General features: G+C 43.8%; 1 protein-coding gene and 1 pseudogene across 2 annotated transcripts; one reads left to right on the forward strand and one right to left on the reverse strand.

Annotated features, from left to right (window-relative positions):
* The first annotated feature begins 22323 nt into the window (after nt 1-22323).
* LOC124796295 (constitutive coactivator of peroxisome proliferator-activated receptor gamma-like) lies at nt 22324-83062 on the forward strand. Of its 2 annotated transcripts, none has more exons than XM_047260414.1 (2): nt 22324-22506; nt 81653-83062. In XM_047260414.1, exon 2 carries the CDS (start codon nt 81708-81710, stop codon nt 83040-83042), a length of 1335 nt encoding a protein of 444 aa, XP_047116370.1. In that variant the 5' UTR covers nt 22324-22506; nt 81653-81707; the 3' UTR covers nt 83043-83062. The 2 variants fall into 2 exon arrangements, with proteins under 2 accessions (XP_047116370.1, XP_047116371.1); XM_047260415.1 differs by lacking the exon at nt 22324-22506 and adding an exon at nt 68600-68708.
* A 30810-nt stretch (nt 83063-113872) lies between these two features.
* Nucleotides 113873-113990, reverse strand: LOC124797090 (annotated as a pseudogene).
* Nucleotides 113991-144179: the final 30189 nt, after the last annotated feature.

The following is a 144179-nucleotide window of genomic DNA, read 5'->3' on the forward strand; positions in this document are numbered from 1 at the left end:
CTAGTACCCTTTGCACTAACCCAGATGTCCAGTTGTGCAGCGAGGTGTCCGATTGTGATCTGCCGATCACCTCGAATGAGAGAGTCTGCACGTTCCAACATTGCAGGAGTCACAGCTGTGTACGGCCGGCAAGCATGCAGGACATCGGACAGGTGTGCTCGATATTGTTGCGATGATGACCGAAGCATCGCCCAGCGACTCGCCGTGCTTTCGTTCACTGCCAGGTCCTGTAGACGTTCTGCAAGCACCTTTGAATATCTTCGATGCTTTAGTTTTCCGCCAAAACAAACTCAGTGACAGCTCTCTGGTTGGAACGCACTTCCATTACAGGTGCCAGTCTGAAGACGACTAATAGTGCCGCAACTTATGGAAACTTCAGGAAACTATAGGGACTGAAGCGGAACCATACCACGTATCCCACAACAAATTCCTCATTTTTTCAACCAGAACTGACCGAGAAAAAAAGTGTTGCATTATTTACTAAACTCCATTCGTATGATTACATTCCACATATTTTAAAGCCTAGGTTTATTACATTCTGTTCTGCCGATTTTATGGTATCCTGTCTATATATGTCATTGATAGTGGCCGCACGTTATCACATCACCTTGTTCTGTTATCTTCGACCACAACGTGTACCCATGGTGCTAGAAAAAATATGGCTATTGCTCCCAGATTAGCAGCAGGGTTGTGCTAGTAATGAAACATCCTGATATGGAATAATATCGATCGAGCATCGTAGCAACTCCAATACCTAATAGTTCCGCTGACAGCTGGATCGCAGATGATAGCAGTGTATCACCCATTTATGACTCACTCTCGCCACAATGATTTGGCAGAATACTCGCATGGGTAATGGTCGAGAGACTAACTGCTTGCACCCACACCCGGTGCCTTCTGTATCTTAATCTTAAGGCCCACCTAAGCGTATTTCGCTTCCTGCCATTTTTGATAGTGATATTTTCGCTAATAATTTTTCGCTTTCTTCTGAGAGCATGTGAAGGACGTGCTGAGGCATTCTGTTGGCACAAGTTGCCGCCAGCAGAAACAATTTATTTAAATAAACGGTGCCGCTGTTAGCTCACTCTTGTTTGTGTCAGTCACGTAGAGGACTGGCCTCTACCATCACTACCTGCGGTCGTCGAACTCTGTTGTTCCATTTGGGTTCCGTTTCCTGATGCATTGGCATCAGTCAACTGACAATTAGGTTTCAGAGGCCTCTACTCTCACGCTTTCCAAAGCTTATATAATGATGATGGAGTTATATGTACACTAATGCTCATAAATTAAGGATAATGCTGGTACATGATGAACGACCGCTCTGGTGGGCGGTTTGCGGGTTTAAATCACCACGGGGTATGACCATGTGGTGCATTTGACCTGCCGTCGTCGCACGGTGGCGCTGGCAGCAGTCCACATACGCAGAGATGTGTTGGTGCATGTCGGAGTACGGTGCAGCGAGTAAGTATGCAGACGTTTTCAGACGTGCTAATGGTGACTGAGGGTTGAAAATGGCTCAAAGAACACATATTGATGACGTAATGAGGGGTAGAATACTAGGGCGACTGGAGGCTGGTCAAACACAGCAGGTCGTAGCACGGGCCCACCGGGTGCCACAAAGTGCGATCTCAAGATTATGGCAACGATTCCAGCAGACAGGAAACGTGTCCAGTCGCTACAGTGTACAACACCACAGTGTACAACACCACAAGAAGACCGATATCTCACCATCAGTGCCCGCAGACGGCCACGGAGTACTGCAGGTAGCCTCGCTCGGGACCATACCGCAGCCACAGGAACAGTTGTCTCTAGACACACGGTCTGCAGACGACTAAACAGACGTGGTTTATTCACCCAGAGACCTGCAAGGTGCATTCCACTGACCCCCGGTCTCAGGAGCGCCCGTAAAGCCCGGTGTCAAGAACACAGTACATGGTCATTGGAACAGTGGTCCCAGGTTAAGTTCACGGTTGAGTCGAGGTTTAGTCTGAACAGTGATTCTCGCCGGGTCTTCATCTGGCGTGAACCAGGAACCAGATACCAACCTCTTAACGTCCTTGAAAGGGAACCTGTATGGGGGTCGTGGTTTGATGGTGTGAGGTGGGATTATGATTGGTGCACGTACACTCCTGCATGTCTTTCACAGAGGAACTATAACATGTCAGGTGTAACGGGAAGTCATTATGCACCCGTATATCCGCCTTTTCAGCGGTGCAGTGGGTCCCTTCGTTCCTCCTGATGGATGATAAGGCACGGCCCCACCGAGCTGCCATCGTGGAGGAGTATCTTGAAAGAGAAGATATCAGGCGAATGGAGTGGCCTGCCTGTTCTCCAGACCTAAACCCCATCGATCACGCCTGGGATGCTCTCGGTCGACATATCGCTGCAAGTCTTCAAACCCCTACGACACTTCAGAAGCTACGACAGGCACTGGTGCAAGAATGGGAGGCTATACGCCAGCAGCTGCTCGACCACCTGATCCAGACTATGCAAATCAGTTGTGTGGCCTGTTTACGTGTGCGTGGTGATCATATCCCGTATTGCTGGCGGGGTACACGCGAGGAAACAGTAGCGTTTTGTAGCACAAGTGTTCCTGGACGATTTTCTCAACTTATCACCAATACCGTGGACTACAGATCTGTGTCGTATGTTTTACCTATATGCCTATGCTATTAGCGCCAGTTTTGTGTAGTACCACGGTGTGTGGCACCACATTCTGCAATTATGCTCAGTTTATGAGCATGAGTGTAGTTGCCTTAGACTAGGTGGTCATTAGCTAGCAGATGTGCTGATAGTCCTACCCTGTCTTTAATTTTGTATCGCTTTTATTTGTTTATGCCTTGATGTTTCATTATTATGATGTTTGGTAGCGTGTTATATGATAAGTCTGCTGTACCATAATGTACTGCTATGCAGTCACCTCTCTCCTAAGCGCCGGCCGCGGTGGTCTAACGGTTCTAGGCGCTCAGTCCGGGACCGCGCGACTGCTACGGTCGCAGGTTCGAATCCTGCCTCGGGCATGGATGTGTGTGATGTCGTTAGGTTGGTTAGGTTTAAGTAGTTCTAAGTTCTAGGGGACTGATGACCACAGATATTAAGTCACATAGTGCTCAGAGCCAATTGAACCATTTGAACTCTCCTAAGCACAGAAAAGGTTTCCTGCCAATGGGTTGATAGGTACTTCTGGCTGTTTTGCACTACAGTTGCTGGCCGGTGTGGCCGTGCGGTTCTAGGCGCTTCAGTCTGGAACCGCGTGACCGCTACGGTCGCAGGTTCGAATCCTGACTCGGGCATAGATGTGTGTGATGTCGTTAGGTTAGTTAGGTTTAAGTAGTTCTATGTTCTAGGGGACTGATGACCACAGATACTAAGTCACATAGTGCTCAGAGCCATTTGAACCATTTGAAGTCTCCTAAGCACTGAAAAGGTTTCCTGCCGATGGGTTGATAGGTACTTCTATGCTGGGTGATGCCAATCTTACCTGGCTGTTTTGCACTACAGTTTCTGGCCGGTGTGGCCGTGCGGTTCTAGGCGCTTCAGTCTGGAACCACGTAACCGCTACGGTCGCAGGTTCGAATCCTGCTTCGGGCATGGATGTGTGTGATGTCCTTAGGATAGTTAGGTTTAAGTAGTTCTAAGTTCTAGGGGACTGATGACCACAGATATTAAGTCCCATAGTGCTCAGAGCCATTTGAACCATTTGCACTCCCATGTTTAAGTGAACACACATGGTTTAACATATGAGGCATTAACACCACATTCTGACCTGGTCCACACACACACACACACACACACACACACACACACACACACACACACACACACACAAAACCAACCTCTGTTTATCTGTTTGCGACCGCTCATCTATTATGCTAATGTTATAACGTTGCGTAGAATCCCATCATATGTCACATCCAATGTATACCCTTGAAAGACGTGCTTCTTTCTCACTCGTTTCATATTTTTTATTCATTGGCGTCTTCATCATTTTTAATCTGCCTGTGTCATACGCTGTTGGTCCTTCATTTCCTACTCCTAACATACACTGATACTTGGAAGAGGCTGGGAGCAAAGTACTTACGTTTTATTGTCTTAAGACCTGCTGTCTCTCTCAAGTAACCATAATAGAGTCCCTTTTCCTCCTAGACCTTCTAACTTGCATGCATAGACTATTCGTCTGAATTCCGTGTGTGGGCAAAAGAAGCACCATTACTTATTCCCACCGCTGGTACTGCCAACCTTTTAAACACTGCCCATCATGCATGTCTGGTGACGCAAAGAGGTTCCTCTGCCTAAATTATGGCGAATCACGAGCCACGAGCTGCATTAGGGGTGCTTTCCAGAACAGCATGCAGTTCACACCGCAATTTTGCGTGGCCTCATTGGCCATAATGGCGAGCGCCACTTCCCGCACTCACAAAGTCGGGTCTCCACTTTGAGCAAGGGACAGAGGCAGACTTCGGTAGAGGAACTGTGTTCCTGCCGTCGATGGGTAAGCAAGTGATCCTAGTGGACACAGATTTAAACTGTTGACATTTTCGTTTCGGCTGGATGTTATTTTTGGAGCGTATCTCCAAACCAGACCATTGAAACTTTAGTTCACATTTTGAGTAGAACAGCCCAAACAACGCCACACCAAATCATGTTTACTCAAATCCGTATAAACAGAGAGCGTGAGCGAGGAACCTGTTCTCTAACGACGAGGAGTGACGTGCATGCTCGGCTTCAAACGCTCACACAATCGTTACCTTTTGGGATTCGCGCTTAATATTTGGGAAATAATTCTACAATGTATATACATTCGAACTCCATAATAAAAGAATTTCGAATTTTTTCGACCGTCACCCTGTCGTTCCCCTTAAAAGGGCTGCTTTCAGGTTCCCCACGGTCAGTCTGTCCGCAGCCTTATGGGTGCGGGGTCGGACACGATCGTTTTAAGCGGTATGTATGTATGTATGTATGTATTGAACTGGGGAACTAGAAACGACGGAGAGGCTTCGTCCCTTCCGTAGCCCTCAGTGGTACAGAACCACACAATAGGCAGCAGCAGTCCACTCACCTCACCACCGCTCGACACCGAACCCAGCGTTATTGTGCGGTTCGGCCCCAGTGCACACACCCCCGCGGAATTTCTCATTCCAGACGAGTGTAACCCCAATGTTTGCGTGGTAGAGTAATTATGGTGTACGCGCACGTGGAGAAAGTGTTTGCGCAGCAATCACCTACGTAGTGTAACTGAGGCGGAATAAGGGGAACCAGCCCGCATTCGCCGAGGCAGATCGAAAATCGCCTTAAAAACGTCCACAGGCCGGCCAGCACACCGAACCTCGACATTAATCCGCCGGGCGGATTCGTGCCAGGGACCGGCACGCCGTCTCGCTCTGGAAGCAGTGGGTTAGACCGCACGGCTAGCCGGGCGGGCGTTTTATGCAGTAGTCTAGCGGCGACTTAAGCTTCTGAAAATATTTTGCGTTCCGAGTGGAATCTGATGAATTTTGGACACTGTTCAACACACTTTCTGGCGCAATCGCAGCACTTTGAATTATTCGCGCTTAGTTTGGACTCTGATAATTATGCAGTGTGCCACAGCGTATAGCGTTATTTGAATTCGGCATCTAATCGACCTTCGGTACAATAAATCGGGTTGTTGGTTAGCTAGCCTTGAGCGAGGTATTTTATCGCAATTTGTAGCTGTGAACACAGTCTGATGTTTCCGGCTAGTTCATTAATTTAATTAATTTATGGTGTGTTGCTGTCGACCATTGGTGGCTCGAGTCGTATCATGTACCATAGCCCAATAGCCTGTGTTGATCACCAGAAAACTATAACATGTGTTAAGTGGATTTGATTTGTGAAAACTTTGATTACTCGTAGTTCCGTTAGTGATTTAAAAACATGCACGTGCATTTCAATCTGGCAGTTAGTGGAATTCCGACCGGTTGTCAGTAACCTCTCTAGAATTTTATTTTATATTAAAGTGGCGCATTTTAGAAAATAAAATCTGCTCCTAGATGAAGAGAATCGAAGCCCAGCTTCAGCAATAAATTATAATTTCATAACACACACTCTCTCTGTCGCCACGCAAACTCCACTTTTTGGCGCTTGATAAATTTATGACAACTGATGGACAGTTTCATTCAATTAGAACATTGAGCAGAGGTACAGTCAAGTTTCGATTTGTGTTTTCTGTAATGACAGTAACTACATACATCTGTTTGATTCAGCGACATTTGTTGGTAACGTATTCCTTCATGAACGAATTTGCGTTATTCATTAATCCGGGGGTTCGGCATAACAAACTACATAGAGGTGAAAAAAGCCATGGGATACCTCCTAATGCAGCGTCGGACTTCTTTGGCGCAGCATAGTACAGCAACTCAACGTGGAATAGACTGAACAATTCGTTGGAAATCCCTTGCAGGAATATTGATCCACGCTGCCTCTATAGCCGTCCGTAATAGCGAAAGTGGTGCCAGTGAGCCAGTGAAGGCACGAACTGACCTCTCCATTATTTTCTATAAATGTTCGATGGAAAGCAAAATCATTCGCTCGAACTGTCCAGAATGTTCTTCAAACCCCTCACACACAATTGTGACCCGATGACGTTACTCATTGTCATCCACAAAAATACCATCGTTGCTTGGGAATATGAAGCCCATGAATGGCTGCAAATGGTCTCCAATTAGCCGAACATAACCATTTCCATTCAATGACCAGTTCACGTGGACCAGAGGAGCCAGTGCATTCCGTGCAAACACAACGCACACTATTATGGAGTCGCTACCAGCTTGCACAGTGCTTTGTTGACAACTTTAGTTCATGTCTCCGTGGAATCTGCACTACCCTCGAAACCTACCATCCGCCGGCCGAAGTGGCCGTGCGGTTAAAGGCGCTGCAGTCTGGAACCGCAAGACCGCTACGGTCGCAGGTTCGAATCCTGCCTCGGGCATGGATGTTTGTGATGTCCTTAGGTTAGTTAGGTTTAACTAGTTCTAAGTTCTAGGGGACTAATGACCTCAGCAGTTGAGTCCCATAGTGCTCAGAGCCATTTGAACCATTTGAAACCTACCATCAGCTCTTACAAACTGAAACCGGGACTCATCTGAGCAGGCGACGGCTTTCCAGTCGTCTAGTGTCCAACCGATATTGTCACGAGCCCAGCAGAGGCGGTGTAGGCGATGTTGGTATTCTCGGCATACTCTTGACACTGTGGATCTCGGGATATCGAGTTCCCTATCGACTTCCGAAATGTCCCATGTGTATAGTCTGTTAACTGCCGTCGTACTGCCGTTGTCACGTCAGAAACCTTTTCACACGAATCCCCTGAGTGCAAATGACAGCTGCGCTAATGCACTTCCCTTTTATACCTTGTGCACGCGGTACTACCGACACCTGTGTGTGTGCATCTCGATATCTCATGACTTTCGTCACCTCAGTGTACAAATGTTACGTAATAGATGAGGCTTTTATTATTATTTCTATTTTTCTCAGACCTTAGGTCTGGTTAAAAATGGAAAATGACGCGGACCTTCATCAAGCGTGACTTCCTTTTAACTGTACGGTATATGTTACATTGTATTTAGGAACTTTCAGGTTATTGAACACGTATCAATAATTACGGATTTCTGTAGTTGTATATATACGTTTGGATGTAGCTGTATTGCGTTGATGTACTGTTGGATATTGTGTGGTATGACTCCTGTAGTTGATAGTATAATCGGTATAATGTTAACTTTATCCTGATGCCACATGTCCTTGACTTCCTCAGCCAGTTGGATGTATTTTTCAATTTTTTATCCTGTTTTCTTCTGTATATTTGTTGTATTGGGTATGGATATTTCGATTTGTTGTGTTAATTTCTTCTTTTTATTGGTGAGTATTATGTCAGGTTTGTTATGTGGTGTTGTTTTATCTGTTATAATGGTTCTGTTCCAGTATAATTTGTATTCATCATTCTCCAGTACATTTTGTGGTGCATACTTGTATGTGGGAACGTGTTGTTTTATTAGTTTATGTTTTATGGCAAGTTGTTGATGTATTATTTTTGCTACATTGTCATGTCTTCTGGGGTATTCTGTACTTGCTAGTATTGTACATCCACTTGTGATGTGATCTACTGTTTCTATTTGTTGTTTGCAAAGTCTGCATTTATCTGTTGTGGTATTGGGATCTTTAATAATATGCTTGCTGTAATATCTGGTGTTTATTGTTTGATCCTGTATTGCAATCATGAATCCTTCCGTCTCACTGTATATATTGCCTTTTCTTAGCCATGTGATGGATGCCCTTGATCGATGTGTGGCTGTGTTAGATGATACGGGTGCTTGCCATGTAGTGTTTTCTTTTTCCAATTTACTTTCTTCGTATCTGTTGATGTTGTAGAAGTGGTTATGAAATTGCAGTAGTGTAGCCGATGTATTTATATGAGTGATTGCTTTGTGTATTTTGCTACTTTCTGCTCGTTCTAGAAAGAATTTTCTTAAATTGTCTACCTGTCCATAATGTAGGCTTTTATGTCGATGAATCCCCTTCCTCCTTCATTTCTGCTTAACGTGAATCTTTCTGTTGCTGACTGTATGTGATGTATTCTATATTTGTGGCATTGTGAACGTGTAAGTGTGTTGAGTGCTTCTAGGTCTGTGTTACTCCATTTCACTACTCCAAATGAGTAGGTCAATATTGGTATAGCATAAGTATTTATAGCTTTTGTCTTGTTTCTTGCTGTCAATTCTGTTTTCAGTATTTTTGTTAGTCTTTGTCTATATTTTTCTTTTAGTTCTTCTTTAATATTTGTATTATCTATTCCTATTTTTGTCTGTATCCTAGATATTTATAGGCATCTGTTTTTTCCATCGCTTCTATGGAGTCACTGTGGTTATCCAATATGTAATCTTCTTGTTTAGTGTGTTTTCCCTTGACTATGCTATTTTTCTCACATTTGTCTGTTCCAAAAGCCATATTTATATCATTGCTGAATACTTCTGTTATCTTTAGTAATTAGTTGAGTTGTTGATTGGTTGCTGCCAGTAGTTTTAGATCATCCATGTATAGCAAATGAGTCATTTTGTGTGGGTATGTTCCAGTAATATTATATCCATAATTTGTATTATTTAGCATGTTGGATAGTGGGTTCAGAGCAAGACAGAACCAGAGAGGACATAATGAGTCTCCTTGGTATATTCCACGCTTAATCTGTATTGGCTGTGATGTGATATTATATGAATTTGTTTGGATATTAAGTGTGGTTTTCCAATTTTTCATTACTATGTTTAGGAACTGTATCAATTTAGGATCTACTTTGTATATTTCCAATATCTGTAGTAACCATGAGTGGGGTACACTATCAAAAGCTTTTTGGTAATCAATGTCTGCATAGTGTAGCGACCTTTGTTTATTTTTAGCTTGATATGTCATCTCTGTATCTATTATCAGTTGCTCTTTACAACCTCGTGCTCCTTTGCAGCAGCCTTTTTGTTCTTCATTTATAATTTCGATCTGTGTTGTATGTGTCATTAATTTTTGTGTAATGACTGAAGTTAATATTTTGTAGATTGTTGGTAGGAATGTTATGGGGTGATATTTAGCTGGGTTTGCTGTGTCTGCTTGATCTTTAGGTTTCAGATAAGTTATTCCATGTGTAAGTGTATCAGAGAATGTGTATGGGTCTGCAATGTAACTGTTAAATAATTTAGTTAGATGTGAATGTGTTGAGGTGAACTTCTTTAGCCAGAAATTTGCTATTTTATCATTTCCAGGGGCTTTCCAATTGTGCGTAGAATTAATTGCTCGGGTGACTTCATGTTGCAAAATTATCACTTCAGGCATTTGTGGTATCATCTTGTATGAGTCTGTTTCTGCTTGTATCCACCATGCATGCCTGTTATGTTGTACCGGGTTTGACCATATGTTGCTCCAGAAGTGTTCCATGTCTGTTATGTTTGGCGGATTGTCTATTTTATTGTGTGTGTTATCTATTGTTTGGTAAAATTTCTTTTGGTTTGTATTGAATGTTTGGTTTTGTTTCCTTCTATTTTCACTTTTTATGTATCTTCTAAGTCGTTTGGCCAATGCTTGTAATTTCTGCTTCTTTTCATCTAATTGCTCTATTGCTTCTTGTTGTGAGATTTTACCTAACCTTTTTCGTTTTTTGTCTGACATTTCATTTCTTATAAATTGTGTTAGCTGTCTGATGTCTTTGCTCAGTTTTTCTATTCTGATCTGTAGCCTGTGTTGCCATGCTGGTTTTGTGGGTTTCTTCTGTGTGTTGGTTGGTTCTGATCTCTGCCTAGTGTGTATATTTAGTGTAGTGAGTGCTCCTACATAAACCAGTACTTGTAACTCTTCCATAGTTGTGTTTTCATTTATTTTGTTGTGTATGATTGTGTTGATAGTTGTTATTGTTGTTTCGACTTGTGGGTTATTTGGTGGTCTATCCAAAAATGGCTTAAGTCTGTATTTGTGTCTTTGTATTCTACACTCCTGGAAATTGAAATAAGAACACCGTGAATTCATTGTCCCAGGAAGGGGAAACTTTATTGACACATTCCTGGGGTCAGATACATCACATGATCACACTGACAGAACCACAGGCACATAGACACAGGCAACAGAGCATGCACAATGTCGGCACTTGTACAGTGTATATCCACCTTTCGCAGCAATGCAGGCTGCTATTCTCCCATGGAGACGATCGTAGAGATGCTGGATGTAGTCCTGTGGAACGGCTTGCCATGCCATTTCCACCTGGCGCCTCAGTTGGACCAGCGTTCGTGCTGGACGTGCAGACCGCGTGAGACGACGCTTCATCCAGTCCCAAACATGCTCAATGGGGGGACAGATCCGGAGATCTTGCTGGCCAGGGTAGTTGACGTACACCTTCTAGAGCACGTTGGGTGGCACGGGATACATGCGGACGTGCATTGTCCTGTTGGAACAGCAAGTTCCCTTGCCGGTCTAGGAATGGTAGAACGATGGGTTCGATGACGGTTTCGATGTACCGTGCACTATTCAGTGTCCCCTCGACGATCACCAGTGGTGTACGGCCAGTGTAGGAGATCGCTCCCCACACCATGATGCCGGGTGTTGGCCCTGTGTGCCTCGGTCGTATGCAGTCCTGATTGTGGCGCTCACCTGCACGGCGCCAAACACGCATACGACCATCATTGGCACCAAGGCAGAAGCGACTCTCATCGCTGAAGACGACACGTCTCCATTCGTCCCTCCATTCACGCCTATCGCGACACCACTGGAGGCGGGCTGCACGATGTTGGGGCGTGAGCGGAAGACAGCCTAACGGTGTGCGGGACCGTAGCCCAGATTCATGGAGACGGTTGCGAATGGTCCTCGCCGATACCCCAGGAGCAACAGTGTCCCTAATTTGCTGGGAAGTGGCGGTGCGGTCCCCTACGGCACTGCGTAGGATCCTACGGTCTTGGCGTGCATCTGTGCGTCGCTGCGGTCCGGTCCCAGGTCGACGGGCACGTGCACCTTCCGCCGACCACTGGCGACAACATCGATGTACTGTGGAGACCTCACGCCCCACGTGTTGAGCAATTCGGCGGTACGTCCACCCGGCCTCCCGCATGCCCACTATACGCCCTCGCTCAAAGTCCGTCGACTGCACATACGGTTCACGTCCACGCTGTCGCGGCATGCTACCAGTGTTAAAGACTGCGATGGAGCTCCGTATTCCACGGCAAACTGGCTGACACTGACGGCGGCGGTGCACAAATGCTGCGCAGCTAGCGCCATTCGACGGCCAACACCGCGGTTCCTGGTGTGTCCGCTGTGCCGTGCGTGTGATCATTGCTTGTACAGCCCTCTCGCAGTGTCCGGAGCAAGTATGGTGGGTCTGACACACCGGTGTCAATGTGTTCTTTTTTCCATTTCCAGGAGTGTATATACGTCAACTGAAATTTTTCTTCTATATCTAACATGTGTGTCACTTCATGTTCTATTTCTGCTTGTTCTGGTGGCTGTCTTAAGATTTCGTTTTCCTCTGATTGTTTAATTGACGCGTTTTGTTCTTTGTTTGTTTTCTCTGGGACGTTTGAGTCAATTACTGTATTTCTTCTTCTTCTTCTAATTGCACATTATTTTGTTCCAGTATTTGTTGTACTTGTTGTTTGATGTTTTCTAATTCTGAATGGGGTATCCTGTTATTTTCGATTATTACACGGATCTGATCGGCTAGTCGTTGTTCTGTTAAAAATTTTAATTCCGGGTATCTGGTAATAAATGTTGTGTATACTTGTGATCTGTATCCAGTTGTGTTGGTTCCTAGGTTTGTTGTTTGGTAATAACAGAACATGAGGTGTCGATTAACTTCATCTGACCATCTCATCCTCTGTCTTTGTTTTCCTTCTAGGGTGGTTGCAGGAAGCATATCCTGCAAAACACCTCTATTTGGATTTAAATCATTTTCCAGTTGGCTAGCAGTGTCGTTACCATTGTGGGCGGGCATAGGGTTCAAGCGTCGTCCCTGACCATGACGGCGCTTGTCCGAGGCTTCTTTAGTTCTGTCCTGAACCAAGTAATCACACTAAAAGGGGGATTAGCCCTATTAGTGGTTTGTTCTTTTCGTCGCCTTTTACGACTGGCAGAACATACTAGAGGTCTATTCTTTTCCCGGGCCTCCACGGGAGTTATTATTATTATTATTATTATTATTTGACAGAGAGCAGCAACTGCTGAACTTACTTTGAAAGTAGTTACAGTGTTGTATGAAACTGTTTTCCTCAACAAATATTCAAGCAACCTATTTGGATTACTGTGAATATTCTGCGGGGTAATTTTGTAAAAAGGGAAATAGTGGAACTATTGTACAATATCTTCAGAGCTTTGAAAAAGTAATCGTTCAGAAACTTTGACACTATTTAAAAAAATGTCGGTTCACCGTTAAAACTGCATTCCTTATTACATTTAATTGAAATGAAATGGGCCTATGGCTTTATTGGTCGAAGAACCCATCTGAGATGTTCGACCGCCGGGGTTGTAACACCTCCGATTTATGTATCCCGCTCGATCGGGATCAGATAGCAGTCCAAATAAATATTAATTAATGTGACCGTGTACCTAATGGGGCTGGCAATCGGAATGGACTGCTACGGAGTTGTTACATTCCATTTTGTCCTTCTCAAATGCTGTAATAATGAAATGTCCGGTGACAAGAAGGAACGCCAACACAGCTTCACTAATCAAGAACCTATATTCGTCTCAAAAACACAAGAAAAAGGAGACAGCCACTGCCTTCGTCATACATATTTAATAACGGCTAATCTCAGCACAGGCCTCCTTGCTAATCATTATCGTCACACGCAAATTCAATCACTGTAATCCAACACTGCAATCCAACACTGCAATCCAAATGATGCCGGCGCGGTAGACGCGAAACCAAAAATATCGGCACAGAAATATCACTGATCACTCTCGTAATTGTACTTCTTCACTTTCCCGTATTATTCTAACACAAAGGGGTTAAACCGCGGCGATGGCCACTCCCTTTGTCGGTCAGCCTTGTGTTACAGCAACTCGGCCCGCAACCTGGAACTGACTGACTCAACTCTCACTCGCTCTCGCAACCCGACACTATCGATTGTTTGCCCTTTCGACCTGTGCCGAGTGCAAACTTATAGTAAGGGCCTACGGACCCCTTACAGGGTGAATCATTTTATATGACCCCACTTCGGCCACTAGCTCATAAATTGATGATGATTATAATGATGATGATGATGACGATGATAATATCACACAAATCTAGTCCCAGGCGAGGACAAACCGCAACCTCACTGGGAATCGAACCTAGAGCCTCGAGTTCGAGAATCAGTAACCCTAACAACAAGAAGACGAGCTGCTGACGCCAAATTGAAGGTGCCTCCATATTGCTTCAAAAGAAAATTAATTTATTCTCGAATGTCACGTTACCAAGAGCAGCAAGGAAGCCCTACAGTGCGAGGTCGCAAGTTCAATATTCAGTAAGGCCCATTTGAAAGTGCTGCGTTAACAATTAGGACAGGAGAAAATGTGATAATTACTCACCATGTGCATCACGAGGCCGACAGAAAATGAGTGTCCGGGAGGTGCAGACATCAACGTCCTGTGGGATGTTATGTGTTACACTTCACAAATTGGACATCGCCGACACTCAAGAAATGTTCAAAACAAACCATTAACTTGTACGATGAACATCAATCGAAAAATTTCTTGGCACGGTGATCACAAAGGGTCGCATCATTAATCATTAAGACCGAAGGCGAATTCTTTAGGAGTGAAAAACCGTGCAGGACGTTCAGTTTGGTATCCACTCTCAAAGAATGCACATAGAATCACATTGGTGTAACGAGGTAGTGAGACCGATGGGATGTGACGGCATGTAACCGAATGCGAAACACAGTCGTGGAGCTTATCGTGAAACTCGCTATTCTTTAAGATGTAGCTGCAGGTAGTGCGATAATATGGTTTATAGCCACGGAAAATACAAACAGCCAGACGCTGAATTTCCCCAGTGGTTCTAGATGGTATGAATTGTAATATCATACCTTTTTCAGAAGGGATAGTTTGCTGCAAAGGAGTACAGTTTTTATGCTGAGATCAGAATCAAGCAAAAGCAAGCTGTTTTGACTAACTTTATACCAAAAGGTGAGCTCATACCATGGTTGTAGTGCTCTTATGCCCATTTCCCCACTGCAGCTTACTATACTACTGACCAATAAAATTGCTGCACCACGAAGATGACGTGCTACAGACGCTAAATTTTACCGACAGGCCGAAGATGCTGTGATATGCAAATGATTAGCTTTTCAGAGCATTCACACAAGGTTGGCGCCGGTGGCGACACCTACAACGTGCTGGCATAAGGAAAGTTTCCAACCGATTTCTCATACACAAACAGCAGTTGACCGGCGGTGCCTGGTGAAACGTTGTTGTCATGCCTCGTGTAAGGAGGATAAATGCGTACCATCACGTTTCCGACTTTGATAAAGGTCGGATTGTAGTCTATCGCGATTTCGGTATATCGTATCGCGTTGGTCGAGATGACAGGCATCTTATCCTCATGACTGTAACGGATCGTGCAGCCACGTCTCGATCCCTGAGTCAACAGATGGGGACGTTTGCAAGACAACAACCATCTGCACGAACAGTTCGACGACGTTTGCAGCAGCATGGACTATCAGCTCGGAGATCATGGCTACAGTTACCCTTGATGTTGCATTACAGACAGGAGCACCTGTGATGGTGTACTCAACGACGAACCTGGATGCACGAATGGCAAAACGTCAGTTTTTCGGATGAATCCAGGTTCTGTTTACAGCATCATGATGGTCCGCATCCGTGTTTGGCGACATCGCGGTGATCGCAATTTGGAAGCGTGTATTCGTCATCGCCATACTGGCGTACCACCCTGCGTGATAGTATGGGGTGCCATTGGTTACACGTCTCGGTCACCTCTTGTTCGAATTGGCGATACTTTGAATAGTGGGCATGACATTTCAGATGTGTTACGATCCGTGGCTCGACCTTTCATTAGATCCCTGCGAAACCCTACATTTCAGCAGGGTAATGCACGACCGCATGTTCAAGGTCCTGTACGGGCCTTTCTGGATACAGAAAATATTCGACTGTTGCCCTGGCCAGCACATTCTCCAGATCTCTCACGAACTGAAAACTTCTGGTCAATGGTGGCCGAGCAACTGGCTCGTCACAATACGCCAGTCACTACTCTTGATGAACTGTGGTATCGTGTAGAAGCTGCAAGGGCAGCTGTACCTGTACACACCATCCGAACTCTGTTTGACTCCATGCGTATCAAGACGTATCAAGGCCGTTATTACGGCCAGAGATAGTTGTTCTGGGTACTGATTTCTCAGGATCTATGCACCCAAATTGCGTGAAAATGTAATCACATGTCATTTCTATTATAATATATTTGTCCAATGAATACCGCTTATCATCTGCATTTATTGTTGGTGTAGCAATTTTAATGGCCAGTAGTGTATGTTGTACGTATTCTCTACTGCCCTTGCAAGATCACGTACACGAAAAAGAATCATAGGGGGGCAGAGCACCTCCAAATTCTCGCAGCACAATAAGTTTTGAGCCAATTTACCATCCCGATTCACAGTCGTCATAATTGTATACGAATACTTTAAGCCATTAATGGCAGTTGATCTTTGTGCAATTCTCTTGGTACCTCTAATCTACAGGATACCTTTCCTTTCCATTTACTCTTCAAATCCCGATTGGTCGGAGTTGAAAACAAATTCCTTACTTAACTATGGGATAAGGTTTTTTATCCATCTACAAATTTTACTGCCGATTCTGCAGTTCGCTGTGTATCGTCAAGTTGTCACTGTGTTTGAAATTTCGATGTCTTACAGATTCCTATTCTGTAGCACTTTGATGTTATGCAGCCATCCACTGCTTCCCTTGAAATCATTGTAATCTACGCCGTGTGAAATTTGATGTGCATAACATAGCAGGTCAATGTTACGCACATCCTGTAAATTGTGCCGCGCGTCCTTGAAATGCGCAAACACCGGTTTTTGCAAAAAGTGTACCTTGTCCTCCCTTGAATATCCGTTGTTTTTATTATACACTAAACGGTCGTACTGCTGCGAACCTATTTGAAATCTATTTTTATTTTGCTGCAGATAATCTTCCATGTACGTAATTATATTTAGCACCCAGTCCTCGTACAAAGATTGTCATTTACTACATTTTACTGGAGACTGCAGCTACTCGTTTGCAAGGATGATGAAGAAAATGGTTCGACACCAATTTCAGTATCATTTTCACTTGCTGAGGATGTATCGACATCATTGTATTCTTCATGGTTATAATCAAACTTTTCATGTTTAACACGTTATAACACGGAATCTAATTACGGTACAAATACCAAATTTGGTAGTATTAATGTCCAGAGTACGGAGTGCATGATCCCCGTGCGCTAAAGCGCCACCATCCAGTTCCAACTACGGCCACCAGGGCCCGTGATCAGTCATCACGATCAGTCATCGTGATTCATACTCTCACACATCTAACCAGTCGCAGTGCACTTGTTGAGGTGTCAACATGAGCTTTGACGAAAGGAGCAGGACATTATTGGTGAAGCTCTATTCTATCGCCGCGCTGGATTAGCCGAGTGGTCTGAGGCGCTGCAGTCATGGGCTGTGCGGCTGGTCCCGGCGGAGGTTCGAGTCCTCCCTCGGGCATGGGTGTGTGTGTTTGTCCTTAGGATAATTTAGGTTAAGTAGTGTGTAAGCTTAGGGACTGAGGACCTTAGCAGTTAAGTCCCATATGATTTCACATACATTTTAACATTTTTTTCTATTTTATCAAAACAACAGTAATGCTGCAGCTACACTTCGAGAATATCGCCGACTGCGGGACATGATGTAGTTCGAATCGACTGTAGAACGGGGCGTCGCTCCGAGAAGAGGTCGACGACCGGTTGCAACACAGGTGGTTGATGAAATCCTTGTTGCTATGGCAGACAATGCTGCGCGCAATTCCCGATCGTCGCGCAGTGCGCGTTCTGTGTCACTCTGTCACGACAGTTGAGCATCCCTTAGTCCACTGAACGGAAGGTGTTTCGAACCAGTATCAAATGGTATCCGAACCGTATAGCAACTTACACCACAGGACGCACAACGACGCGTTGATTTCGCTCTCCACTTTCCCGCAAAGATTGAAGTTGACTAGAGCAGTCCCTGGACCATCCTGTGGACAGACTAAGATCGTTTTTTTTTTTCTGACGGGTAAGGTGAACACACAGAATTGCCAAGTGTGGGGATCTTAGCCTCCAGTCACTGTGCATGAAGTTCCTCCGTATGGCGAACGCGTCACCATACGGTGTGGCTTCACAGCTACGTTCCTTATTGGCCTATTCTTTATGAACAGGTTGGCGCTCGGGGACCAAAGACGTGCGTGCAGTTCGACTGGCCGGCGTTGCTTCGATATGCTTCGCCAGCATGTCGTACCAGCCCTACAGGACAGAGACGCATGACCTCAACAGTTTTCATGCAAAATGGAGTCCCAACGCACATCGCTCGTGAAGTGCCCCTGTTTCTTCGAAACACATTTGGAAAAGATCGAATTATCAGCCGATCATTTCCAAATGCTTGGCACGCACGATCACCTGATCTCACTCCCTGTGATTTGTGGTTGTGGGGCTACCTGAAGGACTGGGTTTGACAAGGGAAGATTCACACATGTGCTGACCTGAGGTGCAGCATATCAAGAGAGGCAGCCAGCATACGTACGGACATGCTTCGTTTCGCTGTGCAGAATGCAATCCTACGCTTCAGACTCTTCTGGACACTGATGGGCACCATATTGAGCCCCTTCTGCAGCAACAACGGTAGCGATATGTAGGGGTATGACGTACGGTTAGATTCCGGTGTACCACTGCGCGTTTAGTGTATCCATTGGTCCTTCACATTGACGATAAAACACAGAAATTGCATCGGAATTAAATGCAAAAGTCACAACTACATTGACTACATTGACTTGATCCTGTATTATTCCTCCTCCTCATGTGCTACCAAGTTTGGTTCTCGTACGGTAATTGGTTTTCGTTTTATAACGCGTTAAATGGGGGAAGTTCAATTATAACCATCAGGTACATTGTCCGCACAGTCGAGCGTATACGACACTCACATTTCATTGACTCATTTTGCAGAAACGCTAATATTTCATCTGCCAGTTCTTTCTCACATTGTGAAATTCCTTGGATTCCTTTCTGAAGAAATGACAACTTCATTATATCTACGACAATAGTTGCTGAAGTGTTTGCTTTGTTTATCGTTGCCATTGCCCTGTTTCGTGTCAACGCCACTGTAGCACAGTGTTGAGTTACTCGTCAAGTAAGCAGTTCATCTACGCCCCACAACCTAGTGATGTGCCCATCATTCTATACCTTCATTCCGTTCCCTTGATGTCAGTAGCAGCCAATATTGTGTCTGTGTGGTACATAATATCTGGGCATCGAATGCTGTAAATATCATTGCCCTTTTGCGACCTCGCATTCACGGGATTCCTTGTAAGTCAACATGTGTCAGAAACCGTGAAGAAAACAGCTCGTTTCACCAATTTTTAACGAATGGCGCAGCTAATATCGTGCGCGGTCACAACTGCAGTAAGGAAGTTAATGAAGTGCTGTGCAGTTTTCAAAAATGCAAGGGCAAAAAGTCTCTCTTTTTATAGGGTGACATAAAATGCTTCTTTGGCTGCTTGAATGTTCCACGATGCTACTCCAGGAGAGTATAAAAATGAATGTGCGCACCGGAAAATAATAAACGCTAAAATGATGATTTGGCCCTGTCTGACTACCCCCTGAAGTAGATCTTAGGATCTCTTAATGATCTTTTCTACATATAAATTACAATCTAAACATAAATGAATGATGAAGGCAACTAATACTACTAAATGATAAACGTTGTTGTTCAATATATTTTTATTATAAATTAAAATCAACACTTTAAGTATAATTGACTGTATTTCCTAACTGAAATTATTAATCAATTGCCTAACTCTGCCGCTTATTATGACTGCGCGGTCCAATATTAGTAACGCGAAATGACTGACGTCATCAACGTACCAAACACTAGAAGACACTGCTTTCAAAGATGATCTACCGTGGTGTGGAACCTCAGTAGAAATAAGCTAACATGACCACAGCTGTTTAGCTTTTATAGCCCTAAGAAGCCGAAGCAATTTGCGATATCACAGTTTGTACTACATCCAGTGAGTCGAAGTAATGGTTATCGTACTCGTCTGCGACGATGAAAGAACTCCAGCCACAAATAAACTCTTTCAAACACTAGCACGGCAGAAGGCAGTCCTCTGACTAATATACTCTAATACTCTCTTCTCCTCTCTGTGATCTACAGACGAGAAACGCGAACTCCCAGCCACAAGGACGGAGTTCAGATTACGTCTCAACGTAAGTAGAGGCAGAAGAAGTGCTCTCAATTACTGAATGCTGCTTACTCAACGACGACTTACAACCAGGAGGTGAAGTCCAAAATCGTATAGGTTCGCAACAGTACAGTGCCTAACTGTTCTAACTCTATACTCTCCTGAGAGCAAAGACAGCAAGTTCGTCTGTACCAGCAAAGCTGATACCGAGCAACCGTCACACACGGGCGCTCGCAATAGAAGACCTCGTCTCTCCACCGCTGTCTTCCTAGCAAGGCTTAGCTCCCAAGCCTCGTAATTCCGAAAACGAATCATATTCCCGAAACCACGGAGTATCTCTCTCTCTACATATTCTTCCGAACGCTGATCAACCGTATTTTAGTCTCTAGTCGTCCAGCGTGGAAATTTTGCAAGGAAAACCCTCTACTCGTACAATGGTACGCTTCTGAGTAAAAATCCTTGGAAATAACCCAGCCTGTGTGTTTTCTCAGGTGCCGCTTCTTCGTTCCTCTCACCTGCGTCCCACATTTGCAGAGTTCCCGGTCATCCTTCCGGTCCTCCTACAATAGCGGCCGGCCGTGACCCTACTGTGCCCCAGAGCTCACGTGCCACGACGTCGTCTTGCTACTTCCTGTTTTCAAGAAGGACCAACACATATGTGGGCCTTCCACCCAGAGCTTGAGTTCTGCCCTCCATTTCATCTCCACTGGCGTTCCAACATCTACTAGTATAGGCAATCATTCAGTACGTCGTTCTGTTAATAAAGACACTCTGTCACCTTTCATGCATTAAGGGAATGTCAGTCTCCTTTAAAAACTCACATATACGATGTACAACCTATCAAATGGTACCTAATTGTGGTTGTAGTTCACGGCAAAGTATGTTGATGAGTTCTTGTAAGGTGTGAAATTATAGCCACCTTACAATGTGTTAACTTGCCTAGCGTAGTATCTACCATATATTTCTAGACAGCCTAAATAGTACCTACCACTTCTCTACAATGCACGAGCAAACGACATCAGAATTTTTATGCGGAAACGCTTTCATGGCAACAAGTTTAATTTAATGTGCTCAGTGATATTGGAAAAACATAATTAATGTGATTTCTATGTAATCTTTTCAAAATACAAAGGAAAAAATACTTGAAACTTTAATATAACATGAACTATCCTTTGATTCCTTAATTCTGTTAATATTCGTTATTTACTGCCTGACATGTACTTCCTGATAACCTCAAAAGAATTTACCACTTTTCTTTAATGGCAGGCTGGAAAGTCCAAGCAAATACGGCGTCGAAATTTTTATGAATAAATGTCTCTAAGTCTAAGTAAATAGTATAAACTCTAAAGGAAATTTGTTATAGTGCAGGAAGAGGAAATCGTTCTTTTTGAGCATCCGTCCACTGTTCTCTTTGACTGTAATGTAATTTGCGTGCACAATCAGATTTTTTCGTATTAATAAAGTGGATCTTTGGCAGGACAACCTCTGCTTATCCATCTACAGATATATACTGTATTTTGGAAAAATATCTATGTTCAAATCGAAGATCAGACATTAACTTCAGCTGCTCTTTGTTTTTCATCGGTATATTTCAATAAGGGTGCCGCAGAATTTTCATATCTCAATAGAAAGATCATCGATCACTGTTACGTTGCCAATGTACTTCTTACAAACGCATCACTTGAAATAAAAAGTAGTGATGATCGATTAGCCACATCACTTCTTGTTACTCAGTACATTTTCATATCACAAATGAGTTCCGTGACAACCTTCGACAGTATTTGACAGCATCAAAATTACCTACACGTTATTAAAAGAAATTCCAACCGCGGCCAGAATCGAACCTATAACTTTCAGCTTACCAACCCAACGCACTTGCCATTACGCTACAGTAGAATCAGTGACCACTCCCCTTTTAGAAATTTAGATAACTACAGAAAACGAATGTTGTGCATGCAGTCTTCAAACGTTTAAAATTGAAACAGTACACCATTTAATAGAAAAATAATTGTAAATATTCATGCACTAACATAATTCCCCTATTTTGTCTACACTGATAATTAATACAGCTTCATAACTGTACGAAGAAGCACGAAAAAGCTTCGAGCGATAAAGCAGCCAACATTATCTTGTGGAACTGCAGACTAGGTTCAGGTTCGTAAAAACACGCGCAAAGGTTTGAGTCAATCATGACTCTTACATGTCATAGTTAGGTTTGTGAATCAATAATAATATTTTTAATGTTTCATTTCAAATTATGCTTTTGTAAGAGTTCACTATCAACTTATTTTTGCGCGCAGAGAATGTGTTACAGAAGCAACTTCTACTGTGCGCTGTATGTTGGCGGCCTTGGCAGCGCGCAGCGCACGCAACGTCATATCGGATGACGTGAGTGCATGGAGGTGCAGCGCAGAAGCTTGCGTAATGTTTACAAATGTGTCGGAGCGGTGGGTTATCGGAATACTTCTACGTGCATTGTAGGTTACAACTAGTATTTATGAAGTCGTACAGAAGTGGCACGAAGCGCAAGAGCATAGAACCAACGCATTGAAGCATTTATTCCCGCAGTCCAGTTCACATCAACCACAGGTAAAATTAAACATGAAAAAAGACGAATATATGCAAAATTGAACATATTCATTAATTCATTTACGTTAAGTGTTTTCTTGAAGAAATATTCTTTGTATACATAGTTAATTTCTGTTATTCAATAGTCAGTGTTCGATATTAAATAGGTAATAGGTGACAAATGAGGTTTTTATTTATTTGGACAGAAACGCAGACTGCGGTTTATTTCTACCGAGCAATTGAGTGCTCCGTCTTTTGACTCTTCTTTGTCACCCTGCAGGACTGTACGTGTGAAGTGCCTTAGAGATAATAAACTGTTAAGTCATATTGGTACATTTCCTTCGTAGCTTTTCGTAACTGTCAAGGTTATACGCATGATGCCGTGTATTAAGCAACTGTACCATGACTACAGATGTGTTTTGTAGTTTGTGTATATATTTCATTTTCGAAGAAGTGGAATTCACATGATTTGCCCTTGAACCTGACATTTCCATGTATTGATCACGCCTCAGGATGTGCTTTAGCTGCTGCTTTATGAAACCACTACAGAAATGGTTGAACATCGAGTTGCCAAATTCGTGTTTTTCTTTTTCACGCAATTACATAATTTATTCTTAGAATACGTGTAGGAAGCTGAATAACATGTCAGTGAAACTGCAGTAAAGTTGCATGAACACTTCACGCTAAAATTGCTTTCATTTTTGCTTAATGTCTGTTTTCGTTCCCAACAAACTATAATGGGTATTTATTTATTTATTTATTTATTTGTTTTTATTTATTTATTCTTCGACCGTGCAGCACAATAGCGTCGGGCACATCACACATATTACAGGAATCCACATTCACCATTGCAACACGAAAGAGATCCACTGCAGATCTACGTGTTCCGTGCCGCAAGATAGGATTAAGCGAAGGTAGATCTTGGCCATGGTCTTACCATTGGAACAATCGCAGTATCCACATAACGACTAGTGAAAAACTGTATAAAATCCATATCAGGATAACTGGACAAGGTACGAATCCCTCTCCTCCCGACTGTCAGTACAGTGAATTAATCCTGGCTCAGGGCACGCAAAAGCATTAGCCGTTGGTTTAAGCAATTTAAACAGACTGAAAGTGCGTGCAAAGAAAAATACCACAGGCCGATCGCGTGTGTCAGAGGATGATGTCCGACGGATTCAAGAAAGTTTTGTGCGCAGAGACAATAAGTCTACCAATCCCCTCCCTCCATCGCCTCCCCCCTTTTTTCTTTTCCTCTCCTCCCCCCTTTTTTCTTTTCCTCTCCTCCCCCCTTTTTCCTTTTCCCCGTCATCGGTCCGGGTCTCCCCCCACCCCCCCTCATCTGTCGCCGTGTCGCCTCTACACTCTACATTCCTGTTTTACGTGAATGTTCAGTGTTGTGCGTCCCTGTCAGTGTTGCGAACAGCAACCATACTGTCGCTAATTGTGTTTTTATCTCATGTGAACAGAAACCAAACTGTCGCCGTGTTTTTTAATTGTTCATGTCTCATTACTGTGTCCGCACCGTCAACGCCGTGTTTTTGTACTCGTATTTTCAGTTCCGCAACTTTCCGCCATTTTACTGTTATTAACAACGTCACCGTTTTATCGCCTTTTTATATTGTTTTGTTTCTCTCCCATTGTTTGTTTAACTTTTTTCTCGGCTGTAGAGCAGCGTATTAAACTGCTGTCAGCCCGCTCCTCCCCAGGTGGGGGGAAATCGAAAATCAATTTAAAAAAAAAAAGTCTTCCAATAGAGCCAGTCAAGAGTTTGGAATACCCCAACCAACTGTGTGGAATGTTCTGAGATTGCGTTTTCTGTACAAGTGCTACCATTGCAACCTGTGCAGGCTCTCAACCCCAATGACAAAGAGAAGCGTCTCTTATTTTGTAGTTATGTGCTAGCAAAGATGTAGGATGATACGTTTCTACAGCGTGTAATTTTTACTGATGAAGCGACATTCCACCTTAGTGGAAATGTCAACAGACATAGTGTTCGCATAAGGGGCTTGGAAAATCCACATTCACTATTGCACCACGCCGTATCCCGTACAAAGGTTTATGGGCCATTTTTCTTTAAGGAAAGAACTGTAATGGGAATCACGTACCAGGACATATTGGAACAATGGCTGTTCCCTAAAGCTATGGAAGATTCCCAGGACTTCATTTTTCAATAGGATGGAGCTCCACCTCATTGGCACTGTAATGTATGAGGCTTTTTGAATGATGCAACATTTAGCAATGTCGGGGCTGTAAGATGTGTAATGGAACACTTCCTAGAGAAAACGCTGCAGGAGCGTCTTTATTGCACCCACAGTATGCCGTCGAGTGATTGTTATCAAGAAGTGCGCGTGACAGCTGCATTATGAGGGCTCGATGAATCAGGCAAAAGTCCTCAGCAGGACTTCACACTTTGCGGGAGATTTTATTTTCTATGCATCTTTACGTGTTTACTGTGCGCTCAGAGCTGCAAACTGCGACGCGACGTGGTAGACGTTCAAATGGCTCTGAGCACTATGGGACTTAACTTCTGAGGTCATCAGTCCCCTAGACTTAGAACTACTTAAACCTAACTAACTTAAGGACATCACACACATCCATGTCCGAAGCAGGACTCGAATCTGCGACCATAGCGGTCGCGCGGTTCGGACTGTAGTGCCCAGAACCGCTCGGCCATTACGGCCGGCCGTTGTAGACGGGAATACTAGAATCACTGTGCAACGCATCTGCGCAAAGCTCCACCAGATTCTTACTGTGGTTTTAATTTTGTGGCCGATCAGAGAGGTAAGAAAAAAAGCCCTCATATCCCCCACCCCCCTACCTTCTTTATTGTGTTCGTAGAAATACTTTGTACGATATATTATGCTCCTATCCTGTGGTTGTAGTTTGCTGCACCCGCAGTAGTCTGTCTGTTCTGAAATGTAGCTTTTAACCATAGCAATGGCAACATATTTTCCACAATGCGGATTACCAAGCGGGAGGAAGTACTTTACGCCCACGCTAATAAAAAAATTTTAAAAAACCAAGTTAGTTAATTAGTCGTTAATATTATTAAAGTGATATTGATTTGCAAGTAGGCTCCAGAATCTGAAAAATATCTTTCAGAACATTCTTAGTGATAACAAAACACTTTCAGTAACGGGTACTACCAACCAGTGGGTACTTCATGTATTTAGGAATTTAAAAATGTGTCATTCGTTTCGTTGACTTTAACTCAAAACATACTTTTTAAAGCAATACTGATGTCCAAGTAAAGTCCAGAGCCAGAAAATAATGACTCTGACAATTATTGGGGAAAGTGTCACCTACTACTAAGACTTAACTTTTTGCGATAAGATTAACTACGAAATGTAAAACTTGTGGAATATGATAGCAGAATTAATTATAAAAACAACTAACATTTTTTATAAAAAAATGAACAAATGTTAACTGACTAGATGTTACTGTTCTGGGGTTTAACACACACCAGCCCATGTGTTTCACAAGATTGTCATAAACTGGAGCATATTTTGTGCTTGAACGCTTCGGCTGCTTACTTTCACAATTTGTAGAGCGCGTTGTTATGGTTAACGTCAATTTAGATTCTGTTTTCACAGATAGTTTAAGGTAAAAAAAAAGGTTCAAATGGCTCTGAGCACTATGGTACTTAACATCTGAGGTCATCAGTCCCCTAGAACTTGCAGCTACTTAAACCTAACTAACCTAAGGACATCACACACATCCATGTCCGAGGCAGGATTCGAACCTGCGACCGTAGCGGTCGCGCGGTTCCAGCCAAGTGCCTAGAACCGCTCGGCCACAACGGCCGGCTAGGTTAAGGTAAGTTAAAATGTAAATGCAGTACTGTTTCAAACACTGGATCTAATATGAAGAGAATTTCTAAAGAAACTATGACTTCATATGATAGAAAGTCACGTCCAGCCCAAAGCAGAGTCCTCAAGTAGATTGCCAAAAGCTCTTCAAATGAGGCTGAAAAGAAAAATAGAACAAATTACAATGAAGCAGCCCCTAAAAATGTCATCACGAAGCAGGTGCGTGATATGTCCTGCACAGGAAAACTGAGCTTCGGTGCCGTACCTGCAGTAAAATTTTATGCTTAGAACACCTTGTTCCAACGAGTAGACACTGAATGAACATCGTTTGCTCCAAATATTACATGAAAGTACACTTTAAAATTAAACTGTAAATATTTCTCTATTTTTTACAATGTGAACATTACGATCGGAAACTACAAAACTTTTCAGAACAGTATGGCAAAATCCTGCGGAAAAATCTAAACTTTCTGCAATTGATGTGTGTTGTCAGTATTAATTAACAATGTTTTCCCCAATATTCGCAACAAAAAAATAATTTTGTTTTCGAATAAAATATTTTATATGTCGTTATTCCATCACTCTAATACTGTAAAATTAGTTGCCCACAGTAACGGAAGTTTGTTCTGTCAAGGGGCCATGGAAAGTGTACATACCATCAAAGCCTGACGTCCAGTTGTAAAACGTTATACTAGGTGTATAAAGACTGCTAAGTTTCCGTTCGTGCGACGACAACGGTTGTCACTTGTGAAGTTCGAACACATTGCTTTATTTCTGCAGTACAGTGTATGCTCTCGTGACTGCTACACGTATATTGAGGGATAAGGTACGTAGCGAGTCAGTTTCTAAAAGTGTTCGGCATCATCAAGAAAATTTCGGAGGTTGTGTGGCCACCCATAACTCACAAAGGAGCTGTGGGAAGAACGCTTACCACCATAGTTTCAGGTCCTAAATCGCGAAAATTAAATTATAATAAATTACATGTAGACAATTGATCATAATTCTATATGATACAGAAATTAACTTCATTGTGCCTCTATAAAAATGTGCCGGCGAAAGGGTTAATGTATGGTTTACTGAATTTTGGCACCTTGAAATGAGTTACATTTGGCGCAATTCGATATCCTGCAAACCCCCATTTCATCCAAACCAACACCCACAAAACGCTTTACTGCCTGTCGCTAGATGCGGATTCTTGACTCCTTATATGAGGGAAATCCATTTGCAGATAACTTTTCATCACTCAACAAGATACTGCAGAAAAAATTTCTTGTGATCCAAGGCTTCTGAAAGATAGCTTACTTACTTGTGACAGTCACACGCTTTCATTTGCGTTCTACCGAGTATTTCAATACAGAAACGTTTAAAAAAGTATATATTTTCATGAAGTATTTTTTCCATAATAATAATACTGCGAATACTGTTATACTCAAGAGATGTTAATAAGTCGTGTTGAATACTGTAGTAATTTCCATACTGTTCAATTTTTAATCTCATCAATTCATTAAAATGTAAATGTTGTAGCAAAAACATTATTTTAATTAAATACTAAACCTTCAAGCTTTTTAATTTGAAAACTGCTGTATCCTGCACCAAAGGTTCAGCCTAGGAGTCTATAAATACGGCACTGGATGTGACTCATTGAGGCCATAGTAAAACGTTACAACAATTCGTGAAGTATACAGCCTAACAAACGAATGTGTGCTCTGACAGATAGATGCCATTCTTGTCAGATGACTAAAAATGGAGAGGTGGGATTGGTACATAGTGTTACAGTCTCTGTAGACCATCCTGGTTCCTACTGCCTGCTAGCAGGAAATCCAGCTTTGATGGTGGGCAATAGGCAGAAAGGGTTTGAAAGACATGCTCATTAGGTTTTCATAAAGTTTTCACATGAAGTGTTTGTCATGGTTTAACTCTGTTTCACAATTGTTTCCTACTGCCATTACTGTGCAACCGGTGGTCAGTTAGACAATTTTACTGCTGACAGTGATATGAAACAGGTCAGTGCGTAAGAAAACGTTGACTGGAGCCCGCGGAGGATACAGTGGCCTATGTGCAGTGACCAGTTTACGTGTGCTAAGTGAGTTCATTCGTTTGCTCAGAAGGGGAGGCCGAAGCCATTTGCCCGCTTTCGGCCTGTGGGTGAACCGCTGCGATGACCGAATCGATCACGCCTTGGACTCTTCCTCAGACGATTATACAGAAACTATCCTGCAAAAAGACAATAAAAATCCTTTTTGCACTACTTATAGCTTTGAGTGTCAGCTTCGTGATGACGGTGCCCATCATTTCGTTAATGGTGATAGTTACTGTTATATTTGCACTTTGCACTAAATTGGAAAAAGCTTGCAACGAATATGATTTTGCGTTTGGTGCATATTACAGAATATGTTGCTGAATATGAAATTTAGCTAACACATTGAATTTTTCTTCAGACTTTGATGGAGATCACTGTCACCAACCTCGAGAAAATTGATCTGATGTAACGTACTCATTTGCGATTATGCGCACCGGCGATAAAGCCAGAATGAAATATCCGCAACCTCCACCATATTTCATAAATGGTTTGAGATACCAAAATCAGATTTAGACAAATGACAACAAGCAAACAGAGTATTTTGCCATATGTTTGTTTTACGAAACGTCGTTATCTTCCGCATTATGCCACAAACCACAGACTTTTTGATGAAAGACGCAATTTGTAAGAGCCATCGACAGCTGGTGGAACCTTACTTTTCCTCCCTTCCTCCCTTAATAAAATTAATAGACCAATGTTTCAGAATTCTCTTGCAATTGCATCTGCATACAATTTTTGTGATATGATCCTGTGTAAACACTTCTATGTTTTGCCATGAGAAGCTAATCTTAACATGGCGACAATAGAAATGTAGATGTTATTGAAAATTCGCCACTCATGACATTTGTCTGTAAGTTACAAATGGCTAACAAGCCAAGTGAAAATAAATAGCTGCCTTGGTTGTATTTTCGATGGAATTCTTTTCAGATACTAAAGAAAGCAGAGATGACACTAGATCTTTCTGGATGGTCACCATGCAAGAGTGGGTGTGGAGGGACTCCACGTAATATTGGCCAAAGATGTGAGTTTTGAGAGACACTTCGATTTCCACTCAAGCTCTCAGCATTTCCCCTACAGCGCCTGCCCGCAACCCTCGCGGTTATCGCTCTCCCCATGCTTGCATTGCCGACTGCGCATTTTACGGCCACGTTATTTGTGCGCAGTATACCCTTGCTGTAGGCCTAAAGGTAAATGTCTGATGTTTCATGAAGCGAGGTAGGAAGTGCACTGATAGCATTTTGCACTCCGTCTTCAAGCAACAAGTGGCCCAGCGGGACCATCCGACCGCCGTGTCATCCTCAGGTGATGATGGGGATATGAGGGGCGTGTGGTCAGAGCACCGCTCTCCCGGTCATTATGATGGTTTTCCTTGACCGAAGCCGCTACTGGTCGGTCGAGTAGCTCCTCAATTGGCATCACGAGGCTGAGTGCACCTCGGAAAATAGTAACAGAGCATGGCGGCCCAGATGGTCACCCATCCAAGTGCTGGCCACGCCCGACAGCGCTTAACTTTGGTTATCTGACGGGAACCGGTGTATCCACTGCGGCAAGGCCGTTGCCGATAGCATTGTGAGTCGAAAAATTTGTTTTCGAGTAAAATCTGAAGGATTTTATCTGGATGGTTGGGAGAGGGAGAGTTGCAATTAATGTTGTCCAATGTGAGCATTGAAAATATAGCATGAAGCTCCTGTTATAGCATGGGGGATCTGTTCGGAAGTGTTCGCAGTCCTTTCAAGTGCTTGTCAGCGGCAGAGGTCCACATTTCCGAGCACTCTAAACCGGCGGAGTTATGACAGTGCGTCAAATTGTAAGACGCGCTGCAGTAAGCTTACGTCACTTACTGGAACCGGTTGAGCTGTCACGCTATCTGTACTGGCGAGTACGTTTACGCACGCAGCGCTAGCATGCAGTAGTGTTGAAGGTTATCGTGAAAATCCCACACAGTGACCGTCAGTTTTTTTTCCGCTGCTGACCTTTCGTAATCACTTGCAGTGTACCGGAATAGCTGCGAGAGCTCTATAAGTGACCAACTTCACGAAGTGTTGGTTACCTTAAGTATTGATCTTCCTCATCTGAGCGCGCAGGTGTTTGCTCAGGGTGACTTCGAGTATACTAATGAGTCCAAGTACTGTTCCATCTTCTTCTCTCTGTACCCATCACCTTTGTTTATTTACATATGTTGTACTCTTTCTGCACCGCCCATTCTCGCGTCAACGAAAATGCTTGGGTTTCAAAGTTGGAGTACTAATGTCATTTGGTTTTGACACAACACAGAGTCAGATTGCATTGGTACCAATTACACTTGCCAACAACTTCTTTCTATAACTGGCATGAAAACAGTTATTCTCAATGTTTGCGGGGTGCTGATAGCGAAAATTTTAATGAAAATGCAAGATCAGCTTTCGCTTTGAAGTTAAGAAAACTTTACTTTATTGGATTTGTAAGTGCACGCGTGTATTTACCTTGGTGTTATCCCTCAGAGGAAGCTCATTGAAGGCACAACAGCTTGACTTGCCGTTTGTAGTTTTCTGCCTCTGACTCCCTAATTAGTGACCAACACTAATGGGCTAACATTGATGAACTCACTCTGCCTGGTACCTCACTTCCGCGTCCGAAATTTGCTGGTGGAAATGTCCTCCGTGCTCATCGGTTGCAGCATCACAGTTGTCAACAAAGGAGTCTAAGAGGGAACGTAGGAATTGCAACTTTAAGGGCATGTTGCACCCTAGTCTTCTGTAGTAGTGCAGATGATGTGCACAAGATCCTTACAGTTTTTCTGGCCTCGTTTTATCTAGAAAGTTTGTTGGCCGCTGAACAAAGGCTGCCAAACTAAGTTTCTCATGTCAGAACGCTGTTCAAATGCTGATACCAGTAGACGAAATTAAGAACAACCTTGTGAAACCGAAACGAGAAACAAAATCTGTTCATACACGTGCAGCTAAATACACTGAACTCGGTGGAGACTTTTATGAACTTTATTAGGAATGTATTGTGAAATTGTATGTACACTGTAAAACTTCCTTAACATTGAGCTTGGTTTTTCCGGTTTAATATTAATTCACGTGTCCCAAAGTATTAATAAAAGCAGATTGTCTGACATATGCATACAGTTTCAAAAATGGTTCAAATGGCTCTGAGCACTATGGGACTTAACATTTGTGGACATCAGTCCCCTAGAACTTAGAACTTGTAACACCCCACACGTCACTTATCTGGTTTTGGCGTGTGTTCACCCCAGCTAATTGACTAACAGATCAACAAAGAGTGCAAAACTGCCACAATTTCGGATAGCACAAAGAAAGTAATAAAGCCCTGTGCCTCTTGATTGAACTGCGGTGGCAGTGTTGACATTAATTGATTCAGAATTGATCACTTTTAATTAAAAAGGGGTGCACATTGATGTTATATGCAGCTATTGAACACCAGATACAAAAGTTGAACATAAAATTAATTAAGGAAGTGACTTGGGATTTCAACTACTTGATTGAAAACAAATGCAGTCGATTATCACAAATTTATTTTAACTCACGACCTTCAATCATCACATTACATGACTCTCCTACCAGGCAGTGGTAATAAATTGCGTTTGTGCGGAGTAAAGCTCGATAACTCAAAAGTAATTCCTATCGACTGACCCAGGCGTAATGCGAATTGCGAGAAGAAATCTACAGTAAACGGACCATGAAACCCTCGTGGAAACTTTGCTGACGTGATCCAACAAATTAATCAGTGGCCGGAGCAGGCGCAATATCACCCAATACAGGGTGGCGGAGCGGCGTCGTTGTGTGGACGTCGGCCGACCTCGCGGTGCTGCAAGGCTGCACTCGTCTATTCACTCCTAGATATCTTGCTCAGTGCATAGCTGAACCAAAACTTTCTATCTCCAAGCTCAATCGTTCCATTTGCTAAGTCCTAAACTAGAGAGATGCTCACTCTTTCTCAGGCAAACTGAGTAAAGAACGCCACGTCCGCACTCTAGGCAATCTGGGAACAGAAGACCTCTACTGAGACTTCTGCCAGTCCGCTCGTCACCTTGGTTTCCCCTCCAGCAAAATAACTTATGCCAATTGCGGCGCAAGTCGCATTAATTATGCATCGCTTCCCAGCGCCAACCAATACCTGCTCTGGGAAGTGAACAAATTCCCACAAAATTTCCCTTCCTCTCAACTTCTTCTATCTAGCTCCCCCCAGGCCACCCATCAAGGTTAGCGTCTGCACAAACACCAAGTTTTCCGGAATTCTGACTCCCAGGAGAGTACTTCAAATTCCTTGGTCCTACGTTCCCATCGGAGGCCGGCGTATTTCATGCTGTCGCTCTTCAGCTGATTTACTTCAGGCTCTGTGGATCGTGAATTCAGCGTGAAGTTGCTATAGTCACGAACACACATATTTTGACCTCTGTTGAACGCTCCACCGTAGCTTGCGCGGCTATGTCGCATGTTTCACAGAAAATGGGACGACGGCCATTTATCAACAGGTGTACAAGTTCTCTGTCTGTTTCCTGGTACACCAGTATGGAGTCGGGGTCAACAACCCACTCACTGTCACTCATCTTAAGGCAGCTGGAGGCCGCGCACCGTTACCACTTTCTCAGAGCTTGAGCTGCCCTAAGCTGCCTGTTGTCGCTTCCCTTAGCCGCTTCCCTGGCTGGCCACACTCAACTCTAAATGCTTCCCTGGGGTAAACTAGCGTCCAGTAAATCGACTCGTTTCCACAAAGTTTTCATGTTGTGTGAATTACTTTAAAACCATCTCCCGACATTAATTAGTCCACTACATCCATACTATACCCTCTACAAGATGCATTGTGCCTTGTCAGTCATTTTGTTCAGCCCTACTGTTCGCTCAACGTGAGTTAGTTGATCTTTAATGACTTCATGTAAGGGGCATAGTTCCTGCCATCTTACATAGCCCCTCTCTTCCAGTAAATTTTGTAGTACAGGTGATGACTCCTATGGTGTTACCACCTGTGGTATAAAATTAATATCTCCATAACTGGTATTTTTAATCCATTCGCATGAGTAGTTACAGGCGATTGATTACCACTGCCTTCTCTCTGATGCAAACTCCCACTCATTCATAGGGTACCTGCCTTCAATGACTGGATTTACTGTTAAAGATGTGGTCATTATTTAGTCAAATTTTACTTTAATCCCTGCCGATTCCTGAGACAATTATTGGTCAGAGTACTCAAAAGAAAACTACAATTATATTACAAGGACACACGTCGCAAAGGGCAAATACACATGTTTAAGCACCTCTGTGCTTGTCATTTGTATGACAAGACCTGCAACTATAACTTAAGGTCCATTCACTCTGTTATCCATCCCTACTCGACTTAATTCCCTAAAAACATACATGAACAATATTCGTGAAACATTTTGTGAAGTTGATAGTGGGTGTTCTCATTCAATTATATGTGAACGCCCATTTGATATTTTATAAATAACGGTTTTTGTCTCACTGTCTCTGGACGTTTATATTGTGCATGGTGTGTCATTTTTACACAATTCAACAAGGTCTGGCCCAGTCCAGTGTCTGGGATTGTGTACACACATGTACTCTTTTTTTTATACATATTTATAAAACACAACCAAAATAACAAGAATCCTCGCGTATTGAGCAACCACTGTTGCGTATTTGTAACAAGGTATAAGTATGAAATCTTATTCTAACACAAACAGACGTGGCATGAGAAATATATGACGTTTTAACAAATGGCACATTTATAAAATCATAACCTTCCGATCACATAATTCATAAACAGAACAAATGAGTGTGTTCATTGTGGCGCATGTTATTCATTTGAATCCACACTGACACACTCACACACACGGCACAAGTTTCTTGCAGGAACGGAAGTGACATTAGTTCTGACTAGCAATTTGAGGGATGGCTAACGGCTGAGAAGAGAGCAACGTGGATTACAGAGATGGGGCCACAGGCGCCCGCATCTTCTTTAGGCAGGATGACTCTCACCTAAGAGCTCGTTGTTAACATCTTGTCCAACAAGCACAAGACCCCATTGGTGCATCTATGATCGGTGACCTCTCGCGGCTCAGCCACAGGTCATTGCTCCTTCGATAGACGTTTTAGAGCAAGGGAGGGACCGTGATAAGACAAGAGCCTATTTTTTTTGCTCAAGCCTTCAAAGTTGGTGTCATTAGGCATAAAAGGTCATCTGGGCTGTCGCTCCACCTGACGTGGCGAGCAACAAATATAGAAATCTTCTTGGGCCTCTTCATTGCTGCCCGCGATCCCTACCGTGTACAGAGACCAGGACCGACCTCTTTGTCGTACACAGAGGTGCTGGATGTCACCTCTCCTTGGCTGCTGAGTTGACCACCGTCCCCGTCGATTCAGGGCGTGGTGTGCATACCATCACCATCGTCAGCTGTGTGCTCCCCTCATTGCTGTCGTCCTCGTTCCTTGTCAGCTCGTGTGTGGTGTGCCAGCTGTCGTAGCTTCAACTCCCTCTTGCTCAGTTACGCCACCTTAACACACTAAGACAACAAATTTTAGTACATGGAAAGTGCTCATGTTTAACCATCAGTACCATAATTTTTTTGTATACATAAACATAGAAAAAGGTACAAAACAACTTGCTTCACAGTCGATCACACACACACACACACACACACACACACACACACACACACACACACACACACACAATCAGGGGATAGGGAATCAATATTATCTGGACAGGATCCCATCAACATTTCTAACTACCAATTCCTACGACTAACACGGTGTTGGCCAACCCGACTACATATCTACTATTTACTACTTTTTATCTCTAATCTTGTTTTTTCTTCTGAACTCCCTCTTATTGTGCCTGCGAACATGTATAAAACACAACAAACTTAGACAGGTGTCAGTCTTACCAAGATTTTTTGTTGGAAGTTTGGATAGCGTCCTTTATCGTGTTCTATTGCGACACTTCTTCTCTATTTTCTTCCCGTTTTCTCCTTTTGTCACGAATGGTTTTATAATGCCTGTGAACATGTTTCGGATTAGCAATGTCATAATGGCACAACACAAATATAGCTCACTGCTCACACTCGCAGTTGTTACACTATCTTGGTATCAACAAGTATTTCTGGCGTATCAATGCTGCTGTTCTCTCTGCAGATGATTACATCCGGTTCATTTTAACATACACTGGGTGCGCTAATTCACGCAACTGCGCATAGCTGTTCACCTCTTACGTATTCAGGGTCATACTAGATGCGTCGGTGCGTCCTCGTAACGACTTACGGGACTGGTCACCTTAATTATGTTCTCCAATGACGGAAATACAATTACGGGGAACTTTTCTTCAATTAACAGAGTTCCTAATCAATCATTTTCTAGCGGTACGCCCAGAAATACTTGTATTCCATTCTTTAATCATGTGTTTTTACAAAATAATCTAGTGCTTCACTTTCACAGCATCGAGAGGCGAGATATCATTATTAATAATAAAACACGAAATATAGGCACATATAAACGAGACATTCTACCACTAAGATCAGTATATACACAAACAACAAGGCACTTTAACAAAATCCTTATCCAAAGCCTATATTTACTACGTCCGCGCTCTGGTCTAGTCATTCGTAATCCTGCCCGTTAAGGTGGGATGGACCAGGCTTCGGAGAGCAGACTTCGACCTCTTCCTGGTTGTTATTTTGGTAACCATTATTCCTGTTCCATCCTGAATGCTGATTACCGCCCCAAGTCCTTTGTAATTTATTATGTTGCACCGGAGACTGTTGCTCATCTTCCGTGTACCTTCTTTTCGAGTTGCCATTACTCTTATTTTGATTGTGGCCGTTGTAGTTCGGCACTGGCCTACTATCCCTCTGAGGTCTATTATTGCGACGGTTGTTATTTTGTTCACGCTGTCGCCGTTTCTCCCGCGCCTGTTCCTCTTGAAATGCGAATTCCAGTTCGCGCAAAATGCCCTTAAATACCTCAGTATCACTACCACAACGACCGGCAAGTGATTGTTGATACGAGATGGAAAGTTTCATGTAGCTTAATCTGATGATTTCCGCACCGCTACATGGGTGGTCTAGGTACTGGTTCCTTTTTGTCATATTTTCTAAAAATTTGACCGGACTCTGGTACCCTGCCCCTTCCATACCTCTGGACATCATAATTTCTTGTTTGATCCTTTCTTGGGTTTCTTTAGACCAATACTTGCCCAAGAAGGCATTTTTGAATTCTTCGAACGAGACGCTCGTCTTCGCTACATTTCTCATGTACTCAGCGGTCGCGCCCTCCATATGGGAGCACACAAAATCCAGCTGGTACATCAATGGCCAGTGTGGGGGCAATGATAACTCGAATTGTTCCATAAAAGTTTTTGGATGCAAGCTATTACTTTCGTCCTTGTAGTGATGGAACTTTCGGACTGATACAAAATGCTTGTAATCAAACCGATCATCATTCCAGTTATCATTTCGCCCGTTCTTACGATTCGTATGAACTTCGGACGTGGACTAATTCGTTCCGACACGCTATCGTCATCTCTCCCCCTCTCTATGTTCGACAGTTGTTCGGTACACCTAATCAGCCGACAACAATTGTGCTCATTGGACTGCTGCGCGCTGTCCGTGTTTACCTCGCTCGTTGCCTCAGAGCTGTGAATCAAGGCGTGGCTCCCGTTGCTTATAGTGTCAATTTGTCACACCGTGAAGCGGTTATCTGTGTTCCGGCAAGTGACGGTTCAGTCGACGCAGTAATTATACCCTTCTCCTTTCTCGATGTCTCTGTAATGAGACGTTTTACCTCGTCCTCTAAATTTCTTTTTAATATCGCCACCTCCTCTTTCAACATCTCGTTAGGCCCTATGTCCGGTTGCACTTGTTGCTTTTCTTCGACACGTTTTATCCGGCTTTGTAGCCTTGATAACATGACCTTACCTACTATTGCCGTTCTTTGCGTGGAGTCCCGAGTTTCTCTCGCTATTTTCCTTGTACCTTTCGCAATTAATTTGGCTTCAATTGCCGTTCGTTTGATGATGGCAATCTCTTTCTCTATTTTGACGCCGAGATTCTTTACCTCCTCTTTTACTTGCTCTTTCAACTCCGAATTCGCCTTTTTAATTTCAGCATTAAGGTTGGCGCTCTGCTCTAAGTTCACCGTTTGCATCTGTTGCAACAGGTCCGTAATGTTTTTGACAGTAGGAGCATTTTGATCCTCGTCCTTTTGTGGTTGAAAATGCGACTCTTCTCCTCTGTTCTGAGGAACCCTTCGATATCTAGACAAGTACCGTCTCCGCGCCCCCATCGGATCACTTGTGAATGAATCGTTTGATAATCGTCGGACACAGTTTGGTTCCAACACACTCTGGCTTCTTCGGCTGGATCTTCCATACTTATGGATTAATCCTGTACTCCCTGCATCCTCCGAGCCCTCAGCATCACTACCTGAATCAACGTCCTTGCTGTTCAGCGGACTAAACTAGTCATGAGACGCAGTTTCAGCAAGTTGCGACTCGCGTTCGTCACGCTCATCGGTAGAGCTTTCCCTACTATCACCCATGTTCTCCCGAGCAACAGTCTGATTATATTCTGCCGTTGTCTTGGCTTTTCCCCTCGTCATCATTTGCACTTTTATGTTACACGAAAACTCAAAACCCAGGTACCCCTTACTCTCAATAATTAGATAACGCAAAACATATATCAGGACACAAATTGATACACTGAGTGTGAGCAGTGACCCGACAAATAAATCATGAAGCATTCCCCAAAAGGGCTAGTACCAATGATTGTGTTCTGTGTGCTCAGCACCATCTGATTACAGCATTGCACATCATAAGTACTCCATCAAATCACAAACACATGCACAGGCACTTATAAATGTCAATTTGAAAGGACAGCACATGAAGAAGATAATGTAACTTATTGTAACTACTGCTATCCGTGTTTCAATTAAAAATGGCTAAGCAATGGATCACGTGGAAAAATTTCCTTTTTCAAGACTACTTCCTAGCAAATCCCGAAGTATTGTAACCTGGCATGGGTCAGCCATATGTAACACCCCACCCGTCACTTATCTGGTTTTGACGTGTGTTCACCCCAGCTAATTGACTAACAGATCAACAGAGAGTGCAAAACTGCCGCAATATCGGATAATGCAAAGAAAGTAATAAGGCCCTGTGACTCCTGATTGAACTGCGGTGGCAGTGTTGACATTAATTGATTCAGAATTGATCACTTTTAATTAAAAAGGGGTGCACATTGATGTTATATGCAGCTATTGAACAACAAGATGCAAATGTTGAACATAAAATTAACTAAGAAAGTGACTTGGGATTTCAACTACTTGATTGAAAACAAATGCAGTCGATTATCACAAATTTATTATAACTCACGACCTTCAATCATCACATTACATGACTCTCCTACCAGGCAGTGGTAATAAATTGCGTTTGCACGGAGTAAAGCTTGATAACTCAAAAGTAATTCCTATCAACTGACCCAGGCATAATGCGAAGTGTGAGAAGAATTCTACAGTACACGGCCCATGAAACCCTCATGGAAACTTTGCTGACATGATCCAACAAATTAATCAGTGGCCAGAGCAGGCGCAATATCACCGAATAAACGGTGGCGGAGTGGCGTTGTGTGGATGTCGGCCGACCTCGTAGTGCTGCAAGGCTGCGCTTGTTTATTCACTCCTAGCTATCTTGCTCAGTACATATCTGAACCAAAACTTTCTATCTCCAAGCTCAATCGTTCCATTTGCTAAGTCCTAAACTAGAGAGATGCTCACTCTTTCTCAGGCAAGCTAAGAATGCCACGTCCACACTCTAGGCAAGCTGGGAACGGAAGACCTCTACTGAGACTTCTGCCAGTCCGCTCTTTGCCTCGGTTTCCCCTCCAGCAAAATCACTTATGCCAATTGCAGTGCAAGTCGCTCTAATTATGCGTCGCTTCCCAGCGCCGACCAATGCCTGCTCTGGAAAGTGAACAAATTCCCACAAAATTTCCCTTCCTCTCAACTTCTTCTATCTAGCTCCCCCCAGGCCACCCATCAAGGTTAGCATCTGCACAAACACCAAGTTTTCCGGAATTCTGACTCCCAGGAGAGTACTTCAAATTCCTTGGTCCTACTTTCCCATTGGAGGCCGCCGTATTTCATGCTGTCGCTCTTCACCTGATTTACTTCAGGCTCTGTGGATCGTGAATTCAGCGTGAAGTTGCTATAGTCACGAACACACATATTTTGACCTCTGTTGACCGCTCCACCGTAGCTTGCGCGGCTTTGTCACATGTTTCACAGAAAACGGGACAACGGCCTTTATCAACAGGCGTACAAGTTCTCCGTCTCTTTCCCGGTACACCAGCATGGAGTGGGGGTCAACAACCCACTCACTGTCACTCATCTTAAGGCAGCTGGAGGCCACGCACCATTACCGCTTTCTCAGAGCTTGAGCCACTCTAAGCTGCCTGTTGTCGCTTCCCTTAGCCGCTCCCCCAGCCGGCCACACTCAACTCTAAATGCTTCCCTGGGGTAAACTAGCGTCCAGTAAATCGACTCATTTCCACAAAGTTTTCATGTCGTGTGAATTACTTTATAACCATCACCGACATTAATTATTCCACTACGTCCATACTATACCCTCTACAAGTTGCATTGGGCCTTGTCAGTCATTTTGTTCAGCCCTACTGTTCGCTCAACGTGAGTTAGGTGATCTTTAATGACTTCATGTAAGGGGCATAGTTCTTGCCATCTTACAAACTCCTTAAACCTAAATAACCTAAGGACATCACACACATCCATGTCTGAGGCAGGATTCGAACCTGTGACCATAGCAGTCGCGTGGTTCTGAACTGAGCACCTAGAACCGCGAGACCACCATGGCTGCGTATAGTTTCAGTTAACGTTATTACCACCATTTTTCCAAAATTAAATTCTTTACAACTTCTGTTGAAAACTTTGTACAATTGTCTGGAATTTAAAAAACAAATTGGGTCAAGTAGTTAATAAATTAAACATATTACGAAATTACATGTTTGCTTCTGTGGATGTTCTGGAAAACTACTGCAGATACACGTCTGGGACATGTTTGATTAGATTCATTAGATCGAGAACAACAAAATCAATGGAAATCGTTCTTTACTTTAAGCTCATACAGTTTCGCTAAATTTTAGGCATAATCTTTCATTAGCCGATACTCCATAACAATACATTTGCAGACTTAAGTTTGCATGAACTTTTTTCTTTGGTTTTACTTGTAGAATAACATATTAAAATCTTTGCATATCTTCGTGAATACCCTTCGCATATTCGGGTACCCTCATGAAGATGTGGACATTTCCTGGGCAAATAGAGAAGTGCTTCCCCAGTTTTTTACATGGTCTTAACGAAATTTTTCAGTAGGCTCAGTTTTATATGAAGAGCAGGGAGACTTAAGTTCTTGGATTCGACAAGAACTTCGTGCATAACACTGTGAGATTCTGGATGCGGTGACTGACACTCGAGCTAATCTTCCTTTTTAGTGAAGTGCCTTCGCGCTGCTATCCCAGAAGAACAGGAAGCAACAGAATCTGGTGTAGCTGTGTTGTTGCCCAAGTAATATGTCTATAACTTTCAGATCTCTGAAAATCTGCCATTTAAACTTGTCTTAGTTCAATCGCATTAACAATTGTTTCATGTTGTCATATGTTTCTTTCATCTAAGGTGCGTACCCAATCGGAAGCGATGGTAGCACCTTACCATTATTCTATAGCACACACCTGAGATTACCTTGTAGGAGGCGATAACCAATCTCCACTGATCCGTTTACAAAGCGTGAGTCACTAACTATTGCCACCTAGAATAACTCCGAAAGCATGATAGTAGCTGAAAAATTTGTCGAACAAATGTTGCATGGCACAATGGGGGTCATAATATAACGTTGGTTTTTGTTGCTAGGTGGGATCGCGTCAGAGATATGAAGGTCAACTTTTTTTTTCTTAATGGGATGCTGTAGTTTGATACTTATTTTCTGATAGCGGCTATCGAGACGAATCCAATGAACTCACAGTAAGGTCTTTGGAGGTCAACGAAAGTCAAAAAGGTGGCATGAACGTCCATTTACAGGAGGTGTTCGAAATGATGACCTTTGGTATCAGTGCAGTGTTGCAATCTTGTTAGCATGGATTGAGTGGCATTCCTTATCACATCGGCACTTATCGAAGCATATGCTCTGACATTTCCCTCGCATACCTTCAGGTGTAGTTGGAACGTCTTTATAAACAATGTCTTTTACGAGTCCCCACAAGAAAAAATCAACATGCGTCAGGTCTGGCGAACGAGCCGACCTCGGCACATCTCCTCCGCATCCAACCCAACGATTTGGAAATTGTCTCTGCAAGCCATTTCCAGCCATCAGCGAAAAATGTGCCGGATACCCGTGTTGATACCACATTCAGTTCCTTCTTCCTGAAAGTATTTCTTCCAATAACAAACCTAATGTTTGTTGCAGGAATGTGGTGTACTTCCTACCATTAAGCTTTCCTTCGATGAAATAGGGGCCTATAATTCTGTCCTCCAGCCCCACCCCACACATTCACCGACTACGGTTTTTGGTGTGTAACTTCATATACCCTACATAGCAACCAAAAACGTCATATTATGGCCCCCGTTTTCCCATGTAACTTTTGTCCCACAAACTTTGCAGCTCCTATCATACTTCCTGAGTTATTCTTGGTCGAAATAGTTAGTGCCAATAGCTGCAGTTAGTCCCTGTACATCACTACAAAAATACGAAATTCGTTTCATTTTCGAAAAATGGAAGGAATGGAATATGGCAGTTGCAGAACGCAGTCAAATTTACAGCTTTATCAAGACAATTTCACTGTTGTAGTCTTGACGCCAACAGTTCAGCTTTACCTTCTGGCAATTCCACATCTCTCACTAGGTCATTAAGTTCACACTGTGTTGTCAAGTGAGTCTCTGTACAGTCATCGTTACACACAAAATCAGGATACTCCGAACAAATGGGTTTTGAAGGTGATAGTGCTGCATTATTTTCACTACCGCCCTCGTCACTATCACAGTCAGGTGGTATAGGAACAGTCAGTGCGTCTGCGTGAGGCACTGGTCACATGACCGACGGTACGTAGGATATGTCAAGGAAGGCTACTACTTCTTGGAAATACCGTGTGTTAACGGAGTTGTCACACAAAAATAAGTCATTAAATAGTTTGACAGTTCTCGCCAGATCATGTGTGCAGCGAAGCCCGTGGCAGATGTTGTTGTGGTCTTCAAAAAAAGGCTCTGAGCACTATGGGACTTAATATCTATGGTCATTAGTCCTCTGTAACTTAGAACTACGTAAACCTAACTAACCTAAGGACAGCACACAACACCCAGTCATCACGAGGCAGAGAAAATCCCTGACCCCGCCGGGAATCGAACCCGGGAACCCGAGAGTGGGAAGCGAGAACGTTACCGCACGAGTTGTGGTCTTCAGTCCTGAGACTGGATTGATGCAGCTCTCCATGCTACTCCATCCTGTGCAAGCTTCTTCATCTCCCAGTACCTACCGCAGCCTACATCCTTCTGAATCTGCATAGTGTATTCATCTAATGGTCTCTCTCTACGATTTTTACCCTCCACGCTGCCCTCCAGTACTAAATTGGTGATCCCTTGATGCCTCAGAACATGTCCTACCAACCGATCCCTTCTTCTAATCAAGTTGTGCCACAAACTCCTCTTCTCCCCAATTCTATTCAATACCTCCTCATTAATTATGTGATCTACCCATCTAATCTTCAGCATTCTTCTGTAGCACCACATTTCAAAAGCTTCTATTCTCTTCTTGTCTAAACTATTTATCGTCCATGTTTCACTTCCATACATGGGTACACTCCATACAAATTCTTTCAGAAACGACTTCCTGACACTTAAATCAATATTCGATGTTAACAAATTTCTCTTCTTCCGAAACGCTTTCCTTGAAACGCCAGTCTACATTTTATATCCACTCTAATTCGACCATCGTCAGTTATTTTGCTCCCCAAATAGAAAAACTCCTTTACTACTTTAAGTGTCTCATTTCCTAATCTAATTCCCTCAGCATCACCCGATTTAATTCGACTACATTCTATTATCTTCGTTTTGATTTTGTTGATGTTCATCTTATACCCTCCTTTCAAGACACTGTCCATTCCGTTCAACTGCTCTTCCAAGTCATCGGCGAACCTCAAAGTTTTTATTTCTTCTCCATGGATTTTAATACCTACTCCGAAATTTTCTTTTGTTTCCTTTATTGCTTGCTCAATATACAGATTGAATAGCATCAGGGAGAGGCTACTACCCTGTCTCACTCCCTTCCAAACCACTGCTTCCCTTTCATGTCCCTCGACCCTTATAACTGCCATCTGGTATCTGTACAAATTGTATATAGCCTTTCGCTCCCTTTGTTTTACCCCTGTCACCTTCAGAACTTGAAAGAGAGTATTTCAGTCAACATTGTCAAAAGCTTTCTCTAAGTCTACAAATGCTAGAAACGTAGGTTTGCCTTTCCTTAATCTTTCTTCTAAGATAAGTCGTAGGGTCAGTATTGCCTCACGTGTTCCAACATTTCTACGTAATAAAAACTGATCTTCCCCGAGGTCGGCTTCTATCAGTTTTTCCTTTCGTCTGTAAAGAATTCGCGTTAGTATTTTGCAGCTGTGACTTATTAAACTGATAGTTCGGTAATTTTCACATCTGTCAACACCTGCTTTCTTTGGGATTGAAATTATTATATTCTTCTTGAAGTCTGAGGGTATTTCGCCTGTCTCATACATCTTGCTCACCAGATGGTAGTTTTGTCAGGATTGGCTCTCCCAAGGCTGTCAGTAGTTCTAATGGAATGTTGTCTATTCCCGGGGCCTTGTTTCGTCTTAGGTCTTTCAGTGCTCTGTCAAACTCTTCACGCGGTATCATATCTCCCATTTCATCTTCATCTACATCCTCTTCCATTTCCATAATATTGTCCTCAAGAACATCGCCCCTGTATAGACCCTCTATATACTCGTTCCACCTTTCTGCTTTCCCTTCTTTGCTTAAAACTGGGTTTCCATCTGAGCTCTTGATATTCATGCAAGTGTTTCTCTGTTGTCCAAAGGTCTCTTTAATTTTCCTGTAGACAGTATCTATCTTACCCCTCGTGAGATATCTTGGCAGATATTTTACGATTCAATTACGAGTGAAAACTCGAGACACTAGAGGTGCAACGTACATGGTCTCCGATTTCACAGCTGAAGTACACTCTGTACGCCTTTCCAATATTTGGCTTTATTGGCTTGCTTTGCAGTTTCAGTGCAGCCCGTCCGCAGACATTGCAAAATTTATCAGCACTGATTGCTCCTTTCCGAGACATATTGAATCACAGGAATGGGAATGACCACACGCACTGGCTACACTTCAGTAACACGTTCTTCCATCACACTAACAGAACATAGCTTGTAACAGACTGAAAATATGCTGAAATTAAGCGTGTTCCGCTCCTTCCTTCCTCCTCCCTTTGCATTCGGTAACTCCACCCTTACCTAATAAGAGCTTGTGCTCCATCCCTAATGACCTCCTTGTCTCTCTGCACTGGAATGTACTAGACTAATGGGGTTTGCTGCGAGGAATAAAGCATATATTGAACTGTGTATTGGTATTTTTAATTGAATAATATTAATATCTTCCCTGTGTAATTGGAATTTTCCCGAGGCAACTCTGAAAGGAGATAGATCGGTGATTGTCGCTGTAACTTCGGGTGTGGTTATCTGAAACATGAAATTAACGTATCACCTAGATCCTTACATAATTTAGATTTGAAAAAAAAGGCGAAATTGTAGATACTTGAAAAAACTGGCCATTTTTGGACTCCTTTTTTTTTGGCCGAAAAAATACTAAATACCGGCATAAAGAAAATCAGGATTTTAAACATGGCTGAAAAAGCAACTGTTGAAACTGTTCACGGTAAATGATAAGAGCCAAAAAGTTGCAGGGTAAATATTTACTAAAATTCGCCGCGCGGGATTAGCCGAACGGTCTATGTGCGGCTGGTCCCGGCGGAGTTTCGAGTCCTCCCTCGGGCATGGGTGTGTGTGTGTGTGTGTGTGTGTGTGTGTGTGTGTGTGTGTGTGTGTGTGTGTGTGTGTTTTTGTCCTTAGGATAATTTAGGTTAAGTAGTGTGTAAGCTTAGGGACTCGTGACCTTAGCAGTTAAGTCCCATAAGATTTCACACACATTTGAACAAATTTTTGACCACGGTTTCGGTATAGCTAAATATACCGAGGTAATGATGCTATGCTGTCTTCGCATCAACCCTCTGTCCATAACCATGGTGTATAAATGGAGATGATGTTTTAAGCACTGACGACGCCTTTGGCACAACTGTTTTATGTATCTTCACTGCAGGATGTGATTTTAGTGTATTTTACTTCTGATGAAGGTATATTTAGATATACCGAAAACGTAGTCAAGAATTTTAATAAATCTTTCTGGCTGTTATCATTTACCGTGAATAAAGAAAATCGGCTACGACAAACGGAAGTGAATTCAATTTACTTAATGGGAGACCAAAAACAATTAAAATCGCATGAAAATTGCATCCCGAAAAAACATAGTTTTGAGAGAAACATGTTTAAAGTTTGCCAAATATTTACCATACAAAAGAAAGGACGAATCTTGAAACTTAAGGGATATCATCGATGCCTGGACCATAACAATTATGTGTCCACAGAATTGGCGCATTCCATCGCTGATATTGATTTGAAGTGCATTTGCCACCTGCATTAATGCAGTATGAACTACATTGAATACACATACGGCCAAATTTGAAGCAATGCTGACAATTTCGACTCGGCTGGATGTTAGTTTTGTAAAGCGTATCTCCAAATGAGACTATTGAAACTTCCGTTCACATTTTGAGTAAAACCGCCCTAACAACGCTCCAGCAAATTAGATTTACTCAAATCGGTACAAATAGAGGTGTTGGCATCGTTAACGACTTGTGGCAACCGGTTCTCCAACGCCGAAGCGTGCCGTGCACGATCGGCTTCAAACGGTAACAGAATTGTTACCTTTTTCTAGTTCGCTCATGATATTGAGGGGTGTAATTCTTAAATGTATATACAATGGAAGTTAGTAATAAAAAGTTGAGTTTTTTCGACCGTCACCCTGTCGTTCCCTCTTGAACCCTAATCTCCTCCTCCTCCTCCTCCTCCTCCTCCTCCTCCTCCTCCTCCTCCTCTTTTTATTTCTGCTACAAGCACGGGCAAAAAATAGCGACAAAATACACACAGCTACTGTTGCCTGAAACTTCATCACTCTGACTACCATCAAAGAGATTTCCAAGCTTATATGTGAAAAGAGTGGCAATGAATGCCAATAAAATATAATTATAAGCGGATGCACCCACTTTACCTCGGAAACCAGAGCTAATTCCAATTTTTCATTGTCGTTTGAGTATGAACACTGGAGACGTCGACGAGATGCTACATCCGTAAAAAGATATGATCAGCAGTTCCTCGCAGCAGTTCCGGTGCAATGTGAGGAACGTGTTCCGGTATACTGGCCTTCAGAACAGTTAAGAGACCGACCGAATGTGTCCCTGGTAAACGCGCTCTTTTAGATATCTCCAGAGCCAAAAATCACATGGACTCAGATTAGGTGATTTTGCAGGCCATGGATCTAGGAAACTTCTGGAGATAACACGTTCGTGGAAAGTTGCATTAAGCAGATTTTTCACTGTTCGCGTGACATGAAGTGTTGCCCCATCTCGCACGAAAAACAGTGGTTTCCAAACAGTTGCATTCTTCCTAAGCAAGGATCACATGCTCTACAAGGAGGTCTCGATAACGTGCAAACGTCACGATACACCTGAAATGCCCCATGGGTGAATTCTCCTCAAAGAAGAACAGACCGAGATTAAAGGTGCTTGTGAATCCACGCATCACAGTGACATATGGTGCATGAAATGGCTCTTCGACAACAACACGCCGTTTAATAGTATCCCAGATTTGGCAGTTCTGTGTGTTCAGTGTACCGTTTAGTATCAAATGTGCCTCGTCACTCCACAGAATATTTACCACCCTCATATCATCAACTAGCAAAGTTTGATGCCCAGTGCTCCCACGTCCGGCAGCAACGATAAATAAACCGGCAGAGCATTAAGTTAAACTAAGCTTGGATGACAGAAACGGGTACGTCATTCTGTCGCTTGATATCCGTACCAGAGTTGTTCAGTCGTAGAAGATGGCGAGTGGTGGCTTGCCAGACTCTCAGCACCCCATGGAAAGATGTTATCAGTGGGTTAGAGATCTGCAGAACGTGCGGGCAACGGCAACAATCAAAACAATCTCTATATCAGGAGTCGCCAAACTTTACCCTTGACGGAACACTGAGAATCTTGGTACTCTGATGGAACACCTGTTTCGTATTGAAGGTTGATTAAATTTCAAAAAATAAAGTTAAAAAGTCTTTTTATTCAGCGATAACCCTATCGTAAATCATAACTAATAATACAGAAACCATAACAAATTTTTAAAAGAGTATTGTGAAAATATCGAAGAAACGCCATTTCATTAATAGTTTTTCGCGGTGCACCTACTCACTTTCCGCAGAACACATCTTTGCAAACCCTGCTCTCTATCGAAGTAGGTCAGAACAGCACTGGCAGCATGCCATCTTGCTTTCTGTAGTTGAAAAGTAACGTTACAGAAACTTCGAAGGTAGGGCACAGAGCCTACCTTAACGGAAGTTAGAACAGAAAATTTTTTTACCCATTTTCGGATTTTTCTCTCATTATAAAATTCTAAATTTTCCGAATAAAATGACATATATATATCACTTATAAACTCACATGGGAAGTGTTTTATTTTTTTAAATATAAACTACACCAGTTGAAAATGTTAAATTTTTTGCGTGCATTACTTCGAGACATAATGAAATCCATAACTTTGTACATAGAAGGCTGTGGATTGCTCTGTTATAGAGATTATATTATGTGTTGGTGTTGGTAGCACTATCAAAAACAGTATCGTATCGTTTCATAGCATAAGCACGCGTTGTATGTCGAAGTGCTAACGTTATTCCGAGGAAAAGTGACGAATTGATTGTTAAATCTCTCAAAAAGTAAGGTATGACGCCAAAACTAAGTGTTTTTAAGAAACGTGGCTATAATGGTAATACGTTTTCGAATAAAGGGAAGCACTGTGTTCAATATGTGGAGTGTGAATTTACAGACAATTAAATACAGGAAAACTCGTCAGTATCTAGAGAACCACTCATTAGTGCGTCGAAGATTAAAATAAAACGTTGTGATACACAGTTTCTCACAACTAAAGTGATGTAAATGGTAGGTTAGGTTATATTCTGCGAGATTTACACATCCTAACAAGGGTGTTGGGTGAATGTGTGTGTTGTAAAATATGTGGAGGGCCAGTTAGTTTACATGAAGACGGTGAGGTATCAAATGGACTAGCCAGGAAACTTATCATTAATTATGTCAGTTGTAAATATACTCATTCGTTTTGGAATTCTGATAAGTTCAAATGGTTCAAATGGCTCTGAGCACTTAGGACTTAACACCTGAGGAGTCCACTAGAGGTTAGAACTACTTAAACCTAACTAACCTAAGGACATCACACATATCCATGCCTGCGGCAGGATTCGAACCTACGACCGTAGCAGTCGCGCGGTTCCGGACTGAAGCGCCTAGAACTGCTCGACCGTAGCGGCCGACTTATGATAAGTGTAAAGATAATTATTTTGAAGTAAATGTTAGGTGGTTTTATGGATAGAGAGCTACTGGCAAAGGCCACACTGCAGCAGAAACAACGTGTGCCATAATGAATATGCCATGCCCAGCTGCTATGGAATCTGTTGCATGTGAGTCAATGAAGGGTGCTGCAAACGAAGCTGTTGAAGTAAACGATGGTATGACTGACGTACCAGTAGCTTTTGATGGCACTTGGCAGAAGTGCAGCTACAGTTCTACGAATTCTGTTGCTACAGAGACCAGTGTGGATACTGGAAAGGTATTAGATTTCCATATTTTAACCAAACATTGTTATGAGTGTAAATTAGGGAATGAAGAAGGGCATATCTGTGACAGAAATTATGAAGGAACAAGTGGTGGTATGGAGGCCTCTGCAACTACTGAAATTTTTAGTCGCTCTGTGAACGAAACGGCAGTGTGTTACGCTAACTTCTTAGGTGATGGAGACTTAAAGGCATACAACAACGTAGTAGCCTCTCAGCGTTATGGATGGGAAGATTATCATAAAATTGGAATGTATTGGTCATGTTCAGAAGAGGATAGGCACCAGGTTGAGGAAGTTGAAACAAGGTTTGAGAGACAAGAAACTTATGGTAAAACGATGAGAGGCAGGCAGAAAGACAAAATGACTGATAAACTACAGCAGTATTATGGGATGTCCATTAGAAATAATACTGAGGATCTGTTGAAAATGAAGTAGGCAGTGTGGGGTACCTTCTTCCACAGATTGTCAACTGATGAGAAAATAGTACAACACCTTTGCCTTCCTGGACCTGATTCATTGTGTAATTACCGAAATGCCCAGTGCTCAAACGGTTCATACAGACATAAACATTCCATCCCAGCAGCAGTCATGGACATCATAAAACCTTTTTACAGAGACCTGGCAAATCCTGAATTACTAAAGAAGTGTCTGCATGGCTCTGAGCACTATGGGACTTAACTTCTGAGGTCATCAGTCCCCTAGAACTTAGAACTACTTAAACCTAACTAACCTAAGGACATCACAAACATCCATGCCCGAGGCAGGGTCCGAACCTGCGACCGTAGCGGTAGCGCGGTTCCAGACTGTAGCGCCTAGGACCGCTCGGCCACTCCGGCCGACCAAGTGTCTGCATGGTCAGACTCAAAATCCCAATGACTCGTTCAATAATCTTATATGGACTCGCTTACCAAAAATTATTTTTGTTCGAATGTAGACACTAAAGTGGAGGGTCAGTGATGCTCTTATTGCTTTTAATGATGGCAACAGTGGTAGGATGAAAGTGCTGCAGCATATGGGAATTAATCCTGTAGCAAACTGCATCAGAGAACTTGAACGGATGGACAAGGTTCGCGTTGTAAAATTTGAAATTTTCCCGACGAATAAATTGTTCAGAGAGATTTAGGACTTGCAACCGGTCGTCGTAAACTTCATTGCACGATATTTCGGCTGGACAACTGCCAGCAATCTTCTGGTGAGCCGAACGAGGACAAGAACAGGCTGGTTCATTGATCGTGACCGGGCAAAATATCTCACGAAATACGCGTCAAACCCCCCTGCGGGTTCGGGGGTTAGAATAGGCCCGCGGTATTCCTGCCTGTCGTAAGAGGCGACTAAAAGGAGTCTCAAACGTTTCGGCCTTATGTGATGGTCCCCTGTCGGGTTTGACCTCCATATCTCAAAATTTTTCCGAAGAGCGAGCCGATTGGGGAAGGGCGCCTTACTTGGTGCATTGTGTCCGTGTTGTGTTGAGAACTTTCGCCATCTTATTCGTCGTTGCATTGCAGTCTTGCCCGCTCTCCATCTCTTGGGCATCGATGCGCCCCTGCGTGCACTTTCTGCCAAGCACTGTGCAGGGCCATTTTCTGCACTGACGACGCCCATGGACCACATGTCACCTAACATCCAGCACGGTAGCCAGTCCGTTGTGGTGGGGCCGCCATGTGCCCTCTTGGTTGTAGCCCCCTGACAACACAGGGATCGCTCTACTGATGCCTGCGCCGTTCACTCCCCACGTATGCCAAGGAGTAGATGCCCATCTCCCTGGGGCATCAGGACTCCCGGCAATGGCCATCCTGCCAGGTGGCTATTGCTGTGGCTGGGTGGCGCCCGTGGGGAGGGCCCTTGGTCGGAGTAGGTGGCATCAGGGCGGATGACCCGCAATGAAGCGTGGTACATCATCTCTCGCTGGCGGCCAGCCGCCAGCAGTCTCTAAGCGTTCTCGGGCTCAATTTAATGCTCAGAAGTACGATCCGAAAACGTTCCCCTCCCTGGCCACGCCGTGGGAAGAGCGTAAGTCTCAGGATGGAGGTAACAGTTATTCGCCCCGATTCTTAGTTTGCACGAGAGCTGATGGGGAGTCTTTTCTCTCCACAAAGCCTCAGTTCTTCTTCGAGCATTTAGAGGACAAGTTTGGGGAGGTGGAGGGCTTGTCTAAAATGCGCTCTGGGTCAGTACTGATACAAACGGCATCCTCCGCCCAGTCCCGCAGGTTACTTGCTTGTGACAAGTTGGGGGATGTTAACGTTTCTATTACACCACATAAGAGTTTAAATATGGTCCAGGGTGTTATTTTCCATAGGGATCTCCTTTTGCAGTCTGATGACGAGCTGCGCGCCAACTTAGAACGTCGAGGTGTTCATTTCGTCCGGCGCGTTCATCGGGGTCCGAGGGACAATCAGGTTGCTACCGGTGCCTTCATCTTGGCCTTCGAGGGTGATACGTTACCGGAAAAGGTCAAGGTGATGGTCTACCAATGTGACGTCAAGCCCTATATCCCTCCCCCGATGCGGTGCTTCAAGTGCTGGAAGTTCGGCCATATGTCTTCCCGCTGCACTTCCAGCCTCACATGTCGCGATTGCGGCCGCCCATCTCATCCCGATACTCCATGTGCCCCGCCTCCCATCTGTGTCAACTGCGGGGAGCACCATTCACCTTGCGCACCTGACTGCAAAGTCTTTCAGAAAGAGCGCAAAATCATGGAATATAAGACCCTGGACTGTCTGACCTATACTGAGGCCAAACGGAAATATGACAGACTCCATCCTGTGAGAATGACATCTTCTTATGCAGCTGCTGCAACAACTGTGCTAGCTCCATCAGTTCCGAGACTTCCAGCCAGCTCGATAAGCAGTAAGACTCCTGCTGCCCCCTTGCCCGTGGGGGGGCTCTACCCAACAGGTTGCTCCTGCACCACCTACCTCAGGAGCAGCCTCGTCCCACCCGTGGGGTACGTCCGTCCCCGCTTCTCAGCCGGAGAAGCGTCTAACTTCTTCGGCTCCTCCCGCCCGTAAGAGGTCCCTTGGGACCCTCCCTTCCCAGGGTTCCACCAGCGGGAAGGATGACGGCCACCAGTGGCATAAGTCCTCACCAGCGGCCGGGCGTAGGGCTTCACGATCCTCCTCTGTCCCGGAGACTGAATCGGTGAAGCCTTCCCAGCCGGTGAAACCCAAGGTTCAGCGAGAGAAGTCCAAGAGAAAGACCTCTAAGGCCAAAGAACTTGCGGTGGCACCAGCCCCACCGCACCTTTCGCGCTCTGCGTCTGAGGATGAAGTCGAGATTCTAGCGTCCGCTGAGGACCTTGATCTCGCTGGTCCCTCAGACGCCATGGATGCCTCTCGTACGGGTACTGAATCGGTGGCAGTGAGTGAACAAGCGGCGTAAATTGCCTTCCCAGTCCTTTCACGCCTTTCTCAGCCATGGACAATACCATCCTCCAGTGGAACTGCGGCGGTTTTTTCCACCATTTAGCTGAGCTCCGCCAACTTCTCAGCCTTCGCCCTTTCTTCTGCATTGCTCTCCAGGAAACTTGGTTTCCAGCGATGCGAACCCCCGCCCTCCGTGGCTATCGGGGTTATTACAAGAACCGAGCAGCTTATGAAAGGGTGTCTGGTGGCGTCTGCATATATGTCCTTCACACTCTGCACAGCGAGTCTGTCCCTCTCCAGACGTCTTTAGAGGCTGTCGCTGTACGCGTATGGACGCCACAGGCTGTTACCGTCTGCAGTCTTTACATTCCACCGGATGGTGATGTCTCGCAGCATGTCCTGGCTGCACTGGTCGCCCAATTGCCGCCACCTTTCTTGCTATTGGGCGACTTCAACGCCCATAACCCTCTGTGGGGTGGGTCAGTGGCCACAGGTCGAGGCGCCATCGTTGAACATTTGTTGTCGCAGCTCGATCTCTCGCTGTTAAATGATGGCGCCTTCACACACTTCAGTGTGGCGCATGGCACCTACTCCGCCATTGACCTTTCCATCTGTAGCCATAGCCTCTTACCGTCTGTCCAATGGAGTGTGCATGACGACCTGTGTGGTAGTGACCACTTTCCGCTCTTTTTGTCACTACCACAGCGTCACTCTTCTGGGCGCCCTAGCAGATGGGCTATGAATAAGGCTGACTGGGATTTGTTCTCCTCCACTGCCGCTTTTGAGCCTCTCTCTACTGATGACATTGATGCGGTGGTTCAATCTGTCACCACCGGCATCGTTACTGCCGCCGAATCTGCCATTCCCCGTTCTTCTGGGTCCGCTCGGCGGAAGGCTGTGCCTTGGTGGTCGCCTGAGATCGCTGAAGCGATTAAAGATCGCCGGCGGGCGCTCCAGCGTCACAAGCGACATCCTTCCTTAGCCCACCTTATCGCCTTCAAACGGCTGCGTGCGCGGGCCCGCCTCCTTATCCGCCAAGGCAAGAAGGAGTGCTGGGAGCGGTATGTGTCCACCATTGGCCTCCATGTCACTCCCTCACAGGTCTGGGCCAAGATTCGACGCGTCTACGGCTATCGGACCCCTGCCAGCGTCCCTGCGCTCTCACTGAATGGAGCCGTTTGTACCGACTCCGACGTCATTGCAAATCGCTTAGCAGAGCATTTTGCTATGAGTTCCGCTTCTGCGAATTACCCCCAGGCCTTCCGCTCCATTAAAGAGCGGCTGGAACGTCGGAGCCTTTCGTTTCGCAGCACCCACCCGGAATCTTACAATGCTCCATTCAGTGAGTGGGAATTTCGCAGTGCCCTAGCTGCTTGCCCTGATACCGCTCCTGGGCCAGATGGCATCCACTGTCAGATGCTGAAACACCTTTCGGTGGACAGCCAGCGGCGCCTTCTCGATCTTTACAACCGTCTTTGGGTCGAGGGGGAGTTTCCGTCGCAATGGCGGGAAGGCATTGTCATCCCCGTTTTGAAACCTGGGAAAACCCCTCTGGAGGTGGACAGCTACCGTCCCATTAGCCTCACCAACGTTCTTTGTAAATTGCTTGAACGGATGGTGAGCCGGCGCTTGCATTGGGTACTGGAGTCTCGGGGCCTTCTGGCTCCGTCTCAGGGTGGGTTCCGTAAAGGCCGCTCCACCACCGACAATCTGGTGAGTCTGGAGTCGGCCATCCGTACTGCTTTTGCCCGCCGTCAGCACCTGGTCGCTGTCTTTTTCGACATGCGGAAGGCGTACGATACGACATGGCGTCATCACATTCTTTCTACGCTTCATGGATGGGGTCTTCGGGGTCCTCTGCCGATTTTTATCCGCAATTTTCTGTCGTGTCGTACCTTCCGCGTGCAAGTCGCGGCCTCGTATAGTTCCTCCCACGTCCAGGAGAACGGTGTGTCACAGGGCTCTGTTTTAAGTGTCTGTCTGTTTTTAATAGCCATTAACGGGCTTGCTGCGGCTGTGGGAAATTCTGTCTCCGCTTCCCTGTATGCTGACGACTTCTGCCTTTATTACAGCTCTACTGGCATTGCAGCTATTGAACGTCAGCTACAGGGCGCTATCCGTAAGGCGCAGTCTTGGGCTGTAGCGCATGGGTATCAGTTTTCGGCAGCCAAGACCTGCGTTATGCATTTCTGCCGGCGCCGAACAGTCCATCCTGAGCCGCGGCTTTATCTTGCCGACGAACTCCTTGCTGTGGTGGAGACCCACAGGTTTTTGGGGGTGGTTTTCGATGCCCGGTTGACTTGGCTGCCTCATATCCGGCAGCTGAAACAGACGTGTTGGCGGCATCTAAACGCTCTGAGATGCTTGAGCAACACCCGCTGGGGCGCCGACCGCTCTACAGTTGCGGCTCTACCAGGCGTTAATCCAGTCCCGTCTGGATTATGGGAGCCTGGCTTATGGCTCAGCATCCCCATCTGCGTTACGGATGCTGGACCCGATTCTCCACAGCGGGATACGCCTTGCCACTGGTGCTTTCCGCACCAGCCCTGTGGACAGCGTACTAGTGGAGGCAGGTGTACCTCCACTGCGGTTCCGACGCCAACGTTTGCTGGCCGCTTATGCTGCCCATGTTCTAAGCTCGCCCGGGCATCCAAACTATCGCCTCCTGTTCCCGCGGTCGGTCGTCCGTATGCCAGAACGTCGGCCCCGGTCTGGTTGTACAATAGCGGTCCGCGTCAAAGAGCTTCTCTCTGGGCTCCAGGGTTTTACTGTTCCACCTCCTTTCCGGGCTACTTTGCATACACCCCCATGGTGTGTTCGTCGCCCTAGCCTTCGGCTCGACTTGGCACAGGGCCCTAAGGACTCAGTCCCTCCAGAGGCCTTCCGCCGCCGCTTTTATTCCATCCTGGCCATGTATCAGGGCTCTGGTGTTGTTTACACTGACGGTTCGATGGTTGCTGGTCGTGTCGGATATGCGCTCACTCTAGGGGACCTTTCCGAACAACGTTCCTTGCCGGATGGCTGCAGCGTTTACACTGCTGAACTGGTCGCCATCTTTCGTGCCCTAGAGTATATCCGCTCCTGCTCAGGTGAGTCCTTCGTTATCTGTAGCGATTCCCTGAGCGGTTTACGAGCTCTCGACCAGTGTTTCCCTCGTTCTCGTTTGGTGATGGCTATCCACGAGTCTCTGCATGCTCTCGCCTGTTGCGGCCGCCCTGTGGTCTTTGTGTGGACCCCCGGTCATGTCGGTATCCCAGGTAACGAACATGTTGACCGCCTGGCGAAAGAGGCCACCAGTAAGCCATTTCTGGACGTTGGCCTCCCAGAGACTGATTTGCGGGCAGTCTTCCGCCGCAAAATCTTGGCGCTATGGGATGATGAATGGCGCGAACTGACAATGCGCAATAAACTCCGTGCTGTCAAGGAGACGACGGCTGTGTGGCGGTCATCCCTGCGAGCCACTCGCAGGGACTCAGTAGTTCTTTGCCGGCTCCGCATTGGCCACTCCCGGCTGACACACAGTTATTTACTGCGCCGGGAGGACCCTCCTCTATGTCGCTGTGGGGCAGTTTTGACAGTGGCCCACATTTTGCTGGCCTGCCCCCTTTTAGCTGTGGTCAGGCAGACATTTGCGCTGCCTGCTACGCTCCCTGCCCTTTTAACAGACGACTCCACTATGGCTGACTTAGTTTTACGTTTTATTCGGGCAGGGGGTTTTATCATTTACTCTGAGTGTTTCTGTTTTATTTTATTGTTTTGTGTTGATTCTGGCCTTTGGCCTATGGTTTTACACTGATTTTTTAATGTGTTTCTAAGTGGTTGGCCTTTCCTTTTTTATGTCTATGGTCGGCCAACCACCGTCACACTCTGTGTGGTTTTCGTTTGTTTTGTCTTGTCTTTGTCTCAGTATCTCTTGTTCTGTATCGTCTGTGATCTCTTCTGTTCCTTGTTTTTATTCTCTGTGGGTGTTCTTTGTCTTTGGAAAAAGGGACCGATGACCATGGCAGTCTGGTCCCTTTAATCCCCCAAACCAACCAACCAACCAACCAATATGCGTCAAACCAAAAAACTACAAAGAACGAAACTTGTCTAGCTTGAAGGGGGAAACCAGATGGCGCTATGCTTGGCCCGCTAGATGGCGTTGTTATAGGTCAAACGGATAGCAACTGCGTTTTTTTAAATATGAACCCCCATTTTTATTACGTATTCGTGTAGTATGTAAAGAAATATGAATGTTTTAGTTGGACCACTTTTTTTCGCTTTGTGATAGATGGAGCTGTAGTTGTCACAAACATATGGCTCACAATTTTAGACGAACAGTTGGTAACAGGTAGGTTTCATAAATTAAAATACAGAACGTAGGGACGTCACCCTCACCGCCCCGCCTGCCTCCACAGGCCGTCCTTCTCCTTCGAGAGTCCCGCCGCCTCTACCGCTCTTTTCTCCGCACTCGTGACCGGGATACACTTACCCGCCACCGGCAATTACAACGACACATCCGCAACCTGCTTGTTGCGAAGAAACGCCGTGCCTGGCGCCAGACACGTACACAACTCAACACCACGCTCCCCATAAACTCTTCCAAGTGTTGGTCTGCTTTCCACCGCCTTACTGGGAACCGTCCCACCCCCCAGTACCCTCTCCTTCTTAATGACCGTCCCTTTCCTGGCAACCTCAGTAAGGCCAACCACTTTGCCTCCCACCTCTCTGATGTTTTTTCCATCCCAGATGATCCCCACTTTGATTATTCCCTCTTCCCTGATGTCATGGACCATATGAATACCTCTGTTCCTCCCCTTGCTCCTAGCTTCCAGTACTTGGGCCACACCCCATCATCTGCACTTAATACTCCCATCACTACACAGGACATCAGCCTCACACTCCGCACTAAACGCAACACTGCTCCCGGCCACGACTGCGTTACCTACCGCCACCTCAAACACTGCCCTCCCTCCCTCCTTTCCATCCTTGCCACCCTCTACAATGTCATCCTTGCCACTAGCTTCTATCCCGACCTGTGGAAAACTTCCCGTATCCTGATGTTCTCCAAACCCAACAAGCCTCCATCTGATGCCTCTTCCTATCATCCTATCTGTCTCACATCGGTGTTCAGCAAGCTCTTGGAATCCATCCTTTCCTGGCGCATCCATCTCCACCTCCACCAAAACCACCTCCTCCAAAACACCCAGTGTGGCTTTCGACCTTCCTTCTCTGCTGATGACCAACTCCTCCACCTCACTCATCTCCTCTCCCTCCAGCTTAACTCCCGTCACTCCGCCATTTTTGTCTCACTTGACCTCGAAAAGGCCTACGACTGTGTCTGGCATCCCGGTCTCCTGTTTAAACTCCAAACCTACGCCCTTCCTATCAACTACATCCGTCTGGTGGCCTCCATCCTCTCCCACCGTCCCTCCTATGTTACCATCCATAATGCCAATTCCCACACCTTCTACCCCTCTGCAGGTGTGCCCCAGGGCTCTGTCCTCTCCCCTCTCCTCTACCTCCTGTACACGGCGGATATGCCCCAACCCCCCCCCCCCTCCAGTACACCTCTTGCAATATGCTGATGACACCGCATTCCTCGCCCTCGCTCCTACCCTCCAACGGTCCCAACGTCTTCTCCAGAATCACCTTGACCTTTTTGCTGCATGGTGTAACCAGTGGCTCCTGAAACTCAATCCTTCCAAGACCCAGGCAATCATCGTTGGTCGTACCACTCGCTCCTTCCGGCTCCTGGATTTCTCCCTTACTGTTAGCGCCCGTCCTGTCCACCTCACCCCCACCCCCCCAGGGGGTCCACAACTCTTTCGTGGATACGTGCGTGGCGAGCACGGGGCCCCGAGCCATTGCAGCCTTCTTTCTCTCCCGGGCTGCATTTCCTTTCCCTTCCCCTCCTTTCCCCTCCATACCCCTTTCCCCTCGCCCTCTCCTCTCTCTCTATTGGTGTCCTTGCTTATGTTGGCCCCCGCTATCCTCCTGGTTCTGTTGGTTTTACACTCCGGCTTTGTTGCGTAATCATCTCCTCCTTTTGGCATTCCTTGGTCCCCCTCTGGGGTTTGACCTCCATTCCAAAATTTCTCTTCCGTAGTGTGAGCCATTTGGGGAAGAGCACCTTACCTAGTGTCTCCGACGTGTGCCCTCATAGTACATTCCACCTTTTCTTTTACGTCGTTGTCTGATGCTAGGGTGCATAGCCAGCACGGTAGCCAGCCCGTGTGGTGGGGTCGCTATGTACCCTTTTGGTTGAGCCCCCTGAACACACAGGGATCACACTTCTGATACCTGAGCTGTGACCTCCTCATGCATGCCTTGGAGTGGTTGCTCGTCATCCTGGAGCATCGGAACTCCCGGCAATGGCCGCCGTGCCAGACGGCCGTTGCTGTGGCTGGGTGGCGCCCGTGAGGAGAGCCCCTGATCGGAGTGGGTGGTATCAGGGCGGACGCTATGCAGATGAAACGCATACGGGTCCAAAACTCTGGCCGCTCTTCTGCGGCCGTCTCTCTGCGTGGTACTGATTCCTCAAGTGCTGCTTCTCTTGCCCCTTCGGCCTTCCCTTCCGTGGCTACCCCCTGGGAGGAGGGTCAGGCGCGTCATCTAGGGGCAAAACCTTTCCCCCGTTATCTAGTTTGCACCAGGACTGATGGAGATACTTTCACCAGTGTCAAACCTTTATTCTGTGTGGAACACATTGAAGACAAGTTCGGCGAAGTGGACTCCCTGAGCAAGATGCGGTCGGGTTCGTTACTGATAAAAACTGCTTCGGCTGCCCAATCTGCGGCCCTTCGTGCCTGTACCCATCTTGGCACAATTCCCGTGTCCATTACCCCTCACCAGTCTCTAAATATGGTACAAGGTGTGATTTTTCACAGAGACCTCATCCTTCAAACTGATGATGAACTTCGCGACAATCTCGGACGGCGGGGTGTTCACTTTGTTCGGCGTGTTCAGAAGGGTCCTAAAGATAATCGTATTGATACTGGTGCCTTTATCCTGGCCTTTGAAGGGGATACCCTTCCTGAGAAAGTTAAGATTATGGTCTATCGCTGTGATGTGAAGCCGTACATCCCACCTCCTATGCGGTGTTTTAAGTGCTTGCGTTTTGGCCACATGTCTTCTCGCTGTACCCAGGACCCTCTCTGTGGTGACTGTGGACGTCCACTCCATGAGGGGAGTCCCTGTGTTCCCCCTCCTGTATGTGTAAATTGTCATGGTAGTCATTCTCCTCGTTCAGCAGATTGCCCAGTCTATAAGAAAGAAAAAAAGATACAGGAGTATAAGTCTCTTGATCGTTTAAGCTACACAGAGGCCCGTAAGAAATACGCACGATTGCACCCTGTGTCCATGACATCTAGTTACGCCTTGGTTACATCTTCATCCCTTCCTCCCCCTTCCTTACCCCCATCCCGGACCCCTCTCCTTCCCCCCTCCCCTGCGGCTCCCACACCTTCTCCTCTGGGCGCTGCTCCCCCTCCCCAGCCGGAGAAGTGTCCCACTCCTTCGGCGTCTGCCGGTCAAGGGCGCCTCTCCCGGGATGCCCCTTCCCGGCACCTTCCAGGTCAAAGGTCTGCTGCAGCGCGGCGACCGCGAGAGCCGCGGTCTATCGGCCCCCCGGTCGCCCGGTCTCTTTCTGTTCCTGATCTTGCTGCAGCTGGCTCCATTATGCCACACAGCCCTCCTCGATCTCAGCCTGAAAAGAAGAAGAAACATAAGTCCCGGGACAAAGAGCCTCTGGTGTCACCGGAGGTCCCTTCCCCGGCTTCACAACCGGATTCTGACCTGTCGTTTATGGATGTCGCCCCCTCCTTGTCGGTGGCGGGTGGGGACCCGGCGGTATGACTGGATTTAGCGTGTTCAGCCCTCATTTAAACCATCGTTCTGTGGTTCTCCAATGGAATTGTAATGGCTACTATAGTCACCTTCCGGAATTGAAATCCCTTCTTTCGTCCTACTCAGCAGCTTGTGTGGTTCTCCAGGAATCTCATTTTACTGATGCTCACTCACCGACCCTCCGTGGGTTCCGTGTTTTCTGTCGAAATCGGGTCGGACCCTTGCGGGCTTCTGGTGGCGTTTGTACGTTGGTCCGTACAGACATTGCTAGCACGTGGATTCCTCTCCACACTACATTGGAAGCGGTTGCTGTTAGGGTCCACTTAGACTCTGCAGTCACAGTATGCAATCTTTATCTCCCTCCTGACAGGACTCTTACACCTGCTGCCTTAACCACCCTTCTTCAGCAACTTCCTCCTCCCTTCCTCCTCCTTGGGGATTTTAATGCTCATCATCCTTTGTGGGACAGTGCCTTTCCATCTAGACGAGGTCTTCTTATAGACCAATTTATTGCAGACCACGACCTGTGCCTTCTTAATGATGGCTCCCCTACTCATTTCAGTGCTGGTCATGGTACCATTTCTGCCATTGATCTTTCTCTTTCTTCTCCCTCTCTCCTCCCTTCATTACACTGGTCGCCACACGACGACCTTTGTGATAGTGACCATTTCCCGTTGATTATCACGCTCCCTTCCCGCTCCCCGATGGACAGGTTACCTCGTTGGTCTTTCCACCGCGCCGATTGGCCTCTATATACTGCACAGGTCGAGTTTTCTCCCTCTTTGTCGGGTTGTATTGATGACGTCCTACGTGACGTGTCTGCCGCGATTGTTCGCGCTGCTAACCTTGCTGTCCCGCGCTCATCTGGACAATTTCGTCGTCGGCAAGTCCCGTGGTGGAGTACGGCCATTGCCATTGCCATCCGTGATCGCCGTCGAGCTTAGCAACACTTTAAGAGGCACCCATCTGTAGCCAGCCTTTCTACCTTTAAGCGCCTTCGCGCTAAAGCCCGTTATTTAATCAAACAGAGCAAACGGATATGTTGGGAACGATTCGTTTCTTCCCTTGGTTCCACTGTCCCTCTGTCACGGGTATGGGCTACACTTCGCTCTCTCCAAGGTTGCCATCGGCAGTCCACCCTCCCAGGCCTTCACCTCCCAGATGGCATTTGTACGGACCCATTAGTTCTCGCAGAACATCTTGCGACCCATTTTGCAGTGGCATCAGCGTCGGCCTCCTATCCAGCTGCTTTCCTTCATCAAAAACAGCAGGCTGAAGCTGTCACCTTATGTTTCACCACTTGTGAGTCAGAATCTTACAACGAACCTTTCACTGAATGGGAATTTCTTTCCGCTCTATCTTCTTCTCATGATACGGCCCCTGGCCCAGATTCCATTCATAACCAGCTGCTTCAACATCTCAGTGCTCCACAACGGCACCATCTTCTTCGGGTGTTTAACCGTATCTGGCTCCAGGGTGACTTCCCTTCTCAGTGGAGGGATAGCATTGTGGTTCCTGTCCTTAAGCCTGGTCAGAACCCCCTATCTGTTGACAGCTATCGGCCAATTAGTTTGACCAATGTTGGTTGTAAGTTACTTGAACGGCTGGTAGCCCGTCGGCTCACTTGGGTCCTCGAATCTCGGGATCTATTGTCCCCTTACCAGTGTGGCTTTCGAGAGGGACGATCTCCAATCGATCATTTGCTTCGCTTGGAATCCGCAGTTCGGCAGGCTTTCTCCCAGCGCCGCCATTTGGTTGCAGTGTTTTTTGACCTTCGCAAGGCCTATGACACGGCCTGGCGCCATCACATCTTACTAACCCTTCATCAGTGGGGTCTTCGGGGCCCACTCCCGATTTTTATCCGCCAGTTCCTGATCCATCGGTCATTCAGAGTTCGAGTTGGTACTGCTTTTAGTTCTCCACGGACCCAGGAGACGGGCATCCCACAGGGTTCTGTCTTGAGTGTCCTTCTTTTCCTCATTGCTATCGATGGACTTGTGGCCTCTGTCGGTCCCTTGGTCGCCCCTGCCCTGTATGTGGATGATTTCGTCATTTGGGTTAGTTCCTCCTCGATGCCATCTGCAGAACGGCAGCTCCAGGTGGCTATACGGCGTGCCTCTGCATGGACCCTCTCACACGGGTTTCAATTCTCTCCTTTAAAATCGCGGGTGGTCCACTTCTGTCACCGTACTACGGTCCACCCTGATCCAGAGCTCTATCTCGCTGCACAAAGATTGCCTGTGGTTCCACAGTTTCGTTTCCTAGGTCTTCTTTTCGACAACAAGCTCACTTGGCTGCCCCATATCCGACTCCTGAAGGTAGGATGTTTCTGTAAACTCAATGTCCTTCGCTTCCTTGCCCACTCCTCTTGGGGTGCGGACCGTTCCCTCCTCCTCCGTCTTTATCGTGCTCTAGTTCTGTCACGTTTGGACTATGGTTGTCAAGTTTATGGTTCAGCTGCTCCTTCCACGCTGCATGTGCTGGATCCAGTCCACCATCGTGGTATCCGTTTGGCCACCGGTGCATTCCCTACTAGCCCTGTTGATAGTCTCCTGGTTGAAGCTGGGATCCCCCCCCTTTCTGTTCGGCGCTCCCAGCTTCTGGTGTCTTATGCCCTTACTATCCGTTCTTCTCCCGCTCATCCTTCCTATTCTATCCTATTCCCAGACCATGGACGTCGCCCGCCTGACTCCCGCCTTCGGGCGGGTTTACCGGTTGGGCTGCGCCTTGCGTCTCTTAACCGTGATTTTCGGCTTCCTTCTTTGTCCTGTCTTCCTCGCTCCCTCCCCTCCACCCCTCCTTGGTTAGTTCCTCGGCCTCGAATTCGGATGGATCTCCGCGGCGGTCCGAAAGATTCCATCCCCCCGGTGGTGTTCCGTTCCTTTTTCCGCCAAATTTTACGGGAGTTTCGGGATGCTGTTGTTTTTTACACTGATGGCTCTAAATCTGCTGATCATGTTGGGTATGCCTTCACGTCCTTTGTTGGAACGGAAAATCATCTACTGCCACCCTCATGTGGAGTGTTTACTGCGGAATTGATGGCAATTTCCCGGGCCCTTACCTTTATTAAACAATCCCAACACAACCGCGTTTTGTTATGTACGGACTCGTTGAGCGGCCTTCTTGCTATTGACCGGTGTTTTTCGCGCCATCCCTTGGTCTCTGCCATCCATGACCATCTCGCTGATCTTCACCGTGCTGCTTGTTCCATTGATTTCCTATGGGTCCCGGGCCATGTGGGTATCCCGGGTAATGAGCTCGCTGATCGTTTGGCTGGGGGAGCAGTTACTTACCCCCCCCATTTTCTGTAACCCCTCCTGCAGCGGATTTACGGCTTCACATCAAATCCCACTTTGCACAGTCATGGGCCAATACTTGGGAGGCTACTCCACTGTCTAATAAACTTCGTGCCATTAAGGTGAATCCAGGCCCATGGCGTTCTTCCTTTAGCCTCTCCCGCAAGGACTCGACCACACTGTGTCGTCTCCGCATTGGCCATACCAGGCTGACCCATGGTTTCCTTTTGCGTGATGAGCCACCCCCGCTATGTGGTTGTGGAGCCTTCCAGTCAGTGGTCCACATTTTGGTTGAATGCCCCCTTCTTTTGGCTCTGTGTGCTAAGTACAGACTCCCCCACACTTTACCTTTGATGTTGGCTGACGATTCCCGGATGGTCTCTCTGGTTCTAGGATTCCTCCGGGAGAGTGGTTTTTATTCTCAGTTTTAAAGTTTTTAATCTCCTTCTGGTGTTGGGGCAGGGCGGTGAGTGTTTGGGTGTCTCCCACTGTAGGCAGTGTTCAGAGATTCCCGATTCACCTCCCTGACCGGAATCCTCTTTTCTTTCCCTTTTACTCTGTTTTTACCCCTTCTTTTTAAGGCTTGGTTAGTTTTTCTATTCCCATCCGTACTTTCTGCATTATAGCAGTTGTACCTTTTAAGTCACAGGTGGTCTTGCCTATGCTGCTTCAGCATAGTGTTGGGTCCGTTCTCTTGCCAACTTCCCTCATTTGTTTTTACTAATGACAACGTGACTGCCCTTTTACGTTTCCCCTTTTTCCGTTTTATTTTTCTGACTATACTGAGATGTCCCGTTAGCAGAATGGAGTCTATTTGAAACAAGGGACTGATGACCTTGCTGTTTGGTCCCTTTAACCTCAAACAACCAACCAACCAACCAACTCACCCCCACCTTCACCTACCTTGGCCTCACCATTGACCGTCACCTCACCTGGATCCCTCATCTCCGCTCCATCCAATCCAAAGCCCACAACTGCCTCCGACTCCTCAAACTCCTCTCTGGCCGGACGTGGGGGTTGCACCCCTCTACCATCCTCCACACCTACAAATCCTTAATCTGTCCCATCCTCTGTTATGCCAGTCCTGCCTGGATATCTGCCCCCCCAAATTCTATACGTCCCTCCAGATCCTTGAGCGTCATGCACTCCGCCTCGCCTTCTGAATACGCCTCCCGTCCCGCACGCGGATCCTCTATGATCTCATTCCTTTCCCCCATCTGCTCCTATTCCTCGAACATATCCGCATCCTCTACACTTCCCGCCGTCTTGCACCCCCTCACCCCCTGGTTGCTCCTCTCCTCTCCCATCCCCACCCCCTGCCACGTCTTCACCATTGTGTCCCCCCTACCCTCCATCTCTACACCCTACATCTCCTTTCCCAAAGTGGCTTCCGTCAACTCCCCCTCCCGGATGATGCCCTCTCTCCCTCCATTTATCCCTCCTATCGAATCTGATCCTCACCCCCCTCCTTTCCTCCGTCCTTTCCCTGGGCTCCCTCTTCCTCCCCCCTTCCATCCTGTGTTTTCTCCCCGCCCACCCTCCGAGTCCTTGCATTCCCCTCCTCTGCCTTCCCCCTTCCTGGCACGTCTGCTCAGCACCCCCGCCCCTCTTCTGGGTCCTCATTCTCCATTGGCTTCTTTCCCCCCTCCCACCCTTCACTTTTCCTCTCCTCCCCCCCTTTTTTATTTCTCCATCATCTGTCCATTTTCCCCCCCACCTGCTCTCGGCTGTGGCATGTCATATTTGTGCCAACTTTTTAATGCAGTGTTTAAGTGAGTGTTCAGTGTTGTGCGTCTTTCCACAGTGTTGCGAACAGAAATCATGCTGTCGCTGGGTGTGCGTTTTATATCTTGCGAACAGAAACCAGACTGTCGCCGTGTTTTTTAACTGTCTGTCTGTTATTTTTCTGCTTCTTGTGTATTTTCTTAGCATCATCAACACTGTGTTTTATGTTTTAAGTTCCAGAATTTTCTGCCATTTTACCTTCAAGTCACCGATTTTATCGCTAACTGTTATTTTTCTATTCTCTTCATCTTTTTAAAAACAAATTCTGTAGGCTGAAGAGCGGCGTAGTAAGCTGCTGCCAGCCCGCCCCCTTCGGGGGGAACTGAAATTCAATAAAGAAGAAAAAAAATAAAAGTAGGGACGTTTGAAAATTTTATTTCTGTTGTTCCAATGTGATACATGTACCTTTGTGAACGTATCATTTCTGAGAATGCATGCTGTTACAGCGTCATTGCCTGTAAATATCACATTAATACAATAAATGCTCAAAATGATGTTCGTCAACCTCAGTGCATTTGGCAATACGTGTAACGACATTCCTCTCAATGTGAGAGAAACTTAATAACAGGTCACAATCAATTGAGAACAGACACTGACAAGGTACAAGCGGACGTACAAACATTGCGTAATGACATTCAGGACGAGATCAAAACATTACGTAACAACACCCAGGGAGAAGTCAAGAAACTAGAGAAACAGATAAACGTAATTACTAGACAATCAGCAGGTACAGCGAGCAACACATAACTTTCAGAAAGCTCCGCACGCTATCAGGCGAAAATAGAAACTGAACCGTTCGTGTGTGAACGTCTTGATTGCTTTGTTTTCCCTGGACACGAGATCGCGCCTTATAGAAACATGAAGCCTGTTTGTGTTTAGAGAATATTCGGTGCTCCATTGTTTATATTAGGTGGCGAATAGAAACCGAAGCACCGTTTCACGCTTGTCGACAGCAACCAAGAAAGAACTGGAAACGAACCGAACCGAATGGAGTAGCATGTGTGTGAAAGAGACCCAAGGCCCACTTCACTCGTTCCGGTGACCGTCGAAACGGCACTGCCGCTATTTCATATTTATCCTGTTGCTGTTGCGCACAGCATGGTAGCTCCGATCATTTTATTCGTTCCTAGTCTACGAAAGTGCAGTGGGGAAACAATTGCTCACAATTTCTTACTGGAGGCAAATTTACACATGCATTGGAGCTGTGATGGTGAACAATGTACTGGAATCGAAGATCGTTTTCTCAAAAGTCGATAAATGCTCATTTGTGCAAAATTGAGATGTTCGAAGTTACAAATCAAGCTTGTTCCACGCGTGACCAATTGAAATGATTTTGTCAAAAGCTGATATTTGCTTTTGTTATTTGGTGTTGAAAACTACCAGTTTTTGCAAAGCTCGATATTTGCTCTTAGCCAGTTAAAGCAAATGTCTATAAGCGCAGACTATGCTTCGCTTCTGAGACACCTGAATGGAAAATAAGATGTTATGATAAAACTAGTCTTCTGCAAAAATAAGAGCATAAACTGTAGGCAAGCACTTGCCGCCAGAACCAACAATTAGTGGTTCAAACAGCATTGACTCCTGATTATTGCTCAGTTCGAGCCATCTTTGTCAGGAAGAAAAAACGAAAAAGGAAGAATACTGTTTCGATAAACTACAGCATGACGAAAAAAGATGGCCAGACAGTATCTGTATGTGTCGCAACATCTCACGCAACATCGGAGATGCCCAAAGACGCTCTCAAAAGGAACAAGCTTTGGAGAAAAAGGATCAGTTAACAACGAACCACAGTTTGCACAAACTCCGTGCAAAAAAGTTCTGTGCAATAATTAAAGAGGTAAATACTAATGCACTTAAAGTATGTTTGATATACCGTACAACAAAATCAGCCAATACCGAAGCTCTCCGTGGGTGAAGTATTCTGTTCAAGACGGGTTTGGCTGTACGGGCATGGCTGTACAATTTGTGCTTAATGATTCGTTCCCAACCACAGACACAGGAAAGGATTACATTATATATTTGGCTTGGAACAGAAAGACCGAAGCGGTGCAACTACGTAGCCTGTGCTCTTTGGATTTTCACAAACTTTGAGGCGTCCCAGCCATAAAATCGTCCAAGTGAAATTCATTTTTTTTTATTCCTGTCCCGTCAAAACAAAAATACAGTAATGATGGCACAATAATGTTCTTCAAGGAAGAACCCCAAAATTTAATAAGATGGTATATTACCTTCCATTTTGTCGTCACAACTATGAACCTGACTCAGTGTTAGCATAGTGGATAAAGACTACCGGAGAAAGGAAGATATTCTTTCATTGACTGAATACTATAAAGTGCCGGGACAACATGGCATCGTCAAGATATTAAATGAAGATTGGGAGCAAAGGCTCTACGGTCCAGTGCAGTAAAAGGCCTAATGTCTAAGATTTCTTTGAAGTTAAGTGATCAGTCAGTTGTTGTTGTTGTTGTTGTTGTTGTTGTTGTTATTGTCAGCACCACTCCTGTCGAGGTTGAGGTATGGATATCCAGAAACTGAAGCCAGTATGTGAGGAAAGTAGCCACCTTGGACAAGAACAACTTTGACAGCAATGAAAAGAAAAAGTACGTCTTAAAACTTAGAAGGCATTTTAATGTACGAGAAGGAGCAGAAGAGCTTTATGAGAACATTGCAGAAAGTGGTCAATAGATCATTTTAGTATCGTTGTAGTCATTATAATGGGTATAATTTCAATAGCATTTTATACTTTTATTTTGCACTTCTTCTTATCGAACATTTATGTAAAAGTATAGTGCTGAAGTGTAATTTTGTAGTACATTATTGTATTTCTACGCAAAATGAACAATTACGTAGCTTTCGTAATTAATGTTAAATACAAATAAGAACCTGAAAAGTTTGAACCTGAGTGTGCGTGTTTACAAAACTTTTAATTTCCATCTTGGCATTCATCGACTTCTGAAGAAACTTGGAAACTTTTTTACTCTGTGCTGAAATAAAAACTCAACGCTGACGGAGTATCCATTTAGATGCAGATAGATGTAGATGTAAATGGTAAGTTATCCCGTTTGTGTAATTATTATTTCGATAAGATATTTGAAAAAAAGCAGTTGCTAAAAATTTTTCTTTTCTCCTTTTATCGAGTTGTGAACGCATCAAATTCGATTTATTTCATGTACAAAATACACTTCATCCATTACTTTCAGGGCGGTGGCAGATTCAGTATACCGGTTTGTATACGTCCATACTGGAAGTTACGGGAAGGATTGTCATTCATGTTCAAATTCAGTTCTATATGGATATCGCTAGGAAATAAAGAAATGGAAATTCTTGAACAACAGGACCCAGGAGACCTTACTTTTTCGTGAGCAATGAGGCTTTTGGACTGCACAGTCACCTCCTTCGATGATATGGAGCCAATATGTTGACTATTGCCAAGGAAATTTTCAATTAGCGTCTTTCAAGGCTCGAAGATGCGCAGAATGTGCTCTGGGAATATGAAGCAACAAATGGAGAATTTTTCCAAGATTTTTCTTTATTTATTGTAAAAGCCTGTGTCGTTTTGCGTAACTTCGTGCGCGATAGAAACTGCTTCGAAATTGAAGATATATAATCGATGAATTGACTTTAGCGAGTGTACACAGACGGGCACAGGGAGTAATTTCACGAAATAATTTGAGGAACATAACCAAGACTTGCTTCTGATTCTAGATGCGGCTATAAACTCAATGTTTCCTAAAATATATTTTTGGGAAAAATTGTTATTACTCCCTTCAGTAAAAAATTGAAATGACAGTGTGGAATTATTGGCTACGAGATCGCATTTGGCGTTGTTCGGAAACCTAGTGCGGGTATTTTCTTTTTTACTCCACTTCGACAACTTGCACGTAGATCATGATGCAATGGTGATGAGGATAACACAGCACCCAGTCCCCGAGCTGATAAAATCTCTGATCCGGCCGGGAATCGCACTCGGGCCTCTGCAAATCAGTCAGCCGCATTGTCCACTCACACCCAAACCACCAGATGTCAGTCAGTCAGATCAGTACTAAACGTTGTATATCGACAGCGTATCAACCAAAACCCGGCTGTAGTTCGTAATCTGTGCTGGCGTCCATGAGTACGTACGTAAACGTGACATACGGGCCACAAGAGAAAGATAACTTTGGGCGTATCTCTTGTAGAGCTCCCGTCAGTGTGCCTTCGGCTGCGGTCCCCTGTGAACCTCCGCCGTGCGCAGCAGCCGTCTCGTTCGCTCGCGGTAAGTTTGAGCACTTATTGCAGCATTCCGGTGTATGTTTGTGTTCACGTGAACATGAGAAGATTCAAGTATGAGTCAACTAAGTAGAGCAGAAACTTTGATGTTAATCTTTGCTCGGAACTTTATTAAACCGAATTCTTATGAATTTCTTGCAGAAACTGTGAAGATATGTCGTGATGGTTTAGTTGCTAGGTATTTCTCGATCGTGACAGTTGCCTTCTTTGTGATAAAATTGTCGAATCTTGTGACGGAAATATTAGTGAAGTTACCGATGCCGGTTTCAATATAAGAACAGTAAGTATTTTCGAATAGCCATTTGAAGTCCCAGACGAGCAAATAAATGCAGTAGAGTGCTCAATAGTATTCCAGAAAATGGACGAACTGACACAAGTTTCTGGTGCTGAAGGATATCAGACAACTTAAAGTGGAACTACAAAAACATATACCATCTTACATTAACATCTGTGGCTACCGACCTATCGTTATGTATGAAGGACGGCTTGGAACGTGCGCAGGGTGTAGTTCAGTGGGTCACGTGCATGCCCAGTGTGTAAAACGGCTCGTGGGCCAGCTGTCGGCCGGCGAATCAGTTAGGCCTGCAGCAATGTCCTCTGTGCCGATAACGTACGTGGCGGTTGTTGCTGCACTCAGACACACGGCGCCCGTTCTGGTCACTCCTCAAACAGATAATGCCACAGCTAACGGTATGCCACTGGAAGTCACTGAAGTTGCGGACGTAATTCGGGCTGCACCACAACCGGCCAAACAGTCTAAGGAAGCCCTAAACTAGTCCGTTCCGGACAGTATATCGACATCGGATACACCGTCTGCTGACTGGAACATCGCTGAACCTGAACGCGATACTGCTGCAGAAAAATGTGCCAACCTCACAGAAAAGCCGCTCCCCCAGAAAAAAATATGAAACAAAGGATCACACATCAAGCTGTTGAGAAAATTGTCCCACTGAAGGGCGAAAAAGTGAAACGAGTGGCCCTGAAATTAAAGTCCAGAGGAATTTTCTGATCGCATTCAGCGTACACCTGTTCCCACAGCTGCCAGTAGTAGTACAGCCACCCCCGCGGAAACAAAACAAGTGCAGTTCCACACAAAGGTACTGCAGAAATCCGCCTTACAACCGCGAAAGATATGTCCAGACCTTCGTTAGAGAGGAATTGGGCTGACGAGACCGCGGAAGATGAGGAAATGAGAGAAACTGCTTTTGCTTTTCACAGAGACGCTGCCAGTCTCCCCTCACGAACGGTTACTTCGTCCAGACCAAGTAACATCAGGCAGCTACGTATCGTACACTTACTGATAGCTTTCACACTGACTTCGCGTAATGAAAGCCTTCTCAAAACAACGACCGCACTGGATTTTCCCCAATGTTTTGTCAACATCACTGATAGAATTTTGAAGAACTGCACATCGAAAATCGTGATTAATGGTCAGCTAACCAGACAACTTGCGTTCACGAGTTCGGTGAGACAAGGATGTCCTGTGTCGATGGCCTTGTGTGGCATTGCCATTGAGTCCCTAGTAGCCACACTGCAGAAACAGCTATGAGGGCTGTTCGTAACGGCCAAAGAATCATATGCAAGGCATACGCAGACAATGTGGGCCTCGTGATCTCCGGTGAAAGTGACGTGGAGAAGGCATTGTAAGTCATCAGCAACTACGAACTTGCATCAGGTGCGCCGCTAAGCAAAACTAAATGACGCATCATGAACGTAGAGCATGGCATATCTTTGCGAAACACGAAACAACTAAATATTGTCACCCATATCCAAATTCTAGGTACCTACTAGAGGTCTAATGTAAAGCATACTGTACCCATAAACTCTAGCAAAAACCTTGCCAGCGTGCGATCCATCGTCACAGAACATAGCGTGAGGGGACTTGACGACATCCAAAAGCCAGCCTTAGCAAATATGTGCATGGTTTGTAAAGTCAATTATGTGGCACAGGTTTCACCCACGCCACGTGAAGCAGCAGCGAGAATTCTCTCAGCTCTGCGTCGTTTTATAATTCGTGGTAACATTTTCAAAGTCAAGTTTGACACGTTGACCCTCTCAGCCGATAACAGGAGATTAAATCTCACTGACGTTGGGAGAAGGTCATAAGCTTTTTTCGTGTGTTGCACATACAAGTTATGGAAGCAGATACTCACCAGCCCCACATCCCACTTACTAGACGAAATTACTCCCTCTGTCTTGAATGCACCCATAGATATGCGCCACGTCCCCAATGCCTTTGATCATTTTCAACAATTTTTATTCGAACTCAGTGACATCCAGAATCCGCCCATCGAATATATGTGAAATTAATATTAATTGAAGATAAAAGTGGAAATTTGATTCAACAAAAATACCCGCACTACAACTGGAAATTTATTTAGAAAAATGTCAGCATCCGTCACCCACCAGCAGATGTGAAACCGGTGCAAGGCAGGAAACTGAAAGTAGCAACCGCAGTGAAACTTCATGCCATTCATCTGGATGATTCCCCACCATGTGAGAATTGTGACCTAATAGAAACCGAAGAACATAGGTTTGTGTGCACTACAGTGAGAGTCATCTGGCCAATTCCCTGACAAATGTTAGCCACGACAACATGAACAGTACCCCCTTCCCCAAGATCTGCCTGCCAATTTTCTGAATGCTATTGATTCCATATTCATTTACAAAAAGAAATGCCACGAATTGGTTAAAAGGCCAAACAATGCATTTCCGCCTGCTGCTGTGGCCGAGCGGTTCTAAGCGCTTCAGTCAGGAACCACGCTGCTGCTACGGTCGCGGGTTCGAATCCTGCCTCGGGCATGGATGTGTGTGATGTCCTTTGGTTAGTTAGGTTTAAGTAGTTGTAAGTCTAGGGGACTGATGACCTCAGATGTTAAGTCCCATAGATCTTAGAGCCATTTGAACCATATTGAATGCATTTTCTCCTGATCGAAGAAAATAAAACCAGAGATAATTTCCGAATGTATGTTTTCCTCAAGCGTCATAATACAACAAAGACTAGAGAATACAAGAAAACTTTGCAAAATTTTTAGTAAATGTAAGTACATGAAACTTAGTCTACAAAGTGAATAGAAAAAGACTTAAACTCAAAAACATAATTACAAATTCTTGTGTTTTGTCTCATACCTGTGTATTTCTTTTAAAGGAAACATTTTAAAGGAAACAGAAATTTACTCTGAAATACACAGCTCAGAAGCACCTTAGTTTGTGTTGAAGCAATCTCAGAGGAAAACTTTATCCTCATGAGAGAAGACGATGTACTCTTTAGGGGGAGAAAGGAGGCCAGGAAAAGAAAAAAAAGCGAAATATAAAAGAAATATTTGGGAGGTCGGTAGAGCGTCAGTTTGTCATACCAAGGGTGTTGGACTAGAACTCAGGACCCTTGTTGGATTCGAGCCCCGGTCATACGAGTTTCTTTACTGTAGTATATGTGAAACTGTTCTATGGAACATCATGTTCCTGACATGTAAAAGTGCTATTTGGAAGTTGTTGTAATGTTTTTTGGCAATCCGCTTTTGCTTCGTTTATTTGAACGTAATAAACCTATCGAGTACATTCGTAGTTTCACGGAATAAACATATACAAACAATCTGAACAGAATCATAAAGTAACAACTGTATCACAGATGCAGAAATATTAATAGTAATACTAAAAACAGTAATAATAACAATTATAATATTATAATTAATAGTATTAGTGAAATTAAACGTAAACAATCGGAGCAGAAGAATAAAGAAACAACTGTAAAACATGTGCAGAAGTATTAATAGTAATATTATTATTATTATTATTATTGTTTCTTTCCTTTCTCAATTTATAGCTTTTGTCTTGTTTCTTGCTGTCTATTCTGTTTTCAGTATTTTTGTTAATCTTTGTCTATAATTTTCTTTTAGTTCTTCTTTAATATTTGTATTATATATTGCTATTTTTTGTCTGTATCCTAGATATTTACAGGCATCTCTTTTTTTCCATCGCTTCTATGCACTCACTGTGGTTATCCAATATGTAATCTTCTTGTTTAGTGTGTTTTCCCTTGACTATGCTATTTTTCTTACATTTGTCTGTTCCAAAAGCCATATTTATATCATTGCCGAATACTTCTGTTATCTTTAGTAATTGGTTGAGTTGTTGATTTGTTGCTGCCAGTAGTTTTAGATCATCCATGTATACCAAATGTGTGATTTAGTGTTGGTATGTTCCAGTAATATTGTATCCATAATTTGTATTATTTAGCATGTTGGATAGTGGGTTCAGAGCAAGACAGAACCAGAGAGGACTTAATGAATCTCCTTGGTATATTCCACGCTTAATCTGTATTGGCTGTGATGTGATATTATTTGAATTTGTTTGGATGTTAAGTGTGGTTTTCCAATTTTTCATTACTATGTTTAGGAACTGTATCAATTTACGATCTACTTTGTATATTTCCAATATTTGTAGTAACCATGAGTGGGGTACACTACCAAAAGCTTTTTGGTAATCAATGTATGTGTAGTGTAGCGACCTTCGTTTAGTTTTAGCTTGATATGTCACCTCTGCATCTATTATCAGTTGCTCTTTACATCCTCGTGCTCCTTTGCAACAGCCTTTTTGTTCTTCATTTATAATTTTGTTCTGTGTTGTATGTGTCATTAATTTTTGTGTAATGACTGAAGTTAATATTTTGTATATTGTTGGTAGGCATGTTATGGGGCGATATTTAGCTGGGTTTGCTGTGTCTGCTTGATCTTTAGGTTTCAGATAAGTTATTCCGTGTGTAAGTGTATCAGGGAATGTGTATGGGTCTGCAATGTAACTGTTAAATAATTTAGTTAGATGTGAATGTGTTGAGGTGAACTTCTTTAGCCAGAAATTTGCTATTTTATCTTTTCCAGGGGCTTTCCAACTGTGAGTAGAATTAATTGCTCGGGTGACTTCATGTTGCAAAATTATCACTTCAGGCATTTGTGGTATAATCTTCTTCTAAGTCGTTTGGCCAATGCTTGTAATTTCTGCTTCTTTTCATCTAATTGCTCTATCGCTTCTTGTTGTGAGATGTTACCTAACCTTTTTCGTTTTTTGTCTGATTTTTCATTCCTTATAAATTTTGTTAGCTGTCCAATGTCTTTTCTCAGTTTTTCTATTCTGATCTGTAGCCTGTGTTGCCACGCTGGTTTTGTGGGCTTCTTCTGTGTGTTGGTTTGTTCTGAACTCTGCCTAGTGTGTATATTTAGTTTAATGAGTGCTCCTATATAAATCAGTAGTTGTAACTCTTCGATAGTTGTATTTTCATTTATTTTGTTGTGTATGATTGTGTTGATAGTTGTTATTGTTGTTTCGACTTGTGGGTTATTTGGTGGTCTATGCAAGAATGGTGTAATGTCTGTATTTGTGTCTTTGTATTCTATATGTGTCAACTGAAAGTTTTCTTCTATATCTAACATGTGTGTCACTTCGTGTTCTATTTGTGCCTGTTCTGGTGGCTGTCTTAAGATTTCGTTTTCCTCTGATTGTTTAATTGATGCGTGTTGTTCTTTGTTTGTTTGCCCTGGGATGTTTGAGCCCATTACTGCATTTTCTTCTTCTGCTGATTGCACATTATTTTGTTCTAGTATTTTTTGTACTTCTTGTTTGATGTTTTCTAATTCTGACTGGGGTATCCTGTTATTTTTTATTATTACACGGATCTGATCGGCTAGTCGTTGTTCTGTTAAAAATTTTAATTCTGGGTATTGGTAATAAATGTTGTATATACTTGTGATCTGTATCCAGTTGCGTTGGTTCCTAAGTTTGTTGCTTGGTAATAACAGAACAACCGGCCGTTGTGGCCGAGCGGTTCTAGGCGCTACACTCTGGAACCGCGAAACCGCTACGGTCGCGGGTTCGAATCCTGCTTCGGGCATGGATGTGTGTGATGTCCTTAGGTTAGTTAGGTTTAAGTAGTTCTAAGTTCTAGGGGACTGATGACCTCAGAAGTTGAGTCCCATAGTGCTCAGAGCCATTTGAACCATTTTTGAATAACAGGGAAACAATAGATTCCTACAGCACGTAATTAGTTATGAACAGCAACATAGCTCGCGAGGCATTCACTTCTAAACGCACACTACGTCTTCACTGCACAAACCTCGGAAATCTCACAAGTCCGCACTCTGAAGTATTTCTGTCTCTCGCGACCACGCGCAAACGGCTCCACACTCCCAAGTCTCTTTCGCGACCGTGCGTCTGTCGCCCGTACAGTCCCGGCACTTCCCGTGTCCAGTGCCGTCCTGTCCAGAACTCCCGCACTTCCCAGACTATCCCTATGTCCACGCCGGAAACTCGGTTCCATCCAGTCTCCCCATTCACGATCGCTGTGATTGGCTCGCGCCATGTCTTTATGCCAACGCACAGTCACACAAACCTAATGAAACATACGAAATACTGGATTTGGATTTAAATACTTGAAATTAAACAAATATTCCTACGGCTGGGCCACAAACACGCTCGAACACAAATTATTAGATACATAAACTATTAAATAAACATATATCAAAAGAAAAGAAGGAAAAGGTAGGCCAGGACCCTAATGTCTCTGTGCTTTCTAAAACACCGTAAATAATTGACCTGTTTCTTCATGAATAGCATATATCGTATATTAACAAAGACATAGATGAATCAATATATTTATAAGCATGCTGCTACCGTTTTATCGTGTAACTGTGGAGTACTTATGGCCTGACGCGACCGATAGTAATCGGCCACTTTGACCTCCAATACCTCGTGAACTATTCAAGTTACATGCCTGTAAGTCATACCAATCCAGTTTTACACTAATAGCTTTCTAAAGACACGGCGATCGACAAAATCGGATGAAGCGTTTATATTTTGGAAATTCGTTTCTGGGTGTTACTTGTATAATTTACCGTCAGATACTAAACTTTAAACTAATAAATATGTTGTCAATATGATTAAACCATCAGAATCGTCGTGCAAATATTGGTAATGTACATGTTTCCTTTTTAGTTATCATGATTCATCTGGCTACTATTAAATTCTATACGAACTGTGAAATGTCTGCCATTAAGGTTCCACAAAGTCCGCCATCTTTAGGTTCGTTTGAGCAGTTACCAGACAGCAGGAGACAACAGGCTGTACTGTGGATGCGCAGCTACGATGACGTAGGCAGCCCGTGTTTGGTGCTTGCTCTGCTGCTACGCTTTTCGTCGCAATTCTGGTGGAATTTCGTGCGTGGTGGGGCATCACGTGACCATGTGCAGCCCTGCGGCATGTTGTTGAGAAGACATGCAGAGTTGTACTTAGAGCAATTGTTTTATCATATCCCACCCAGATAAAGGATGCAAATAAGGAAGCAGTTCTTGGCAAAATATCATTTCAAAATTAGATTCCACAGCTCGAAATACCACAACATTTTGCTTTGGAGTGAATTTGACAGATCTTTTTTTTTTTTTTAATTCGTACTCTGCAATGTTGTTACGTAGCATTTCCAACAGGTTTACATCTTCACAGCACTGCAAAAAGTTAGTAGGATGGAATACAAATTTCTTGAAAAAAAAAGAAAGAATCAGTTTCTTGTGTAGCTTACACCGGAATAAAGGACAGTAAATTTCATGACTATTTCAAAATGTGCAAAAAATTAACATTTTTGTCTGTGAGGCAAAGAAACTGTACAACTGACAGTTTATATTCTACTCTAGGATTAAATTTGAGGCCATGTGCGGAGTTAAAACGATAAAACACGATATGCTGCCAGTCTGCAATTTACCATAGAATGGCATTCTATAAATTTAAGACGTAAACATAAATTAAGAAATAACTTCAGGCCTAGAGGAAGTACTAGACAATTGCCTTGTGATCGAAAAACACTTTCACAGAAGGCAGATTTGTAAAATTCTGCTAAAGCTGTCATATTTGGAACAAAATATTTAATTCAAAACTACTTACCAAATTTGCCTACTTAGTCAGCTTCAAGTAAATGTACACGTGTGTTCGTACGTATGTAGCATTAAGAGATCTTATAGTGTCATAAAAGGAACAGGACATCAGAGACTACTCCAGCCAGCATCGGAATTTCATAAACCATACTAAAATGCTACATTCCGCTCTAATTGCACATTTCTATGTCCAGATGCACTATGAAGTACCTGATATTCAGCTTTTCATGTGGTTTTCGTGATACCAATTTTCTCGGAGGTCCAGTACTGTAATCTCATGTTTGGTTCTTTATTATGGTATAGTGTCATTCGTCCCAGAAAATGAAAATTTGCACTTGAAACTGAACGAAGTTGAAAGTAGCCAATAGTGTGAAACACTTCGTTTCAAATAAACTGCCTCAGCGGAAAAAATTAATAGAAGCAAATTTCTCTACAAAACAGAAATATCTTCGTTAAGACATTAATGGTAGATTGCTAATAACGTAGGAATAATATAAAATCAGAAAATTGAAACTACTAACTTATTTTTGTCTTTCATGGTTATGAGAATGTATGTTAATTCACTTGATGGCTCCCGGCCACAGAAATCTGTTTTGATTTCATTTGACGTGGGGGGTGTAAACGAAGAGACCAGCAATATTACGAAGACACGAAACATATACACGGGTCACTTGGGGAAGGATCCCCCCCACTATAACTCAGCTTGGTCTGCCCATGCGCGAATCTGGCAGCTTGGGCGCGCCGGAAAATTTTTTACGGGTAGGATCTGGCTACTTGCTGCTACTGTACAGCAAACAGCCACGCGTCAAGTAGCCAGAAGCGCGAGGAAGACACTGCTCATACGCGAATTCAGCTCTGCGCATGCGCACGAGCCCGCTGGCAAGTGCTCATACGAACCTTTTGGCACTCCCGGAATAGACGTCTCCTTCATCGACACACAGCACCATCCTCGTCACAGCAGAATTCCCAGCCACGCGGATGGACCATGGGCCGGGGCTATCCCTCTCGTCCGGCTAACGTTTGGCACCACGTATTTTGCTAACGAGCAGCCCGCGGCCGCCGACCGGCCTGTGCGGCCACTGCTTCCACAGAACTTGGAATATTTTCAGGGCGCGACGACTCGCCCGTTACCTCACAGTATGTGTTGTCCTTATCGTAAGTTAGATTAAGTCGGGACCGATGTCCTCAGCAGTTTGGTCCCATAGGAGCTTACCACAAATTTCCAAAAGATCTTGTCACAAACAACCACCACTGAAGTGCGATTTCTAAATGAGAAGACCTCTGTGTAATCTTTCCTTACACATAAAATGTAGGTGGCGTTGCCTCACCTGCTCCTACGTACTTTCTACAATTGCGCTAAAATGCGGCCGGCCGGTGTGACCGAGCGGTTCTAGGCGCTTCAGTCTGGAACCACGCGACCGCTACGGTCGCAGGTTCGAATCCTGCCTCGGGCATGGATGTGTGCGATGTCCTTAGGTTAGTTAGGTTTAAGTAGTTCTAAGTTCTAGGGGACTGATGACCTCAGATGTTAAGTACCATAGCGCTCCGAGCCATTTCAACAATTTCTTTTTATTTTTTATTTTATTTTTTTTTTTTTGCTAAAATGCGAATCATTTTCACATTTAAGAATACAGTGGAATTTACGGCGATCGAATGATTGTGAGATGCTACTTTAGTGGTTATGTAATTTCCATGACTAGCAGTCGACTGCCACTAACTTTTATTATAATATGGACAACGTGCTCCGGAGGAGTAACAGCGATTTGGTGATACAAATGGGCTAAAACAAGTCTAGATAACAATAATATGAGGGTCATTCCGTAAGTCATGGCAACTGTGGTCTATCGGTCGAACACGTGGCATCACCGTAATCACAGTAAACACAGCATTACCCTGCCGAATAGCTGCAGGTTAGCTGGAGGCTTTCCGACGTGGACGCGCAGCAACTATATCCTCGCCACCAAGTGAGCACCCCAGATCTGCCCGTGCTGGCCTGTCCGTGGCTGTTATTGAACCGCGTTCCACAGAGGACCGGCGTTGGCCTATGCAGAGACTGATGGCACGGGCTGGTATATGGGGGCAACAGTGTTCCGTAGTTTACGGCAGGCCTCGAAGGTGAGCAGGAAGTGTTCAAAATGGTACTACATCAGTTGACAGAAGTGCGAAAGTGGATGCGATACGAGACTAGTTGCATCAACCTGGAGCGATTTGAGTGCGAACGGAATAACACGCTCAGTCGCATTATTGCGACTGATGAAATCTGAACACTAGGGCATGAATCAGAACTGAAGTCCCATCATCAGAATGGCCTTATCGAGGTTCACCAGGACGACACAAGGAGCGACAGAATCCATCACCAACAAAGGCCATGTTCTCTCTGGCGTATGATAGCCACGGTATTCCGGAGTCATCCTGTTAGGAATGCCAACAGCATCAATGCCGGATACTAACCCAACTTTCTGCTGTACGATCCGCGATGTTCACTTCGGCGAAAACGTCCGGCACTGATGGATAATGCAGTCGTTCTTCATAATAACGGTATAGCCCACACTACAGACTTCATCGAGAATTGTGTACAGTGGTGGGGGTGGAAAATTCTCCCCTTCCCACCCTATTTACCAAACCGCAGTTCATGCGACTTCGACTTCATTCCACAATTGAAGAAAGCATTGCGTGATTGGCGCTTTGCAGAAGAGGCGAATATCGTCACTTCATTTCAGCGACGAGTGACTCACATTGTTCGCAACGCTAATGGTGAAACTTCCTGGCAGATTAAAACTGTGTGCCCGACCGAGACTCGAACTCGGGACCTTTGCCTTTCGCGGGCAAGTCCTCTACCATCTGAGCTACCGAAGCACGACTCACGCCCGGTACTCACAGCTTTACTTCTGCCAGTATCTCGTCTCCTACCTTCCAAACTTTACAGAAGCTCTCCTTTACAGAAGGTTCGCAGGAGAGCTTCTGTAAAGTTTGGAAGGTAGGAGACGAGATACTGGCAGAAGTAAAGCTGTGAGTACCGGGCGTGAGTCGTGCTTCGGTAGCTCAGATGGTAGAGCACTTGCCCGCGAAAGGCAAAGGTCCCGAGTTCGAGTCTCGGTCGGGCACACAGTTTTAATCTGCCAGGAAGTTTCATATCAGCGCACACTCCGCTGCAAAGTGAAAATCTCATTCTGGAAACGGTATTCAGCACCTTATGCATCGTTGGCAACGCTATATGGATGAACGGGGGGATCATTTCTCAAGACAGTAGTTGATTTTGATTAACTTTTTTTCCATTTGTACTGATGCAGAACAAAATTTACTCAGAGATCCAGTGTATGTGTTTTATTTCATCCTTTCTTGGTTCAAATGGCTCTGAACACTATGGGACTTAACTTCTACGGGAACCAGTCCCCTATAACTTAGAACTACTTAAACCTAACTAACCTAAGGACATCACACACACCCATGCCCGAGACAGGATTCGAACCTGCGACCGTAGCGGTCACGCAGTTCCAGACTGTAGCGCCTAGAGCCGCTCGGCCACCTCGGCCGGCTCGTGAAGTTCTGTCACACAGTGGAATTCCCATGTGCCGCTTGAGCATGCAAGCAGCCACCAGAAGATGCTCATTTTTCTGAATGTGACTTCTACATGACGTCGAAACCGGTCGTTAATAAAATGTTATTACCATATGTTGCTTTTACCCACCCAAATTTTCTATTTTGTCGACCATATAGTTTTGCATGTGAACTCTTAATTTTAGCCATTTAAGCAAGCCTTATGGTTTGAAGCCTTTACGCATTCTAATTTCATAATCTGTTTGCCTACAGGTATCGGCGACTTAAAATTCGTAACAGTATATAGCGCTAGAACGAAAGAAGTGCGATGGGCATCCGGGGCCTTCAGTCGTTCATTGATGGAAAACAATGGTACGAAGAAGTAAACATCAGAGACGTCGCAGATGAATGGAGGCGCACAAAGACTGTGGAGCCAGTCATTGCCGTTGATGGCGCTGCTTGCGCCAGGCACATATACGGTACGGCAGATAAGTTTTGCGGCGGTCAGTACAAGCAATTCCGGGAGTCGTGCAGAACCTTTGTGCAGAGGTTTCGTGACAGTGGGATCCGGTTGGTTTTCTTCTTCGATGGCATACCAGTAGAAGAAAAGATGAATGCCTGGGCAAACCGAAGAAAGGATAGATTGTGGCAGATATCGGAACTCTTTGCCGATTTTCGTGCAGGACTTTCTATGAAAGAGAGGAAATTCTATTTGAGGCCAGAGGCCGTGGTGCCCACTGCAAGAGTCATTTTTGGTACCGAACTGGACTGCAATGTGCGTGTCGCAACCGGCGATTGCGACAATGAGCTGGCCGAGTACGCCGCTAGGGAAGACCATTGTCTCGGCATTATATCCAGTGACACTGATCTGCTGGTGCACGAGGGAGTTCCGTGCCTTATCTTCTTCAAACATCTGAAGATGACCAGCAGCTTAAATGCGCGACGCTACAATCCTGCCGACATAGCCTCGAAACTGGGACTCCGGCGCGAACACCTGCCAGTCTTTGCGTCATTCGTCGGCAACGACATCATCAGTAGGTCGCAGCTGGCATCACTACACGACAACCTTCTTTCACGCTACGGCAGGGGCTCCAGGGTCGAGAACGTCGCCAAGTTCGTCAAGGATGGGCCGCCGGAGGATGTTACAGCTCTGTGTGCCTACGCCTTCGACGACCAACCGAATCACTTGGAGGACGAAGTGAGAGCGAGTATCGACAGCTACAGGCGCGGGAACGCGGTTGCAGAGGAGCCGACTGGCGATGGCCCGTGGGGTGAACTGCTGCGGTTGGCCGAGGAGAGACATGTGACGTGCAAAATGCCTGCCGCGGTGTACGCCGTAATGAAGCGCAGGCGTTTCCGCATCGGTGAGGTTCTAGAAGACCTAGCCGAGCAGCGCCCTACCGGATTGGTGCTTCGACCGATGAGGGCCAGACTGTACGCTGTTCTGCTTCGAGAGCGAGGCCCGGACTCCGCCGAAGTGAAAGAGCTGATGCCTATGGGCATCGGCAACATACGCGAGGAGTCGGTGGCAGTGGCTCGGCTACCCACAAGCGTCCCTCACCCCGGACTTCGTGCCTTGTGGCAACAGGAGGTAACGTACTCGAGGACTGTCACTCACCTGAGTAGTAATGGAATACTTAGTCGACTAGAGTTTGGAATTTAAAGCGGCTGTGCTAGTGTAGAAATTATTTAAACCTCCACTAAGCATAAAATACCTTTTATAAACTGTAAAGTAATACCAGTTCGGATCTTCAGTTACTTACCAGTAGGGCCCGCAGTTTAACGACTGTAATCCCCCCACAAAAATGTATGACAATATTTACATACAATGAGTAGTAATCATGTTATAAAATGACAAAAGTGCACATGCACTGAAATTCAGAATATTTCAGCAAATCGAAAAAAATGTATAGGCAATGGATACAAATCATATTAACAAAATGACACAAGTGCACATGCACTGTAGTTTAGAACATATCAGCAAATCAAAAAAATGTACATACAATGAGTAGAAATCATGTTAGAAAAATCAGCAAATCACAAATGTATATACAATAAGTAGAAATCATGTTAGAAAAATGACGAAAGTGCACACGCACTGAAGTTCAGAACATATTATCAAATTAACAAAAAATGTATAGGTCATGCATACAAATCATGTTAGCAAAAAAATGTTTTTCCCTATGTTACAAGAATTAGGATAGGAAAGGGAAGGATTGCATCATGGTTGTAGCACTTTAGGTTGCACGCAGCTGCACTGAAAGTCCATATCTTTCCACAGAAGTACAACACCAAGTGAGACAATCTGCAGTTCTTTTCCCAGAAGTATTAATCTGCGTACCCAAGACACTGAAATGTCGTAGTAATATTCCATGTTATCATTTTGGCAGTACATCAGGTACACCAAACAGTGGGACCATAATAACGTTTCCATCGCTCACGGTGGTGGACAGCATGTCGTGTCAACACCACGCTTTTACAAGGCACACCAACGTAGAATTAGTGCAAAACCAAATATAGTGCTCCATGATCACGAGGATATACAGGACAAATGGATATTGCAGTAATTCAGGGTAGTCAGGTCAGAAGCTGAAGGACATTAAGTCACATATTAGTCTTCAATGAGAATTACACTAGTCTAACAACTGATTTAAGTAATTAGTGGCACTCATCGCCCTGTTACTGAACATTTCTGTACCATGTATGAAGTATTACAGAATAATGTTCATAAATCATCTGATTACAGCGAACAGTGGCAATCAATGGCCAGTTACAAACCAACAGAAGTCATTATTCAAACCAAGAGCTAATGAGTGTAGCAGCAAGCTACTAGTATTCCTATATATAGCATAAAAGTGACATAATACAAATTTAAAATATAAGAAACAGTGGCATTCGTTGGCCAGTTTTTTTTTGTATGATTAAGAAGTCATTATTGAAAATCAGTTAATTACAGTCATAGCATTAATAATCATGGGCATTATAAGTAGTCTCATTACAATAAACAGTGGCATTTATTGGCCAGTTACAAACCATTATTTTCTCTTTTTTTTGTATCATTGAGAAGTCATTATTGAAAATGAGTTAATTACTGTCATAGCATTAATAATCATGGGCATTATAAGTAGTCTTATTACAATAAACAGTGGCATTCATTGGCCAGTTACAAAGCATTATTTTTTTTTGTATCATTAAGAAGTCATTACTGAAGTGACATACTATTCAGAGGTGATCAGTATTATTCAGAATTCTCTTAAACTAGTAGCATTATTTGCGACTGGTAATTACTTTGTTTGCTTTTGAGTTACTGCTGCAAATGAAAATGTGTAACGTCATTCGTCATGAGTCAGCTGTAGCAAGGTTATGAAACAACGCAGTACATGTGATCACATTTATAAATGATAGACACAAATGGGTAAAAAAAATGCAAGTACTAGTACAGGTTTAGTAAGTATCATGAAAAGCTTCTCCTGGAAAAAATACAAAATGGATTATTTAGCTGAAAGAAGAAACGAATACTATGCTGAAAAGTAGTGAACTTCGAATTAACAGGTAGTGAAATGTGTATAAAAATGTGTTCCATAGCTGTCCCTTCCAAAACCTTCATTCATCCTACTATGCAATATAATATATACTGTCAAAACGAACTGCAACAAATACTTAAATAACTACATAGCATAAATACACAACTTCAACATCATCCTCATCTGTAAAGAAAAAACTTCATTATCCATCACTTCATTATCTATATCATAACTCCATTATTATCATCACCTGTAAAGAAAAAAACTTCATTATTCATAGTAGCATATTCTTCATCATTATTCATCACCACTCATTACCATCTGCAAAAATTCACCTCATTTTTCATTATACAATTATTCCTTATTTCTATCATATTTCATCACTAAAACTAAGATGTGTAGTTCTGCCTGACAGCCTGCATCAATCGCTTCGTATTCTGAAAGAAAAAATTAGTTAAGACTGCTATTCTGCGATGTGTATAGTATATTCTTGTTAATGCTTGTCAATTCTGATCCATTTACTCTTCCTCATAAGGTTTTTGTATCTTCTTTCGTCTATTCCGTAGGTGAAATTCCCATTTATGTTTAATTTATTTCCTTTACACGCATCATTTCTTTCTGAAAACTAGTTTATAGTAACATAACTGAGCATACAGCATAACATGACAGAAAAAAACTTAATATGTCAGAAACATAGACAGTGTTCAAAAGCAAAATGTACACAGAATATCATAATGCAGCAGCAAAAAAAAAAGTAAAGTAGTCACGATGTTGAGATATCATAAGGCAAAAATGTCAGTCAACTGGTGTTTGCTATGTCTTAGCTATTTCATAATGCATACAAACAAAACAGGAAAACAATCACACATACAAAAAAAAATGGAAATGTGCACGGTCTGATGTGTAACGACAAGTAAAGCGACCTGCTAACCTTATCTTGCTGGGCACTTGCCAAGAAAAAAAATACGATAGTCATCAGTAGGTAATCACATAAATATAATTGCATAAATTGTCATAAAATGTGTATATTCATCTGGAAAAATATGCACGGTCTGATGTGTAACGACAAGAAGAGCGACCTGCTAACCTTACCTTGCCGGGCACTTGCCAAGAAAAAATATGATAATCATCAGTAATAAGTCATGTGAATATAATTGCATAAGTGATCACAAAAATTAGCAAATGGCATTACAGCATGTTAAATCATAAAGTACCTTCATTCAATAAAGGGTTTGATGTTGGAGACGTGGTGGTTTCCTTTGGATTTTCTGGTTCTCAAAGTTTCGACGTGTACAACATTGGGGTGAGGAATGCTGCGAATCCGATATGGACCTGCGTATAGAAGTTCAAATTTACTGCACTTACCTTTTATTCTGTTGGATAAATAGTGTGTACGTACTAATATCTTCTGTCCAACGTGAAAGTCACGGCGTATACAAACCTGTTTTTGTTGTCTTCTCCGGCGCTCTGCGGCACGTTTGATGTTGTTCAGCGCAATGTCAATTATTTCATGGTGTCGTAGTCGACGAGATGTAGGAAAGTTTACTAATTCTGTAATTTTGTTAGGTGGTTCAACATTTTTCAGTATAACAGACGGAGATAGCATAGTGGATTCATTTGGAATGGAATTAATTACATCTTGGAACGAGAATATGTGTGTGTCCCAATAAATATGTCTTTTGTGGCAGTATATTCTACACAGTTTACCAATTTCTTTCATTAATCGTTCACAAGGGTTCGAAGAAGCATGGTACCTGGATATATAGATCGGAGAAATGTTTCTAGCTCGTAACATACGTGTCCATATTGCAGATCGAAATTGTGATCCATTGTCGGAAATTACTTTCATCACCTGCTCTACATGAAATAGAAAATGTTTTACGAATGCTTTCGAAACAGTTTTAGCAGTAGCTTTGCGTAACGGAGTGAAAGTAACAAATTTTGAAGTGAGTTCAACAGCAAACAAGGATGTAGCAAAAACCTCTATTAGTTCTGGGAATCGGACCGAAAATATCTACAGCGACCATATGTCTTAATTTAACAGGTACAATGGGATATAATGGAGGAATATGTGAAGTTGTGTCTGAATTAGTTTTCTGGCAAATTTTACATGACGCTAAAACTCGTCGAATACGTTTCTCCATGTTCGTAAAATAACAGTTCTGCCTCAGTATAAGAAAACATTTTCTAGCTCCGTAATGTGCGTAACTTAAATGAGTATACCAGATTAATTTGTTAACCAGTTAGTCAGGAATTCATAATAACCAATTTTTGCTGTCTGGATGAGAGCGGCGAAACAGAATGTCATTGCGTACAGTGTAATGGTATCTAATCGTAACATTATTCCTGTCTTGCCAAAGCTGTTTAATTTCTTTCCACACGTTGTTTTTACTTTGCTTTTGTGCTATGTCCTGTAATGACGACGAAATGAAGTTTTCAAATGCAACTTGTTGAATATACATAACGCTGAAATTTGCTTTACAGAAGTTGGTTGCGACGTCTTGCTAATTGTTGCCGAGAGAACGAGATAGTGCGTCTGCTAAAACATTTTGTGTGCCGGGAATGTGAACTATTGTAAAATTAAATTCCTGCAGATAAAGTTTCCATCTGCTTAATCCATCGTGTGTAAATTTAGCCGAAAGCAAAAATTGTATCGCTCTGTGGTCTGTATAAACGGTGGTATGTCTTCCATAAAGTAAGTGCCGAAATCTCGTAAAAGCCCAAACAACACATAATGTTTCAAGTTCTGTGACAGAATAATTACGTTCAGCAGGTGATGGAATGCGACTTGCAAATGCTATGTTTTTAATTACTGTAGAACCATCTTCTTCAATTTCCTGAAAAATATGTACTCCTAAAGCGGTGTTAGAACTGTCGGTGGCAATGGAAAAATTTCTGGTAAGATCTGGGTGCGATAAAAGTGGTGCATTTAACAAAGCATGTTTCAAGTTCACAAATTCAGAATGTGCTTGCTTATCCCAGGACCAAATACTGTTTTTTCCTGTCAATTGACATAATCTGGGTGTGTCCAAGGCAGAGTAATGAATAAATTTGCGAAAAAAGTTAATTAAACCCAAAAAGCTGCGTAATTGTTTCTTTGTCGTAGGAACAGTAATGTCACGTAGAGCTTGAAGTTTTTCCGGGTCGGGCGCAATGCCTTCTGCTGAAATTACGCGTCCAAGAAATTTTATAGAAGTTTTACCAAAGTGCGATTTACTGAGATTAACTGTGAGTCCTTGCGCATGAAAAGTTTGCAACAGTCGTTCTAAAATCACTTTGTGTTCAGACCAGTTAGCTTCTGCGATAAGAACGTCGTCTACGTACGTCGTGATTCTGTCTTTAAGTTCTGTCGGAAGTATTGTATTCAAACTGCGAATAAAAGCTGCTGAGGAAATAGTTAAACCGAATGGTAATTTGCAAAATTGATAACAGTCGCCAAAACAGAGAAATGCTGTGTACTTTCTGCAATTCGGATGGAGCTGAATTTGCCAAAATCCCGATTTCAGATCTAATGTAGAATAAATAGCAGTACCGTGAAATTTCTGAAATGTCTGTGGTCGATCTGTTTCATTAATAATTATGTCACTGATGTGACGTGAATCAAGTATGAGGCGAAGTGAGCCATCCTTTTTCTCAACAATATGTAGCGGGTTTATGTGCGGACTAATTGCTGGTTCAATAATTCCTTGATCAAGCATATCCTGCAATTCTTTCTTAACCTGTTCTCTATGAATATATGGAATGGGGTAATGCTTGGCTTTAAATGTATCATGCTGTTTGACTTGAATTTCATACATAAAACCGGACATAGTACCAGGAATGTTGTCGAAAACTGGAGCTTGCTGTAAAAGAATTTTGTGTAGTTGCGTGCGTTCGTCGTCTGCACTTGCACTGCTTTGCTTAACTTTATCTGAAATCGTCTGTATTACGTCATAGTCGGCTTCGTCTGGAGTATTATAATTGTGTACGTACGTATCTGTGAACAATGTTGAGTTACAGTCTATGCTACGTGATACGGAAATGACCTCTGTGCGATTAATTGTTTGTTCTTCTGCAGATAATGAGTGCTGAAATTCTAAAGCCAATTGTACATTTTCATCCTTTAACATTAAATAGGAATTTTGAAAGTCAATAATGGCGTCCTGTTGTACCAGAAAGTTCGTGCCTAAAATAACGTCTGTTGTCAATAAAGGAACAATCTAAAAATTCGAGTGAAATGTTTGACCTGCAATACAAAATGATAAATGTGTCTGTAATTTAACGTCTACTCCTTTACTCGATACTGCTCCTTTTACTTTCGTTTTGCTTAGTGATAATGTAGGATAGGTATTCTCTTTATTACACTCGTTGAAAGTTTCTTCATTAATAACTGACATAGGTGAGCCGGAATCGATTACTGCTGAAAATTTCGATGAACCAATTTTAATTTCGATGACAGGGTGTGAAATGGTTTTTTGAACAACTGGTCTTTCCTGCAAAAGAGTGTCTCTGATGTCGTCAAAAGTAATTACATTTTCGTGAATAACATTCTGTGTATCTGAAGTATTGCTTACGTTGCTGGAAGATGCAACCTGTACTGTATTTAGTCAAATTCTATCTGACGTGTTATTATTGTCAGGACGATTATGTGGCATTTCAACTATTTGAACTGTTCTATTATTTCTTCCAGACGTATTACGCTCTGGATGATACCTACTGTCGGGTTCATTCATGAGAATATGTTCTTGTGGATAATTTTGCTGTTGGTAAGACCGACTGTTGTTAGATGTACGCTGAAAATTGTCCTCATTATTTTTACGTCTGTCGTAATAGTCATTCCTATACGGTGCATTGCGATAGGAATTGAAATACTGTGTTTTCTGTACGAAGTTATTTCTTTGCTGCCGTGCGTTACTATTTGTTGGAGCTGAGACTATACGTGCACGCGGCGAAACATTAAAGATGGGTTGACCTTGTAGACTGCATTGTTGGTTAGGTATGCTAACCGACTGGTTTTGTTGCTGTTGTTGGGAAAAACGTCTATTGTTAGCTAAATGTGGTTCCTGTTGCTGATAATTTTTACACGTACTGATGATTACAATTTTATCTGTTATTAAAATTACGGCGGTAATTGTGGAGTGCCTAATGAAAAATTGTCACTTTCGGTAAAATTTGTCATATCCGGTTTTCTTTATACATTTCTTAATACTAGGTAGAGCAATAGTTAAAGAGCTGTTTTGATAGATATAAAGGATAGTAGAAGAGAAGGCAGCAGTGCAGAAAACTAAAGATGAAACAGCACTACTACAGTTCGGGGCCCTATGCACGCTACGGCACATATTCATTAAAGCGTAATGAATCCCCTGAGGTCAATTACGCGCTACAAATAAACTTCAGCTATTGTGTTACAGGCAATGGCGGTAAAAATTCAGAAATAAATTGCTGTATCCATGCTAATTCAAGTTTTTGCATTACACGAAATGTTGGTAAAAATTCAAGAGCAAATTGTCGTATCCAGTTCAAAGCTAGTTTCTGCGTTACAGGTAATAGCGGTGAAAGTACAAAAATAAATCGACGTATCCAGTTCAAATCGTGTATCTGTGCTCTGTCATTATTAAATTCCTTAGATTTTTTTACACATACAAATTGCTCGTAATCTACGTTCTCGTCACTGAATTTAAGAACACGTTCAGGTTTGTGTGAGAATCTGTTTGTCTGTGTCACTTCGGATTTCAAGTTGCGTATCTTTTCAGATTTTAAGTCGCGTAGTTTTTCGGATTTTAAGTCGCGTAGTCTCTGTAAATTGCTTAAGTTACACTGGCTGTGTGATTCTGACAAATGTTCAGAATGTGCAGCATGCTGTGACGCGTTAGCAACTGAAATATTCTTCATTTCTGTTACTTTAACACGTTCGTCAATTTGGCTGATCTGTTGTTCAAATTTCTTATCGTTTTCCGTATCCAGCGTGTCTGACAGTTCTGGTGACTTTTTAAATTAAACTCGTCGTGTAACTGTACTGCGTTTTTAGAACATTGTTCAGTAACTGCATTAATTTCATCTTTAAGTGATTCTGTTGTGCCTACACGTGTACTACTTAATTCTTGTACAACAAATGTAATTTCTTCATTACTGTTCCTAGCATGAGCCTTACTTTCTTCACATGATTGTTCTTTCGTGTCGTGACGTTGCACGGTAACAGCTGTAATCTGCTCACTAATTTGTTTGTTCTGTTCATTATGGTTGTCGTGTTTTTCGTTCGGCTGTTTAAGGCTTTCAGAGAATTGTTTGTTCCGTTCTCTAAATTGTTTGTTCTCTTCAACAAGTTGTTTGTGAAGGTCGTCTTGTTTTTTTTTAATTTCATTAAGTTGTTGTTTGAAATCTTCCCTAAGTAGTAGTAAAAATGCGTAACATCACCTACTCTATTCTCTGTGCTGTTTGATGGCGTACCTGCAATTGTCACGTTTTCTGTAACCACTTGGTTATTCAGTGATTCACAAAAAGGTTTGCTTATCGGATGTGTACTTTTAGACACTACCTCGGAATTAAATAAATCCGACGCATTCTGATTACACTGTTCGTTTTCATTAAAAAAATTTGTCTGTTCGTCACGCGAATTTTGCAAACAGGTTGCGTTAAGTTGGGCAGCGCTCATTGCAACAGAACGCCCCGCGTCATCGATTGTCGTCAAATCAACAGAGGACATAACCGAGTTCGTTTGTTCATCATTAAGACCAAAATCATCATTAGTGGTTGGAACGCACTGATTGTCAGTGAACGCAGGATTGTCATCATTACACTGCGTGTCACAAGTATTATCGGTGAAGTTGTTTAAGTCGGTAATTTCATTCATAATACCTCGCGATGCACTATTAATAGTCTTTCGCGGCATTTTTACACAAATCACAATTATTCACAAATGAAACAAAGACAAAGCAAAATTCAACAAACACAAGTACAACAAAGAACAACGAATTGCCGATGATCTGAGCAAAGAAAGTCACAAAATTAGTAAAAGCGTTGCGCCAAATCCTAATTATATTTAAGTAAATAAGAGCAGATATCTGACTACTTTTCAGAAGATTCTCGAAGAAATACGATCCTGGACCGGATGTCGCCAAGTGTAACCTCCCCACAAATATGCATGACAATATTTAAATGTAAATAATCATCGTGCTAAGTATAACCTCCCCACAAAAATGTAAGAAAATTATTAAATATAAATGGAGCCAAATTCCCCTTAAGAATTTCTAAAGACAATACTAATGAAAACGTGTGCCAAATGTTGACTTCCAACAAAATTAACGCTAAAATGAACCTGATAAATTTTATAAGGGCAGCTGCGCTGTCCATCGGCTCTGTGCGATTATAAAATGTGAACAAAAAAAACCAAAATTCTCACATCAGTAAACTCCCTCAATATCTGCTCTTGTTTTGCGGCACAGCTCCGTGCAATGCTGGCGTATATTTAATTCTGATTCTTGGAGGAAATGCATAGGAAAAATTCTTTAAAAGGGAATGATTGCCTTTCTTTAGAAGATTTACTTTATAAAAAAAATTATTATTGGGGCAATTCTTCAACAAATTAATTACAATTACAATACATTACTAGCTGAGCGCAATGCTGCTTCATTACGTTATTTAACAATATACCTCGTCCTGAATCGTGACCAGAGACCCATGTCGACCCCCGTCGACTCCGACCGAGTACATCTCGCAACTGCTAACTCGCAACTGAACTACATGCTCTCGCGACTCGCTACGTACCACACCTGCGTCCAACTCGGAACTGCACACTCGCGCGGTTAAGCGCAGACTAGCAATGATAAATAACTCTCTGGTCAGAGATTCTGTCATGCCTCGCCATCGCTGTCAATGAATACACTGAATACATACGCGTTTCACGACATAAAAGCAGGGAAATATGTAAACATTTATAAGCTAAAGCGTATATAAATATGACCTTAAAAATAATGTATGTAAATAAAATATGACTTTATACGAACGTAACACTTTGTATGTATGGCATCCACAGTCAAAATATTCCAACCGAGCGAGGTGGCGCTGGTTAGACACTGGACTCGCATTCGGGAGGACGACGGTTCAATCCCGCGTCCGGTCATCCTGATTTAGGTTTTCCGTGATTTCCCTAAATCACTCCAGGCAAATGCCGGGATGGTTCCTCTGAAAGGGCACGGCCGACTTCCTTCCCTAATCCGATGAGACCGATGACCACGCTGTCTGGTCTCCTTCCCCAAACCAACCAATCAACCAAAATATTCCATATTGAATAAGGACTTTACATAAGTTTACTTAAAAATATTCTTGGTTATTTATGTACACTGAGGTGACAAAAGTTGTGGGATACCTCCTAATACCATATCGGATCTCCTTTTGGCCGGTATAGTGCAACAAATCGACGTGGCCTGGACTCAAATGGTTCAAATGACTCTGAACACTATGCGACTTAACTTCTAAGGTCATCAGTCGCCTAGAACTTAGAACTAATTAAACCTAACTAACCTAAGGACATCACACACATCCATGCCCGAGGCAGGATTCGAACCTGCGACCGTAGCGGTCGCTCGGTTCTAGACTGTAGCGCCTAGAGCCGCACGGCCACTCCGGCCGGCGCCTGAACTCAACAAGTCGTTCGAAGTCACCTGCAGAAATACTGAGCCATGCTGTGTATACAGCCGTCCATAATGCGAAAGTTTGCCGGTGCAGAATTCTGTGCTCGAAATGACTTATCGATTATGTTCCATAAATGTTTGGTGGGATTCACGTCGAGAGATCTGGTACGTCAAACGATTCGCGCCAATTTTTCTTCTCAACAATACCTGGATTGGTGCATGAATGGTTGCAAAATTCACCCTAAATTCAGGAAAAGATCCGAGCTCCACTTATCAACGGCCTTTGACTGTGTCAGTCATAATATTCTATTAGGGTAATTAAGTTTTTGTGAAATACATAATTCTTAAAATGTCTGGTTTCGTTCCTATTTAAGAAACCAGTTACTGAAAGAGGCCGAGCGGTTCTAGACGCTTCAGTCCGGAACCGCGCGACTGCTACGGTGGCAGGTTCGAATCCCGCTTCGGGCATGGATGTGTGTGATGTCCTTAGGTCAGTTAGGTTTAAGTAGTTCTAAGTTCTAGTGGACTGATGACTTCAGGTGTTGAGTCCCATAGTGCTCAGAGCCATTTGAACCAGTTACAGAAACATAAACTAGGATGTTTCAGTGATACAAACAGGAAAGCCATATCTTCTTCATGAGGAAAAATCAGACTGGACGTTTCGCAGTGTTCGATGATGGGCCCATTCTACCATTTTATTTGAATCAGGAGGAAAAATTAGTCCGTTTGCAAATGTTAGAAGCATTATTGTCAACTAAAAGACAGTGTTACGCTGCCGAGGAGGCACCACAAATTCTTGTCTGAGTAACACAGTCGAGACAACTTTTTTTTTTTTTTCATCCAGTACATGCCATCTACAGATCTCGTTACCTAAAAACTCGTCGCAGCAATAGTTGCGTCTATTCAGCTCAATATATGTTACAGTGTGTTTCAGATATCCTATTACATTTTATAGGTTGTAGGTGGCACTTAGCAGATAAAGTTCCGATAAGAAATCCATGTCTGTGATTGCACTGTTTCGCTATAAAATAAATATGAAGATCCCATGGCGCTCAGTCTCTCTTCACGGTACGGTACATAATAGTAGTGCTATGCTTCTCTACAGCTGAATATGCCTGCACATATGGACCGGATCAAACCATTTGAAGAATATCGACATAAGACTAAGTGAAACATGTGGAATCACAACAGGATGTATGAAACCCACGCCCCTACCCAAAGCTTTGCAGAGTTGCTGGTCTTGCTCCCGAAGAACATATCGCGAATTTACAGAGAGGCTCAGAGAACCATCGATGATCGACATCCCCGCTTTGGCACGGAGTGCGAGCTTGGACGACCGAGAACCGGAAAAGTTTCTTAAACATGGCACTGGAGAACGATCATCCGATTATCCACCAGCACAGGTAGTGCATGGCGGCTTCACAACAAAGTGGAAAATGTGGAGGACCCTGAGCCGCATAAGAACAGGGGTGGCGCCAGTGAAAACAAACATGATCAGGCAGGGTCATGGTAATGCAGCTGATTATACATGCGATTGTGGAGCTGTACAAGACATAGAATATTTTCTGTTCTGCCCCTACAAATGCAACCTACATTATTTGTGGCCCAATACTGGGCTGAAAGACTATGATTGGCTTCCGCACACGGAACAGTAAAGCAAAGTAATGGTACAGCACCACAACGCAAGTACTGAGAACGTCGCCTCAGTCCATCAGATACTACACTCCTGGAAATTGAAATAAGAACACCGTGAATTCATTGTCCCAGGAAGGGGAAACTTTATTGACACATTCCTGGGGTCAGATACATCACATGATCACACTGACAGAACCACAGGCACATAGACACAGGCAACAGAGCATGCACAATGTCGGCACTAGTACAGTGTATATCCACCTTTCGCAGCAATGCAGGCTGCTATTCTCCCATGGAGACGATCGTAGAGATGCTGGATGTAGTCCTGTGGCACGGCTTGCCATGCCATTTCCACCTGGCGCCTCAGTTGGCCAGCGTTCGTGCTGGACGTGCAGACCGCGTGAGACGACGCTTCATCCAGTCCCAAACATGCTCAATGGGGGACAGATCCGGAGATCTTGCTGGCCAGGGTAGTTGACTTACACCTTCTAGAGCACGTTGGGTGGCACGGGATACATGCGGACGTGCATTGTCCTGTTGGAACAGTACGTTCCCTTGCCGGTCTAGGAATGGTAGAACGATGAGTTCGATGACGGTTTGGATGTACCGTGCACTATTCAGTGTCCCCTCGACGATCACCAGTGGTGTACGGCCAGTGTAGGAGATCGCTCCCCACACCATGATGCCGGGTGTTGGCCCTGTGTGCCTCGGTCGTATGCAGTCCTGATTGTGGTGCTCACCTGCACGGCGCCAAACACGCATACGACCATCATTGGCACCAAGGCAGAAGCGACTCTCATCGCTGAAGACGACACGTCTCCATTCGTCCCTCCATTCACGCCTGTCGCGACACCACTGGAGGCGGGCTGCACGATGTTGGGGCGTGAGCAGAAGACGGCCTAACGGTGTGCGGGACCGTAGCCCAGCTTCGTGGAGACGGTTGCGAATGGTCCTCGCCGATACCCCAGGAGCAACAATGTCCCTAATTTGCTGGGAAGTGGCGGTGCGGTCCCCTACGGCACTGCGTAGGATCCTACGGTCTTGGCGTGCATCCGTGCGTCGCTGCGGTCCGGTCCCAGGTCGACGGGCACGTGCACCTTCCGCCGACCACTGGCGACAACATCGATGTACTGTGGAGACCTCACGCCCCACGTGTTGAGCAATTCGGCGGTACGTCCACCCGGCCTCCCGCATGCCCACTATACGCCCTCGCTCAAAGTCCGTCAACTGCACATACGGTTCACGTCCACGCTGTCGCGGCATGCTACCAGTGTTAAAGACTGCGATGGAGCTCCGTATGCCACGGCAAACTGGCTGACACTGACGGCGGCGGTGCACAAATGCTGCGCAGCTAGCGCCATTCGACGGCCAACACCGCGGTTCCTGGTGTGTCCACTGTGCCGTGCGTGTGATCATTGCTTGTACAGCCCTCTCGCAGTGTCCGGAGCAAGTATGGTGGGTCTGACACACCGGTGTCAATGTGTTCTTTTTTCCATTTCCAGGAGTGTATTTTCGTACGGCACCAGCAACGGCTGTGAGAAAATGGTACGTTCGCTACTAAGAGGGCTGTGGACCTCGCCTACACGCACATCCGGGTTTGTGGACCGTGTGTATGAGAACATACGTGGCAGATACAGCTTGTGCAGTGTACAGCATGGTCACCAGTAGCAGCAGCTTCTGCAGAGCGCTCAGTGTCAGGGCGCATTGTCCGTGCTGTGTGGGTGCCATGAAGCGATTTTCAAACTTATTTTACATACAAATGGTACATTCCCGGACATGGGTTCCTCGTTATTACTTTAGTTGGTATGTTCATTTTACAACACTTTGAAGCCTGTAACAGGACTTGTGGAACTCCCTGAGTACTGAGTTGACATCGCACAGCAGTTTTTGCGACGGGTTCTTAGGTATCCAGATCTAAAGATGGACTACACTGCTGAATTCAGTCCAGGGCTGGCTCCAGGGATTTTGCTACCCCATGCGAAAATTCTGAAGCTCCGTCCCTACCTCCTCCTCAATGCATTTTCAGACATAGCCAAACTTTTTCAATGAAACTGTATGATTCTAGAGACCTTTCTCAGGTCTCGAACATGTATGATATGCGGACCAAAGTGACAAATGAAAATTTGTACCAAGGCCAGGATTCGAACCCAGGTCTTCAGCTCAGTATGCAGATGCGGTAACCACTAAACTACCCTGGCACAGTGACTTTGCAGAGCTCTATATCAGGTGGACTGAGGCATGAATGCAAAATTGGATTGCAGAGGTAGGTGTGTGAAGGTGAGCCATGCAGTTGTGCAGAGCCACTGTACTGGAGTGAAACAGTGATTAGCACATCTGCTAATGTGAGACCTGGGCTCTAATTCCGACCTTGGTACAGAGTTTCATTCGCCACCACACTCTTCTTCAGAATGTCATTCATCCATGAAGCCTTACATTCACGTATCACTCTTACTCATACGTCTTCCTGATGTGCCCCCATGCTAGAGTCTGGTATCGGGCACCAGTCAATGAAGCAGAAGTGATACGTGTATAGTGTAATACATTTTGAGTTTTAACTCTGAAATTAATAGGGCATATAACTAAAATCTGTTCATCTTTTCTCGTTTACTGAGGAGAGGGGAGCATGCGGTACGGAGGGAGGAGCACCAAGATCACCGCGGGGAGAGTAACAAGCGGAGAGTAGAGGCGAGTAAGTTCTCATGGTTCCCACTTCGCACAGATTACTTGCTGTGGTGTAAATGACGCACAGGAGAGGCAGTTTGCATGGAAGTGCGTTTATTTACAAAGACGTTCGTCCTCAAGGAAAGTTTTCCATCACCCCGGTTCCCAGAACTCCTGAAAATAGACGCTGACTGTGAATATTTTATCGCAGACACAATCCCTTTGGCTGTTTACAGATGTCACTAAACCCGCCCAAAGATGTGAACAACTATGCATGAGCACTGCCTATTAGACGGAGGAGGTCCTACAGCTGATCAGTTCCAGTCATTCCACCACGAAGCGGCTAAACAGCTAGCGCGGTTACCACCCCCCCCCCTCCCCCCTTGTCCTATAGCTGGGCCCTGATCCAGTCATCAATAATTAGCCTATTGTCGTCTATATTGTATTACTCAGAGGAGCATTATTTCCATTTCGATCAATGAAGCATCTACTGGGGAAATGACGTTTTTGTTAAAGTTTTGCACAATACTCCATCTTGAAATTAAGAAAAAAAATACACAACTCATCCAATTTTGTACTATCAAAAATACCCGATCTACTATGAATACTGACCTTACGACTTATCTTAGAAGAAAGATTAAGGAAAGGCAAACCTAAGTTTCTAGCTTTTGTAGACTTAGAGAAAGCTTTTGACAATGTTGACTGGAATACTCTCTTTCAAATTCTGAAGGTGGCAGGGGTAAAATACAGGGAGCGAAAGGCTATTTACAATTTGTACAGAAACCAGATGGCAGTAATAAGAGTCGAGGGTCATGAAGGAGAAGAAATAAAAACTTTGAGGTTCGCCGATGACATTGTAATTCTGTCAGACAGCAAAGGACTTGGAAGAGCAGTTGAATGGAATGGACAGTGTCTTGAAAGGAGGATATAAGATGAACATCAACAAAAGCAAAACAAGGATAATGGAATGTAGTCTAATTAAGTCGGGTGATGCTGAGGGAATTAGATTAGGAAATGAGGCACTTAAAGTAGTAAAGGAGTTTTGCTATTTGGGGAGCAAAATAACTGATGATGGTCGAAGTAGAGAGGATATAAAAAGTAGACTGGCCTTGGCAAGGAAAGCGTTTCTGAAGAAGAGAGATTTGTTAACATCCAGTATTGATTTAAGTGTCAGGAAGTCGTTTCTGAAAGTATTTGTATGGAGTGTAGCCATGTATGGAAGTGAAACATGGACGATAAATAGCTTAGACAAGAAGAGAATAGAAGCTTTCGAAATGTGGTGCTACAGAAGAATGTTGAAGATTAGATGGGTAGACCACATAACTAATGAGGAGGTATTGAATAGAATTGGGGAGAAAAGGAGCTTGTGGCACAACTTGACTAGAAGAAGGGATTGGTTGGTAGGACATGTTCTGAGACATCGAGGGATCACCAATTTAGTATTGGAGGGCAGCGTGGGGGGTTAAAAATCGTAGAGGGAGACCAAGAGATGAATACACTAAGCAGATTCAGAAGGATGTAGGCTGCAGTAGGTACTCGGAGATGAAGAAGCTTGCACAGGATAGAGTAGCATGGAGAGCTGCATCAAACCACTCTCAGGACTGAACATACAACTAGAGGTCGTCAGTGTACATGCGGTATTTGTAGTAAGACAGAATTGATGATACAGCATTTATGTACAGTCGAAATAGTATAGGACCTAATACAAAAAACCTGGTGGGCGCCTGGTACTACGTGCCTTGATTGTGACATTATTCTGCCTGACATGACACTTTGATGAAAAAAATAGTGATGTGTGAGTGAAACCACTGTACTGCACTTGGTAAGAAATTTAGGCTGCAGAGTTTGGCAAATAAAATGTCATTGTCGACAGTGTTAAAGGCTTTGCTGAAGTTTGCACATTATACTTGCCTCTTGTGCATCCACTAAACCCGTGCATTGATAGCAATGTTTCAGCAGCATCTTTAAAACCAAAGAAGTCATTTGTATGCATTAGAATGATATGGAATGGCTTCATAACCTTTGCTGATTCAACAATTCTGTCTAAATGTTGAGGAAAAAAGCCTTGCCAATTACTTCGTTTCTTTATAACTGCAAAAGATTCCTCCATTACAGAAACATTTTATCGATGCAGACAAAAGCTTGTGTGCATTCTGCTTACCTCACAAACTGCGTATCAACTAAATGAAGGACATATTCTCGCAGGGAAATGCAGAGGAAAGCACTGCTTGGCACAAAGTAACAAATGCGTGAAACATTTTTTCCGCGATTTGGTGCTTGGGACACGTCTACGCACATGCAACAGCGCGCCAAGAACATAGTAGCATTGGAGACGCGTGTTGTATAAAAATTGAAATACGAACTCCTGACAGTTCCACTCCTCAAATGCAGATTAGAGTTCTTTCTCCATAACAACTCATTCTACACCACAGATAAATTCTTGAATATAAATAATTAGTGACTTACGGACCTGTAACTAACAAAAAAAAAAAAAGGTACACGCACCACGTGGCAATTATCCGAATGGGGCGAAAACCGGTAGATATGACGTGCATGTACAGGAAAACAAATCACGATTTCACAAAAATTTGATTATTTATTCAGGAGAAAGAACTTCACATATTGAGCAAGTCAGATGGTCCACCTCTGGCCCTCATGCAAGCAGTTATTCGGCTTGCTATTGTTACATATAGCCGTAGGATCTACGCTTGAGAGATATCGTGCCAAATTCGCTACAATTCGAACGTTAGATCGTCAAAATCTCGAGCTGGTTGGAGGGCCATGTCCGTAATGCTCCAATAGGGAAGACATTCGGCGACCTTGCTCATGGTTTGGCAAGCATGAAGTCAAGCATTAGAAACTCGTCTTATACAGGCGGCATTGTTTTGCTGACATGTAAACCTGCGATGGCTTGCCCTGAAAGGCTACAAAACCGGGCGTAGAATATGATCGACGTACCGCTGTGCTATAAGGTGGCCGTGGATGACAACCATAGGGGCCCTAATTTGAAACCAAATGCGACCCCAGCGCATCACTATCAGTTGTCGGGCAATATGGGTTGCGACAGTCAGTAACCCACCGCTGCCCAGGGTGTATCCTGACACGTATTCGCTGGTCATCGGGACTGAATTTGAAACAGGACGCTTCACTGAAGACGATTCTATTACAGTCAATGAGATTTCAGTCCGAAGACGTGTATGGAGACGCCTCGGACAGCGGTGAGTTGCCAATCTTATTGTGGTCCGTCTTATGGTCCGAAAAAGAAGATCGTGTGAAACCCAGCTCGCGCTATTCGTCCACGAGACTCAGAGGGCCATAGACACGGGTTCACAGGTAGATGCCGTGTTTCTTGACTTCCGCAAGGCTTGCGATACAGTTCCCCACAGTCGTTTAATGAACAAAGTAAGAGCATATGGAATATCAGACCAATTGTGTGATTGGATTGAAGAGTTCCTAGATAACAGAACGCAGCATGTCATTCTCAATGGAGAGAAGTCTTCCGAAGTAAGAGTGCTTTCAGGTGTGCCGCAGGGGAGTGTCGTAGGACCGTTGCTATTCACAATATACATAAATGATCTTGTGGATGACATCGGAAGTTCACTGAGGCTTTTTGCGGATGATGCTGTGGTATATCGAGAGGTTGTAACATTGGAAAATTGTACTGAAATGCAGGAGGATCTGCAGCGAATTGACGCATGGTGCAGGGAGTGGCAATTGAATCTCAATGTAGACAAGTGTAATGTGCTGCGAATACATAGAAAGATAGATCGCTTATCATTTAGCTACAATATAGCAGGTCAGCAACTGGAAGCAGTTAATTCCATAAATTATCTGGGAGCACGCATTAGGAGTGATTAAAAATGGAATGATCATATAAAGTTGATCGTCGGTAAAGCAGATGCCAGACTGAGATTCATTGGAAGAATCCTAAGGAAATGCAATCCGAAAACAAAAGAAGTAGGTTACAGTACACTTGTTCGCCCACTGCTTGAATACTGCTCAGCAGTGTGGGATCCGTACCAGATAGGGTTGATAGAAGAGATAGAGAAGATCCAACGGAGCGCACTTCGTTGCAGGATCATTTAGTAATCGCAAAAGCCTTATGGAGATGATAGATAAACTCCAGTGGAAGACTCTGCAGGAGAGACGCTCAGTAGCTCGGTACGGGCTTTTGTTGAAGTTTCGAGAACGTACCTTCACCGAGGAGTCAGGCAGTATATTGCTCCCTCCTACGTATATCTCGCGAAGAGACCATGCGGATAAAATCAGAGAGATTAGAGCCCACACAGAGGCATACCGAAATCTTTATTTCCACAAACAATACGAGAGTGGAATAGAAGGGAGAACCGATAGAGGTACTCCAGGTACCCTCCGCCACACACCGTCAGGTGGCTTGCGGCGTATGGATGCAGATGTAGATAGCCAGAATGCCTTTGCTTGTCATCCGCGGCCCCGTTACAGCAGAGAGGTATTGGACGATATTCTACGCCCAATTTTGCTGCTCTTCATGGCAAGCCACTATGGGCTTACATTACAGCATGATGGTGCCGGTCTCCAAACGCAAGAGTTTCTATTGCTTGTTTTTGTGCTTGCCAGACCCTTTTCCAGCAAGGTCGTCGTATCTCTCCCAATAGAAAACATTTGGAGCATTATGGGCAAGGCCCTTTAATCAGCTCCAGATTTTGACAATCTATTGTGCCAATTGGATAGAATTTGGTACGATATCCCTCAGGAGGACATCCAACCACTCTTTCAATCATTGCCAAGCCAAATAATTGTTTGAGTAAGCACCGGAGGTGGACCAACGCGTTATTGGTTTGCTCATTCTGTGAAGCACTTTCAGTTCAAAGAACAATCCAGTTTTTCTGAAATCGTAATGTGTCTGTCTGTGCAAGTACGTCAAATCTAGCGATTTCCGTCCCATACGGATATTTCTTTGGTGCTGGTGAGCAAGATGTATGAGACAGGCGAAATACCCTCAGACTTCAAGAAGAATATAATAATTCCAATCCCAGAGAAAGCAGGTGTTGACAGATGTGAAACTTACCGAACTATCAGTTTAAGAAGTCACAGCTGCAAAATACTAACGCGAATTCTTTACAAACGAATGGAAAAACTGGTAGAAGCCGACCTCGGGGAAGATCAGTTTGGATTCCGTAGAAATGTTGGAACACGTGAGGCAATACTGACCCTACGACTTATCTTAGAAGCTAGATTAAGGAAAGGCAAACCTACGTTTCAAACATTTGTAGACTTAGAGAAAGCTTTTGACAATGTTAACTGGAATACTCTCTTTCAAATGCTGAAGGTGGCAAGAGTAAAATACAGGGAGCGAAAGGCTATTTATAATTCGTACAGCAAACCAGATGGCAGTTATAAGAGTAGAGGGGCACGAAAGGGAAGCAGTGGTTGGGAAGGGAGTGAGACAGGGTTGTAGCCTCTCCCCGATGTTATTCAATCTGTATATTGAGCAAGCAGTGAAGGTAAGAAAAGAAAATATCGGAGTAGGTATTAAAATCCATGGAGAAGAAATAAAAACCTTAAAGTTCGCCGATGGCATTGTAATTCTGTCAGAGACAGCAAAGGACTTGGAAGAGCAGCTGAACGGAATGGACAATGTCTTGGATGGAGGGTATAAGATGGACAGCAACAAAAGCAAAAGGAGGATAATGGAATGTAGTCGAATTACGTCGGGTGATGCTGCGGGAATTAGATTAGGAAATGAGACGCTTAAAGTAATAAAGGAGTTTTGCTATTTGGGGAGCAAAATAACTGATGATGGTCGAAGTAGAGAGGATATAAAATGTAGACTGGGAATGGCAAGGAAAGCATTTCTGAAGAAGAGAAATTTGTTAACATTGAGTATAGATTTAAGTGTCAGGAAGTCGTTTCTGAAAGTATTTGTATGGTGTAGCCATGTATGAAAGTGAAACTTGGACGATAATTAGTTTGGACAGAAAGAGAATAGAAGCTTTCGAAATGTGGTGCTACAGAAGAATGATGAAGATTAGATGGGTAGATCATATACACTCCTGGAAATTGAAATAAGAACACCGTGAATTCATTGTCCCAGGAAGGGGAAACTTTATTGACACATTCCTGGGGTCAGATACATCACATGATCACACTGACAGAACCACAGGCACATAGACACAGGCAACAGAGCATGCACAATGTCGGCACTAGTACAGTGTATATCCACCTTTCGCAGCAATGCAGGCTGCTATTCTCCCATGGAGACGATCGTAGAGATGCTGGATGTAGTCCTGTGAAACGGCTTGCCATGCCATTTCCACCTGGCGCCTCAGTTGGACCAGCGTTCGTGCTGGACGTGCAGACCACGTGAGACGACGCTTCATCCAGTCCCAAACATGCTCAATGGGGGACAGATCCGGAGATCTTGCTGGCCAGGGTAGTTGACTTACACCTTCTAGAGCATGTTGGGTGGCACGGGATACATGCGGACGTGCATTGTCCTGTTGGAACAGCAAGTTCCCTTGCCGGTCTAGGAATGGTAGAACGATGGGTTCGATGACGGTTTGGATGTACCGTGCAATATTCAGTGTCCCCTCGACGATCACCAGTGGTGTACGGCCAGTGTAGGAGATCGCTCCCCAGACCATGATGCCGGGTGTTGGCCCTGCGTGCCTCGGTCGTATGCAGTCCTGATTGTGGCGCTCACCTGCACGGCGCCAAACACGCATACGACCATCATTGGCACCAAGGCAGAAGCGACTCTCATCGCTGAAGACGACACATCTCCATTCGTCCCTCCATTCACGGCTGTCGCGACACCACTGGAGGCAGGCTGCACGATGTTGGGGCGTGAGCGGAAGACGGCCTAACGGTGTGCGGGACCGTAGCCCAGCTTCATGGAGACGGTTGCGAATGGTCCTCGCCGATACCCCAGGAGCAACAGTGTCCCTAATTTGCTGGGAAGTGGCGGTGCGGTCCCCTATGGCACTGCGTAGGATCCTACGGTCTTGGCGTGCATCCGTGCGTCGCTGCGGTCCGGTCCCAGGTCGACGGGCACGTGCACCTTCCGCCGACCACTGGCGACAACATCGATGTACTGTGGAGACCTCACGCCCCACGTGTTGAGCAATTCGGCGGTACGTCCACCCGGCCTCCCGCATGCCCACTATATGCCCTCGCTCAAAGTCCGTCAACTGCACATACGGTTCACGTCCACGCTGTCGCGGCATGCTACCAGTGTTAAAGACTGCGATGGAGCTCCGTATGCCACGGCAAACTGGCTGACACTGACGGCGGCGGTGCACAAATGCTGCGCAGCTAGCGCCATTCGACGGCCAACACCGCGGTTCCTGGTGTGTCCGCTGTGCCGTGCGTGTGATCATTGCTTGTACAGCCCTCTCGCAGTGTCCGGAGCAAGTATGGTGGGTCTGACACACCGGTGTCAATGTGTTCTTTTTTCCATTTCCAGGAGTGTAACTAATGAGGGGGTTACTGAATAGGATTGGGGAGAAGAGAAGTTTGTGGCACAACTTGAAGAAGGGACAGGTTGGTAGGACATGTTCCGAGGCGTCAATGGATCACCAATTTAGTATTGGAGGGCAGCGTGGAGGGTAGCAAGTCGTATACTCTTAGCTCATTTATTTGTTACATAGTTTAATTCTTAATTTCTTTGCGTGTTTTTGGTACTTGAATTGTTTAATTCATAAATTTCGGGCGTATTATAGTATTTGAGAGTGTAGCAACGCTTTTTAGTACCTGAATAGTGTAAAATCGCGTAGTCTCCTTCCGCCGCCCAGCAGTGTGTCAGCAGTGCGCAAGTAGCAGCATTACTGCATCTATTAGGCACTCTTGTATTTTAATAACCGTTTAAATTTTGTGTCGAATTGTTTGTGCTCTCTGTAGATTAGTTCAAACGTTCTTTGTACAACAGTTTTTAGAATGGATAGGGATTGCAACTGCTGTGTTCGGATGCAGGCTGAGTTGGCATCCCTTCGCTCACAGCTTCAGGCAGTGTTGGCTTCGGTCACACAGCTTGAGGCTGTTGCCAATGGGAATCACTGTGGGGTCCCGGATGGGGATTTGTCGGGGACGGCCATCTCTTCCCACGCATCCCCCGATCGGACTAAGACTGTGGCTGCCCGGGATACTGCCCGCATTGTGGCTGATCCCTCACCTGTGGTAGAGTGGGATGTCGTCTCGAGGTGTGGCAGGGGGCGAAAGACATTCCAGAGGGCTGAAAGGAAGGCCTCTCCAGTTTGTCTGACGAACCAGTTTCAGGCTCTGTCTTAGGGTGATACTGATCTTCGGCCGGACATGGCTGCTTGTCCTGTTCCGGAGGTTGCCCCTCAGTCTGCAAGATCCGGGCAGTCGCAGAGGGTGGGCTTACTGGTATTTGGGAGCTCCAACGTCAGGCGTAATGGGGCCCCTTAGGGATATGGCAGCAAGAGAGGGGAAGAAGACCAATGTGCACTCTGTGTGCATACTGGGGGGAGTCATTCCAGATGTGGAAATGGTCCTTCCACATGCCATGAAGGGTACAGGGTGCACACATCTGTAGGTGGTCGCTCATGTCGGCACCAATGATGTGTGTCGCTATGGATCGGAGGAAATCCTCTCTGGCTTCCGGCGGCTATCTGATTTGGCGAAGACTGCCAGTGTCGCTAGCGGGATGAAAGCAGAGCTGACCATCTGCAGCATCGTCGACAGGAGTGACTGCGGACCTTTGGTACAGAGCCGAGTGGAGGGTCTGAATCAGAGGCTGAGACGGTTCTGCGACCGTGTGGGCTGCAGATTCCTCGACTTGCGCCATAGGGTGGTGGGGTTTCGGGTTCGGCTGGATAGGTCAGGAGTCCACTACATGCAGCAAGCGGCTACACGGGTAGCAGGGATTGTGTGGCGTGGACTGGGCGGTTTTTTAGGTTAGATGGCCTTGGGCAAGTACAGAAAGGGCAACAACCTCAAAGGGTGTGGGGCAAAGTCAGGACATGCGGGGACCAAGCAGCAATCGGTATTGTGATTGTAAACTGTCGAAGCTGCATTGGTAAAGTACCGGAACTTCAAGCGCTGATAGAAAGCACCGAAGCTGAAATCGTTATAGGTACAGAAAGCTGGCTGAAGCCAGAGATAAATTCTGCCGAAATTTTTACAAAGGCACAGACGGTGTTTAGCAAGGATAGATTGCATGCAACCGGTGGTGGCGTGTTTGTCGCTGTTACTAGTAGTTTATCCTGTTGTGAAGTAGAAGTGGATAGTTCCTGTGAATTATTATGGGTGGGATTACACTCAACAACCTAACTAGGTTAATAGTTGGCTCCTTTTACCGACCTCCCAACTCAGCAGCATTAATGGCAGAACAACTGAGAGAAAATTTGGAATACATTTCACATAAATTTTCTCAGCATGTTTTAGTCCTAGGTGGAGATTTCAATTTACCAGATATAGACTGGGACACTCAGATGTGTAGGACGTGTGGTAGGAACAGAGCATCGAGTGACATTATACTGAGTGCACTATCCGAAAATTACCTCGAGCAATTAAACAGAGAACCGACTCGTGGAGATAACATCTTGGACCTACTGATAACAAACAGACCCGAACTTTTCGACTCTGTAAGTGCAGAACAGGGAATCAGTGATCATAAGGCCGTTGCAGCATCCCTGAACATGGAAGTTAATAGGAATATAAAAAAACGGAGGAAGGTTTATCTGTTTAGCAAGAGTAATAGAAGGCAGATTTCAGACTACCTAACAGTTCAAAACGAAAATTTCTGTTCCGACACTGACAATGTTGAGTGTTTATGGAAAAAGTTCAAGGCAATCGTAAAATGCGTTTTAGACAGGTACGTGCCGAGTAAAACTGTGAGGGACGGGAAAAACCCACCGTGGTTCAACAACAAAGTTGCGAAACTACTGCGAAAGCAAAGAGAGCTTCAATCCAAGTTTAAACGCAGCCAAAACCACTCAGAGAAACAGAAGCTAAACGATGTCAAAGTTAGCATATGGAGGGCTATGCGTGAAGCGTTCAGTGAATTCGAAAGTAAAATTCTATGTACCGACTAGACAGAAAATCCTGGGAAGTACTGGTCTTACGTTAAATCAGTAAGTGGCTCGAAACAGCGTATCCAGACACTCCGGGATGATGATGGCATTGAAACAGAAGATGACACGCGTAAAGCTGAAATAATAAACACCTTTTTCCAAAGCTGTTTCACAGAGGAAGACCGCACTGCAGTTCCTTCTCTAAATCCTCGCACAAACGAAAAAATGGCTGACATCGAAATAAGTGTCCAAGGAATAGAAAAGCAACTGGAATCACTCAATAGAGGAAAGTCCACTGGACCTGACGGGATACCAATTCGATTCTACACAGAGTACGCGAAAGAACCTGCCCCCCCTTCTAACAGCCGTGTACCGCAAGTCTCTAGAGGAACGGAAGGTTCCAAATGATTGGAAAAGAGCACAGGTAGTCCCAGTCTTCAAGAAGGGTCGTCGAGCAGATGCGCAAAACTATAGACCTATATCTCTGACGTCGATCTGTTGTAGAATTTTAGAACATGTTTTTTGCTCGAGTATCATGTCGTTTTTGGAAACCCAGAATCTACTATGTAGGAATCAACATGGATTCCGGAAACAGCGATCTTGTGAGACCCAACTCGCTTTATTTGTTCATGAGACCCAGAAAATATTAGATTCAGGCTCCCAGGTAGATGCTATTTTCCTTGACTTCCGGAAGGCGTTCGATACAGTTCCGCACTGTCGCCTGATAAACAAAGTAAGAGCCTACGGAATATCAGACCAGCTGTGTGGCTGGATTGAAGAGTTTTTAGCAAACAGAACACAGCATGTTGTTATCAATGGAGAGACTTCTACAGACGTTAAAGTGACCTCTGGCATGCCACAGGGGAGTGTTATGGGACCATTGCTTTTCTTAATATATATAAATGACCTAGTAGATAGTGTCGGAAGTTCCATGCGGCTTTTCGCGGATGATGCTGTAGTATACAGAGAAGTTGCAGCATTAGAAAATTGTAGCGAAATGCAGGAAGATCTGCAGCGGATAGGCACTTGGTGCAGGGAGTGGCAACTGACCCTTAACATAGACAAATGTAATGTATTGCGAATACATAGAAAGAAGGATCCTTTATTGTATGATTACATGATAGCGGAACAAACACTGGTAGCAGTTACTTCTGTAAAATATCTGGGAGTATACGTGCGGAACGATTTGAAGTGCAATGATCACATAAAGTTAATTGTTGGTAAGGCGGGTACCAGGTTGAGATTCATTGGGAGAGTCCTTAGAAAATGTAGTCCATCAACAAAGGAGGTGGCTTACAAAACACTCGTTCGACCTATACTTGAGTATTGCTCATCAGTGTGGGATCCGTACCAGATCGGGTTGACGGAGGAGATAGAGAAGATCCAAAGAAGAGCGGCGCGTTTCGTCACAGGGTTATTTGGGAACCGTGATAGCGTTACGGAGATGTTTAATAAACTCAAGTGGCAGACTCTGCAAGAGAGGCGCTCTGCACCGCGGTTTAGCTTGCTCGCCAGGTTTCGAGAGGGTGCGTTTCTGGATGAGGTATCGAATATATTGCTTCCCCCTACTTATACCTCCCGAGGAGATCACGAATGTAAAATTAGAGAGATTCGAGCGCGCACGGAGGCTTTCAGACAGTCGTTCTTCCCGCGAACCATACGCGACTGGAACACAAAAGGGAGGTAATGACAGTGGCACGTAAAGTGTCCTCCGCCACGCACCGTTGGGTGGCTTGCGGAGTATAAATATAGATGTAGATGTAGATGTACACTAAACAGATTCAGAAGGATTTAAGTTGCAGTACGTACTGGGAGATGAAGAAGCTTGCACAGGATAGAGTAGCATGGAGAGCTGCATCAAACCAGTCTCATGGCTGAAGACCACAACAACAACAGAGTAGTCTCTACAATTTTCCACAGAAATGTCACGTTTCACATCATAACTTTTATTGCAGGACGTCGCGGGCCAAGACCAGCGGTGGCGACTCTTCGCGTGGGTGGCGTCACCACGGGCGAACCTGTCGGCGCTGAGGTCCGTGTCGCCGCCGCACCTCGCGGTGCCCGCTGTCGCGCTCTCGTACCTGCGTCACGACTGTAACCCGGCCGCCCTGGGACTGGAGGAGGCCGCGGTCTTCGCAGCCGTCGCCGTGGCCGTCGGCGACGCTTCCGCCAGCTTCCTCGCAGGTCCGGATGTCGAGACGGTCAACGTACGCGCCGTCTACTTGGCGACGCTCTTCGTGCGTACGGTGCTGCACGTGCTCGACGCAGCTGCGGCGTGTGGGCTCTCCTTCCCGACCGAGAAAGACTGCCTTCTGGACGCCTACTTTGATGGAAGATACTTCCACGATGTGTTCGCCGCGACTATGTCGCACTCACCGCGTGACCCGAGGCACCACCTTCTGTGGCGTGCCTCGTACGAGGCACAGTTTCAGCAGCTGGTAGATGCAATCGAAAGCACCAACTGAAGACGTCTATAGCCCCTCTTGGCCCTTAACGCTCTCGTCTCGAGTCAGAAGGTTGGTTTTATGTAGCTCCCCAAGATGGCCAGTCCTGTGCAAGCTCCGTCGTCTCTTAATTATCTGCATAATTACGCTGTCTGATCAAAGTATCTGGACACCTGTTAGTGGACATTAATAAGGGGCGTGTTGACTCTTCGCCTGTATGATGGCTTTAACTGTGCCGGGGTCAATTTACATGTGTAACAGAGCCGATATTGGACGTAGCGGGTATAGAACGTCCTGATTCACCAGTAGGTGCTCCACTGGGCTCAGATCGTGACTCTCGTTAGGCCACAATGAGATTTTCACTCTGCAGGGAGTGTGCGCTGGTATGAAACTTCCTGGCAGATTAAAACTGTGTGCCGGACCGAGAGTCGAGCTCGGGACCTTTGCTTTTCGCGGGCAAGTGCTCTACCAACTGAGCTACCCAAGCACGACTGAAGGAGTGCTGGTTGTGCAAGGTTCGCAGGAGAGCTTCTGCAAAGTTTGGAAGGTAGGAGGCGAGGTACTGGCGGAAGTAAATCTGTGAGGACGGGGCGTGAGTCCTGCTTGGGTAGCTCAGTTGGTAGAGCACTTGCTCGCGAAAGGCAAAAGTCCCGAGTTCGAGTCTCGGTCCGGCACACAGTTTTAATCTGCCAGGAAGTTTCGTTTCTCGTTAGACCAGTTCATTTCAGGGACGTTCGCCCCTGGTAGCTGAGTGGTCAGCGCGACGGAATGTCATATCTAACGGCCCGGGTTCGATTCCCGGCTGAGTCGGAGATTATTCTCCGCTCAGGGACTGGGTGTTGTGTTGTACTTATCATCATCCTTTCATCCCCATCGACACGCAAGTCACCGAAGTGACGTCAACTCGAAAGACTTGCACCAGGCGAACGGTCTACCCGACGGGGGCCCTAGCCACACGGCAATTCCATTTCAGGGACATTGTTGTCCACAAACCATTGCCCCAGAGATGCTGCTTTATGACAGAATGCATTGTCATACTAATACAATGAATCATCGTCTGCGAACTGTTTCTCTACTGTACGCCTACGCAGTACACTTCGCTGTAAAATGTGTTCCTATCGTTTCGCATTTATCGTTTTCTTACGTACAATAACGGGACCACACCCTAACCATGAAGAACAACGCCATACCGTAACACCATGGTTCACAATCTGGAGATAGTTGTCCTCTGAGGGGTAAAATGTAATTTCTGACAGGTAAAAAAGAAGGGGTTCAATTGTGTCTGGTTCATAAGATTGAAGAATTTTTAGGAGATCATTACTATTATCACTATTCTGTGATACTGATTACATAGGTTACTAATATTCTTTTTTTTTCAAATACTAGCTTTTAGATGGAGGTCACAGCTTCTGAAACGAATGTATGAACAACGTGCTCCTCAGGTAATCCACTCACTAAATACATGCTTTGTACCTTGTTCTATCCATCCACGACAGTAAAACAGACATGTACATTACACATGATTAAGTATCTCAGGAAAATGCCTTCTCTGAGTTGTAAGTAGTTCCCTCAATAAACCAGAAAGTGCTTCATTATCACTTCGCAAATATAAACGAAATGGCAGCACAATACAATAGTAACTATGTAATATAACACTATGTTATTATAATAATAATAATTATTATTATTGTTATCAGTGACAGTGATCAGAAAAAAAGCGTTGGCAGCCTGATGTCATCAAATTTTTGTCAGTTCAGAACCAAGGAGACAAGTAATCAAGTGATTTACAAGCAGTAGATCTAAGTATAGTGCACACGTTTTAATTTAGTTTTTAAATGCAAGTGCAGGGTTTCGGTGAAGCAAGTGTCACTAGGGAGAGGAGTGGCGCAGAGGAAGAATGTTCTGTAAGAAGTGTCTACCTTCGTGGTGGATAGATAGCCTTCTTTTCTCGGCAGTGGTAGGTAGCACTCGTTCTATAAAAGGCACTATCAGTCTTCGAAGTGACACACTAGTCCGTGATTTAATAAGGCAAATACAAACGCTAAATACGAGGGCCGTTCAGTAACTTAACGCAACACATTTATTTCTGAAACTAGGTTGGTTTTATTCAGGATTCCAACACACCATGTCATTCCACACTGTTTGGGCTGTTTTTCAACATAATCTCCGTTCAATGCGACGGCCGTGGCCACCTTATTTGGAGGGCCTGTATGCTCGTACGGTGCCACTCCACTGGTCTAAGTCGGAGCCAACGTCTTGCTGCACCAGTAAACTCCCCACCGAACTGCTTCCCGCGAAGGGCGTCCTCCATCGGGTCAGACAGACGTAAGTCGTAAGGTGCGAGATCCGGGTTGTAGGATGGATGACGAGGAACAGTTCAATGAAGTTTTGTGAGCTCCTCTCATGTGCGCAAACTTGGGTGACGCTTTGCGTTGTCATGGAGAACTAGTATTTTGTGTGAATTTTTGTAGCTACGAACACGCCGAAGTGAAACACTGCGGAGTCACAGCTGTGTGCAGCTGGCCGGCACGCGAGAGATCGGACAAGTTTTGCGACCTTCTTGTGATGACAGACGTCTCGCCCAACGACTCGGCGGGCTTTTATTCACGGACAGGTAGACAGTCTGCAAGCGCCTACAAATATCTGCGATACTCTAGTTTTCCTCCGAAAGAAACTCAATGACAGCTATCTGTTTTGAACGCACTTCCTTTACAGACGACATTTTGAAGACCACCTATAGCGCTGCCATCTATCGGAACTTCATGAAACTATAGGGGCTGAAGCAGAAATATTCCACGATGTCGCACAGCGAATTCCACTTTTTTTTCAACCTAGAAAAAAAATGTGTTGTATCACTCATTGAACACCCCTCACGATTTAAAGAAAGAAAGCGCTCAGTGAAAATTTTTTTGCGTTCTAAAGTTTAGTTTGGCATTAATATTGTTGATAGTAGGAGGATGGCGGAAGGGCAGACGGCTGAGGGATACTACCTGATGTCTGACTGCACTCAGGGGCAATAGAAAGGTTGAAGACAACTGCCATAACACCGCCTCCTCCGTATCTCCTAGTCGGCATTAGTCTTGACAGCAGGTATTCTCCAGCTATTCCGTTGGATTGTCACGGGGTATAACGTGAGTTATCCCTCCCCAACACACGCGTTTCCATTCATCCATTTGTCAGTTGCGTAGCTCTGTGCATCACTTACAGTGTTGCTTAGCAGTGACTACAGATATGTGTGGCCTGTGAGCTGCCTACGCACAGTCTACCGGTGGCACTTTCGAACTCACGAGTGGTTCCTGGGGCTGATTTTATGCGATTTTTTACAACCACCATTCGCATTTACACTCCACAGTAACATCACCAATAGTCACCTTTGGCAGCTTTAGCAGCAGCAGCACTCGGTCATCAGGCCGTAACTGGCCCATCGGGACCATCCGACCGCCGCGTCATCCTTACTGAGAATGCAGATAGGAGGGGCGAGTGGTCAGCACACCACATCCCGGTCGTTATGATGGTTTTCTTTGACCGGAGCCGCTACTATTCGGTCGAGCAGCTCCTCAATTGGCATCACGTGGCTGAGTGCACCCCGAAAAATGGCAACAGCGCATGGCAACAGCGCATGGCGGCCCGGATGGTCACCCATCCAAGTGCCGGCCACGCACGACAGCGCTGAACTTCGGTGATCTGACGGGAACCGGTGTATCCACTGCGGCAAGGCCGTTGCCCTTTGGCAGCTTTAGAACAGCTGAAATGGTTCCGATGGATTTGTTTCTCAGGTGACATGCACATTCAAAGTCATTAAGCTTCTTTGGCCGATTTGCTCTTGCGTTCGGTTCTATAATGACAATGCTACACATCCTGTCTCCTTTACACTCGCGCTTCTGCCTCTCATGATATCTGGTGGTCAAGTCTGCTTTTCACAGAGGTGTCCAGATACTTTTGGTCAGGTAGTGTACTGCAACCTACATCAATTTCATTTAAACCTGCTTACTGTATTCAAACCCGGCTCTCCCTCAATGGCTTTTGAACCTCCTCCTTCCCTCCCCCTACACGTCCGTCCATTGGCTAATTAAGAGGTCTTGGACGCTTCAAGATGTGAACTTTTAGTCAAGTACTGCGATAGATTTCTTTTTTCCACAGTTCTTCTCAATACCTCCTCACTAGTTATTCGGTCTACCCACGTCTGTAGAGAAGATTTGCAAACACTAAAACTTGTATTCAGCGTCAACAACTTCCTGTTTTTCACTAATACTTTTCTTTTGCCAGTCTGCATTTTGATCCTCTCGACCTCGGCCTTCATCACTTATTTTGTTGATCAAATAGCAAAATCTGTGTACTACTTTTAATCTGTAATTTCCTAATCTAGTTTCCTCAGCATCGCCAGATTACTTCAACTATATCCTAGTCACCCTCTTTTATTTTTGCTGATATTCATCTTACGATCTCGTTTCAAGACGCTGTCCATTCCATGCAACTGCTCTTCCAAGCCATTTTCCGTTTCTCAAAGTATTAAAATGTCCTTGGCAAAACCTCAGAGTTAAATATTTCTACTACCTGAATTTAAGCTCACACTCTAAATTTCTCCTTGGGTTCCTTTACTGTTCGCTAAAAGAACAGACTGAATAACATTGGGCATGTACTACAACCGTGTCTCACCTCCTTTCGCAGCTAATACTTTCCTTTCATGCCTTATAACTGCGCTCTCGTTTCTGTGTATGCTGCGGATTACCTTTCGCTCCTTTTATTTTCTTCCTACTACCTACAAATTTGAAAGAGTGTTTTCCAGTCAACATTCTTAAAACTTTCTATCGACATTTGTTTGTAAATGCTGTAAACGTAGGTTTCCCCCATACTGAGGTGACAAAATCGTGGGACACCTCCTAATATCGTGTTGGACCTCCTTTCGTCCGTCGTAATGCAGCAACTCGACGAGGAATGCAGTCGACAAGTCGTTTGAAATCCCCTGTAGAAATATTGAGCCATGCTGCCTCTATAACCGTCCATAATTGCTAAAGTGTTGGTGGTGCAGGATTTTGTTCACGAACTGACCTCTCGATTATGTCTCAAATATTCGGTGGGATTCATGTCGGGTGATCTGCGTGGCCATTTCATTCACTCAAATTGTCCTGGATGTTCTGAAATGACGCTTTGTCATCCATAAAATTCCATGGTTGTTTCGGAACATGAAGTCCATGAGCGGCTGTAGACAGTCTCCAAGTATCCGAACATAGGCATCTCTAGTCAGTGACTGGTTCAACTGGATCACAGGACCCAGTCCGTTCCATGTAAACACCATTAAGGAGCCACCACCAGCTTTTACGGTGCCTTGTTGGAAAATTGCGTGAGTTGTTTCGGGAGACTTTGCGCCAGACTCGCACCCTACCATCAGCTCTTACCAACTGAGATCGGGAATCAAAGTGGGCCCCGATTCACCAGTCGTCTAGGGTCCAACCGATATGGTCACGAGCCCAGGAGAGGCGCTGCAGGTATTGTGCCGTTAGCAAAGGCACTCACTTTGGTCGCCTGCTCCCATAGCCCATTAACGTCGAATTTTGCCATATTGTCCTAACGGATACGTTCGTCGTACGCCCCATATCCATTTCTGCAGTTATTTCACACAGTGTTGCTTGTCTGCTAGCACTAACAACTCTAACACAAATGCCGCTGCTCTCGGTCGTTAAGCGAAGGCCATCGGCCACTGCGTTGTTCGTGGTGAGAGGTAATGCCTGAAACGTGGTATTCTCGGCACCCTCTTGATAGCGTGCATCTTGGTATGTTGAATTCCCCAATGAAATGCCGCATGCGCCTAGCTCAAAGTACCATTCCGCGTCCAAAGCCGTGTGGCCGTAATCACATCAGTAAGCTTTACATACTTTTCACATGTATCCCCTGAGTACAAATGACAGCTCCGCCAATGCAGTACACTGCCGTATCTTGTGTACGCGATAGTACCGCCATCTGTGTATGTGTATATCGCTATCCCAAGACGTTTGACCCCTTAGTGTATATTCTAAGGTAAGTCGTAGGGCCAGTACCGCCCCTACGTTCCAAAATTCCTCTGGAACCGAAACTCTACTTCCTCGACGTGGCCTTCCAGCAGTTTTTTTATTCTGTTTCTCGTAGCATCGACACTCTTCTGTCTCCACCTACATTAATTCATATCCGGAAATTTTCTGTCATTTCATCCATTGCTTCTGTGTAGTAAAAGTCAAACAACAAATTTTAAGCTACAACCCATCCGAAAACGTTCCTGACGCTTCTTGCTTGACTGTCACTTTTTTCCCCCTCCATTTCTTAGTATTTTTGATCTGTCTATGCCACATGTTAGCAGCGCCAAGTGACACCAGGGAATATACGTGAGGTGAAATAACGACACAACACCGCATAAGAAAAGTCTATAGTGTCTCCCACGTCAAATACACAGTATTTCTCAAAGTAACTTCGTTGGACGCGGTTCATGTTAGAAGACCAGAGGAGTGACTAACTGTCAGCAGCATTTTTCTGTTTCCAAAGTATTTAATAGTGGTCGAACTACACAACGTACTTTTTGTCTGTGCAGTAATAATGTCATGGCGCTTTAGATAGCTTAACACTTTTGTCTTCTCCATTCAGAAGGTGCAACACTGAAACACGGTAACTGCTTGAAGAGTATCACATTTAAAAGTAATCTCTGCTGAAAGCTAATAACGTTAACAATCTGCAGTCAGCTGGTCAGGTAAATATCAAAACACTTTACAGCTTATATTATAAGCAATACTGGTATATTAATTTTCCCCCATCAGATTTCCGTATCAGGCCACTGTGTGACCATATGTCGTTTCATTTTAACTGCAGATTCCTTTTATTTTTACTTTGTAGAACTTCGATTCTCTTAAGTCGAGACCTAAACTGGGACGTGGCAAATAGTTCTAACTCAAAACTTTTTTAGGAAGTTTATTCTATAAGGAGACCTTGGTTAGAACTAGCAATTGGATCCATTATAATAGTACTGTCTATAAAATATTTTCGTATGTTGTCCCGAACTACTAAACACACTATTTTTCAATACATTCATCTCACCCTTCATTCTTAAAATATCAAAGTGATCGTATATTTTGCCATTGACAAATAAATGTGACACCTGTGAAGAGCATCTAATGCACAACAGATGGTACACAGAGACATAATCACCCTGGTAGCCCTTTTTCTGTTCATTCTGTCTTCTCATTTTGAACATTGTCAGTCAGGTTTGTGAATTGACATTTTTATTGCTGCCAATATTTGTAGCTTCATTTGAGGACTTGCAGAGTGAACTGTTTATAATTACCGGTTTTAGTAGCTCAGGAGAAGAGAAAAGTTTAGTATTACTTGATGTACTTTTATACACTTACTTTCGAATAATAATTATTATCTGTTGTCATTGATCTATGGTTTATGTAGGTCTTTTATTATTTTCTTATTATATGCTGCCATTGATTTATGATTTTTTATATCTTTTATCGCGGCTGTATTTTATCACATCCTATCACAGTGGTCTGTATTTCAATGTCACTGTGTTTAATAACTGTTTCCAGATGACTGATATTTTCTATTTTGTACTGTATTAGTTGAAGGTTTGTGTGTTAATGTCTTTGACGGGTACTTCTTTTTATTCATCTTTATGTGAGATTATGCAATTTTAATAAATCCAATATGCAAATTCCGTGTCAGCTGTACGTCTTTAATTGTAGAACAACATGTTTCAGACCTATTAGTCCATTTCCAGTTGGTACCTGTAGACGATACACAAGGTAACTGTAGTATATATAAAACCATTATAACATTAAATTAATGAAAAACATCAGTGTATTAGGTTTAAAGAGAAACACATAACACACGTGACGTCCAAACTAGTCATCTGAAGGAAATAAACGATTTTCAAATACCAGTAAAACTATGTTGTACTAAAGCAGCATTTTTAAAACTTCTCCTTATATAACGAAATGTTTACACAATGGTTTAAAACTATTACATTTTATTCTATTCTGCTGCCAATGTTTTCAGTAATTACCGTTTTACATATCTCTACATTATTTAAAAAATGATTATTCAAAATGTTTTCGACTTCTGGCTTGTTTGTCAAGTTTCCATTCGCTTTGATGGTGAGTCCGTCATCCTGTACTATTGGTTGCCCTGTCTCCCTTGTAATAATATTCCAAATTGTTTTGATTTTGTTATCAGAGGTATTAATCTCATCATGTCTGAGATTAATATCTCTGATAACAAAATCAAAACAATTTGGAATATTATTTAAGGAGAGTACGTGCGTCCTATACCCACAGTGTTAAATTTGTAATATTGATAACCCATTATCTCAGAACGTGTGACAGATAGAGATCTGAAATTTTTGGGATGTATAGTATCACTCCCTTTCTGTTTACTGAACCAGAATCCAAATGTACAGAGAAATAATTAGCTAGTTATGATTTTTTTAATGTTGTTCAATATTTTCTTTTAAAAGTCCACTTTTTCTTCAGTAAGTAAAAAGCCGTTAGAGGTAGAGATGTTTTGGGACGTTCAGTAGCTGCAGTATACCAAGTGGTAACATAGTGTAAAATTAGAGATATGTATCTGTAATAGTTACTGAGATAATGGGTCAAATTATTTTAAAAATGTCATTTCCGGCAAATCAAGTTCAAACATTGTATTTGATATTAACTTACACATAGAGGCATGCAAGCTTCTAGAAACAGCCAGGCCCATAATCAGCATTATCTGGATCATGTTCTTGACTATCCTGCAAATCTAGAAGCTTCCTTTTTTTCCGGCTTCTTGCTTCTTTAGTCATTTCCTCTGCTGCACACTGGGCGTTTCATGATCCTAAGTCGATCCATTGAAGTGTGTTGGCACCTGGAGTGATACCAAGTTCCTCTAGTACACCAACTCTTCCCTTTATACCATCATTAAACGTTATCACAGTATCACAAACACCCGGGCATAGAGTTTTCCTTCCTACAAAGACTTTTTTTGGTATGCGGGTCCAAATTACATTATTGAAAGACTCATTCGGGTTGTGTGTTCGACCATGGAGACATTTGGAAAGAAGGTTAGGATGAGCTAATTCACTATATATTAGTTCAATTGCTTCCATCACTGCAGATGGTATGCTATTTTTGTGCCTAAATTGTTCCTCGCTCCCCGCTGCCTGAGCTTTGCGGTACTTGCACCATGAATCAGCACCAGGTGAACAAAGACCATGTATAGGTGTATAATCAGTGGAAGATTTGTGGAAGAATGTAGCCCACACTGCTCGTTTCGTTCCTTGTAGGTCATGTGTATTGTTTCTTATTGGCATTCCATAATAATACTGGAGTTGATCAATGTTTTTGTCTGCAAGTCTTCCTTTACTATTTAGAGTTTTTCTATCTGGTAAGTTCTCTTTTCCTTCTGTCTGCTTCAATTTTCGGACACGTGTTCCCATCCGTTTTTGAACGTGGCCCACACATTCAATCTTAACAATCTGCTTATTACCACAAGGTTGGCTTTTCACTACTGATTTGTAAGCTTTTGAATCACCATCCCCCAAGTACTCAGTGTAACACACACCTCTCTCCTGTTGTGGACCTCTGAACATAGATACAACTGCAGTAGCCTCCATACCCCCACTAGTTCCCTCATAATTCTTACCACAATTTGTTTTATGGCTTTCACTTGTTTCATCAACTGATTTACACTGATTTACACTGATGACAGTATTTAGTTAGCACTTCAATGTCTAAAACTTTACCTGTGTCAACACTAGTGACAGTTGCAACTGCATTTTTTCATGTGTGACCTCTCTTCTGCCATGTGCCATCAACTGCCACAGATAAGTCTGTTGTGTTATTTAATTCTACTGCTTCTTTAGCAGCAGCTTTCATAGAAGTAACAGCAACAGATTTGACACATTCACCAATTACTTCTGTGTACTTACTAGATCTGGTTGGTGGGTTTGACAAGTTCAGCGTTGCACATAATACTTCAGCTGCAGTCAATCCTTTCCCAGTGCACCTCATTCCATACAAGAATCTAACATTGCTCTCGAACAAGTCATTCTTGCACTCTTCAGAAGTCGAAAATGTTGTAGAGAGCCTGCAAACTTCGTACTGAATATCAAGTTTGTTAGCCAGTCCAGTCCTTGCAGATAAGTCCTCAGAGATGCTAATTTGCCCACCACAAACATTACATAACACAGCATCTTGCAAAACTTGTCCTAACACACTCAAATCTGAAAGAACATACCCTAAACTATTTTGATCTTTGCCAATAAATAAATCCTCATCTTCTCCAAGTTTCCTCTTCGAATCACTAGTAGATGTGTCCTTATCATGGGTCTGTGAAAAATCTATTTCAGGATCAACACTGGATTCAGATTTTGTGATATGCTGATTTCCATGGAAACGTCGCTTCTTAAAACAACCCTTTCTTTACGTCATGTTGAAATGAAGTAGAAGAGCGTATAATAACACACCAAACCACTACGTTTTCAGTTCAAAACTTATGAAACACAACCACAAAGTAAATAAACAAAATGCATGTGCTATACCGCTATTTCTGTTTACACAGTGCATCCAACCTCTTAACACGAGCATTAACATAATATCAAGGAATAAATAGCTGAAAACCACAGCCTTCTAGATTGAATAGTTCAAGAGTTAGAGATACTTAGGCAAGTCAGTGCAGAACGACCGGATAATTTTACACACGCACTATTAACTTTGAAATGATAAAAACTACACTTCCAACTGGAATTTTTCGACAAATAATGCATCAAATTATTCAGGAGAGATCAAATATTAATAACAGACAATAATCCGAAAATGTCACTTTTTGATCAATTCCGCCATACGTAAGGGAGACAGGGCAACCAAGAGTAAAGGATGATGGCATTACCATCAAAGCGAGTGGAAACTTGACAAACAACAAGCCAGAAGTCGAAAACATTTTGAATAATCATTTTTTAAATGTTGTAGAGAAAATAGGATCTAAATGTTCATTAGAAGAAGCAAGACAGTTAATGGAAGAGGCCTTACCCACACAATTTGATACAATTGAAATTCTATTTACCTCTCCTTCTGAAATTAGGAAGATAATAAACTCTCTCAAGAATAAAAGCTCACATGGAATTGATGGTATTTCCAGCAGGATAATAAAAGCTTGTTCCCAAGAGATAAGTGGGATTCTTTGCCACATATGTAATATCTCTCTGAACCAGGATATTTTCCCAGATACACTGAAGTATGCCATTGTTAAACCACTGCATAAAAATGGGGATATGTCTGATGTCAACAACTACCACCCAATCTCTCTTCTGACTGCCTTATCCAAAAGTCTTGAAAAAGGAATGTATTGTACAATAACTTCATACCTTTGTAAAAATAAAGTTTTAACAAAATGTCAGTTTGGTTTCCAGAAAGGTTTTCAACGCAAAATGGTATATATACTTTCACTAATGAAATATTAAATGCTCTGAGTAACCGTAAGCCACCTGTTGGGATTTTTTGTAATCTCTCAAAGGCTTTCGATTGTGTAAATCGTGGAATTCTTCCAGATGAGCTCAAGTAATGTGGTATGAATGGGACAGCGCACAGGTGGTTTAAATCATACCTAACTGGAAGAGTGCAGAAAGTTGAAATAAGCAGTTCACATAATATGCAAAAAACTGTTGATTTCTCAAACTGGGGAACAATCAAGAATGGGGTGCCACAAGGTTCAGCCTTGGGTCCTCTGCTGTTCTTAATATATATTAATGACTTGCCATTCGATATTCACGAAGATGCAAGGCTGGTACTTTTTGCCAATGATACAAGTAGAGCTATCACACCCAACAGACAAGAATTAACTCTTGAAACTGTAAACGACCTTTTCAGAAAATCATTAAGTGGTTCACTGCAAATGGGCTCTCATTAAACTTTGACAAAACACAGTATATACAGTTCCACACAGTAAATGGAATGACACCATTAACAAATATAGACTTCGATCAGAAATCGGTAGCTAAGATAGAATATTCAAAATTTATAGGTGTATGCATTGATGAGGGGTTGAACTGGAAAAAATACACTGAAGATCTGCTGAAACGTTTGAGTTCAGCTAATTATGATATTAGGGCCATTGTAAATTTTGGAGATATACGTCTCAGTAAACTAGCTTACCGCGCCCATTTTCATTCTCTGCCTTCGTATGGCATCATATTCTAGAGTAACTCATCATTGAGTAAAAGAGTGTTCATTGCACAAAAGCGTGTAATCAGAATAACTGCTGGAGCTCATCCAATATCATCCTGCAGACATTAATTTAAAGAGCTAGAGATCTTCACTGTTGCCTCACAATATATATATTCACTTACGAAATTTATTATTAACAATTCAAACGAATTCAAAAGAATGACTACAACACTAGGAGAAAGGATGATCGTTACTACTCAAGGTTAAAACTAACTTAGGCTACGAAGGGGATAAATTATGCTGCCATTAACTCTTTTGTCACTTACCTAATAGCATCAAAAGACTGACAGATAGATAAATGGCACTTAAAAATAAAAGAAATCTCAATGGTAACTCTTTCTACTCATTAGATGAATTTTTGGATATAGTAACTGGGCGATTTCACCACCCGCCCAGCCAAAAAAATTAAAAGTATTAAGTGTCATGTAATATTTTGTGTAAAGTGCTATCTTGTATACACAATTTTTATTAACCTGACACATCCCATTTGGGAGAAAAACCAGAGCATCACAGATATTCGCAGGCTCTTCAAACAATTCCTGTGGAGCCCAAGAAGTGAACGAAAGCACGATGAATCATTGGGCGAGGTGTCTGTCATTATAACAACAAGCTCGCATAAATCTCTGAGATCTCCTGTGTGGTGGCCGGCCAAACACAGCAGTGACTCCTGCAATGCTGGCACATGCGGACACACAATTAGTCGTTGGGCGAGGTGTATGTCATTAATGCAACAAGGTCGCAAAAACCTGTCCGATCTCCTGTGTGGCTGCTGGCCACACACATCTGTGACTCCTGCAATGCTGGCACGTGCGGACACACAATTAGTCGTTGGGCGAGGTGTCTGGCATTATCGCAACAAGGTCACGAAAACCTGTCCCATCCTGTGTGTCTGCTGGCCACACACAACTGTGACTCCTGCAATGCTGGCATGTGCGGACACATGATGAGTTGTTGGGCGAGGTGTCTGGCATTATCGCAACAAGGTTATGAAAACCTGTCCGATCTCCTGTGTGGCTGCTGGCCACACACAGCTGTGACTCCTGCAATGCTGGCACTTGCGGACACACAATTAGTCGTTGGGTGATGTGTCTGTCATTATCGCAACAAAGTCACGAAAACCTCTCCAATCTCCTGTGTGGCTGCTGGCCACACATAACTGTGACTCCTGCAATGTTGGCAAGTGCGTATACACAATGAGTATTTGGGCGAGTTGTCTGTCGTTATCGTAACAAGGTCGCGCAAACCTGTCCTATTTCCTGTGTAGCACCCGGCCAGACACAGCTGTGACTCTTGCAATGTTGGCACGTGTGGACACAGAATCAGTCTTTGGGCGATGTGTCTGTCATTATCGCAACAAGGTCACGAAAACCTGTCCGATCTCCTGTGTGGCGGCCGGCCACACACAGCTGTTACTCCTCCAATGTTGGTATGTGCGGCACACAATGAATCGTCGGGCGAAGTGTCTGCCATTATCGCAACAAGGTCGCGAAATGCTGTCCAATCTCCTGCGTGGTGGCATGCTAGACACAGCTGTGACTCCTGCAATATTGGCACGTGCGGACACTTCCTTGAGGTGATCGACAGATCCCAATGAAACCTTGCTGCTGGGTTGTACGTCGCCGTTGGTAGTGCTGACACACTTGTGCACCAGCGGGGATGTGCGCCCATTGGACTATTCACCACCTGGAAGAAAATCATGAAGACCAACGAAAAACCATCTCAGCGGAATTGCTAGTGCGTTAGTGGGCTGACTGTGCCATTTTTTGTCTAAGATCGCGTGGCTGAGAATTCTATGTTGACACTGTGTCGAGGACTGTGCTTTGTGTCGATGAAAGAGATTTGTATGCCAGGAGTGCCAAAGATGGCGGACTTTGTGAAACCATATTGGCAGTCATTTCACAGTTCATTTAGAAATTAATATTAGCCAGAGGAATCATGATACCTTAGAAAGAAACATGTACTTTACCATTATTTGCAAGACGATTATGATGGTGTTATCAGATTTTCAATATCTTTATTAGTTTAAAGTTTAGTATCTGACTGCAAATTATACAAGTAACACCCAGCAACGAGTTTCCAAAATCTAAACTGTTCAACCGATTTTGGTGGTCGACATGTCTTTAGAAAGCTCTTAGTTTAAACCTAAATTGGTATGAATTGCAGGCATGTAGCCTGAATAGTACATGAGTTATTGGAGGTCAAAGTGGCCGCTTACTATTGATAGCGTCAGGTCATAAGTACTCCAGTTACATGAAGAAACGGTAGCAGCATACTTGTAAATATATTTATTCGTCTGTATCTTTGTTTATATCCGATATGTACTAGTCATGAAGAAATTGTTCAAATATTTACTGAGTTTTAGGAAGCACAGAGATATTAGTCTACTGGCCTACTTTTGCTTCTGTTCCTTTGATATATGTTTATTTAATTTGTTTATGTATGTAATAATGTGTGTTAGAGCGTGTTTATGGTCCAGCCGTAGGAATATTCATGTAATTTTAAGTTATTTTAATGTAAATCCAGTAGTTCGTATGTGTTTCAATATGTTTGTGAGTGTGCGTTGGCTTGGAGACATGGCGGGAGGGCTCTAGCCAATCACAGCGCTCGTTACTACGGTACTCGGCTACCGAAGTCAAGGGAGAGACTATACGAAAGTGGGGCAGGAGCATCGGGTCGGACAGGACACGGGGTAGTGCTGGACAGGAAGGCGTGGTGGCCAGTCACAGGAAATACTTAGAGACTGTTGAGTATTTTGCACGTGGTCGCGGGAGGCTTGTGCACTTGTGAGATTTGTAGTATGGGTTTAGAAGTGAATATCTCACAAACTATGTTGTTGTTCATAGCCAATTACGTGAAATAGGGATCTATTGTTTCCCTGTTATTCAGTTTACATTTTATTTAATTGCTGGACCATCGACACCAATAAGTGTTTTGCAGAAATAAACGGCATTCTTAAAAGTACTTCTGCTATCGTACTCATTATTTGAAGTCGTTAAAATAGGAGCTGCAGATTTTATTTAATTGCACTCTTTCACTTATAAGTTTCTATGTTATATTCAAAATTCACAAACGCCGAGTGATAGGAACCTTCGACCATTCGATTCATGTGTGTATTCATATTGTATACTGTAGACTCAGCAGTATTTGGCATGTAATGCAGCAGTTATGTATCCCACCCCCTAGACAACGAAACCAGCCAAAACTTTTAATATTTCAACTCTGAGTCTGAGGGTATGTCGTTGAAGGCTACATTTTTATTTGAAAGTCCGCAACTCTCAACACTCGAATGTATCGAGTGAGGCTGTAGTAACACACCAAACAAGTTTAAGCTTTTTCCAACTCATTGTTATTTTCAGTCTCTAACTGTACGTTTTCTTCAAATTTTTGGGTAGGTTAAGCCTCTGAAGAGTGCCACCACTCTACCGTGATAGGGACAGTCACATAATCCTTGCCAATAATTCGACCTTGCAAAGTGACCATGGAGTCCATCGAATAGGACGCTATGACTGCCGAACCCGTCCCCGTTTCATTCGTGGGGAAAACTCGTCTAGAAGCTGGTAGTTGGTAACAAGACTCATCAGACCAAATGACATTCTTCCATTGCTCCATGGGCTGGGCTTTATGGCTCCCGCGCCACATTTTCCCGTTACGAGCATTTGCATCGCTAATAAGTGGTTTTGGAATTCTAGTTCGCGCTGCAATTCCCTGCTTATGGAGCTCCCTTCGTATTGTTTTGGGTCTGACTGGGTTCACGAGTGCGATATTCAATCGTGCAGTCACTTTTGCAGCTGTCATGCTCTTACGTTGTGTCACAATCCTCTTCAATGACCGTCCGTCGCGATCACTCAAAACGCTCTTTAGACAGTGTTATGGTTTAGCGGATGATGTTTTTCCGCTTTCCGTGTATTCGATATACACTGAAGCGCCAAAGAAACTGGTCCAAGCATGCGTATTCAAATACAGCAATATGAAAAACAGGCAGAATACGACGCTGCTGTCGGCAACGCACATATGAGACAACAAGTGTCTTGCGCAGTTGTTAGATCGGTTACTCCTCCTACAATGGCAGGCAATCAAGATTTAAGTGAGTCTGAACGTGGTGCTATAGCATGGGCACGATCGATAGGACATAACATCTCCGAGGTAGCGACTAAGTTTAGATTTTTCATTACAACCATTTCACGAGGGTATCGTGAATATCAGCAATCCGGTGAAACATCAAATCTCCGACATCGCTGCAGCCGGAAAAATATCCTGCAAGAACGGGGTCAACGACGACTGAAGAGAATCGTACGACGTGATAGAAGTGCAACCCTTCTGCATACTGCTAAAGGGTTTCAATGCTGGGCCATCAACAAGTGACAACGTGCAAACCATTCAACGAAACCTCATCAATATGGGCTTTCGGAGCCGAAGGCACACTCGTGTACCCTTGATGACTGCACGACATCTCGCTTCCCGCGCCCGGGCTCCCGGGTTCGATTCCCAGCGGGGTCAGAGATTTTCTCTGCCTCGTGATGACTGGGTGTTGTGTGATGTCCTTAGGTTAGTTAGGTTTAAGTAGTTCTACGTTCTAGGGGACTGATGACCATAGATGTTAAGTCCCATAGTGCTCAGAGCCATTTGAACCATTTGAACTGCACGACACAAGGCTATACGGCTCGCCTGGGCCCGTCAACATCGACATTGGACTGTTGATGACTGGAAACATGTTGCCTGGTCGGACGAGTCTCTTTTCAAATTGTATCAAGTGGATGGACGTGTACAGGTATGGACACAACCTTAAGAATCCATGGATCCTGCATGTCAGCCGGTGACTGTTCGAGCTGGCGGAGGCTCTGTATAGGAGTTAGGAGTGTGCAGTTGGAGTGATACGGGACCCTTGATATTTCTAGATGCGATTCTGACAGGTGACACATACCTAAGCATCCTGTCTGATCACCTGCATCCATTCATGTCCATTGTGCATTCCGACGGACTAGCAGAACAATGGCACAACCCACACGTCCAGAATAGCTACAGAGTGGCTCCAGGAACACACTTCTGAGTTTCACCACTTCCGCTGGCCACCAAACTCACCAGATATGAACATTATGAGCATATCTGGGATGACTTGCAACGTGAAGAGATATCCGCCACCGCGTACTCTTGCGGATTTATGGACAGCCCTGCAGGATTCATGGTGTGAACTCCCTCCCGCAATACTTCAGGCATTAGTCGAGTCCATGCCAGCTCGTGTTGCGGCACTTCTCCATACTCGAGTGGGCCCTACACGATGTTAGGCAGGTGTACCAGTTTCTTTGGGTCTCCAGTGTAAATCTTCAATACCATACCTGTAGAAACATCAAACACTTGGTCCACCTTGGTTACGAAGCACCTACCATACGAGCATCGACAATTTGCCCACGTTCGAATTCGCTTAGATGCGACCTAATGCACTCAAAACACACAGAATATTGTTCTGACCACGACTGACACAAAGTATTGAGGTCACTGTACATGGGCCGTTCGTGGTTAAATAAACAGTACAATCTACAAACTCGGCTAGTGCGTTACGTTCAAGCATGCTTTTATAACGGTGTGTCCATACTTCTGTCTCGATGCTGTAGATAATAGTGGCTCTGTGAAGCATTCGAATTTATTTTATTGTGATAGGTACATTTTAAGCATTTCACGTTATATTTCTTATTTATAGTGATATAATAATTAATGAGTCAGTTTAATATAGCGGCATCTGTTCAGTGATAGATATCGCTAAAGTTACTACAATTCCTGATTGACCCTCGACGCGGCCCCCCGTGTTCAATCCCATATACAAAAGTTCAACCCACATTCATCTGATATGATTTTGTCTGTTTCTTGCACTTCATTTTTTTAATTCTACATACAGATGTGTAGTGGACTCAACATTCTCGTTAAACATTTAAGCGTATTCTAATCGTTGTATGTCTACAATTTTCCACTCTACTTCTGCGAGTGTCATGTTTATGTATTTCAAATCCACACAGTGCCGTGCTCCAGACATGCAGTATATTTTCACGAACTTCTTTCTCAGTTTCATATCAGCTGTTAAATCTAACGGAACTTTTGTGCTGAAGAAAATTTTCTATGGTTGTATTCACTCTATGTGTACTCATATTCCTTGTTATTTTTCTCACCTCTATCATCTTGTATAGTAGTAACACTTTCATTTATTCTACTACCGTGTGTTCCCCAATTTTTAATGGCAAGTAAGTTGTTATGTTACTATCTGTGATTCTCCTTCACTCTCGCCTTACTTTATTTAAGATAATAACAGTTACCATGTCTACAATCAGTTTTAATGTCACTTCGACTTTTCTGCTTAAATTCTTCTGAAAACTAGAGAACGGCAGGCACATGGTCGGCACATGTAGTCTTTACTCGCCTACTGTCTACGAGAGAGAGGGATAATGAACTTGGCATAACTTAGCGGAAGTTGCTGAAGATAACCGACATAACTTCACTTAATGGTACAGGCGCCTGTTCGTGTTAATCACTGTTACACATAGGCTTACAAGGCGCTGAGTGCAATAGGAGGATGCGTTTCCTTTACCATCACTACTACAGTTGGGCACTACCTAACCTAGTATTCGGTAGATTTGATACAATACGAAAACGACATAGTAACTGGCATGTTTACCGGTAGTATTGGTAGCACTAGCGAAAGAAACATAAATGATTGCGTGATAGCAACTGGCAGCCGATGAGTTCTGTTGGCTTCTTTAGCACATAATTAGAACCGCATATCGCTCGGTGTTAGTTCATAGGATATTTTATATCCTCGAAATTTGTAAATAATAAAAAGTTAGTTGATCGCTTAACTTCTGCGCTTTTATGTTACCAAAGCAATTACTTCTGATGCGAGTGCAGTTTACATGCACAAATATTAAAAAGTCTATATAATTATTGTTACTTTGTACTCTGACGCTCTTCATCAAGATCGAAGGCAAGAGTTTCTTGCTACGATTGATGAGTGCTAAAGTTGTTGATGAATAACAGAAATATATCTTATACGAGCTCGGAGTAGTATTGAAGCTAAGTTTGTTTTGCACTGTTTTTTTTTATTTACATTTTATTTTTTCTAGGAAATGGCATTTCCTGGTGCTAAATGATAAATCTGTAGTGTTTTTCTCATTTTCAGTAAAACATCCTTCTGTTTCACGTTACAAATCAACAATTTTCGAATAAAACCTCAATTAAACACAGACAATTTCAAATTTCCAGAATGAGACTTTCACTCTGCAGCGGAGTGTGCGCTGATATGAAAGGTCCCGAGTTCGAGTCTCAGTCCGGCACACAGTTTTAATCTGCCAGGAAGTTTCAATTTCAAATTTTGTTATAAGTATTCTTTGTTTTTAAGTAACAGGCAGATCCCTGTAGAACACAAATGTTACATAGATTACCCAGCCCTTGTACAGGGAAGGACAAATAAGTGGCCTCGACTAGTGGATACAATTGCACACGAATGTAAGCATATAAGCTCAGTATGTGAGGCTCACACTACCTTTACGCCTGTCACATAATCCACGCCGGTTCAGACCGTAGTGGGGGCTGTGTCTGTGTGAGGGGAGCAGTGCAAAGGAGACGATGGTATTCGCAGTGGAGGAGCGGGTGTCCGTTGTGGAATGTTACGTGATAAAAAAAGTCATAGAAACGGTGTGGTCAGTTATTTGCTGAGAAGTTTAGTGGTGTCAAAGCGGCAGCAAAGAGCGGCATGCAATGTTTAGTCCGAAAATGGCGCCAGACAGGATCTGTTTTGAACAAGTCAAAAAACACTCCGAAACGTTCCTGGACAAGTGCCAAGACATGAATGATGGTATCTTTCAACATCTTCTGTTGTCACGATAGTACTGTATTTCCTTTTCTCTGCTGTGATTCTTTGTATCCTGGAACTCTAGGACACTTTTTTATTTTCCCTACCCTGTATATCCTCACTCAGTTTAGTGAGAGACTTATCGCATATGCAAATAAAGCGATCGAAATGAGGTAATACCCGATAGATATGCACTGCACCTAATAAAGTAAAGGTAACGCAGTTATATCCCGAAGCGACTAAGAGAACTACCGTAGTCTACACTTAATTATGACAGTCTACCGTAGCATACGGTAGTTTTGCAACTCTACTCACTGCACATCCCACCGTGTTGTCATGACGGGTCACACATCCGTTAGGTCACATCCGGTGAGTACTCAGCAACTTGAAGGCGACTGAGGGAACTCCCAGCCGAGTGAAGCACAGTCGCTTAGAAAGTAAGACGCCAATGGAAGTGGGTCACAGGCCTATTTGTAGTAGCGGCGAACACGAAAACTTGTGAATTTTTGTTACGTGTAGCTCTGCACGCAACACACGCTTTACGGCTCCACTGTGTAGAAGCGCCACTTCAGTCCATCGCAGCCAGCCGAGCCTTCGGCTGGCGCCAATGCAGGTGTAGTGGCATTGTTCTGCTGAAGACCTGTCTCGACAAGAGGGCTGCTCTGTCTGCCCTGTTCGGCTGTGGGCCGGTCCGGCAATATTTACTGAGGGATGGGTTCGCCACCTATTGCTTCCAACTCCAAACATGCCGTTTCTATGGGCTAAGAACCATGAAAATACCTCATGCTTTTAGCGCCCTACCTGACTCCATGAATGTCTGCTCAGGCTGTTAACTTTCTAGAGTCTAGCTCAAGGTGCATCAGGATGTAATAAAATCTTTAATAATTTTCCTTACATGAAAAATAGGTGAGAGATTAGCTTCTCCTCTCTCACACTGCTAGAATTTCATCATTTCCGCAAATGGCAGTTTGTGTTTGGAGTTGATTGTTTACTGTGCAGGAATCGGCTTTCGTGTTTAGTGTCGAATCCTGCCTCGGCCATGGATGTGTGTGATGTCCTTAGGTTAGTTAGGTTTAACTAGTTCTAAGTTCTAGGGGACTAATGACCTCAGCAGTTGAGTCCCATAGTGCTCAGAGCCATTTGAACCATTTTGTTTAGTGTCGACATGAACTCTGCAGAATCTGTTTTAAGTGATAACAGAAAAGAACATTACCAGCAAAAGTTAGTGGCAAGGAACTAGGGAGTCCCAGATCCAATCTGTTGACTGAGAAAGTGACGAAATCAAATAAGCGCGACTGCAGGCAAATATTTCACAAAGAAGTGTATAATAATCGTAAGTTGTTGCGTTAACAAAAATACGAAACGGATACTATCAAAAGCTTAAATAATATTTTCATCTTGCTCTAAACTGTACTTATACATATACAAACCAGCAAAGAGGAACCAAAATAATTCTTTTTCTTCAGGCGAGGTATGCATGTTATTATTACTGTTATTACGTATAAGACGTAACTGTTATGCGGCACACGTTGTTAACTTCAGACTCATATTTATCTGAATCTAAAAGTTTGTGAACACCCTGAATGTATTCTCACGAGCCACTTTGAAACAAATAGGCGATAGCTAGATATTTAGAGATTCTAATTACAGAATGTTAAATAAGTTTAATGCATCGTTATTAAAATATCAATGAAGGAAAGTTAACATTTTGACGCGCTGCCTTCGAACATATCAGTCGCATTGATAGACTACAATTCTGGCGCTCTTTCCCACGAGAACGGTACCAACCGCTAATGGTGCCCCACGACACTGATTCGTCATATGCAAAATCTTGGACTTAATATGATGGCTACTACAATCAGAAATATCACGCATTCCCGTCCTTCTCAGATTTCCAAAAATTGGCGTGTTCTCGAAGACAATGCTCAATTTGGAAACACGTAAGTTTACTAAGTTTTTATAAAGTTAAAAGTGAGTATCCGTCAATAGTCATGTTATTCAGTTAATGTTATTTGTATTTTGATATGCATTCATATACCTTAAATTAGTAATGATCATTAAAATGCTTTAGTAAGGAAAAGTTATCATATATATATATATATATATATATATATATATATATATATATATAATTCAAGATTAGATATACCTCTTAATAATAACAGCCGCTTCCGATCTGCATTTCGTAAAACCATTAACACTAGATGCACAGCTTTCTTTATTGTGCTCTCATAAGTTGTTGGCAGTGTATTATTAGTCTATTATTTGATTAACTTGCGTTATGAAAAAAACTTTCAGAGACGATTTTTATACAAGAATCACTCTGACGGCCCAATCCTGTCCATTGAGCTTTTTTTAAACAAACAACAGTTCCTTTCTTCAGACGTCTTTACATTCTCATCATCACTTACATACAGGTGCACTGATGTCCTTTCAATACATCTTAATAATTTTTTTGCTTCATACAGACTTCCACTTAATATAATAAAAAAACAAAAACCTCTATTGACATTTCTTATTGACGTGGAGACGAAGAATCAAATTTCCTCTCACACAGCTGAGATAAACAGACGCAGACAACCCTCAGTCGCAACACACAGGCTTCATTCCGTTGACTGAAGTCTGGTTCCGAATTGCATAACTTCAGATTTACCAAACTGGTCCTTGTTACAGTAACTGTGAGTCCATGCCTCCCATCTCTAACGTCAGTATATAGGAATCGTACCATTTCATGTAGCGATACAAAATAGCTTACACTAATGTCCTAATAAATCTGAACAAGAAATCTGAAACACACACGATTATTTTACACATGATAATATATATTTGTTTATAATCATCGTATATCTCTTTATTTGTAGCTGTTTAAAATCCGAACTGTCTCACTGTTTGTTTACTCCAAGAGCATTGCTCCTAACATACTTTCCGAACATCCTTCCCCATTAGCAACCAGCTGTCCCTAACGACCTGTTAGTCCTTGACTCACGCTATTACCCAGCGTGTCCTTCGCGTTTCAGTCTGACCGGCGACTAGAAGCCCTGTCAGCTTTTTCATTACTCTACTGCATCACTCGTTACTCCAGAAGTATCTAAATACTTCTGTTCCCTAATAAGTTTTATCTCGTAATTACGTCACATTTAGTGTTATGATTTTTTTTAAGTTCTTCTCAGATATTAATTATTATCCCTTTAGTTTCGCCCATAGCGTTACTTTGCTTGTTCTAAGACATACAATACAACGGAGATTCAAAGATACAGTGAGAGAACACTACTAATGCTTTGCTTCCTTTAAATATAGACCAATGCTCAATTATAACCACATTATTTCACTCGACAGTTTGAGTTTCTTACTCTTTGTTACTTGTGTTTTACTGTTGTCGTTGTCAACATTGCCCTTAGAACTGATTTCATGTGTACGTTGCATACCTGTCTGCCAGCGTTTAATATTACTCTACTGGCCATTAAAATTGCTACACCACGAAGATGACGTGCTACAGACGCGAAATTTCACTGACGGGAAGAAGATGCTATAATACGCAAATGATTAGCTTTTCAGAGCATTCACACAAGGTTGGCGCCGGTGGCGACACCTACAACGTGCTGACATGAGAAAAGTCTCCAACCGATTTCTCATACACAAACAGCAGTTGACCGGCGTTGCCTGATGAAACGTTGTTGTGATGCCTCGTGTAAGGAGGAGAAATGCGGACCATCACGTTTCCAACTTTAATAAAGGTCAGATTGTAGCCTATCGCTATTGCGGTTTATCGTATCGCGACATTGCTGCTCGCGTTGGTCGGCATCCAATGACTGTTAGCAGAATATGGTCGGTGGGAGGGTAATACGGAACACCGTGCTGGATCCCAACGGCCTCGTATCACTAGCAGTCGAAATGACAGGCATTTTATCCGCATGGCTGTAACGGATCGTGCAGCCACGTCTCGATCCCTGAGTCAACAGGTGGGCACGTTTGCAAGACAACAACCATTTGCACGAACAGTTGGACGACGTTTGCAGCAGTATAGACTATCAGCTCGGAGACCATGGCTGCGGTTACCGTTGACGCTGCATCACAGACAGGAGCGACTGTAATGGTGTACTCAACGACGAACCTGGGTGCACGAATGGGAAAACGTCATTTTTTCGGATAAATCCAGGTTCTGTTTACAGCATCATGATGGCCGCATCCGTGTTTGGCGACATCGCGGTGAACGCACATTGGAAACTTGTATTCGTCATCGCCATACTGGCGTATCAACCGGCCTGGTGGTATGGGGTGCCATTGGTTACACGTTTCGGTCACCTTTTGTTTCCATTGACGGCACTTTGAACAGTGGACGTTACATTCCAAATGTCTTACGATCTGTGGCTCTACCCTTCATTCGATCCCTGCGAAACCCTACATTTCAGCAGGATAATGCACGACCGCACGTTGCAGGTCCTGTACGGGCCTTTCTGGATACAGAAAATGTTCGACTGCTGCCCTGGCCAGCACATTCTCCAGATCTCTCACCAATTGAAAATTTCTGGTCAATGGTGGCCGAGGAACTGGCTCGTCACAATACGCCAGTCACTACCCTTGATGAGCTGTGGTATCGTGTTGAAGCTGCATGGGCAGCTGTACCTGCACACGCCATCCAAGCTCTGTTTGACTCAATGCCCAGGTGTATGGAAGAAGTTATTACGGCCAGAGGTGGTTGTGCTGGGTACTGATTTCTCAGGATCTATGCACCCAAATTGCGTGAAAATGTAATGACATGTCAGTTCTAGAATAATATATTTGTCCAATGAATACCCGTTTATCATCTGCATTTCTTCTTGGTGTAGCAATTTTAATGGACAGTAGTGTATAATGTACTCTGCGGCTGAGTAAATAACGTTACTCTTTCTCTCTCTCTCTCTCTTCATCTCACGTGGCCTCATAGCAAAGTATGTGTGTACCATGATTGCGTCCTTTGTGAGATCCTCATACCTGCTTGTTGTTCCTCGCATGAGTCAATAATATGTGTCTTTCATCATATTTCATGACCAATTGGTGGAAAGCACTTTACCTATGAACCTATTTGTTTTCTTCACCCTTCAACAATTGGCCGACTTACCGGTCACCTTATATATCACAATACCATAAATCATTGGAAGACGCAAAAGCCGTCTTATTCATCTCAAAAGCCCTATGTCATTGGCTGACTTACCTGTCGCTTACTAATTATCCTTACTCCTTAATGAACGTCATGGCGAGGGTTATGCCTTGCATATCCATCTATAGTGATTTACTGGGCGACTACTTTTAATTCGTACTCTAAAGGATGTTTTTTATCTGTTTAATGTGGAATAATCTTAATTTATTTCTGATCTCGAGAGGACGTACAATCTGTTGCTTTCTCCTGCCACGTAATTCTTCATCTTCCTTCGTCCTTACCTGGTTTAGAGCAGTCTTCTTCTGCTTCTCATTCATATTATTACGCAACTTAATCTTATTATTCATTTATTTCATCATAACAGCTGTAATACTTCTCATGTTCAAAACAGTATTTTCCACTGTACCATTCGATGTTGATTCCTGTAACTTAAATACAGTAAAAGAGTTTCCTAATGCAGCGATATATTGCGCTCTCTTGTCTTATATATGATTTGTTGTATTATGGGCTATCCATGTACTGCCGATTTTCTTTTGTTTATTTATCTTTACCCGCCCTTTGCACATGCCAGGGTTACTTGTGATCACCTAAATGTTGCTTGTGTGTTTCTTGTCATATCCGGTGTACAGTGGTTTTCGTCTTAGTTTTTAGCTCTTTTTATAGCGATGGAGGTTTAAGATGATAAATTTAATTCAGTATGATCGAATTGGAAGAATTAACAGGATGAAAGCAAATGGCGTAATGCTGGTGATTGTCAGTTATTTGGCAAGAGTGCAATTTTACCATGAGGTATTTATTCATAATACTTTCTGATGTCATTGATCGACATTTCGTCTAATAATTGCTGTCAGTAATTCTGTGATAGAATGCGGCACTTCATTCACAACTTTCCCCCATTCAATCACGTAATCTAACCCCTGCCTGTGATTCTTACAACTGAAGTAATACCTTCGTCCCCATAGACGAATGCAGTGTACCTCTGACCATTTTTTGCTAGCGGCCTCTGACAGAAACTGGCTGTAAAGTGCGAAATCGAGGTTCGAGTCCCTGTATGGGTCATTCCATGACACAGCTGATGGTTGTCCGTAATCGCAACTGCAAAACATTTCATGTATTTCATAGTGGCTGTAGTCACCGCAGTGCAGTGCATGCATGCCTGTCCAAAGGAACATTGCAGCGCAGTTTGGAGTAACATAGGCCTTCAATATCGTACGCACCTAATATATACCAAAACGCCGCATACAAACATGTAATCCTTCCGTGGCTCATACCTCGGTTTCTGTTGGTGACAAAAAGATAGGATCATATGTTGTGGATGCTCCTTGGGCAATTAACCATTTGTATACCCAACAGAAAGATCGTTTTAGTGTCACTAGCCTACAATATAAAGTATGGACATTACACCCTTCCTCCTGCTTAGGCAAATGGAGCAAAGCCTATGGCTCTTTTTGCATTTGATGTGATCTACTGTAGGCCTTAGGGGGCTTATGGAGCCACCATTAGTTCATGGGCGGTTCTTTAGAAAATCCCAAAAAAGGTTCTTTACCGTTTTTTTCGTACCAAAACCTAGTTGTAGATTCCAAGACGGCTATGCACAGCGAATACGTGTAACTTTTAAGATATGTTTACGAGATACAGAGGTTCAAAATTACCCTACTTGTAGAATCTGGTGTGAGGTGAACATGTAGTGTATAAAATGACGTAGCACGGAAAAATATACTGTACAGTGTCTCCGTTATCAGAAGGGTTCTGGGAACCCCATGTTGCACTGAAGCACCTGCAAAATGTTTGTGCACATGAAAACCGGTTAGAGATGTAAAATTAGTTTTGCGTTATTCCAATTTCCCATACTTAAACTGTTAAAATTTTACTGACCCGTAAAGTTCTTTTTATATAGTGACATGCCCTGCTATGGCAGGGAAAAGAAGTGAACCAGCAAAAAATTCTCCTATTGGAGCACAAGAAAAGCGAATATGCTCCTGTTTAAGAGAACGACTGAAAAGTGGGGTACGAGCAGCCGCATTCTACCTTCTTCACCACCAGTAAAAAATTTTCCCAAAAATCTGGCATGCGAACATACTCGCGCTTTTTTGTGCTGTGACAAGAGACAGTGTTAGTGGAAAAGATATAGAAAAGAAATAAATACTGGGAGTAGTAGCCAATGATTGTGGTGTAGAAAGAGGGAAGGAGACAGTGGCACCGTGAGAGAAGGAGTGGGATACAGTGGCAGTGGAACATAATTGGCAGTGACAGAGCAGTGCTAGGAAAAAGTGAAGGAGATAGTTCCAGTGAGAGGGGAATAAAGAAGAAGTGAAACGGGGATAGAGCCGTGATAATGAGACATCTATGACAATGCAATGACAACGAGGAAGAGAGAGGGAGAGAGAGAGAGAGAGAGAGAGAGAGAGAGAGAGAGAGCAGCAGTGGGAAGAAATGAATGAGACAGTAGCAGTAAAAGAGAGCAAGAGTGAGATGAGACAGTAGTAGTAGTAGTAGTAGTAGCAGTAGTAGTTATTGTTGTTGTTGTTGTTGTTGTAGGACAGAACGAAGGAGACTGCGGCTGTGAGACGGGAGACAGTGGCAGAGACAGAGATAATGACAGAGTTGAGCTGAATGAGTGAGTGAGTGAGTGGGAATGGAAAAGTGTTAGTGGATAGGTATGAGCGATTTACAGAGATGGACTGGTGGGTGTGACCGAGTTATAGTTTGGGGAGCTTGTAAGAGTCAGAGGTAGTCGCATCTTAGAAAGTGAGCGAGTATATTCACATGCTAAAATTTTTGGGAAAATTTTTAAAGGTGCTAAAGAAGGTAGAATGTTACAGCTCGTACTCTACTTTTAAGTCAGTACTTTCAACCAGGAGCAGATTCACCTCTTTCGTGCTCCAGTAGGAGCTTTTTCTCTGGTGTGTGGAATGTTAATTTCCTGAGTGACATAGAAATGGAAGTGCTCGTTTATCGATGAAGATAACTACATCAATCAAACGGATTGCTTTTCTGTTTTGTTTTAAAATTCCGTTGTGTGTAAGGATGCCTAATTTCCGATGCTAATCCAACTGGAAATCAATTCATGATGTACCAGAAATAGAAAAAACACTAACTCTTGCCTCATATACAACTGGGCTTGCTCATAACGATTTGCTCCTTTAAAAGGTTATTCATGTCGTCGACTCCTGAGGAGAACCAAACACTGTTTTCATTTGAAAAAAGCACGCATAGCCAACAAAATAATTTCGATGTCCTCTTGCACTGAGCGAGATAACCGTTTTATTTTGTTGAAGCTCTGAGCATTCAAATGTAGAAGTAGATTTAAGCATTGCATAATTACGGGGAATTACTTCATTTTTTGCAATGAAAACGCTAATAAGTAAAAATTATTCACACAGCTGCCGATACCACAAATGGTGGAGTGTTTTAGAAACCTCGTTCCGTAAACCTAACAGAGCCGATCTCTTCCGAGGTGCTGCGGGACAGCAGCTCAGCAGTACAGTAGATCTCTAGTTATCCGGACGACTCGGGACTGGACCCAATCCGAAAAGTGAAATACCCAGATAATTGACTAAATCCTAAAAATAGGTGATTTCTTTAAAGAAAGGCTGAATTTGTCTATACATACTACTCTAACATTAATTGAATGACTATAAAATAATGTTTAGAATTTGTATAGCGCTGCAGTTACGTAGACAGTCAGTTCTTGAATGCATTCGTCAGTTATTTGTTTCACTGTCTTCAATCGTTTCCGCACAGCCAAGTCTCACATCCACTTTTTTTTTCCACAGATGTGGAGCCCCTCCACGCCCACACCGGCATGATGGCCAACTCAATAGGTCTACTGCCATCTCTGCATAAGGGTTAGTATTCACTAAAGTGAGGTGTCGCAGGATGTGGGTACTGCGAGGTTTGCGTACGTCTGGTTAAGGTTAACCATTAATACGCGCTCATCTGGAGATAGATTAGGTCGAAGTCGAATGAAGGGTAGTAGTTTGAAGCGCAGAGGAAAAAAAGTGCCAAGGCAAGAGCCAAGGGAAAAAAAAACCTCTGCGATAGTTAGGTCGGGTGTAAGAGCAGTAGCGGATGTCTTGCTGCCTGCGATAGGTTGTGCAAGGGTAGGCTTTGTTAGTAGTGGGTATCATGCATGTCGATACCTTCGACGTTGTGCGGTTGTGTTGCTCGGAGGCTGCCGCTGGGTGATGGTGTAGAGCTCTCGTTCAGCGTCAGCAACCTGCAACATTTACTATCGTTTTTGTGTCCAATAGGTCATATATCGGATGCACACTGTAAGGTAATGTTGGCGGTTTGTTTGTGCGTCAGTGGGCGAGCTCGTCGGTGTCCCTGCTGTGGCCTGTTGGTCGGCTCTAATAGCAGCTGGTAGTTACCAGTCAGTGTTGCTGATATGCAGGGGCTTGCCGACGTTTGTCGCTTGTTAGTGTATGTTAGTTTACCATAGGTGGCTCTGCCCTAGCTAGTAGTGTCTTTGGCCGCTTGTGATGCAAATATATATAGTCACAACCATCCGTCTTAACGCTGTGTCAAGACAAGCAATCGCCTCACCACCTGAAAGTCCCGCATCTGTTTCAGTGACAACGTCCTCCTCCTGGAGATCAGTTTCTCCTCTCCCACATTAAAAGATTTCATCATCACTGAGACTCTGGAATCCAGGGCCCGAAGAATCACAAGTAGGTCACTCCCCTAAATCCTCTGCACCCGAATAGGGACGTCCATAATTTTCAAAAAGGATCGTTCTGATATCCTCAAATGATGTTTCATCCCCTTCCGCCTCTCTTTCTTCTTCCTCCTTTTCACGCTTCAACTTTTCATCTTTGTCTTTCTGTACATCATCTTTGGTTGAAACGCCTTTCAATTTACTCCAGCCTCTTTTTACTGCGGTTGTCTTCACCATATTCGATGCTTCCGCCACCGTGCAAGAGCAGTCTTTTAAACTCAATTTCTGGTGATGAGCCACAATGTCTCCTTCATTTCGATCTTCTATCAAAAGCTTCCTCTACTGTAATGTCTTTTTATAGTTTCGTTACGTATGCTGGTAGGAAGTGTTTTCTGCCAACATCCACGTTCTCCATCAAAAAGGCTTTATGTAGGGTGGGTGTGCTTTCTCTAGAATTTACATCATTTTACTACCTTTTTTCCCTACGGCTTTTTAGAATTTTTTTACTTCAGGTATGAAAACTGTAGTATCATTGCCACAGATACTACTACAACGCCGCGCCAACACAAGGTTGGCAGCCCGTCGTCTGCCGAGCACAGCGCACTCTAGCGGGCTGTGCAGCTCGACGGAACTGTAGTGTGCTTCGTACACTTCTTAGCTAGATTTCAACCAAGGGAGACGCACTTTCATAATCTGCCCTCAGCCAGTTCTGTAATGTTTGCACTGATTCTCTGAGGAGGGCCCATCAGGCTTAGTCCCTGAGAATATGTTGTATTAGTTCATGGTATTCCATGTTACGAGATTTTCAGTTCGTAGCCGCAGCTGCAATCCTACAAACTACTGAAGATAAGTAATTTCATTGTACTACGTGTTTCTTGAATAATAATCCTTCTCTCTAACAGTGTGCCGTACCACATATTATTGCAACCTGTACTCCTTCAGCTCCTATCAACTCGGCCTCCTACTTATTTGCATTTAGTAACGAGCTGAAAACACTCACGCGTTTTATGCCTCTAAACAGTGAGACACAATAAAAACAAAATCCTGGATCATAACATTCGCAAAACATAGTAGTCATCCAGGCCTTTGGTTTTTGGGTTTTTATATCAACAGGTGTATTGTGTTGTTTCTCACAGACTTAGTACAGTTCAGCACAGGTCTTTACTAACCTTATGGTCAGGAGCACTAGTTTCACTTTTAGAAGCTTAAGTTTTTTTTAAAGCAAAGGCTTCCAAATAAGGTCTGCCTGAACTACGTTGTATAAAAATGCTCCTTCAATTTTGAATTTTTAATGAAATTTCCACCATACTTTTCAGGCTGCTGACCGTTATTCGCCACTTAACTCCTACTAACGAACACCGTGCCTTGCCTTGAAATTCCGCAGTCATCGCTTGATTTAAATGAAGACAGTCTATTTTGTCGACTAAAAGTTTCGCTTTTTCGTAAACATTCAGCCCTGAAACAAGGTTTCTCAGTGCTATCTGCTGAAAAAACCACTTGAATACGGCCTCGTTCAAGCTCTTTGTTTTCTGACGATTTCATCTCTTTCCTCAAAGACCTCCCATCTTCATTCTCAAGGACAGACGCAAAGTTTAATATTCAGGACATGTTTTTCATGTCTGAAATTCTTGTTCCCACGTTTAACATATCATCTCACAACTTACTACTCACGCTTTCGTCGTAAATGTTCAGTGGCTCTTTGTGCGCAACGGTTCAGACAACGTGTTTCGTTTTAGAAGACATATACCGCACAGTAAATTAAAACACACGCTTGAAACAAAACAAACGAACTGAAGACGGATCGTGTGGCGACAAATCAGTGTACACGTTAAGATCACTACACAGACTGATGTAGGTCACATTGACATAACGGACACCAGAAACACAACCATGCTCGTATAACAGTGCGCGTACTGTATTCATTGTTCACTGGAAGATTTTTGTCTTTTAATGCATTCGCTACGTATTGATTTTAGAACGATAAAGAAACGCACAATGTACCGTATATTATAATAACTATCAAAGGAAACCAAGTATTTTAGTCAGACAGTAAAAATTTTCTTTTTCCTCGAAGCGATTCGGATAACTGTTGGTCCAGACAGTTGGAATTTAAAACTTCAGAAATAATAGGCAATGATAATGACGATGACATAGTATCAATCATGGCTGAGTGCCAGATTAACAAATTATTTCAATTTCAAATTAGATTATCATGTAATAGATGTGGAGAATTATTATTAGGAGGATAAGGAGGCTTCTTTAACTGACAAGCAAAACATGGGGTTACTGAAAACTTGGACTAACAATTACGAGCCTAACCCTACAATTGCTTTTGCGCTATGCTTGCGAATTTTACCTTCAATTCCATCTTCAGGAGTAGTTAAGCAGTCTAAATCTCTCGCGGCTATATAATTAAAATCAGTCCCTGAGTGTGGTAAGATCTGCCATCATCGACGTGAGGGCAGCGTGACACGTCTTCTGTCTCCGAGCTCTCGACCGACACTACTACTTCCATCCTCACAGACAGACCTCGTCTCAGAACATTGCTTAGAATCGCGCTCCCATGTTTCACCCTCGGATTCTTACACAATACAAAGAATAGCGTTACTGTGACTATACTGTTTTCAATGTAATGGAGAGTTCTGACACACTCCTTACAATTTATATTAATATTTCTCCCTTAAATCACCTTAATCCACAATCCGTAAGTCTCATTGTAGATGGAACTGTATTGGAGCTAAGTATCCTGTGATATCCTTCTTTCTTTAATGCTCTATTAATTCTCACTATATCACCTGCAAAACACCCCCATACCCCACCCGACCCTCCACCATTCTACATTGGTTATGTCACGCACTTACTCTTCATACATGCTCCACAAAGTGGGGAACAAACATTCGACGATGGCCTCCAAATACTCCAGACTTAAACTCCTCCGCGAATAACAACTTGGACCATCGCTGCATGCTACAGATTTTGTGATGCTGTGCTCATTGCAATTTTTTCACCTTATTTTGTGAATGGGGAGTGTAATAAAGTTTTTTGGTCGCTGTGCACCCCTTGAACCCTTGTCATGAAAACGGAATTGCATTGTTGGGACAGAAATTGGACGTGCTCGTTTTTTACCCCCTCACAAATTTCTGGTGCAGTACGATGCCTATGACGTTTACTCTGTATATATGTAAAATGATCCCACACACACACACACACACACACACACACACATCCCTATATCAACATTTCCATCCATACTCTGCAAACCGCTTTGAAGGGCATGACAGAGGATGCTTCCTACTGTATCAGTTACTACAGCTTCTTCCCGTAAAAATTATATATGGAGCGAAGGAGGAAGGTTTATATGTTTGTGCGCACGCTACTCCCTACAGGAGTAATACGTATGGGGTTGTAGTATATTCCTTCAGTTATCATTTAAATCTGGTTCTTGAAACTTTGGAAATAGGCTTTCTCCAATAGTTTGTATCTATCCTACAGCATCTGCAGGTCAGTCTCTTCCGTATCTCTGTGACACTCCTACAGGGCATATGAACCTGTGGTCATTTGTGCAGCCCTTCTCTGTATATGTTCAATATCCCTTCTTAGTCATATTTGGTACGGGTCCCACACATTTAAGCTATATTCTGGGACTGGTCATACATGTGATTTACAAGCAATCTCGTTTGTAGGCGGATTGCATTTCCCTAGTAATCTACCAATAAATCAGCGTCTGCCATCAACTTTGCCTACCACTGAGCGTATGTTATAGTTCCGTTTTACACCCAGGTACTTGTATGAGTTGAGGGATTTCAACAGCGACCCACTGATACTGTAATCAGGGTATACTATGTCTTTCTTCCCTCTGCGAGCTGTACAGTTTTACTCTTTTGAACTCTTTTGAACTCTAATCAAGATCTGAGTGAGTATTTGTGCAGCTTTTTTCAGATGGTATCTCATTATAGTTACCTGCATCATCTGTGAAAATTCTGTGGTTACTATTATTATTGTCTGCAAAGTCAGTAATATGCAACATGAATAGCAAGGGTCCCAACGCACCCCCTGAGG

Source organism: Schistocerca piceifrons, chromosome 4, assembly GCF_021461385.2.
Source record: "Schistocerca piceifrons isolate TAMUIC-IGC-003096 chromosome 4, iqSchPice1.1, whole genome shotgun sequence".
Lineage (NCBI taxonomy): Eukaryota > Metazoa > Arthropoda > Insecta > Orthoptera > Acrididae > Schistocerca > Schistocerca piceifrons.

Coding starts and splice junctions, on each gene's coding strand:
- LOC124796295 (XM_047260414.1), top strand. CDS start 81,708: ATGGGCATCCGGGGCCTTCAGTCGTTCATTGATGGAAAACAATGGTAC.